Source organism: Nicotiana tabacum, chromosome 1 (assembly GCF_000715075.1).
Source record: "Nicotiana tabacum cultivar K326 chromosome 1, ASM71507v2, whole genome shotgun sequence".
NCBI lineage: Eukaryota > Viridiplantae > Streptophyta > Magnoliopsida > Solanales > Solanaceae > Nicotiana > Nicotiana tabacum.
In genome coordinates, this window is record NC_134080.1 from 47,313,831 (window position 1) to 47,458,009 (window position 144,179).

A 144,179-nucleotide genomic window follows, 5' to 3' on the forward strand; every position below is an offset into this window, starting at 1 on the left:
CATCTAGCGCGTGTCTCACCTTAATATAGCACTACGATGTGTAATTCGGGGTTTCAAACCCTCAGAGCATCATTTACAATCATTACTCACCTCAAACCGGCTAATTCTCTAGCTCGCAATGCCTTTGCCCCTCGAATCGGCCTCCACATGCGTCGAGTCTATCCAAAATCAGAACGAATACATCACAATAGGCTAAGGGAACAAAGCCCAAGCGAAAACATTCAAAAAATATCAAAAATCCCGAAATTAGCAAAACCTGATCCCTAGGGCCCACGTCTCGGAATGGGGTAACATTTACATTTTCATAATCCTCATAGCCTCACGAGTCTAACCATACCAAAATTATCCAATTCCGATACCATTTGGTCCTTAAAATCATCATTTTATATTTTTGAAAGGTTTCACAATTTTCTTCCCAAATTTCATCCCAAATCATGAATTAAATGATGAATTCAACGATAGATTCATGTAATCTAGCCAAATCTGAGTTAGAATCACTTACCCCGATGAATTTCTTGAAAAACCTTTTAAAAATTGCCAAATCCGAGCTCTCTACGTCAAAATATCAAACAAAACCCAAAACCTCATATTTATAGAGTACCCCACAGATTTTCACCTACGCGGACCGCACAAAATCGACCGCGGTCCGCAAAAAACCAGTGCGTCCGCACAAAAACGACTGCGGTCGCACAGCTTTCCACTGTAGTGATAGGCTTTAGTATTTTGGCCATAACATTCGCTACATATGTCCAAATTGCGATATCTTTACCTTTCTGGAAGCTAGACATGAAGGGCTACAACTTTCATTTTTGAATCATCTCGAAATTCCTTGTAGATCAAAAGATATAAGCTTCCGACATAGGACCAGCAAATCGTTCCCCACCACGGCCGCACTCTTTTTTCTGCGCTCTGCAAAGCACATACCGCGGTCTCACTTCTTTTTGTGCGGATCGTGCGGATGGTTTCCGAGGCCTACAACCCTCCTGGACCTGCTACAGCTATGATTTTCGACCTAAAACATCTCGGAACCTACCCGGGACCCCCGAAACTTCAAACTAATCGTACCAACACATCCCATGACATCGTTCAAACTTGTTCAACACTTCGAAATGCTTACAACAACATCAAATCACCAATTTAACATAGGATTCAAGCCTACGAACTCCAAGAACTCTTAAATTATGCTTTCGATCAAACAGTCTATCAAATCTCGTCCGAATGACCTAAAATTTTGCACACACATCCCAAATGACACAACGAAGCTACTGACTCTCTCGGAATTCCATTCCGACCCCTATGTCAAAATCTCGCCTATCAACCGGAAATCGCCAAAATATCAACTTCGCCAATTTAGGCCTAAATCTTCTCTACAACCCCAAAACTCATTCCGATCGCGCTCCTAAGTCACAAATCACCTCCTGAAGTAACCGAACCATCGGAACTCACATCCGAGCCCTCTAACTCATAAGTCAACATCCGATTGACTTTTCCAACTTAAGCTTTCTTAAAAGAGACTAAGTGTCTCATTTCTTACCAAAACCACACAAAACGCAAACCAATCAACTCGACCACATAAAACACGGATAACGAAACATATAAAAGCAGAAATGGGGGAAACGGAGCGGTAACTCATGAGACGACTGGTCGGGTCATCACAAATTGCCCCGTATGGAGTAACACCTGTAACATTGTAAGGACCTGTCCACCTGGATTTTAATTTTTCTGGAAATAACCTGAGTCGGCTATTGTAAAGAAGTACCTAATATCCAATTTTGAAACTCTTTGGTCGGATCAACTTGTCATGCCATATTTTTATTTTTTCTTTAAAAAATTTAGCATTTTCATAGGCTCCTAATCTCAGTTCTTCCAATTTATTAACCTGAATAAATCGCTTATTACCAGCGGAGGTTAAATCAAAGTTCAGTGCTTTCAATGCCCAAAAAGCTTTATGTTCTAATTCTACAGGCAAATGACAAGTTTTTCCAAATACTAATCTATATGGAGATGTTCCAATTGGCGTTTTCAAAGCCGTACGGTACACCCACAGTGCATCATCTAATTTAAAAGCCTAGTCTTTTCTTGAGATTCCAACCGTTTTTTCAAGAATTCTTTTTAACTCGCGGTTGGAAACCTCAACTTGCCCTTATGTTTGAGCATGATATGGTGTTCCTGTTTTGTGTGTCATATTATATTTTGACAGTAAAGAAGAAAATTGCCCATTGATGAAATGAGTTCCTTGGTCACTAATGATGACTCGCGGTGTGCCAAATCTGTAAAAATATTTTTTTTAAGAAAATTGCACACTGTACGAGCATCGTTCTTTCTTGTGGGGATGGCTTCAACCTATCTTGACACATAATTCACAGCCACAAGGATATATTCAAAAGAGTGAGAAGAAGGAAAAGGACCCATGAAATCTATTCCCCAAACATTAAATATTTCACTTACCTGTATTGATTGCATTGGAATCTCATCTCTCTTGGTGATATTACCTGTTCTCTGACACCTGTCACATTGTGCTACATATGCTCGGGTATCTTTAAAGAGTGTGGGCCAGAAGAATTCGGCTTCTAAGACTTTAAAAGTCGTTCGATTTGTTGCATAATGTTCTCCAATTGCTCCATCATGACAGTGATATAGAATTTTATTCATCTCTTCTTCAGGTACACACCTTCTAATGATATTATCAACATAATTTTTAAATAAGTAAGGTTCATCCCAGAGACAATACTTTGCATCAGATATAAGTTTTTTTCTTTGTTGGTAAGAGAAATCTTGTGGTGTCCATTTTCCAACCAAGTAGTTCGCGATATCTGCAAACCAGGGTGGTCGAGTCACAATTGTGTTAACTGAAAAAATATGTTCATCTGGAAATTCTTCTTTTATCTCATTAAACTCAAGGGGAGGGTTTTCTAATCTAGACAAATAGTCAGCTACTTGGTTCTCTGTCCCTTTTTTGTCCTTTATCTCAAGGTCAAATTTTTGCAGAAGTAAAATCCATCTTAATAATCTAGGTCGAGCATCTTTCTTAGCTAAGAGGTATTTTAAAGCTGCATGATCAGTAAAAATAGTGACTTTGGTTCCTATCAAATAGGAGCGAAACTTATCAAAAGCAAACACTACTGCTAGTAACTCTTTTTCTATCGTGGCATAATTCACTTGAGTCTCACTCAATGTCCTACTAGCATAGTAAATGGGACGAAAAATCTTATCCCTTCTTTAGCCTAAAATAGCTCCAACTGTTGTATCACTAGCATCACACATGACCTCAAAAGGTTGGTTCCAATCAGGGGACACAACTACAGGTGCAGTTGATAACTTTTCTTTAAGGGTTTCAAATGCTTTCACACAGTCACCTAAAAAATCAAACTTAGTGTCTTTCATCAAGAGGCTAGTCAGCAGTTTTGAAATCTTTGAGAAGTCTTTTATGAATCGTCTGTAAAAACCTGCATGACCTAAAAAGTTTCTAATTCCTTTCACAGTTGTGGGAGGGGGTAATCTTGCTATAAGATTAATTTTTGCCTTATCAATTTCTATCCCTTTAATAGTGATTTTATGTCCTAAAACAATTCCTTCTGTAACCATAAAATGACATTTTTCCCAATTAAGAACTAAGTTTGTTTCTTCACATCTTTTAAGAACTAAGGTCAAATGGTTAAGACAATCCTTATATGTTTTGCCAAATAGTGTAAAATCATCCATAAGAATTTCAAGAAATTTGTCAGTCATGTCAGCATGCAATGCTGAAATGTAGCAGGAGCTTTGCACAGACCAAATGACATTCTCCTATAGGCATATATTCCATGAGGGCATGTGAAGGTTGTCTTATCTTGATCTTCTAGTGCAATTGGTATCTGATTATATCCTGAATATCCATCAAGAAAACAGTAAAAACCATATCTGGCAGTTCTTTCCAACATTTGATCAATAAATGGCAAAGAAAAATGATCTTTTCTAGTGACATCATTGTGACTTCTGTAATCAATACAGACTCTCCATCCTGTAACAATCATGATAGGTATGAGCTCATTATTTCATTTTTTATAACTGTCATTCCTCCTTTCTTTGGTACTACCTGAATGGGACTTACCCACGGGCTGTCAGAAATGGGGTATATAATACTTGTTGCCAACAACTTTTCGATCTCTTTTTTCACTACTTCCTGTATTGTTGGATTCAATCTTCTTTGCGGCTGGACTATTGGCTTGTAGCTATCCTCCATGAGGATTTTGTGTGTACAAATAGCCGGACTAATCCCTTTAATATCTTCTACAGCCCACCCTAAGGCTCTTTTGTGTGCTTTCAATACTCTAATCAAACTATTTTCTTGTTCTGCAGTAAGAGAAGATGAAATAATTACTAGAAATAATTCTTGCTCAAGATAAACATATTTCAAATGAGAAGGGAGAGTTTTGAGTTCAATTTTTTATTGAACTTGTTCGGATTTCATCTCTTCTTCTTCTGAATCTTTGTCCAATATTTCAGCTTCTCTTCTGATGGTGGGATCATCGTCCTGTGTGGTGCCTGATTTGATCAAGCATCTTTCCATTGAATCTGAAAATAATTGATCATCTTTGAATTCATATGTAAGATAACTAATCATGTCAATTGAAAAACATGAAGATGATGTTTCATCTCCTGAATATCTTAGTATCTTTTGCATATCAAATATGACTCTTTCTTCATCAATTCTTAAAATTAATTGTCCATGATGAACACCTATAATTGCTCTTCCTGTAGCAAGGAATGGTCTACCTAAAATTATTAGTTCATTAGGACATTCTTTCATTTTAAGTACTATAAAATCTTCAGGGAAAACAAACTTATCTACTCTTACGAGTACATTTTCAATTATTACCTTAGGTTTCTTAGTACTTTGATCTGCAAACTGAAGAGAAACACTTGTGTCTTTTATTTCACCAAGATCTAACTTTTTAAATATAGAAAATGACATTAAATTTATTGAAGCTCCAGAATCACAAAGTGCTTTTTCAAAATATACTCCTCCAAAAGTGCATGGAATTGTAAAACTGTCTGGATCACCAAGTTTTTGTGGTAGCTTATTTTGAAGTATAGCACTGCATTTTTCCGTAAGCATTACCATAGAAACTTCTTCTAATTTTCTTTTACTTGACAAAATTTCCTTTAAAAATTTGGCATATGAAGGCATTTGTAACAAAGCATCAGTAAAAGGAATATTGATGTGAACTTATTTAAAATCTCCAAAAATTTTGCAAATTGGTTGTCAAGCTTTTCTCTTTTCATTTTTTGTGGAAAGGGAATAGTCACAGGGAGAGGAGTCAATTTTTCAATATTTTTTTCTTGACTTCATTCTTTTCAGATGGTTCAGAGGGTATTTCAACATTCTTACCGTTGTTTATCTGTTGGTCTGACTGGTCTGCCTAGGGTTCATCAAGTTCATTACCTGACCGTAAGGTGATGGCCTTAAGGTGCTCTTTTGGGTTTTTCTCTGTATTGCTTGGTAAGGGACCTTAAATCTTTTCTGAAACAAGAGCTACCAATTGGCTCAACTGTATTTCCATATATTTGAGGGATGAATTTTGGCTCTCCATCTTTTCATCAGTGACCTTAATATACTTATACAGAAGATCATCAAGACTTGAATAAGCTTGTTGAGGCCTTTGCTGATAGGGCCCTGCTTGTTGATAAGGTCTAAAGTTTGATTAACCATGTTTGGATTCTGGTATTCGGGTAGACCCTGTATTTGTTGCTTCTGGAAGCTTTGAGAGTTCTCTGCACCATTTGGATTGCTCCATTGAAATCCTAGATATTTCTGTACCATTGGACTTCCAAAAGGATACTGCTTGTAATCGATGACATTGACATGTTCATAATTGTGATTGGTTGCTTGACATTCATGGTTCTGATGATTTCCTCCACACATGTCACAAGCCTCACATTGGCTTGGTTGTTGTGTATTCACCTGAAAAGTTTCAAACTTTTGTGCCAAAGAAATAATATACTGTGTTAGTATATTTAAAGCATCAACCTGATTTACTGTAGCGGCCTTCTTGATAATTATATGCTCAGATGGCCATTGGATGGCATTCTCAGAAATTTCATTCAACAATTTCAACGCTTCCTCTATTGTTTTTCCCATTACTGAACCTCCTTCAGCTGCATCTATCACATTTCTAGAAGAGGGTTTTAGCTCGAGATAAAAAATATACAATTGCGTATGTTCAGGAATATCGTGGTGTGGACATTTTATTAACATTGCTTTTAACCTTTCCCAAGCTTGATTAACTGACTCTATGTCAGTCTGCCAAAATTTGATATGTATTGTCTTAACTTTGTGGTTTTAGCTGGGGAAAATATTTGTTTTAAAATTTCTTAGTCATTTGATCCTATGTGGTAATGGAACTTTGTGGCAAACTTCGCAACCAAGTCTTGGCATCTCCTTTTAAAGAGAAATGAAATAGCCTTAACTTGATAGCTTCAGGAGGTACTCCAATATACTTAGCTGTTTCGACAAGTTCCAAAAAATCAATTAGATGACTATGTGGATCTTCACTTGAATCTCCAGTAAAGATACAAGATTATTGGATCGTTTGAATCAGGCTAGTCCTAATTTCAAAGTTGTTGGTTGCCACTAGGGGCTTCCTGACACTAGATTCACAGTTGAAGTGGTCTAGTATAGCATAATCCCTTAGGATTCTGTTTGTTGTCCTTGGCGTCACTTCATCAAATTGATCCTCTATTTGGACTGGTGGTGGTACTTCGCGTGGGTTGATATTTTCTACTTCCTGATTCTCTATTTCTTCACAAGCTATTGTTTGAGAAGACGTTTGTCCTTTCCTAGGCAATCAAAGAGATCTTTCAATTTTAGGATCGTAATTGGCCAACTCTTTTATAGAAGAGCAGGTCATAAACTACTCAAAATTCTAAAAAGAAAACAAACTGAACTTAACTCCTAAAGTGGTAGTAGTAGGAGGAGGAGGAGGAAGAGGAGTAGGAGTAGGAGTAGTAGGAGTAGGAGTAGTAGCAGTAGGAGCAGTAGCAGTAGTGCAGCAGCAGTAGCAGGAGCAGCAGCAGGAGCAGCAGTAGTAGCAGTAGGAGCAGGAGCAGTAGTAGTAGCAGTAGTAGTAGCAGCAGTAGGAGCAGCAGCAACAGTAGTAGTAGCAGTAGTAGTAGTAGTAGTAGCAACAGTAGTAGCAGCAGCAACACCAGCACCGGCACCAGCACCAGCAGTAGCAGTAGTAGTAGCAGCAGCACCAGCACCGGCACCAGCACCACCACCACCACCACCACCAGCAGCAACAGCTAGTAGTAGTAGTGGTAGTAGTAGTAGTGGTAGTAGTAGTAGTGGTAGCAGTAGTAGTAGTAGCAGTAGCAGTAGTAGCAGTAGTAGTAGTGGTAGTAGTAGCAGTAGTAGCAGTAGTAGTAGTGGTGGTAGTAGTGGTAGTAGTAGTGGTAGTAGTAGTAGTAGTAGTAGTGGTAGTAGTAGTAGTAGTAGTAGTGGTAAACAAACTGAACTTAACTCCTAAAGTGGTGGTGGTGGTAGTAGTAGTAGTAGTAGTAGTATTAGTTATATTACTATGATAATAGTAATTATATTAGTACTAATTAGCAATAGAAGTTATGAAAAAAAATGGTAAACGAAATTAGTAAGTAGTAACAGTAACTCACTATGGAAAATAATAATATAATACTAATATAGAATATAGTTACAAGTAGTACTAGTATTAATAATAGTGACTGCTATATTATAATGATGATAAGAAGGATAAATGATAATAACACTTCTATAAGATGTTAGTACTTGTAATAGTAAAAGTAATAGTAGTAATAATTAGTAAATACTGATAACAAAGATAATAATACTAAAAGTAAGTTCCCAAATTAGTAACAAAATAGTTAGTCTGAAGTAGACTTGTGCCAATCCCCGGCAACGACGCCAAAAATTTGACGAGGCCAATGCGTATAAGATTTTGCTACTCGTGCTCTGTCAAATTCTAGTTAGTTTATGATATCGTCCCACAGAGATTGGAGAATCTAGCTACAAACTTATAATATTCTTACTACTATTTGAAAGAATCAAATTGATGAAGTTTTGTTTGTTGAAAATTTAAATTGCTTAAGTTGAAACAAAATAACTTTCGGAAGATTTATATTTAAAAAGAGTTGAAAATCATTGAATTCACTCGATAGCGTGATAATAATAAACTCTTAGCTTCTACATATATTTTTCTTAGGAATAATTATTTATTGCTAATACAATTATATTTTGCTCACTAAGAAATAATCAATTAACAATACTCCGTGAGGTTATGTAAATTAATTCATATATGACTCGTGACGATTAAGCCGAAATAGTTTTCTTGCCTGAATTGTGCTAAAAATAGCAAAAATCTCTTGCAATTACTTTTTACTAAAAATCAATAATCTTGCCAACTACAACTCCTCCGTGAGAATTAGAATGGAAGTAAGCAAGATTACAGACTTGGAATGATAGCTTAAAAAAATTACTCTCACTCTATTATTTTACCCAATAGTTATCGTATATTAATTTTGCTTCGTGAGAATTACAAAATTGACATACATCTAACTTTGGAGAATAAATAGATAGAAGTGATAATAATTAATTAAAACTAATATTCCATCACAATATAGAAATAAAATTAGAAATTTCAGGTCAAACGTGTAGTAAAATTGAGATTAATATTATAACTACATTTAGCTTCATCAACTATCCCAACAAAAGAGATAACTCCATTATGGAGTATTTAAATCTCACAAAGAAAGAAATTCTTAAAATATTATCAACACTCTTAGAAAATTCAAAAACTACAAGATAAAGTGAAAGAGATAATGAGAGAAGTAAAGACCAAAGCTAGAGAAAAGTTGCTAATTAGGCATATATGATCTTCCCCCATTCAACACAAACATCATATTTATAGAAATCAAATCTCATAAGGTTCCACGATGCCTCGTGGTTCTTTTGCCATGATGCAACGTGCTTCTATTTCCATGATGCGTCGTGCTTCTATTGCCATGATGCCTCGTGCTTCTCTTTTTATTCCTTTATTTGCTTTATCATGATATTTTTATTTCCTGCAAAATACTATTAGAAAATAAAGATAATTGACATATTATATATATATTATTTAAAATAATTTATTTTTAAGTATATAATATATGAATATTTTATAGTCATCACGACTCTTTAAAATTGCAAAACCCCTTTCCCAAAAGGAAAGAGTTGTTCCATACCCAAAATGTCATAAACCCAATTTCCATGGAGGGTAAAAGGGGGCGCGACAAGGTTCATTCTTCTGATATGTCTTCAGAATACCAAGAGGTTCGAGCACCTATCGCTTCTGGTTTTCATGGATCTTTGCCCGTGCCGGCCAAAACTCGTGCCTCTTCAACAATTCTTTGCCAATTGTCATTCCTTTACCAGCCCACGTGACATGACACGTCACCTCATAATTAATTCTATACATGAATTTAATTTTCCCAATACAGATAGTCCCCCACTTGCCATTTATTCATCAATAGAATATTTGGGAAGTGGATCTCATTAAAGCGGGAATATTTGCTGCCATTATTCCTTCTCTGGAACTGCACTTCATATGTCACTTCCATTTAATGCTCCTGGTGTGTGGCATCTTCTGATTGGTTCTGCAACTTTTCAGCGTCTTTTCGGGATTTTTCACGGCTTTATCAATTACGAAGCGACAGCTTCCATCATGACGTTTCCATCATTACACCTTTTCCTTTGATGGTTGCTTCTGAGTATAAATATAGTTTTTGCCTTTTGTCTTTCTCATAAAAAATTTAGAATATTCACTTCTTGTTTTCTTCTTCCTCATACTGCTATGTCTTCTTCAAACCCTAACCCTCGAAGAGTCCCCATTGTTGATGACCTTCCTCTTGCTCCTGTTAGAAGTAAAAGAGGAGGAAGACTTCGTAGGTTAGGGTATTCATCGATACGGGCTCTTCTATACCTCCTGTGAACTCCACCTTCTAGAACTAGGGATTCTTTTTTCCATAGATCTTCATCTATAAGTAAAGATTCTAATGAACCTCTTCGTTAACCTTTGGTAGATGAAATTGTTCCTACTGAACTATCTTTTTACACTGATTGAGAGTCGATCAGAAACCAAGTTTCTTCTATGTCTTCTTTAGATTGTGCTGGTATTTACCCATCTCAAATCACCGAAGGTCTAATCTTTGTTGTTTGTAGGGATTGCCACTAGAGACATGATTTCCCCATTATAATTCCCAATGCGAACCAAAGGATTACATCTTACTTGACCGGGTTTTCTTTTGTGTATACATACCCTTTTACGCTGAATTTTAAACCCCCCATTGATCCTATTATCATCGAATTCTGTCATTTTTTCTACATTTGTTTAGGACAGATTGGCCCCATTGTGTGGAGGGTTGTTGCATGCTTAAGGCATTTAACAAATATGGCTAATTTGCCTTTTACTTTCTTTCATTTGATCCATCTCTACTCCCCTAAACTTTTCCGTCATGGGATTTTTACTTTAGTAGCGAGAAGTAAGAGAGTGTTAGTTAGCCTAGAGGATGATAAGGACCGTGGATGGTATGCCAGGTTTGTTGCTGCCCCCACTGTTGGTTTAGTGGGTGAAGAAAATGTTCCATTTCCTGAGAAGTGGAATTTTGCACGTAAGTTTTCCTTTTACAACTTTTTCTATCTTTTCCCTTTATTTTTCCCGCTACTATTTAACTTTTTCCTCTTTTCTAACAACCATGGGAACTGTAGATGAGATTCCCAATTTCTGTGGTTGGGTAGGAATGTTATTGAATGTTGCTCCAATTGAAGGTAGATATTGGAAAAACCTGTCACATAGGTTTGGTTGGAAGGTGAAAACTCATGGTAAAGGCTTTTCTCACCAGGCAACACCTCTAGCCAATTGCCTTTGGATTCCTTCAACCTTTTCTTCAAATTGTTGATAATGACTTTATTCGTTGATTCAGCTTGTCCATTACCCATCAGATGGTAAGGCGTTGAAGTAATCCTTTTAATTTGCTAACATTGAAAAAAAATTGTGATTTGTGCGCCTATAAATTGCGAGCCGTTATCACATACGATTTCCTTTGGTATGCCGAATCGGCATATGATGTTTCGCCAAATGAAATCTCTGACCTCTTTTTCTCGTATCTGTTTAAAAGCACATGCTTCTACCCACTTAGTAAAATAATCAGTGAGTACTAGCAAAAATCTTACCTTGCCTTTGGCTAGCAGTAGTGGTCCCACGATGTCCAATCCCCACTTCATAAAAGGCCACGGTGCAATGACCGAATGTAACAATTCTGCAGGTCTATGCATATTGTTACCGTATCTTTGGCACTTGTCCCATTTAGCCACAAAATTTTACGCATCTTCCATTTTGGGCCAATAATAGCCGGCTCTAATCATGGTTTTCACTAAGGATCTTCCTCCCGCGTGATTTCCACGATGCCCCTCGTGTATTTCTCTCATCACATACTCTGTTTGAGAAGGTTCGAGGCATCTTGCTAGGGGACCACCGAACATTTTATAATAAAGATTGTCTTGCTTTAAACAGTACCGAGTAGCTTTTTTGCGAAGTGCTTGAGCCTTTTTCTTATCTTCAGGAACAATTCCATACTACAAAAAAGTGACAATCTCGTTCCTCGGACCTGATGTATCAGACAGGTGTTGTTTTTTAAAAAGTGACAAAAAATGCACATTTCTCGGGATTTAGCTTCATGTTAAATTTACGGAGAATCTGAAATATATCAGACAGGTGTTGAATATGACCCCCTGATTGTTGTGACTTGAACAGCATATCATCTATGTAGACTTTCATGATTTTCCCTAAATGGTCTTGAAACATTTTGGCCACCAACCTTTGATATGTGGCTTCAGCGTTTTTGAGGACAAATGGCATTACTTTGTTACAGTAAGTCCCCCTGTCTGTTATAAATGAAGTTTTTTCCTCATCTAGGAGATCCATTTTGATTTGGTTATACCTGAATATGCATCTAAAAAACTTAACAATTCATGTCCTGCAGTAGCATCAATTAGTTGATCTATATGCGGTAATGGAAATGAACCTCTAGGACAAGCTTTGTTTAGGTCAGTATAATCAACACAAACTCGCCACTTACCATTCTTTTTGGTACTACTACAGTATTAGATAACCAGTTTGGATATTTTACCTCGCGGATAGACCCAATTTTTAAAAGTTTTTGCACTTCATCTTGAATCACCTGATTTTTGAAAGATATTTGCTTTCTTTTCTTTTGTTTGACAGGTGAATATGATGGATCTTCATTTAACTTGCGAGTCATTACTTCTGGAGGTATTCCTGTCATATCAGAATGGGACCAAGCAAAACAATCCACATTAGTTTTCAAGAATTCAGTCAACTTACCTTTCATTTCGTGGCTTAGGATGGCCCCAATGTAGACTTTCCTTTTAGGCAAAGGTGTGAATAGTTCTACAGCTTCCAACTCTTCAATCGTCGTTTTGATGTTTCATTTTCTTCCGGTTCTTGGATGGAATCGGGCCTCGAGTCTACATCTGTCCGCCCGTGTTCAGTTGAGGCTTGTGTTGCAACATCCTCAACTAGATTCTATAATTGCTATTTTTCTTCATTTTTTGCGCTTGAATCTTCTACGGAGTTGATGCTCCTAGATGTCTGTTGATCACCGCGGATTTGACGTATTCCCCATCGTGAAGGGAATTTAATAACTTGATGTAGGGTAGATGGCACAACATCCATTTCGTGAATCCATGATCTACCGAGAATCATATTATAAGCCATATCCATCTCTACCACCTGAAATTTTGTATCTTTGACAACTCCTTCTACAAATGCTGTGAGTATTACCTTCCCTTTTGTTACAACGCTTGAATTGTCAAAATCAGATAAAGTATGCGCCTTGGGTATCAGCTTATCTTCAGCTTGTATTTCATTTAACACTCTTAGCAAAATGATGTTCACGAAGCTACCTGGATCAATCAAAACTCGTTTCACATTAGTGTCATGTACAAGTAAAGATATTACCAGTGCATCATTGTGTAGAGTTAGTACGACATCTATATCTTCATCATCAAATGTAATTCTTTCTTCTTCCAAAACACGTCGAACCCGCTGTGACTGTAACCTTTGAAACTTTCTTGGCTGTCGTATATGTCACGCCATTAATTTTTTCTCCTCCGCTTATAACGTTAACGATCCTTTTTGGTGAAGGAGGTTTAGGGGGCTCCTACCTGTTCTTCATATATGCTTTTTTACCTTTTTCACTAAACAATTCTATTAGATATCCCTGTTTTAACAAATGGTCAACTTCACCTTGCAGTAATCTACAATCTGCCGTTTTGTGACCATGATCGTTATGAAACTCGCACCAAAAATCAGGATTTTGCCTATTCGGGTTTGATCTCATTTCCTTTGGCCACCGCACCTTATCACCCATGCTTCTCAATACTGCTACTAACTCTGATGTGCTTACATTGAAATTGTAATCGCCAAATTTTGCCTTCGAGCCTTTATCATCATCTCGCGTCTCTTGTGCATTTTGCTCTTTTCCAAACCTTGATGATGAGCCTGACTCTCTATCTCTCGATCTATGATCGTACCTTGAGTTATCCTGCTTTGAACGTGAGTTTCTTCCTGTTGGTCCCATGTAGGGCTCGTATCTGTTTTTATCGGACCTTTTTTCAGTTTCAGCACGTCTCGAACTTACCCTCTCCTCTTTTTGAGACCGAGAAATGGTATCTTCTTCTATCCTCAAATTCATGATGTATTTATTGTAAATATCATTCCAAGTGGTTACTGGAAATTCACGTAGACTTTCCTTAAGTCGTCTCGTGGCTTCTGAACTTTTCTCATTTAAATTACTGGCAAAAGCCATAGCTGCCCAGTTATCAGGTACACGTGGCAACATCATCCTTTCATGCTGGAATCTGTCTACAAATTCTCTGAGTAGCTTCGAATGTCCTTGCTTTATTTTGAAAATATCCTCCATTCTCTTTTAGACTTTTTGAGCTCCCGAGTGTGCTTTGATAATTGAATCTGCAAGCTCAGCAAAAGAATTTATAGAATTTTCGGGTAAAAGAGAATACCATGTAAATGCTCCCCTAGTGAGTGTTTCACCGAAATACTTTTACCAATATTGATTCAATTTCTTGTTTGGTCAAGTCGTTGCCCTTTGCACCAGTTGTGAATGCAGTCACGTGGTCTCGTGGATCAGTTGTTCCATTGTATTTTGGAATATCGGGCATCTTGAATTTCTTCGGAATTGGTAGAGGAGCAGCACTGGGCTTCCAAGGTTGTTGTGAATATTTGTCCATATTTATTCCCTTGATTACAGGCGGTACTCTAGGTATTTTCTCTATGCAGTCTCTTTGCTCCTTGAGCTGTTTCTGCAAAGTTAATACTAAATTTTGTAAATCGAAATTGACTATGTTACCTGGTTCTCCATCACGAGACTCGCCGGGAGTTCCACCACTGCCTGAATTAACGAGTCCAGGACGTGGGTTTTCCAAAGTGTTGTTATTTGGAGTTGGTGTTGGTGGTGCAACCGGCAACTGACTAGTAAAAGCCTGGAGGGCGTTATTGACCTGTTGAGCAATTAATTTCTTAAGAGCTTCATCGAGGGCTTGATCATTTGCAACTATGTCATTTTGATTTGATTCAGATCCGTTTGGAGTCCCCTTTCGTGACTATCGCTAAGAATGTTGTAGCGAAGGAGGTGGGCTCCTCCCATCTGGTCGTTCATATGATGTTGTGGATCTAGAGGTGGTAAATTGTATTGGTTATTGTTGTTGACATTCGACATAATCATTTTTGATAAAAGAATCGATTTGGAAAGCAGATGAATATCAGATTCCCAGTAACGGAACCAATTTGTTTAACCAAAAATAGGAATTTCGGTCAAAGCTTATTTTTAGAAGAACTCGGGTTACTGATAATCAAGTAGAAATAGGAATAATTGACGTAAGTAATAACTGAATAGAAACAAAGTAAATTAGTATATTCCAATAGTATTTTGTGTCCTAACAAATGTTCAGTCCTCACCTTTTATAGCTATTTCTAAGTAATACGTTTTTCTCCTTTCATAATGGAGTCATTATGGACAATTAATGGCATTTAATGTAACATTATAATTAGTAATCGTAACCGATTCAATACAAATTCTATAACGTTTTTCGTAATTAATGCCTATTAATTACCAATAATATGTATCTATACCCCTTTTTGCTATCCCTTCTGGTTTTCTTGGATCTTTGCCCGTGCCTGCTAAAGCTCGTATGTCACAACCCAATTCCCCAAACTCGGTCGTGATGGCGCCTCTCGAGAAGACAAGGCCAGCCAGACCAAAATAGACCACCTCTTTTAAATAGTTAAATACCAATAGTAGTTCTAAAACATGATATAATAACTATAATTTGCGGAATTAACGATAATAACAATAGAAACCATCCCGACACAACCCAAACCGGGGTGTCATAAGTCATGGTTCCGGATACCAGTCTACTAGATATGAAATCCGTTACAGAAGTTTAAGAACATGAAAATAGTAAGATAAGGGAGGCACGGGGGCTGCGGACGCCAGCAGCTACCTCGTAGTCTCCGAAAACACTGCCTGGACTAGGAGGATCAGCACTCAGGAGCGGACTCTGTGACGCCTGAATCTGTACACACGGTGCAGGGAGTAATGTGAGTACTCCGACTCAGTGAGTAATAATCATAAATAATGGCTGAAAGCAAGAAAACACGTAAAGGCACAAAGCAATTCTATATCAAACAGTAAATCACTTAAGGCAGTAAATCCATGAAGAAATCAAATGAAGTTCCTTTAAACCAAGTAAAACAGGTAGTTAGCAGGTGAATAACAAGTAGAAATCCGCCCCTTGGGCACAGTAACAATCACTCAGAACAGTATCAGCCCCTCGGGCTCACTCTCAGTACAGTATCAGCCCCTCGGGTTCAGTATCAATCACTCAGGGTACCCGCACTCACTGTGGGGATACAGACTCTGGAGGGGCCCCTTACGACCCAAGTGCAATATCAACCCATCTCGTGGCAATAAAAAGTATCTCGGGCCCTCGGCCTCATATCACTCAGCATATCCTCACATATGTCCCTCGGCCTTACTCAGTCCAAAAATCATCACAAGCCCCTCAGGCATTAGTAAAACAGTAGTTCTCAGCCCAAAACATTATTTAGAAATATCATTTAAGTTCAAATACGAATAAAAGTGGCTGAGTTTGTAAAACAGTAAATATCAACAGGACTGAGTTCAATTAATAAGTCAAACAGTGAGGAATTTGTGATAAAAATCCCTTGATGGTTCAAATAGTTGGCACGAAGCCCAAATATGGCAATCAGCTCAAATCATGAGATAACAAATAAGTTTCAGCCAAATACGCGGTAAAATCATCAATCGGGATGGACCAAGTCACAATCCCCAATAGTAAAAGACCCCACGCTCATCACCCAATGCGTGTCTCACCTCAATACAGCATTACGATGTGTAATCCGGGGTTTCAAACCCTCAGGATATCATTTACAACAATTACTCACCTCGAACCGGCTAATTCTCTAGCTCGCGACGCCTTTGCCCCTCGAATAGGCCTCCACGCGCGTCGAATCTATCCAAAATCAGAACGAATACGTCACAATATGCTAAGGGAACAGAGCCCAAGCGAAAACGATCGAATTATCACAAAATTCTAGAAATTGGTCAAACCCGACCCCGACCCACATCTTGAAATTTGACAAAATTCACAAACTAGAATCATTATACTCTCACGAGTCTATCCATACGAAAATTATCCAATTCTGATACCATTTGGTCCTTCAAATCATCATTTATATTTTTGAAAGATTTCACAATTTTCTTCCCAAATTCCATCCCAAATCACGAATTAAATGATGAATTCAATGATAGATTCATGTACTCTAGCATAATTTGAGTAAGAATCACTTACCCCGATGAATTTCTTGAAAACCTTTGAAAAATCGCCAAAATCTGAGGTTTCTAGGTCAAAATATCAAATAAAACCCAAAACCTCGTATTTATAGAGTACCCCACAGATTTCCACCTCCGCGTGCCGCACAAAATTGACCGCGGTCCACACAAAACCAGTGCGGTCCGCACAAAAATGACCGCAGCCGCACAAGCTTTCCTCTGCAGTGGCAGGCTTTAGTATATTGGCCATAACTTTCTCTACATATGTCCAAATTACAATATCTTTACCTTTCGGGAAACTAGACACTAAGAGTTACAACTTTCATTTTTGAATCATCTCAAAATTCCTTGTAGATCAAACGATATGAGCTTCCGAAGTAGGACCAGCGAAATGTTCTTCACTGCGGCCGCACACCATTTTATGCGGTCCGCACAACACCTACCGCGGCCGCACTTCATTTTGTGTGGTCCGCACAACACATACCGCATCCGCACTTCTTTTTGTGCGGACTGCGCGGGTGAGTTTCGAGGCCTGCAACCCTTCTGGACCTGCTACAACTATGATTTTTGACCTAAAATATCCCGGAACCTACCCGGAACTCCCGGAACTTCAAACCAATTGTACCAACACTTCCCATGACATCGTTCAATCTTGTTCAAAACTTCGGAATGATCACAACAACATCAAATCACCAATTTAACATAGGATTCAAGCCTAAGAACTCCAAGAACTCTTAAATTATGCTTTCGATCAAAAAGTCTATCAAATCTCGTTCGAATGACCTGAAATTTTGCACACACATCCCAAATGACACAACAAAACTACTGCAACTCTCGGAATTCTATTCCGACCCCTATATCAAAATCTCACTTATCAAACAAAAAGTGTTGAAATCTCAATTTCGCCAATCCAAGCCTAAACCTTCCACGGACTTCCAAAATGCATTCCGATCACGCTCCTAAGTCCCAAATCACCTAACAGAACTAACCAAATAATAAAAATTCTAATCCGAGATCATATACAAACAAGTCAAATATTGGTCAAACCTTTCAAATTTTAAGCTTTCAACTGAGACTATTCTTCCAAATTAAATTCTGATTAACCTAAAACCCAACACCAACGATTTACATAAGTCATATTGCATCACGCAGGGCAAGTCAAGCCCGAGAACTGGCGAGCGAAATGCAAAAGCTCAAAACGACCGGTCGGGTCATTACATCCTCCCCCACTTAAACATACGTTCGTCCGCGAACGTGCCCAGAGCTGTTCTAAAAGCCAACCAATCGCTGAATAACCTTACCATGCATATGCCCGGGGGTGATCCCATGTCACCCTATCTCACATAGGTTCGATAACACAATATAACTGAATTTTCACAATTCATCCTAGTCCATAAACCATGGAACCACATTTCCTCTTCTGAAATCATTCACAAGATCATAATCTCACATCTATTTTCCGAATAAGCCCGAACAAGCTGTAATCACCCATATATGCTATATCTGGTGCAATCACATGATATACCACATAACTCAATACTTGTAGTGATAACTTCTAATCACAGCAGCTACACACAACATCCACATACCGATAGAAAAACTCATATCAACTAAAGTCTTATCCCAACACTTTCATATACTGCCAATGATCACTAAGACATGTAAGCCATAACCATTTCCTAGATCAACCATTCATGAAACCACTTCTTCCTTGGAAAATACCACAGCAAATTTTTGAACCGAAGCTCGATACTATCCTTCCAACATGATGAAATCGAGTTTGTTCATATTCATTAATGATCCCAACAATCTCCTCTAATCCAAAACACCACTCTGGTGACATGACACATCAACATAGGCCTAAGCCACAACTTACCTAATACGCGCACCAATAAGCAACGGTCCAAACATACTCAAATCATGAAATGACTCAAATGAAAGAGCTATACCTCAAGCTCACCACTACCACCACAACACAAGGCTGAGAACCCGTCTCACATCATAGGAACAGAACACACGAATCTAACCCGCAAGGTCATACCTCCTCATAATGCGATGTGCGATCCTATCCAACATTGCTCCACATGAGCCGCCTTAAGTCACTATGCTCGAAATCGACAACCACGCACAATTCGATGTCTGGAACCAAAGCAAATCATCATACCCACGGTGAAGCAAATAACATACACCACAATAACCCGAAAGGACGTAACCGATACGCCATTCACCGAGCAATACCCAATCACTCTTCCCGCTCAACTTCCACCATGAAACCCCAATAGAACCGCACCATATGTGCCCATAACCAACAAATCATAACATCTCGCAACACAGAAAGGCAACTCATGGATCTCTCCAAATTACTAATAAGCTCAATAACAATTGAATCAACATACCCCTCAATAGTACAATTCAGAGCCAACCAAGCTGGCTCAAATTAGAACACACATCCACATTGGTCTGCCAACGAACTCCTTATCACAAAAATCCTAGAGCTGCTCTTCAACTCATTTAACTCTGTCGGTGCCATACGATATGACGCCCGACATCAAATCAATATTGAAATCAACAACCTTTCCCGATGACATGTCCGGCCACAAGAAACATATCCGAAAATTCCCTCACCACCGGAACTAAATCAATGGTAGGAGCCTCTGCACTGACATATATCACGAAAACCCAACTAAGAAAAACAATCCTTCCCAGCCGTCCGCTGGGTCTTCAAAATATAAAACCACTTCAATAGGACATAATCCGTCGAACCTCGCCGCTCAATCCGTGACATTTCTGGCATAGCCAATAGCGCCGCCTTAGTGCAATAGTCCAAAATGACACAACACGGAGACAACTAGTATGAACCCAATATCACATCCAAAATCTAACATACCAAGCAACGAAAGATCCGCTCGGGTCACCAAACCCCCAATAATCATTAAACAGTGTCGATATTGTAGACATGTGATTTTTGACCCCCCCCCCAAGATTTCTTATATATTAGCGTAAAATATTTAATTTAGGAATAATATAGATATTTTGAGTAATTTTGACTCTTTTACTTTATTTTATTATAAGAAAACAAAAAATACAAAAATAGGTTCATTAATGTTTTGTAGTCATTTTTAATCTTAAAAAAAAAACTTTAAAAAAAATATATGCAAAAATAGTATCGTATTTTTATTTTAATATGATATTTGAAAATACCAAAAATAGATTTATTTTAATGGTTAGTTTTATTTTAATAATTATTTGAATAGTAGGAATAATTAACAAATGGGCCCGTATTTTTAATCTCGTTCGCAGCGAAAGAATAGAGCTTGGGCTCGAGCAACCCATCTTTAGGCCTAATTTTGGACCTAGCCCACAATTGCCAAGCCCATAATTCCTAGGCCCATACCCCTTAACCTAAAACCCTACCTAAACCTAGACTATATAAATAAAAAGAAAAAACAAAAAATAACGGAGGAGCTGAAACGAGAAAGTAGCAAAGCTGCGCATGATAATAACGAAGAAGGCTAGAAAAATGCAGCTAAAAGGCTGCGAACCAGAACAACCCCCACCCCTTTCACGTCGTCTTCTTCGACGACCCTCCCTTCCCTGTCCTTCTTCTTCGACCAACAGCCCCCAAAATCGGCAATGACCCATGCACGCCGGAGAAAACACCAATGACCTCGTCTCTGCCTGAAACTCGCCGGAAAAATGAGCTCCACCTGCTCGTCGGATCAACGAGTTTCAGACGCGACAAACAGAACCAAGCGACCTCACCCAGCTCACCATCGTTGCTAGACCTCCGTTCATCGCGAAGCTGCTATTTCCGGCGAAGCTTCACGTCACAAACGACTTGCCATAGGATCCGGCAAACCGCTACCCAAATCTGTCGAGTGCAAAAGTCAGCTCGAAGACGCTACACAATCAGTGCAAAAGTCAGGTCGAAGACGCTACCCAAATCCATGTCGAGTGAATCTGTTCAGTTCCGTCGAGGTATTCGTTGATACGTTGTCCGATATTTCGACTGTTTTGAATTTTTGGCGAGAACTTCGGTCCGTCGAGGTTGCTGGTCTGAGATCCTGTTACAGCCCGCAATTTCGTACGTTAAAGTTTCGCCGTAAGTTAATCGACGTAAGTGCGGGAATGAGATTATTTTGAGATTTTAAGTACTATGTTCTTTCAAACCAATTCGTGAAGGTGAGAGGGTAAGCAAATCGAATAAATGAGTTTCATCGAAGTATGTTGTTTTGAGATAAATTACGGCCCGAGCTATAATATCCGGTATTTATGGACTAGTACTATACAAGATCCTATATGATCACGATAGTAAGATGTACATAATGTGTTAAAAATATATAGTATTTTAAGTAATTTGAGATAATTCTTAATTATGTGAGTAATTGGTTAATTATCGGATAGCAGAATATTACCTAATTAAATTAATTAAGATGGATGGATAAGCCTTAAAGGCTCCAACATGGCAGCAAGTTTGGCCAAGATTGGTGACTCTTAAAGTCACAAAGAAAGGTGGCAACATTTGAAGCCTACTTTATCTCAATTAGTGTTATCAAGAAGCCAAGGTTATATTTAATAATGATTTGGCTAGGTAGAAAGCAACATATTAATTATAAACCACATCTTTCTTCATATTATTTCCCTAAAAGCTCCTAACTTCCGAACCCCACTCTACTTTCTATTTGAGAGCATGATGAAAATAATTTATATGTGTTATTCCATAAAAGTAATGGAATTAAGATTGATATTTACAAATTTCTAAGAGAGCTTGGTCCTTGGATCATATAAAATGAAATAAGGCAATTAAGAGAGAGCTTCTGCCATGGATCATATAAGATTAAATAAGGTGATTAAAGTAATAGATGGGGAGAAACCTTTAAGAGGGCAATCATCTTGCTATGAACAACTTATGGAGCAGGGTCATGGAAGACATAGCAAATTGCAACTATAAATCGGAGAGAAAAATAACAAAATGAAGAGTATGGAGAAATTCAATGGATATGTGCATCAAAAGCTCACTGTTTCCAATTTGCAATACTTTTTGTAGACTTCTCAGTCAGAAAACTATAGAAGTTTGTCACAGGGGAAGTATTAAGCAATTTTACATCAGGTATGTTAAGGCTATCCCTTCTTTCTTTTGGCATGATCCGTACGATACAAACAAAATGTGCAAATGCACAAATTTCATGAACGACTCTATTCATAGAAGTATTAGAGATATATATGTTCTTTAATTCTCATGTGTCATAATATTTTATCATCTGTTCACGGGTCTCAGAAAAATACGAAAGTTGAAAAGATGTTACTTTATGATATTGCTCAAGAGGCAAAGTGGTCTTATGACCTTCCGAATGATTTTATTGACGTATTTTTCATGCATTGCATTCATGTGCATTGACCCATGACCAGATGGAATTATATATGCGTATATATGTAAATATATGTATATGGAATGGGAAAAGGTTACGGTGTTATATACGCACCACCACCTGATCAGCTGGTATATGATGATGATGTTGCCCACAGTGGCCGAAATATGATTCAAACGGCGTTATATACGCATATATATGTAAGTATGATTCAAACAGTGTTATATATGTGTATATATGTATGTATATATGTATATGGGATATGGAAAAGGTTATGGCGTTATATATGCACCACCACTTGATCAGCTGGTATACGATGATGATTTTGCCCATAGTGGCCGATATGATATGATGGGATGCCCTCAGAGGCTGATGATATTATGAAATATGTACCTATGCACGACATGACATTCATACGCATATGCATGACGTTAAAAGTAATTTATGATTTACAAAGTTATTCAGACTTACACGTTGAGTCATGTACTCTATATGTCTTCCATATCTCTCATGTATTTATTTATCTGCCTTACATACTTAGTACATTATTCGTACTGACGTCCCTTTTGCCTGGGGATGCTGCATTTCATGCCCGCAGGTCCCGATAGACAGGTCAAGAGCCCTCCAAGTAGGCTATCAGCTCAGCGAAAGATGTTGGTGCGCTCCATTTGCTTCGGAGTTGCTCGTTTGGTTAGTATGCTTTAGACGTGTATTGTTTGGTATGGCGGGACTCTTTCCCGACCCTTATGATATTTATGTATTCTTATAGGCTTGTAGACATATGTCGTGTACTTAAATATTGTACGGCCTTGTCGGCCTATATTTTGAGTTTATAAAGGATCATGTTGGCCTATTAGGCCCGTATGTATGTGTATATGATGATGTATTAAGAAAGATACGTTACGTTGGTACTCAGTTGAGTAAGGTACCGGGTACCCGTTCCGGCCCATCGGTTTGGGTTGTGACAAAAGTGGTATCAAAGCAGTTCTGTTCTAGGGAGTCTACAAGCCGTGTCTAGTAGAGTCTTGTTTATAGGTGTGTTGTGCACCACATTTATAAGCAGGAGTCTACAGGGCATTTAGGACTGTCACTCTTTCTTCTTACTCTAGATCGTGTGGTAGAGCTCGCTTATAAAACTTCACATTCTGAACTTCTATTTTATTCGTAATAAGACGATGCCTACGTTCATAAAGATGATCGATAAGAGATATAGATGTGGAAGTGTTGAACTGGAGGACTTGATTTTGCATCTTGCTTATGATGAGTAAATGCGAGATCTTTAGCAGATCATGCGTGTACTAAAAGGTGCACGGTTCTTGATAAGGAGCATTTAGGAAAGAATACTTATCCTCTCTTACAATAAAAAGGAAACACAGAATCGGAAGTTAGACAGAAGTTGTATCAAGTAACAGAAACAAGGTGAAGAAAGGTACCAAGTACCCAATTAATAAAGATTATCATTATTTACCATTCAGGAAAAGAGATATAAGCATTTTGAATTACCTTCAACAGTAATAGATATACGTACAATCGGCCACACATATCTCAGTCACGCCTTATGGGAGCTAAGGGATATGGTTTAAGAGAAAGGCAGGATAGTAGGATCCGGCTAGGGTTAGAGTAACCCAAAATGATGAATGGATGGTTTGCGTTAGTTGACATTTCCAAAGGATATTACAAAGGTGCTAATAGATCTTGTTGTGAGACACCTAAATGGTGCACTCTAAAATAGTACAGCTAGATATGAGTACTACAAAGATAGGCACTGGAAGCCTTGAAGGGATAAATATTACATAAGTGTGGCTCCCGTCCCTAGTAAAGAGATAATGTTAGGCAACCCGAAGGGCCAATGGATGGAGCAAAGGGGACCTAAAAGCAAAAAAAATGTCTTGTTGAAGTTTTCAGAATAAAGTGATAGACAGAAGTATTAGCAGAAAATAAGAAGAGAGCTAATGAAGCTAAGAGTAAGATGTGATACATGGATGACAACGGTAGGTCAAAAAGATGAAAATATTACCGAGTCTATAGTCAAGTGAAGGAAAAGACGAGAGGTGACCAGCCTTGAGACAACAAAAGAGTATAGGCCATAAAGTCATATCCTCACTTCGAGAAAAAAGTTCATAACTCCAACACAACTACCGAAAGGAAAATTTAGACCCCAGAATAATAGAAATCAGTATGGGCTAGTGAACAAGATAAACTAAATGTCAATTAGGGACTAAGTGATTGGATAATAGTCGGCATCATGAGAGTTTCAAATTTCATTCCGGCCATAATAGAATGGACAACAAAAGAAGATTCATTAGAAATTCATAGAATGGTCATTCAGGAAGATGCTTCCCTAAAGCAAGGAATGTGAGCAAAGTTAAGCTTAAGGGACTTTGTGTGCCAGTTACACTAAGTATCACCCTCGCGAGTAAGGAATTTTATTATCCTTGGTACAAAAGGATTTCCTCAAGGTGAGTAAGGGTCATCGATGATATGAAAGGACGCCAAAAATGAAGAGGTAAAACATCTATCACTAGGTCTTCGTAGCTCCAACTCTCAGTACTCCCCTAAAGGGGGGACTATGGAGTGATGTGGCATTAAGTCAGAATTAAGTGGTTTTAGTGACTATGGAATAGTAAAGGGAGAATGCGATAAAAATGAAAAAGGAATGAGATTGCATTTATCCAAATCCTACAGATATGCTATAATTCCAGAATATTATGCAAGCATGACATCAAGGAAAGGAAGTAAGGGTTCCTTCCCGAGATGTTATTGACAGCTATGAAGCAAGTGCGGGATCTAAGTTAAGACAAAGGAAATGACCCGAGAAAGATTACGCAAAATATTGATATGAGAACGGGTCAACGAGTAGCTAGTAGTTGATTCAGGAAGAGCCTAGTTATGGCTAGACAAGAGGATATAGATAAATCGATAGATCATGCAAGATAAACATAGTAAAACCCAGTATAGTAAATTCGGCCTCGCAGTTATGACTCGTGACCCTTGAAAAATATTCAGATAGGAGTTTGGGTATTCAAAGGTACCGTATGAGTGTTACGAAGGTACAAGAGAGTCCCACTGGGAAGACAGTCAAAATACCAGTTCAGAAGAAACCCTACAAGCACAAGGGCGTGGAAATAAGTAACTACGGATAATTGTAGACAAGCAAGGACATCAAAAATTCCTCCAAGTATACGATGTAATAAGCTCACATCTTTGCAAGAGTAAGAAAGTCCTCCCTAAATACTACAATGAAAAACTAGATGAGGAATAAGGAAGGAGACTTCAACCCAAGCACAGTGACCTAAAGAGGAAATGGTCGTGTAACAACAGTCTCACAACAACATTGTAAGCTTTCCAAAAAAAAGTGGCACCTACCATGGCTAATGAATGGGAAGTAAAATCAAAAGAAATATTCAAGATGATATGAGTTGCCCGAAAAGTCCAGCCTGCGTGGGAAATAAGATAAGCTAAATATGCAAGCAACAAGGGGCAGAAAGACCAGGAAAGGTACTAGCTTACGTTTAAAGAAAGCTATGAAGGAACGAAAGGAATTATTCGATCAATGATCCAGAGTTAGTTACATTATGAAAGCACTTAAGAGTTTGGAGTATTATCCATGCAACATATATGTTGATAGTCATACAGTCGTAGAAGATACTAGTATAAGTTAAAAGAAAAAATTGAGCCCAGGTCACATACAAAGGATCGAGATTGAATCATGGATATTCCATAGCATCCTTAAAGGGATAAAGTAATAACTGACACCATGAGCCGTAGATCGGAAGATAGCTTAATCTTACATAAAGGTTGATCAGAGGAAAGAGGAAACTAAAGAGTTACATCAACTAAGTAAATCAAGAGTTTGATTTTTGGACCCAGGAAATTATGGATATCGTGATTGAGAACATCGTAGAGTCACTCTTAATATTAGAGGTGCAAGAGAGATAGTATAATAACCATATTTTACGATAGCTCTACGATAAAACGAGGGTACCATCCTTATAAGAAGTCAACATGAAGCTCTTACCTGGATTGTGTATGCACTAACGGTGCAGGTATTATAATAGAGCTTCAAGTTATGGACGTGAATTGTACCTATGTGGAAGGGAGGTCGTGAAAGAGATAGAAGATGCGATGCGAGATTTTAAAGTAAGTAAGGTAAAGTTGATCAACGTATAAGATACTCAAATGCAGAAGGATGTAAATAGTCCATACTTCGGATAGAAAGCTAAACGCATAGGGATTCAGTATCCAGGAACAATAGCAGCATCGTCAATAGTATATTTTCCAGCCTATGGGTTCTAGGTACCGAGAGATCTAGCCAAGAGAGTAAAGAAGAGTTGGAAATGATGAAATGTCTCGCTTTATGTTCCAGAATAATATAAGGAAATCTATGGTGAAGTAAGATTGCGAGTAGTATAAATGGATATTGACAAGGTTTTAGGAAGAAAAGAGTAAGAACAATAAAGGATGAGTGAGAAGGTGACGAGAATGGATAAGTCATCGGGATTAAGCCCATCAAACACAAGAGAGCTGATGGTTTCTTTAAATTATACAAAGTTCAGTATAGCCTGTATGAACTCAAGTGAGTCTAAGACTAATGGCATTTAGAATAGATGGACTATTGTCGTGACAGTACAATGAGGGTTTAATTGTAATAGATAAAGGATGATGTTTGGGCCTTCGATGGAGTAATGATTTGAAGAGGATTTCATGAATTATACATGATTGAAACACCTATGTAAGGTAAATCACATTGGGATGCTATGAAATACGATTATAGAAATTACTTCAGATATTCCTCGATGCAACGTGAGCTTTAGTGATTACATAAGAGGTTTCAAGTAATTAGTAGTAGATTGTAGATCAATATTGAGGTGAATCAACAATAGATGGATAAAGTTCCAACGTATGAAAGGAGATAAGGATTCCATATTTTAGATGAACAGTAATAAGGAAGCACTGAAGGACTTGGATTTATACATCTATGATAAAAAGCAACAAAAGTAACTTCGAGTTTAGTAGCAGACCTCAGTAACGATAAAACGAAGTAAGCGTTATGGCAGTAAAGTCATACAAATGGATAAACGGATCTATAAAATAATATATAGCAATATTTGCAAGTTCAATGAAGTATCGGGCAAAGAACTTCAGTATAATGCCCAAAGAGACATCTTTTCAAGCTCTATATATGCTTACAAAGTGATGCCTAGAGATTGGCTAAACACTGGTGGAAAAAAGAGAGAAAAGTCGCATAGGCGCACATACAAGGAAAAGTTGCACATGTTACATGACAGAAGGTAGCAAGAGTTACGAAATTGGAAAGATTCCGACCACAAGTTGTGGCTGAGAAAGAGGCCTACAAGGGAAAATGCCCTGGCCTTTGGAATTATTTACAAAACAGTTGCCTAGATGGCAAGGAGGGTACTAAAGTATTCCCAAGAAATATAGGTTACGATAATGATAAATGCATCAGCCAACATTCGAGGACGAATGTTCCAAAGGGGGGGATGATGTTACAGTCCGCAATTTCGTACGTTAAAGTTTCGTCGTAAGTTAATCGACGTAAGTGCGGGAATGAGATTATTTTGAGATTTTAAGTACTATGTTCTTTCAAACCAATTCGTGAAGGTGAGAGGGTAAGCTAATCGAATAAATGAGTTTCATCGAAGTATGTCGTTTTGAGATAAATTACGGCCCGAGCTATAATATCCGGTATTTATGGACTAGTACTATACAAGATCTTATATGATCACGATAGTAAGATGTACATAATGTGTTAAAAATGTATAGTATTTTAAGTAATTTGAGATAATTCTTAATTATGCGAGTAATTGGTTAATTATCGGATAGCGGAATATTACCTAATTAAATTAATTAAGATGGATGGATAAGCCTTAAAGGCTCCAACGTGGCAGTAAGTTTGGCCAAGATTGGTGACTCTTAAAGTCACAAAGAAAGGTAGCAACATTTGAAGCCTGCTTTATCTCAATTAGTGTTATCAAGAAGCCAAGGTTACATTTAATAATGATTTGGCTAGGTGGAAAGCAACATATTAATTATAAACCACATCTTTCTTAATATTATTTCCCTAAAAGCTCCTAACTTCCGAACCCCACTCTACTTTCTATTTGAGAGCATGATGAAAATAATTTATATGTGTTATTCCATAAAAGTAATGGAATTAAGATTGATATTTACAAATTTCTAAGAGAGCTTGGTCCTTGGATCATATAAAATGAAATAAGGCAATTAAGAGAGAGCTTCTGCCATGGATCATATAAGATTAAATAAGGTGATTAAAGTAATAGATGTGGAGAAACCTTTAAGAGGACAATCAGCTTGCTATGAACAACTTATGGAGCAGGGTCATGGAAGACATAGCAAAAAGCAACTATAAATCGGAGAGAAAAATAACAAAATGAAGAGTATGGAGAAATTCAATGGATATGTGCATCAAAAGCTCAATGTTTCCAATTTGCAATACTTTTTGTAGACTTCTCAGTCAGAAAACTATAGAAGTTTGTCATAGGGGAAGTATTAAGCAATTTTACATCAGGTATGTTAAGGCTATCCCTTCTTTCTTTTGGCATGATCCGTACGATACAAACAAAATGTGCAAATGCACAAATTTCATGAACGACTCTATTCATAGAAGTATTAGAGATATATATGTTCTTTAATTCTCATGTGTCATAATATTTTATCATCTGTTCATGGGTCTCAGAAAAATACGAAAGTTGAAAAGATGTTACTTTATGATATTGCTCAAGAGGCAAATGGTCTTATGACCTTCCGAATGATTTTATTGACGTACTTTTCATGCATTGCATTCATGTGCATTGACCCATGACCAGATGGCATTATATACGCATATATATGTAAATATATGTATATGGAATGGGAAAAGGTTACGGTGTTATATACGCACCACCATCTAATCAGCTGGTATATGATGATGATGTTGCCCACAGTGGCCGAAATATGATTCAAATGGTGTTATATACGCATATATATGTAAGTATGATTCAAATGGCGTTATATACGCATATATATGTATGTATATATATATATATATATGGGATATGGGAAAGGTTATGGCGTTATATACGCACCACCACCTGATCAGCTGGTATACGATGATGATTTTGCCTACAGTGGCCGATATGATATGATAGAATGCCCTCAGAGGCTGATGATATTATGAAATATGTATCTATGCACGACATGACATTCATACGCATATGCATGACGTTAAAAGTAATTTATGATTTACAAAGTTATTCAGACTTACACTTTGAGTCATGTACTCTATATGTCTTCCATATCCCTCATGTATTTATTTATCTGCCTTACATACTTAGTACATTATTCGTACTGACGTCCCTTTTGCTTGGGGATGCTGCGTTTTATGCCCGCAGGTCCCGATAGACAGGTCGAGAGCCCTCCAAGTAGGCTATCAGCTCAGCAAAAGATATTGGTGCGCTCCATTTGCTTCGGAGTTGCTCGTTTGGTTAGTATAATTTAGACGTGTATTGTTTGGTATGGCGGGACTCTGTCCCGACCCTTATGATATTTATGTATTCTTATAGGCTTGTAGACATATGTCGTGTACTTAAATATTGTACGGCCTTGTCGGCCTATGTTTTGAGTTTATAAAGGATCATGTTGGCCTATTAGGCCCGTATGTATGTGTATATGATGATGTATTAAGAAAGATACGTTACGTTGGTACTCAGTTGAGTAAGGTACCGGGTACCTATTCCGGCCCATCGGTTTGGGTCGTGACAGGTCCATTCGTGGGTGACCATATTTTCAATGTGAATGATTCACGGCTATATGCTCTGTTTAACCAGGTTGGTCGCTACTTATTTGAATTCTTAGAGCGTCGAGTTTGCATTTCCTTACAGTTTATGTTATGTTGCTTTTAATTCATTTGAATTTGCACTTCTTATAAATGTTATTATGTCGGTTCTGTGCATGACCATTTTTATATACATATATAAAATTTTGAGAAGTACAATCGCCTACTTTTCTTTCCTTGAGTTTTCCTTATTTAAATTATTTTGTCAAGTTGTTACTTGTATTTGAAGTTGAATAGTACAGTAGACGTATGTTTGGTTTTGGTTTGTGCTCAAAGGAAAACGACTGATTTCAAATAGCCCTTTTGTGGACTTATCTTTGGAAATCGATTAGTTTCATCAAAATTAGACCCATGGGTACGAAGTTTGAGAGGTCTTACTGTATTTTGTTGATCTTTTGAGGGATAAGTTTTATTCCATTGCTAAATCGTACATGGTAGTTGTCACACCTCCTTTTTCACCCGCGCCACCGCAAAGGGACGCGGAAGGGAGTTTTTTCCAATTAAAGGACAATCGAAACGGGACTATTATTTAAGGATCAGAGTCGCCACTTGGGAGATTTATGGTGTCCCAAGTCACCGGTTTTAATCCCGAATCGAGGAAAAGAATGACTCTGTATTACAGTCTGCGCACCAAAAATCCGGATAAGGAATTCTGTTAATCCGGGAGGAGGTGTTAGGCATTCCCGAGTTCCGTGGTTCTAGCACGGTCGCTCAACTGTCATATTCGGCTTGATTATCTGATTTTATACCATTATGAACTTATGTGCAAACTTTAAACTCTTTCCCGCTTTTATTATTATTATTATTTTAACAGAGAATTACAACATTGTGAAAAACGTATCTCGAACCACGTCACATCAATGTACCTGTGGTTATCGACACATTTCGACTCTGTTGAGATTTGGATTTGGGTCACATAAATGTGCACCCGAGTTTAAGAAAGTAAATTGTTAAAGGCGCGCCTAAAGCGACTAGCGTATCATTATTTTTGGTAAGGCCGTGAAATTTGCTAAACGACCGATCACGAAGTCTATACAATTATTAACTAATTATTGAGGGCCCCGCAACTTGTGCGTTTTATTGGGCGAGGCTCATCTCATTTATTTTAAGGATATCCTAAAGTGACTACATTTCTATTTAAATTAGTCTCTAAAATAAAAATAAAAATAAATCCTAATTATTACGAGCTTAAAAATAAGAAAGCGTAACATACTAATTGCTAGATTAAGACAAATATTAATGGAAAGGAATTTTACTAAAAAAAGGAAAAAATTCGAAATTGTAAATAAAATACGAAATTCGCCAAGTAATATTCAAAAGAAATCAATTATAGCTAGATTAAAGCTCTCATTGTTATAAAAAAAACTATTGGAATTAATTATTCACAACCATTTGAAACTAGATTTAACCATAATTACTAAAGCTTATTAGAAAGTTTATTAAACTTAAACGTTGACTCATCTTGCTCAAACTCGCACCTAATGGATTAATGTTCTTAGCCTTGCTACGTTGAATCACACATTAAAAGCATCAAGCCTGCTGATTCTATGAAATTATTGGCCTATTATATTTGCCTAGTATTTGCGGATCTTCGTTACTAACAAGATTCAAAGATAAAAAAAACCTCAAATTGCTTCTATTCCAATATTTGCAAATTCAAATCTAGATTTTACTAACCTCCCCCCCCTCCCCCCCCCCCAAATTAAATCGATTTCCCATATTGACTATTTACCAATTTGATTTGAATGCGATTTCAAACTAAAAAATTTAGCAAAGCCGAAACTAATACTTATGGTGTTCATATCGACACTCATCCAATAGCTCCGCAATATAACGCTTCACATCATACATACTTCTACCATTCATATAACATGAAACACATAATGAATATCTAACTAAAAATACGAATATTCTATAATTAGAAGCATAAATCTTCTGGCCATTACATTTCAGCTTCAATGCATATGTCAAAATGATTCAGAGTAGTGTACCTGGTATTTGAATACAAAGAAAGGAAGAATAGGATCAGCAGCAGTAAGAACAACGCAGCAACAACAAACAACCAGTAGCAGTAATGCAATAGCCCAGAAACAGAGTTTGAAAACCGGTGGAGCGGCGACCCAAAAACCAACCAGACTTAGGAAAAACCAAGCGAAGACCCAGAAATCCCAATAACTCTCATAGACAGGACAAAATGAACCCCAAAAAAAAACAGAAGAGGCAATGGGATAATTCTGATTTTTTTTTCTTTAAGACTCGAAGTAGAACACTCTCAAACTATTGACTCTCTATGACTTCTGAAAATCAGTTCTTTTCTCTCAATCCTCAACTCTCAAGATTAAAAGTCTGTTTTTATCTCCTCTTTAGTTCTCAAATTTCTCTCTCCAAATTCAGTCCCTCTCAAGTGTCAAATGAGTCCTCTTTTATACCCAAAGCAAGACTCCTCCTTTTCTTTTTACCTATTTCCTTTTTACTTTTTAAACTATTATTACTACCCCTTTTTGCCTCTTTTACTTTTCAGCCCAATATTCTTCTACTATGTATACCTTTTAACTTTTATTATTACCTATACTATTTCTAATTTTTAATTAAGTAAAAGCAGTCAACACGGACCCCACGGTTCCCCCCTTTTTCAGTGGTCAAAGAAGACCTCGTTATTAACCCCCCCTCCTTTTTACTTTACATCATTATGTCTTATTCCCCACTACCACTTAAATAAATATATTAGATTCCCACTACCATATGTTTTGTTCCCCACTATAATATTTTACTATTATTAGAGTTTAGTGGACGGAGCACTTAAATTAAATAAATCTACAATTGGTCAATTCCCGTATTACCCCTAAAACTATTGTTACTGCCCTGATTCAAAAAATCTGTTCAAACTTCAAAATTATCTAAGAACTAAAATCAGATTACCATCTATAACCAATTCACCTAATCAATTAACCAAAATATAGCAGCTATAACTAATTCTTAATCAAATTCAATCAACAAATTCAAACTAAATGATGAACAACAAAGAAACAACTGGAATTATTTTGATTGTACAATATTTTTAAACAACAAACCTACTTTCTGATTCAACAACAATAACAAACAAGTATATTCAAATCACTGAGTTCAAATTCAAATTAAACTTAAACGGAATAAATAAACAGATTTAAATCACTAAACTCAATAATCAATTGAACCTTAAACTAAATCTAACAATATTACAACCAAGATGAAGGATTCAAGTTATCAAACTAACACACTTCTATATTAAAACAAAATTCTTTTAAATGAATAAAAACAAACTGAAGAAATAATCAAGAAACGATAAACCACGAACAAGAAAGAAACAAACATACACTGATTTCGGATCCGAGAATATCAAGCAAAATACGGACAGAAATGAAACTTAAACCAACTAACCGGAAACGAACAACGACGAACTCGAACGGCAATGGAAAAACTCAAACCAAGACTGCCAAACCTAACGGATCTCGACTCAACAGGAACGTTAAACTTGAAAGTCAGTCGACAAACTCAAACGAACTCTCCTCGAGCTTTAAACGAACTCCATTGATGAAACAAACTTTCGTCGCCATTTTCCGGTGGTGATGGAATTCAGTCGACGAAGAAAAAGAAAGGGACAGTAGCAACGCTACTTGTCAATGTACTGGTGGAGCTGGCCGGAGCTCGACGAAGACGAAGGAAGGTGAAGCAACCATGAAAGCTCGACGAGGGCAGCAGCAATGGTTGACGCAGCAGCGATGGTTGCTCGTCAATAGCGTACGGGGAGGGTCGTTGGTGGTTGAAGCTGGGGTGGTGACGACGAGAGGGCAGCCATGGTCAAAGTTGGACGAAGCAGCAGCAGCAACAACCATGGCGACTGTGTGTGTGTGTGTGTGTGTTCGTCGCTGCTGTTATAGCAGCTGGTGGAGACGGGCAGCGACACTAGTTTTTCCGGCGTGGCTGGGGGTCGTTTGGACGTGAGGTTGAGGAAGAAGAAACAGCAGCAGCGATGGGAAGATGAAGACAGCAATGGTGGTCATTTGGGACGTGAGGGTGAGGAAGAAGAAAGGGGCAGCCATGGTCGAAGCTGGACGAAGCAGGAGCAGCCATGGGAGGGGAGCTTGGGGTGCTAGGGCTTGGAGAGGATGAAGAAGAGGGGGGACGGGTGGTTTTTTAGGTTTAGGGTTTTGTTTTGTGAAATGAAAGATAGGGAGATAGGGGTGTTGGGTCTTTGGGGTTATGGACTGGGTCGACCCGGGTCGAAATGGACCGGGTCGTAGGGGAAGGTTGGGTATCTTTGGGCCTGTGGTTTAAAATTGAAGAAAAGGCCCAATCCGGTCTTCTTCTATTTTTGTTCTTTCTATTTATTCAATTTCCTAATTAATAAAGCTAAAAATGCTAAGGTTAAATTATAAAACTCAAAATTATCTAAAAAAAAATTAATTAACTCCTAACAACAATTATCGCACATTTAAATAGCAATTAATGATAAAATCACACAAATTGGACGTTAAATGCTAAAAATGCAACGTACGTTGTTTTTTATGATTTTTTATTTTGTAAAACAAACTTAATTAAATATTAAATGCAAACGCGACATATTTTTATATTTTTATTAATTTAAACAAATAAACATGCACAGACAAAAATACAAATAATTATCCAAAAATGCCACGAAAAATTCAAAAATTGCACACAAAGGAAAATTGTTTTATTTGAATTTTTTGGGAGTAATTCTCATATAGGGCAAAAATCACGTGTTCACAGTAGTGCTGAGTGGTTGGTGATGATCCTAAAAATATGTTAAAGAGATAGCACATTAGTATTTGTGGAATTCGATTGTGTTCGATTGTTATAGTTGAAAACAAATCTTTGTTTTAAAGAAATTATCTGCTCGTGTTTACTTGGATTGGTTATAGCTGAACATGATTTTGTCATAGTATAGAAACTGGATTGCTGAACTATGTCAATTTAAATGGGCTCGGGTGTGCATTTCATGTGACCCTGGCATAATTTTGTATAATAATAATGAAATAAGCATGTTAAAATTCGGGGGTGCATTTCATGTGACCCGGTTCTAATTTCCAACAAGGTTAAATAGAGCGTGTCGTGAACCACGGGTGCATTTCATGTGGTGTGGCTTGCGATATGTTTTAAATGACCTTGAATTAATTCTTTAAATAAGTAAAAGCGGTTTTCCAAAAGTTAAAATTAACACATAGGTTCAAAATTTTCTAAAATCAGATAATTAAGCCGATGATAACAGTTGAGCTACCGTGTTAGAACCACGGAACTTGGGAATGCCTAATACCTTCTCCCGGGTTAACAGAATTCCTTACCCGGATTTTTGGTTCGCGGACTGTTAAACAGAGTCATATTTTCCTCGACTCGGGATTCAACCGGCGACTTGGGACACCCTAAATCTCCCAAGTGGCGACTCTGAATCTTTTAAATAAATCTCATTTTGATTGTCCTTTAATTGGAAAAACTCCTTTATACTCCCTTACGTGGTGTAGATAAAAAAAGGAGGTGTGACAGATACACACGACTCACAATTACAATATAGCCTACATGTGAGAACTTCCCTGACTCTAAGTCCATATGGCACATGACTCAACACACCTGATCCCAATTCCGCCATCCGAATGCATACCGCACCTCGAATACCTAATCATTCCACGAAAGATACTCTAAAATTCCCCTGTGTCACCATGCAAACTCGAATATCAGCAATCGATCTAACAAGAATGCGTCGCAATTCCACCGAAGTAACATCAACTTAATTACATTGTCTTTTCTGAAACATATACCCTCGTCAAATCACTCCCATTTAGCAATACCATATCCTTAATCACCTGGAGATCATCCCCCTAATCATCTGAAGTTCATTTCTCTAATCATCTGAAACTGCTCGTGCTGCCTAAGAATTTTATGACTTTCGGTTCAAAACTGAATTGTAACCTTACAGACGCAAATCTCAATACTCCACAACATACCGCATATACCATACCATCCTAGGATAACATGAGAACTTCATCTCCCTTCTGAGCCACAAACATCTACGTACTCAACTAGTCAAGAACATTCCATTGATCCCATCTAGAAGAAAATCACTATGCATCCCATGCTCCTCATGCCCATAGAAAATATACATCTCCAATCGAAGTAGAAACCATCAAGAACTCTCTGAGTCCCCCTTGCACAAGCCAGACCTGCCAGGACTGAATCATTCTAACTCGACCAAGCTACGCAAGCCATCAAAACCTAAGAGCATTGCATTCAGGAGCTGCTCAAGGATCACTGCATTCAGGAGCTGCTTTTTTGAGTCAATTGTTTTTGTTTTATTTTTCTAATCATGTATAGTAGTATTTAGTCTTTTATGTGATGTTAGAGTTTGTATTGTCTAGTTAAGTTTGTATAGTCTTTTGTTACTGTATTTCTTATTTTGCATTTGGAAATGTGTTACAAGTAAAAATCCAAAAAAAGAGATGTTGCATTTTATATTTTGTTATAAATTTTCTTTAGAATACTAATTCTAGAAATGGAAATTTTTTTTCTTTTAGTACTTCTTTAAAAGCTTTCTTTAAGGTGTTAATTCCAAAATCCAAAAAGATTTTCTTTTGAGGTGTTTCTTCGGGAAAGTAGTGAAAAATGAAAAAAAAAACTTTTATTTTCATTAGAACTTTAGGATATTGTACATAAAAAATAATACTTTATTTTTTGTTGTCATTGGAATTTTTCCTTTAGGCAATCAAAATTGAAATCCAAAAACATTCTGTTTTATTTTTTCATTGCTTGCTTCGAAATCTTGCGTCAAGATATCAAATGAGGATTCAAAATGTCTTTCTGTGGTTTATTCCTTAGATTTCCTTCAAAAAATGGAAACGTTAGTTTGTTTACTTTATTCCCAATCTTCCAGAACTACGCAAAGATCTGATTCATGCGGCGTCATGATACGTAGGCAACCTACATAGGGTTCGATCGAATCATTTTTTTTACTATTAAAAGAAAATAAAAAAAAAGGAAAAGGAAAGAAAAAAAAAGAAAAAAAAAAGGGAAAACGAAAAAAAAGGTGAAATTGTGGGATGTGAGATATGAGAGAAAGAAAAGAGTGACGAAAAAAAAAGAGAAAAAGAAATGAAGGAAAATGGGCAAGCCAGCAAGTACCAGAAAAACAAAGAGAAGAGAGGTTGAAATGAACAAATTGGGATGATGCCAAGTGACCTTGTGACCCTCGAAGTCATTCTTGGACCGTAAATTATTGCTAGGTGCATGGCACGAAATGTGATATTTTTAGCTGTTAAATGCTCTAACGCTAAAATGATGACTTCATTTTGTTCCTTTTGTTCTCCTCATTGTAGCAGAAGGGTGGTTGGTTTGTGGTTCTTAAGACAACTCATCCATTCAACACAAGGCCAAAGGGCAAGGTAGCCATGACTAGCAAAAACTTGGGCACGAGAGTTGTTGACCCGTCAAGGGAGTTTGTGGAGTCAGAGTCTGAATTGAAAGTGGAGTTCCAAAGGGTGAAACAACAGATGGCAGAAATGTATCAGTCTTGGATCAGGGGGCATTCTCCGCCTTCATTCCCCACTAACTACACCGAAAACCCTGCAACTATCCCACCACTATCCCAAATCCAGATTCCCACTGCTGCTGATATCACCCCACAACCTTTTCACACTCTACCCGCCAAAACCACCTCGTATCCCGCTCCTTTGGCCACTCATGCTCTTGTAGCTCCTCCCTCAGCTACTTTTCCTCGATCCTCTAACGAGGTTGTGTTCAAAGTCCCTGATGCCCAACACTATGCACCAGAACCAACTTTCACAGTCTCAGATTCATACTCTCCTGCTCCTCATTTTGAGCCTCCCGGCGAAACTGAAAAGCTTGCTAAGATAGTGGAGCAAGATGAGATGTCTAGGAAGGTGAAAATCTTAGAGCAGTCTTTAAGAAACATGCAAGGGATAGGGAGCTAGATGAGCGTGTCTTAGAAAGACTTGTGTTTGTTTCCTGATGTCCAACTGCCTGCTGGGTTTAAGATGCCAAAATTTGATTTGTATGACGGGCACAGAGATCTCGTGGTCCACTTGAGAGGTTACTGCAGTAAGATGAGAGGCGTCGGTGGGAAAGACAAATTATTGATGGCATATTTTAGTCAGAGTCTGAGTGGAGCAACTCTGGAGTGGTACACCCGCCAAGATGCTAGCAGGTGGTACACGTGGGATGATATGGCTCAAGCCTTTGACAGGCACTTTCAGTACAATATAGAAATTGTCCCAGATCGCATGTCCCTCGCAAAGATAGAAAAAAGGCCTAATGAAAGCTTTAGGAAATACGGGCTCAGATGGAGAGAGCAAGCTGCCAGAGTCCATCCTCCCATGTAAGAAAAAGAGATGGTCGAGTACTTTCTTCAAGCTCAAGAACCAACTTACTTTGGGCATTTGATCACGACTGTGGGTAGACCTTTTAATGATGTGGTAAAAATGGGAGAAATGGTAGAAAATGGGCTGAAGTCGAGCAAGATCGTGAGCTATTCTACTTTAAAAGCCACAACACAAGCAATTCAGAATGACACAGGAAGTTTGTTGGGTCAGAAGGAACACGGTGATGTTGCCATGGTTGTTTCAGAGTCACAACATGGACCAAAGGGCCCGCCTCCCCAATATACCCAGCCTCAACTCCAACCCCAAACCTGTCCCCGAGCTCCACATAATCCACCTTAGTATTATCCTCCGAACAATGTCCGGTCATATGTCCAACCACCAGGTCACTCCCTATGGCGAGCGCCAGCACCGCATAATGCATTCTTGCCTTCACAACATTTTAGAGCACCCAACAACCCTAGAAAACAGGGGCAGGGAAGGGAACAAAGGCAAAGAAATAGTTTCATGCCAATTGGGGAGTCCTACACAAGCTTGTTTGAAAAGTTAAAGCATTCTGGCCTGATTGAGCCGCTTCTCGGCTATACTCCAGACCCATATGCAAAAGGCTTTGATCCTACTGTAAGATGCATGTACCACTCTAATGTCCAAGGGCATAGCATTGAAGATTGTCGTTCTTTGAAAAGGGAAATAGAAAGAATGATTCAAGAAGGGGTAATTGTGATCAATGACAGTGACAGGGAGCTGTGAATCCTCTTGGGAACTTGCGGACTGAAGTTAATGATATTGAAGTTGTTAATGGTTTTGGCAATATTGATGTGGAACCCAGTGGCTAAGATGTCGTGCTTGATAATTGGAAAGACGCTTCATCTCTTGGCTAGCTGGAGAGGAGTCTTGGTGGTTTATTTTGTTGTCATTTCTGCTGTCCGGGTTATTTTCAGGGTTGTAATCCAGATATTGTCTTGTGATTCAAACCCTTCTATCCTTTTATTTTGCCTAGTTTATTTTTCGTAGTAACTCGTTTAGTGTTGTCTAGGTTTGTTCCAGGGTTGTAACCCAGTTTATTTTGATTGTTTTGTTGTTTAAACCCTTTCACCATCTGTCTAATGCAATTTCCTGTTTTCTGTTATTCTTAGTCATTTTTGTTTAGTTCTCTTTTCCTTTTATAGTCTTTTTCCTATTGACTCTAGTGACATGACATGCACTCGTAATTCTCAGCTTGGTTTTAAAAGTCAGTTTAGTCATGAAGCAATGAAACAACGTTAAAGATGTAGGGACATTGGAGGGAAATAAGTGAAGACATTTTGAGATCACTTCAAGCCCGAATTGTGTGAAACTGGGCAGGTGGAACATAAAAATACACTATTGAAATGCATCATGTTGCATCGGGTGATGATAATGGCAAGTTTGCCCCAAATTTGTAGGGGGGTCGTTCGTGGTAATGAGAGTGAGGGTGTTGTCCAATGGGGCTTAGTAATTAACAGATGTAAAAGGCGAATGTGTGGATATGGTTATCAAGTCTAGTACAATCAAAAGATCTTACAAATGTTCTCCTTGGTCTGTTTAATTGTGTAGTTTGCACTTGGCATGTTTTGGAGATTGGAATGACAAAGGCATTTTGTTCTGCTATCTAAACATTTTATCCTTCGTTACCCCTTTGAGCCTCATTTATTTTCTTTCATACCCCTTTTTCCGGAATCAGTAGCAAAGATCAGAAGCACAAGCGTGAAAGATAAGTAAAGGAAAAGGAAAAGAAAAGAACGAAAAGGGAGAGAAGAAAAATGAAGTTGAAAAAAACAGAGAAAAGAAAAAAAAAGAGGAAAAAGAAGAAAGAAAAAAAACAATAAAAAGAGAAAAAGAGTAAAGAAAAGGAAAGAAAAGAAAAAGAGGAAAAAGAGGAAAAGAAGAAAAAAGGAGAGAGAAAAGTACAAAAACGAAGCAATTCCTATGTCATGAACTATGTTCGACCTGATTCCTTTTAAGGATACGTAGGTAGCCTCACGGTTCGGTCTCATCAAAATAAAAATCCAAAAGTCCCCAAGCAAGAAACTAGGGCAGAAGTTGTGGTTGTTGCAAGAAATCTGATTCCAAAAGTTGTAATTCTGAATCCACTTGAATTGTTTTGAGCCTTTGATAACCTTTCTTGCTAACCCTATCCAAAAACATACATTACGGTCCAAAGAACGACCTTCCGATCGGTCTTCGAGAAATGCCAGGTCAAGCAATGAGAGGTAATGCATATTAGGGGCAACACTTTGGTCCAAGTAGGAAAATGTTAAAAATGAGAGAGTCTTATTGGTGAAAACCTTCACAGGCACCGTAAGGCGACGGTAAGTTGAGAGAAAGAACAAATGAGAGAGGCTTGATGGTGAAAACTCTCTGGGCACTACAAGTCGAATAAGGATTGTGAGTCAGATTGGATAATTGGAGCATTGAAGCCCAGTTTCACGGTTTAGGGGGTATAACAGGAGTTGGACATCAGACTTGCTCAACATAATAGGCCACAGGTGCATGTCATGGTCATTATAGTTGGTATCCACATCTGATAGGTTTCTACTTTGTAGTTTTCTTGTTAGGAATCACTTATTTCCTTTGTTCTTTACTTTGTTTCTTTTGTCTTGTTTATTTCCTTTTCCTGAGTCTGTTTGGTCAAAATAAGTGAGAAATGGCTTCAAAATTTGCCACCATCTTTCCAATTGTACAAACCGAGATCTGGCTAGCACGTCATAGTGTCATAAGTCAGGAAAGAACAACAAGCGCACTGAGTTGGTAACGATTAACATACTTTGGGGTCCATGAGAAATACAAAGGTTTGGTATATTTCAATTCGTGAATAGTGCAACAGATAGAGGATGTTGTGTGAACGGGTCAAAGGTATTATCTATGATGAGATCAACAAAGAAAGTGGTTAACCAGTGACAAGCGAGGTCTTCTAAGCAGAAATCAAAGTTATCGTGACAAGTGAGGGAACAATAGACTTCAAGACCAAGGCCAGTGATTTAAGTCAGGAAAAAAATAGCATGTGCACTAAGTGGATGGCAATTAACGTGGTTTGGGATTCATGTGAAACACAAAGGTTTGGTAGACGTCAGTTCATGAGCAATGCAATAGATAGGGGGTATTGGGTCTGAACGGAGAAGAGGTATTTTCTATGATAAGGGTGACAGAGAAATTGGTTAGTCAATAAGCGAGCAATGTCTTTCAAGGTGAAATCAAAGTTATCATAGCAAGTGAAGGAGCAGCCGCCGCAAAGCCAAGGCCACAAACCAACCACCATGTTTAAACTCACAAGTTTTCTTTGTCTGAAATAGGGACGGAAGCTATGTTCATATCAAAGCTTGGAAGGTTGAAATTTTCAGGTGTAATGCCCCAATTCTGCTTACGCAAAGGCTATTGAAAAGATCACACATCACCCCTAGGAGATGCACTTCCTAGTCTGGGTCTTTCAGGTTATATTTTTGCTTTAGGAGACGCACTTCCTATTTGGTTTATTTAAGTTCATTCCTAGGAGACGCACTTCCTAGTTTGAGTCATTGAGATTTCACCCCTAGGAGACGCACATCCTAGTCTGGGCAGTTCAGGTTGTATTGTTGTTTTAGGAGACGCACTTCCTAAATTGAGATGTTCTCCTAGGAGACGCACTTCCTAGTCTGGTTCATTTAAGTTCAGTCGTAGGAGACACACTTCCTAGTTTGAGTCATTGAATGTTTCACCCCTAGGAGACGCACTTCCTAGTCTGGGTTTTTCAGGTTATATTTTTGTTTTAGGAGACACACTTCCTACATTGAGCTTTCCCCTAGGAGACGCAATTCCTGGTTCCGCGCACTAAAGTTATACCCTTAGGAGACGCACTTTCTAGTCCGAGTTTTTTTAGGATACACTTTCAGGAGACGCACTTCCTAGTTTGGATTGTATGAGTTTTAGTCACTGAAGTTCTCACCCCTAAGAGACGCACTTCCTAGTCTCGGTCATTTAAATTCATTCCTAGGAGACGCACTTCCTAGTTTAAGTCATTAATGTTCCACCCCTAGGAGACGCACTTCCTAGTCTTGGTATTTCAAGTTATATTTTGGTTTACAATATTGCTAACAACTTACAAATCGCCCAGTTACCAAACTGGGGCAGAAAATTTTCGTTGTTTTGTCTATGTTAAAGTTAGGAGCCCACCTGGAGAGCAGGGAATGCATTTCAAATTGAAGTCAGGAGCCCGCCTGGAGAGCAGGGAATACTTTCAAGCACAGTAGCCAAGAGCCTGCCTGGAGAGCAGGGAATACTTTCAAGCGCAGCAGTCAAGAGCCCGCTTGGAGAACAAGGGAGTACAATTTACGTTTTAGCTTTCAAACTCTTTGTTTTGTCTATGTTGAAGTCAGGAGCCCGCCTGGAGAGCAGGGAATACATTTCAAGTTGAAGTCAGGAGCCCGCCTGGAGAGCAGGGAATACTTTCAAGCATAGCAGTCAAGAGCCCGCCTGGAGGGAAGTACAATTTAAATTTTAGCTTTCAAATTCTTTGTGTTGTCTATCTTGAAGTCAGGAGCCTGCCTGGAGAACAGGGAGCACTTTCAAGTTGTAGTCAGGAGCCCGCCTGGAAAGCAGGGAATACTTTCAAGTCAGCAATCAGGAACCCGCCTGGAGAACAAGGGAGTACAATTCAAGTTTCAGATTTCAAGTTCTTATTGATATTTGGTAATGTGATCCATTTTACACTTACATCTGTGCCCAGCCACCAAACCGGGGCAGAAAATTTTCTTTGTTTTGTCTATTTTGTTGAAGTCAGGAGCCCGCCTGGAGAGCAGGGAATACATTTCAAGTTCAGCGGTCAGGAGCCCGCCTGGAGAGCAGGGAATACATTTCACGTCAGCAGTCAAGGAGCCCCGCCTGGATAATAGGGTCAGTTTTTTCTTTAGTCAAGCTTAGTTTATAGTTTTCCTAGTCTATTCTTTAGTTTAATTTCATCATTGCAACAATAGTACAAGTGGTTTACAATTTTGCTAACAACTCACAAATCTTCCTAGTGCAAACTAGGGCAGAAAAAATTTCTTTGTTTTGTCTATTTTGTTGTAATCAGGCGCCCACCTAGAGAACAAGGGGAAACAACTCAAGTTTTTAGGGAAAGCAGTTTTGAAGGAAGACAGTTCAAGTTTCAGGGGAAAATGGTTCAAGGTGCAAAGGAAAACAGTGTCAAGTAACAAGAGAAGACGGTTCGAGTCCAACAGCCAGGCGTCCACCTAAAGAAAAGGAAAAACATCTCAGATTGCAAGTCAAGACAGCAACCAAAGAATCTCGCTGCAAGAATGCGAGTCAACAGTCCGAGGTGATCAACAGAAGTTAGTCACAATAAAGAAAAAAGAAAGGCAAAAAGTGAATCCAAATGCAGAAGTTGATGAAAGATGTGGGTTGCTCAAAACATGGCCGAGGTAACAAGCATTGTATACCTGGTCTTGATCCGAAAAGTTGAAGAAGGATGAACTAGCACCTGCAACTAGCAAGCATCAAGGTTCAAATCTAAAGTCTGCATGAAGAACCATTCAAGACTCAAGATCAAGCTTCAGAAGACTTATAGATAGGAATCTTGTAACTCGTAATTGATAGGCTTAGCTAGTCTTTTTCATGTTTTGATTTTGATGTAATAGCAGGACTGCGGACCGGAACCTCGGCGGAACGGCACCTCGACCGGCTCTCCACCGCGGCATACTCCATCACCTCACTCGTCTTTGAACTACACGTGGTCTGATTCCTTTATAGCCAAGGATATGTAGGCAGCCCAGATACTAGGGCTCGGTCACACTCCCTTCTCTCTTAGCTTTAGTCTCTCCAAATATGGGTCGGGTCAAAAACCTGTCTAGTCAGTCTTTGTCTGAAAACTCTGTACGTTTCCAGTCAAAGAGGGGCAGTTGTAGACATGTGATTTTTGACCCTCCCCAAGATTTTTTATATATTAGCGTAAAATATTTAATTTAGGCATAATATAGATATTTTGAGTAATTTTGACTCTTTTACTTTATTTTATTACAAGAAAACAAAAAATACAAAAATAGGTTCATTAATGTTTTGTAGTCATTTTTAATCTAAAAACAAATTCTTTAAAAAAAATATATACAACAATAGTATCGTATTTTTATTTTAATATGATATTTGAAAATACCAAAAATAGATTTGTTTTAATGGTTAGTTTTATTTTAATAATTATTTGAATAGTAGGAATAATTAACAAATGGGCCCGTATTTTTAATCTCGTTCACAGCGAAAGAATAGAGCTTGGGCTCGAGCAACCAATCTTTAGGCCTAATTTTGGACCTAGCCCATAATTGTCAAGCCCATAATTCCTAGGCCCATACCCCTTAACCTAAAACCCTACCTAAACCTAGACTATATAAATAAAAAGAAAAAACAAAAAATAACGGAGGAGCTGAAACGAGAAAGCAGCAAAGTTGCGCATGATAATAACGAAGAAGGCTGGAAAAACGCAGCTAAAAGGCTGCGAACCAGAACGACCCCCACCCCCTTCACGTCGTCTTCTTCGACGACCCTCCCTTCCCCGTCCTTCTTCTTCGACCAATAGCCCCCAAAACTGGGAACGACCCATGCACGCCGGAGAAAACACCAATGACCTCGTCTCTGCCTGAAACGCGCCGGTAAAACGAGATCCACCTGCTCGTCGGATCAACGAGTTCCAGACGCGACAAACAGAACAAAGCGACCTCACCCAGCTCACCATCGTCGTTGGACCTCCGTTCACCGCGAAGCTGCCATTTTCGGCGAAGCTTCACGTCACAAACGACTTGCCATAGGATCCGGCGAACCGGGTTTGAACCTAGCGGTAAACCTAGCTCCAAAACTCCCTGAAACTAACTCAAATCAGTGCGAAAGTCAGCTCGAAGACGCTACCCAAATCCATGTCGAGTGAATCTGTTCAGTTCCGTCGAGGTGTTCGTTGATACGCTGTCTGAGATTTTGATTGTTTTGAATTTCCGACGAGATCTTCGGTCCGTCGAGGTTGCTGGTCTGAGGTCCATTCGTGGGTGACCATGTTTTCAATGTGAACGATTCACGGCTATATGCTCTGTTTAACCAGGTTGGTCGCTACTTATTTGAATTCTTAGAGCGTCGAGTTTGCATTTCCTTACAGTTTCTGTTATGTTGCCTTTAATTCATTTGAATTTGCACTTCTTATAAATGCTATTTTGTCGGTTCTGTGCATGACCATTTTTATATACATATATAAAACTTTGAGAAGTACAATCGCCTACTTTTCTTTCCTTGAGTTTTCCTTATTTAAATTATGTTGTCAAGTTGTTACTTGTATTTGAAGTTGAATAGTATAGTAGACGTATGTTTGGTTTTGGTTTGTGCTCAAAGGAAAACGACTGATTTCAAATAGCCCTTTTGTGGCCTTATCTTTGGAAATCGATTAGTTTCATCAAAATTAGACCCACGGGTACGAAATTTGAGAGGTCTTACTGTATTTTGTTGATCTTTTGAGAGATAAGTTTTAATCCTTTGCTAAATCGTACATGGTAGTGCTGAGTGGTTGGTGATGATCCTAAAGATATGTTAAAGAGATAGCACATTAGTATTTGTGAAATTCGATTGTGTTCGATTGTTATAGTTGAATACAAATCTCTGTTTTAGAGAAATTGAGGCTCGTGTTTACTCGAATTGGTTATAGCTGAACATGATTTTGTCACAGTATGAAAATTGGGTTACTATTCATCAACTGAACTACGTCAAATTAGATTAAAGGGACTCGGGTGTGCATTGCATGTGACCCCGCCATGACTTTGAATAATAATAGAATGAAGCGTGTTGTTGAAATCCGGGGGTGCATTTCATATGACCCGGTTCTAATTTCCAACAAGGTTAAATAGAGCGTGTCGTGAACTACGGGTGCATTTCATGTGGTGTGGCTTGCGATATGTTTTAAGTGACCTTGAATTAATTCTTTAAATAAGTAAAAGCGGTTTTCCAAAAGTTAAAATTAACACATAGGTTCAAAATGTTCTAAAATCAGATAATTAAGCCGATGATAACAGTTGAGCGACCGTGCTAGAACCACGGAACTCGGGAATGCCTAATACCTTCTCCAGGTTAACAGAATTCCTGGTTCGCGGACTGTTAAACAGAGTCATATTTTCCTCGACTCGGGAATCAACCGGTGACTTGGGACACCCTAAATCTCCAAAGCGGTGACTCTGAATCTTTTAAATAAATCCCATTTTGATTGTCCTTTAATTGGAAAAACTCCTTTATACTCCCTTACGTGGTGTAGATAAAAAAAGGAGGTGTGACAGATACACACGACTCACAATTACAATATAGCCTACATGTGAGAACTTCCCTGACTCTAAGTCCATATGGCACATGACTCAACACACCTGATCCCAATTCCGCCGTCCGAATGCATACAGCACCTCGAATACCTAATCATTCCACGAAAGATACTCTAAAATTCCCCTGTGTCACCATGCAAACTCGAATATCAGCAGTCAATCTAACAAGAAAGCGTCGCAATTCCACCGAAGTAACATCAACTTAATTACATTTCCTTTTCTGAAATATATACCATCGTCAAATTACTCCCATTTAGCAATACCATTTCCTTAATCACCCGGAGATCATCCCCCTAATCATCTGAAGTTCATTTCTCTAATCATCTGAAACTCCCCGTGTTGCCTAAGAATTTTATGACTTTCCGTTCAAAACTGAACCGTAACCTTACACACGCAAATCTCAATCCTCCACTACATACCGCATATACCATACCATCCTAGGATAACATGAGAACTCCATCTCCCTTCCGAGCCACAAACATCTACGTACTCAACTAGTCAAGAACATTCTATTGATCCCATCTAGAAGAAAATCACTATGCATCCCATGCTCTTCATGCCCATAAAAAATATACATCTCCAATTCGAAGTAGAAACCATCAAGAACTCTCTGAGTCCCCCTTGCACACCTGCCAGGACTGAATCCTTCTAACTCGACCAAGCTACGCAAGCCATCAAAACCTAAGAGCATTGCCGCAAAATACCTGTAGAAACTCATTACCCCGTACACACCCAAGGAACTAATCATATCCTTACCATACCGATCCGGCCTACTACCCAGCTATCCCATCTATCTGAGTTTCCTTCTGATTTATCTTCAACTTGATATCCCCTCTTGCTGTAGCACCACAATTCCTCAACCCAGACTTACCACACGAGACCCAAGCATAAAACTACATTGTCTAAGGTTCATAAGCCGCTGAGTACTCTCTTAAATATTTCCAAAAGCACCATGTTCAAAATACCTACCCCAAAGGGACCTCCTGCGAATCTGGAACCATTACCTTCCTAATAATGATATATAGAATCCCATAGTTAATGTAGAAAGTACCACAAGTCTTGACATTTTCCAAATGAAAACTCAGTTCCTAACCACATATACAACTTTAAAATACCCAATTGCTACATGTAGAATCTTGAACACATTAGAACCATTCTCGAGAGTCATTCACTCTATTCAAACTGCAATTAGTCTGATCAAATGAACTGAACAGCCTGTGCTTCACTAGCACTCCGACACTGCAGAATGTGACCTCATTCCAATATAACCAAGCAACTTCCTGCCCTATGCACCGAGCATTCCTTACCAACCACAACTCAAGTCATTCCCCGATTCTCGTACACCCATAAAGCATAACATAGGCTTTATTGAAATTTCCTTTACTCGAGTCATAACTAATTCACAAATACGCCTCGAGTTGGAACCATTAAAGCACATAACCGTACAATCAACTATTCAATAGCGGACTCCCCCATTTGGCTCGAAGCCATAGATCAAAACACGCACCATAACTCATAACGCATACACTTTATTGCTACCATAACACCATAGTGAGATTAACTCAATCCTTCATAAGCTCATGGCACACAGACCATCCGGTACTTCATATCTTTTACAAATCTCGCATTTACTCTCGTAACAATTAAACCCACTCTCTTAAGAGACCCAAATTAAATTCACACATATGTTTCACTTGTAAATGGGATCTTCTAACAGACAACATAAAGATCGCACAACTCCAGAACACTTCGCAGGAGATAACCCACCTGCTTCGCTTTAAACTAACTTTTATGTATACCTTTCACCGTCATAACCATTATGCAGTCACTTAGTCTTCCTGAGTCTGAACTCATACCGCAACATGAAATCTATTCCACTCCCAACTAGGAGACATGAAAAGATTCTTCACACGCCCATAAATCGGGCTATAACTCGAATCAAGACGGAAATCAAACACCTAATAGTTCTTCTATCCTCCAGCAGACCTTTCTCGTCACATCCAAAGCATACAAATACATCTCGCCGCACTAACATTCTCATTACATAGCCATCTAGTCGTCACTTCCACTAATAGGGAAAGATACCGGACATATAAATTCAAAAGCACTTGCTCACATGATCAGCACCTCGGTGCTCAAGCTATAGGCAAAAATCCGGCCTCAAGTCATCCAGACTGGCCCAACATCAACACACAGAGATCGTATCTCGCCCCTCGATCAGGGAATCACAAACCATCGAGGCACATCTGATAATGAGTGCTCATGCGCACATACGAATGCGCGGGAGGAATTCAAAGAGTTACATTTCAAGCTGAATCAAGGACGCACGATAAGAATTCAAGAATGTGAAGTTTTCCTAAAGGTTCTGCAGCCTCTCGAGGATAAATACAGACGTCTCTGTATCGATCCGCGAGACTCTACTAAACCTGCTCATGACTCGTGAGACCTATGTAACCTAGGCTCTGATACCAACTTGTCACGACCCAATTCCCCGAACCCGATCGTGATGGCGCCTCTCGTGAAGACTAGGCCAGCCAGACCAAAACAGACCACCTCTTTTAAATAGTTAAATACCAATAGTAGTTCTAAAACATGATATAATAATCATAATTTGCGAAATTAACGATAACAACAGTAGAAACCATCCCGACACAGCCCAAACCGGGGTGTCACAAGTCATGAGCAACTAATAGTTCTGGATACCAGTCTACTAGCTACAAAATCCGTTACAGAAGTTCAAGAACATGAAAATAGTAAGATAAGGGAGGCACGGGGGCTGCGGACGTCAACAACTACCTCGTAGTCTTCGAAAACACTGCCTGGACTGGGAGGATTAGCACTCAGGAGCGGACTCTGCGACGCCTGAATCTGCACACACGGTGCAGGGAGTAATGTGAGTACTCTGACTCAATGAGTAATAATCATAAATAATGGTTGAAAGCAAGAAAACGCGTAAAGGTACAAAGCAATTCTATATCAAACAGTAAAATCACTTAAGGCAGTAAATCCAGGAAGAAATCAAATGAAGTTCCTTTAAGCCAAGTAAAACAGGTAGTTTAGCAGGTGAATAACAAGTAGAAATCAGCCCCTCGGGCACAGTAACAATCACTCAGAACAGTATCAGCTCCTCGGGCTCACTCTCGGTACAATATCAGCCCCTCGGGCTCACTCTCAGTATAGTATCAGCCCCTCGAGTCACTCTCAAATCATGATGGATACCCGCGCTCACTGTGGGGATGCAGACTCCGGAGGGGCCCCTTACGGCCCAAGCGCAATATCAAGTCATCTTGTGGCAATAAAAAGTATCTCAAGCCCTCGGCCTCATATCACTCAGCATATCCTCACATATGGACTTCGGCCTCACTCAGTCCGAAAATCATCACAAGCCCCTCGGGCATTAGTAAAACCGTATTTCTCAGCCCAAAACATCATTTAGAAATATCATTTAAGTTCAAATATGAATAAAAGTGGCTGAGTTTGTAAAACAGTAAATATCAACAGGACTGAGTTCAAGTAATAAGTCAAACAATGAGGAATTTGTGATAAAAATCCCCGGAGGGTTCAAATAGTTGGCACGAAGCCCAAATATAGCAATCAGCCCAAATCATGATGATAACAAATAAGTTTCAGTCAAATACATGGTAAAATCATCAATCGGGACGGACCAAGTCATAATCCCCAGTAGTAAAAGACCCCACTCTCATCACCAGCGCGTGTCTCACCTCAATACAGCACTACGATGTGCAATCCGGAGTTTCAAACCCTAGGACATCATTTACAACTATTACTCACCTCGAACCGGCTAATTCTCTAGCTTGCGACGCCTTTGCCCCTCGAATTGGCCTCCACGCGCGTCGAATCTATCCAAAATCAGAACGAACACGTCACAACATGCTAAGGGAACAAAGCCCAAGCGAAAACGATCGAATTATCACAAAATTCCAAAAATTGGTCAAACCCGACCCCCGGACCCACATCTCGGAATTTGACAAAATTCACAAACTAGAATCCTTATACTCTCACGAGTCTATTCATACAAAAATTATCCAATTCCGATACCATTGGTCCTTCAAATCATCATTTTTATATTTTTGAAAGATTTCACAATTTTCTTCCCAAATCACGAATTAAATGATGAATTCAATGATAGATTCATGTACTCTAGCCAAATCTGAGTTAGAATCCCTTACCCCGATGAATTTCTTGAAAAACCTTCGAAAAATCGCCAAAATCCAAGATCTCTAAGTCAAAATATAAAATAAAACCCAAAACCTCATATTTATAGAGTACCCCACAGATTTCCACCTCCGCGGGCCGCACAAAATCGACTACAGTCCGCACAAAACCAGTGCGGTCCGCACAAAAACAACCGCGGTCGCACAAGCTTTCCTCTTCAGTGACAGGCTTTAGTATTTTGGCCATAATTTTTGCTACAGATGTCCAAATTGCGATATCTTTCCTTTTATCGAAACTAGGCACGAATGGCTACTTCGAAACTAGGCACAAAGGGCACAACTTCCGTTTTTGAATCATCTCAAAATTCCTTGTAGATCAAAAGATATGAGCTTCCGAAGTAAGATGAGCGGAATGTTCTTCACCGTGGCCGCACACCATTTTGTGCGGTCCGCACAACACCTTCCGCGGCCGCACTTCTTTTTGTGCGGCCCGCACGGGTGAGTTCCGAGGCCAACAACCCTTCTGGACCTGCTACAGCTATGATTTTTGGCCTAAAACATACCGGAACCTACCCGAAACTCCCGGAACTTCAAACCAATTGTACCAACACATCCCATGACATCGTTCAAACTTGTTCAAAATTTCGGAACGCTCACAACAACATCAAATCACAAATTTAACATAGGATTCAAGCCTAAGAACTCCAAGAACTCTTAAATTATGCTTTCGATCAAAAAGTCTATCAAATCTCGTTCGAATGATCTGAAATTTTGCAGACACATCCCAAATGACACAACGAAACTATTGCATCTCTCGGAATTCCATTCCACCCCTATATCAAAATCTCACCTATCAACCGAAAAGTGCCGAAATCTCAATTTCGCCAATCCAAGCCTAAATCTTCCACGGACTTCCAACATGCATTCCGACCACGCTCCTAAGTCCCAAATCACCTAACGGAGCTAACCAAATCATAAAAATTCCAATCCGAGATCATATACAAACAAGTCAAATATTGGTCAAACCTTTCAAATTTTAAGCTTTCAACTGAGACTGTTCTTCCAAATTAAATTTTGATTAACCTAAAATCCAACACCAACGATTTACATAAGTCATATTGCATCACACGGGCAAGTCAAGCCCGAGAACTGGCGAGCGAAATGCAAAAGCTCAAAACGACCGGTCGGGTCGTTACATCGTGCCTCTTCAACTATTCTTCGCAAACTATCATTCATTTACCAGCCCACGTGTCATGACACATCACCTAATAATTAATTCTATACATGAACTTAATTTTTCCCGATACAATACCACATTTGAGGATGAATGTTCCCAAGCATGAGAGAATATAAGGCCCCATAAGTTTCTAGGCGTAAAATTTGAGAATTACGAATTTAATAATATAATTAAAATACCTGGGGAGTATAAGGACCCACACACTTCTTCATATTATAGGGTAAATTTCACAAATGGTCATATAACTATGATATTTTTTCACTAAAGTCATATAACTTTGTTTTCTCACACAAAAGTCATAAAACTTTCACTACTTTACTCAAAAAGTCATGCTTAACCGGCAAAGATAATTCTCCGGTAATTTTTTCGTATTTTACCAAGTTTTTTTAGTTTTAAAATTTTATCTAATAAATTATGACTCAATTAAAATAAGAAATTTTACCTCCTATAGCAAAGGCATACACTATATTCAGAGGCGGATCCGGGATTTGATTCTTATGAGTTCCTACCGTAATTTCAAATTTATATGCAATAATAATTGGGTTCACAGTTAGATATTTAATTATAAACTAGTTTTAGTGTACGTGCATTGCACATGTATTTTGTGTCTATTAATAAAAATTATATAAAATTTAGAATAAGAATAAATTATTTGTAATAGCAATTAACATCGAGATAAATGCAGCATATAGTTGCACATGTATCTTATAGATGATGTTTTTGGTGTAAAAAATATTACTCAAAATATAAATATTATATATACCTTATAGTATGTATAAAGGGTAAAAAAAAAAAGGTAAACGCTATTTAGCGTGCTTTACGCGCGTACCTCGTCCGAATAAGTAAATTTTCTTTATAAATCTTATATTTATTACATTAAATGAGACTCATAAATAGAAGTACGTAAAAGTAAAAAGTCTAAATTTCTAAAATTTATCATTGTTAATTTTATTTATTTAACTCAATGAAGGAAGAAACTTCCATATAAAAATCTTTAATTTATTTCCGTCAACATATTAAACTTAAATTTGTAAGGATATAAATAAATAATCTTTTAGAAACTTGTTATATGAGAAATACTAAATGAATTTAAGGTACATCTTATATTACTTCGGAGAAAAACATAAGCTGAAAATTATAAAAGTAGCATTGTAGGTTCTAGGTGGTGTAAGGAGAAAAAAAAACTCTCTTTGGTAATTCGAGAGTGAATAACAAGGATCATTTTATTGTAATTTACACAATTCCAATAAGAAAAGGACTTACGTAATTAAGATTTTTCTCAATTAAATTGTATTTGGAATTTTTACTTAGTTTAAAAAATAAAAGATTTATAGACAAAATGTTAAGTGACTTCAAAAGCCTAATGCTATGAAACTGATTAAATTTATAATTTTTTCTAATATAAAATTTATATTTAAAAGATAAAAAGAAGATCAATATTTCACATAAGGGCTCGAATGTGATATGTACAAAGTATACCTGCCATTTACTTTAATTATAGTTTTAATGAATGTCTACTTTCATGGTGACTCTTATTTTATTTCTAAGTATTTTGTGGATTCAATAGATGTCTATGTGATTTTTTAATTTAAATAACTCCTAAAAAGGTTTGTTGGATTGTAACAAAAAAGAAACAAAACAAACAAACACCTGAGAATCCTTATTGCAAATAAATATCTATTATTTTTAAACCTAATAATAAATATTATTTGTTCGAAAAATATGATAGAAACACTTTTATTGAATCAAATTTTCGAGCTAAAAATATAAGTTATCAGTGAAGTTCTTACTGAAGTATTTACGAATTAAATTTTATGAATAACGAAATATACTTCTAAACCTAGTAGTAAATATATTTCTAAATTTTATGATTTTTATTTATTAGATTGAATTTAAAAAATAAAAAAAAAGGTAGAATACCAAAAAAATACCGGAGAATTGTCTTTGCCGGTTAACTATGACTTTTTGAGTAAAGTAGTGAAAGTTTTATGACTTTTATGTGAGAAAACAAAGTTATATGACTTTAGTAAAAAAATGTCATAATTATATGACCATTTATGAAATTTACCCCTGAAAAATATACCCGCAAGTGCAACATATGGATCTACTGGAAATAATTATTTGAACATAGAAAAGAGAACAAAGAATGAGGAGGAAAAAAAACAAGACAAAGTAAAAGAGAAACTATGTAAATAATGAGATAATGGACCAAGCCCACGTCTGTAAGCGAGGGAATTAACGGAAAGGGGTTTGGAACCTTTGACACAAAAGAACGCAGCAATAACATCGAAAAGGAGAATTAGGAATTCCCAAACATTGTTCCAAGCTTCATTAGTGCAGAAGAAGAAATTCAAGGTAATAGAGAATTATGTACATCTTTATTGTTGTGGGACTTCACCTTCTTTAGCCGAGGGTCATTCGGAAACAGTCTCCCTAACCTGGAGGTAAGGCTACGTACATCCTACCCTTCCAAGACACCACTCGGTAAGATTATACTGGATAGTTATTGTTGTTGTTTATTGTTGGGGGAATCATCATATATAATTTAAAGAATGAATTTTTGGAACAAAGCATGCTTTACCCAATTCATTGACATTCTGACAAATTCAAGTCATCTTCTGCGGTTGGATACGGATGGGGGAATGAGCATCCTTTGGGTTTAAAAGAAGTATTCTTTATTAAAAAATTATATCTTTTCAAATAAGTAATTACATTTGGATTAATTTAGCATGTCCCCACTTAAATTAAAGATATATCATCAATAATTCGAAAATATCAAAATAGTTGATGTCGAATAATTAGTAACATTATTTATGCTAGTTTATCAGTTTCTTCTCTGTTCTGAGTACTTGAAACTTTGGATATAAGCCTAGTGGTGAAAGATGATGATAAATTAATGGGTGCCGATTATTATAACTGGGGGTGTACGTGAAGATTATTTAAATCTATTAAGTGATATAACTTGGAACAAGTGAACCTAATTTGTGCATATTGAGATAGAATTCACAAGTTGGACATGTTAAGCCTAAATATTCATGAACTAAGTGAATTAAGTTATACTTTTAGTTCTTGTATCGATGTAAATTGAACTCCTTTATCATGTAGATAGACTTGTGAATGGGATTTCTTGAGAGAAGCATGAATTGTAGCGAGCACATACGTTGAGGTGAGTTGAGGCTTATTTTCCTAATAGGGAATTCCACATAAACCCTCGTGCTTCATGTGTTCGATAAATTTAAGCCACGTTTTCTTATACTCAAACACTCACTCTATCCTTGTTCAGTACTACTTATATGTGACAGAATTACATGCCTACGTGTATTACTACGTGTATTACTACTTCTTATGTGCCTTTATTTGTGATATTTACATTTAGTTTAATATGCAATTTCAACATTCATTCATGCATTAATGTGATCACATTCAAAAGGGAGAGCTAGCCGACCTCCCCTTGTGTGAGTGTCATCAGTGCCAAGGTTAGCTATCTCATGCTCCTAGGGGCTATTGTTTGTTGAGGAGATAGGCCGATACTCCCCGTACGTGTTGCAAGATCCTACGCACGCAGGGCCACTATGTTTAACTTAAGTTCTTTTTTTTTTTTTTTTGTTATTTGTTATTTATTTAGATGTTCATCTTACAATTTAAGTTTTAAGTCTTATCAGATTTCATACATTAAATTTCTTACATGTTTTACGTGGATATCTTTTCTTTTTGTTATGTTTATCCCAGAAGGTCCCCTCCTCCTTCTTAGGAGGTAGCCTATGAGACTTGATGGGTACCCTGTCATAATACTTAGCCCGTGAGGGCCTGTTTTCGCTTTTTATGGATGCAGATAATACTGATCACGTTCCGGCACTACAGGATAGGATTAGATTTCAGCTCAGTCTTTTCCTGCTTTTCTTCTCGGTGCGGACTCAAATTTTAGTATTTATTTATATTATTTTAGCATTTGGGGTATGTCCGAAGGACATAAATATTCAGTATTCTCGAAGTCTCATGACTTAATTTAGTGGGTATTGTATAATTTTTATTCTCAGTTGGGTATTTTATTGAGATCTATGACTTAACTCTCAGTTTGAATTTTATTTTTTATTTTTTTTTAATAAATATGTCATGACATCATTTTGGGTTACTTCAGTTTTCATGATTAGTACAACTTAATTAAGGGGTTACTCGACAGGTTGCTTGGATCGGGTGCCAATCATGCCCCCACCTTAGCTTTTGGGGCTTGACACATAAATATTTTTCTAAGAGTTTAATGGTCTTTATAGTTACCATTAATCCAATACTCAATCTTTGATAAAATAGTTATTCTCAAGCATTCCAAGTTCCATGTAGGTTGGGTTTAATTAAATTACATCCTTAAGCTTAAAATTAACCCGAATTAATTATGAAAATTCACGGGGTTGTACGAGGATGATTAAAATCACCTAAAAGAAATCGGTTCTACCACAACGATTGGTTAATAATTTGTAAATTTGTAAATTTTGTAAATAATTAGATTAGATATTGCTCAGTTTCATACTTTTATTAATATACTCTTGTGTCATGCGCTAAAATGTCTCACTAATGTCTAATGATATTACCCTTACTTTCTTGGAAAAAAAATAATCTTACACAAGAGAACTTTCAGGGAAGAACCTGGTTCATCGAACTTATAAGATATGTATTTTACACTTCGCATAATTTGAAATAACTGCATATGGAACATAATCTGAAAAGAGTCGCACTTTATCCCAATCTCCTTTTTAAACCAATCAGTTATAAGCAAACCAATTTAACCAAGAGACTCACGCTCTATAATTGCCGAGATTTTTGGGAAAGAGTCCGGCATCTCTTCAAACTTACACTCCCAAGATGAAAAGACTTCTAACCTCCAAAGTTGTCGTTATACACTCCATCTCTTCCCTCTTTAAATTGATTTGCCTTTACCCTTTTCTTCACACCAAATCCACCAAAACACCAAAAACCCCAACTCTCTCAAATTCTCTCAATCATCCAAACTGATCAAATGGCAAACATATATGAAAACCCAAGAATTCTGAGAATCTTTCTTCACCACCTAAAGAACCTTCACCCACACCTTTAATCACCCAAACCCCCAAGAAAAAACATGTCAAGATGTTTGCATGCAATACAGTGGCAAGTAGAGAACATGCCAAGAAGCTAAATGAGAAATTGAAGGCTAGCCAAGCATAAGAAATTCAAAAATCTTATGAGTCCTTTAAGTATGCGATTGAGGGGGAAGAATCAGTTTTATCTGAAACTGAACAGGTAACTTCTGGTTGAAAACTTCTGAAGATGCTTCTGAAATTGCTGAAAATCTTGAAAATAGGTTTGTGTTGGTTGGTTCGATTATTGATGTAGAAACTGTTGGGTATGAAAAAATTAGTGGTAAAAATAAAATTTAAAAAAAAGAGTGAGGGTGTTGAAGTAGATACGAGGGGAAAGGGACAAAAGAAGTGGTTGGATCTTCTTCACCCACTCTTGTTGGTTTGACAGAAGAAATAGGGACAAAGGTGTTGTGGAGTGAGGAGAGTGATGAAGAGGAAGAGAGGATTGGAAGAGAAGGAAGTAGTAGTTCTGAGGAAACTGTTGCAGCAGAAGGGCTGGTTAGGTTAGGGAAAAGATTCCAAGAACATGTTCCATCTAGAAAGGAACTCCTCCATGATCTGTTGCAGATTGTGTCAGACAGTTACAATCCCAAGAAGAAGAAGAGTGTTAGAGTAAAAGTGTAAAACTCTCTGGAAAGGCTATGGGTGGCAAGAAGAAAAAGGTTGCCTCTTATATCCCTGTAGAGACTCATCTCACAAGAGAAAGAATTACAAGGAGCCAGAAGAAGCAGAGCGAGGGCAATTGAGATTGAAAAGATGGACCTGGTCCTTCATGATGGAGATGAAACAGAGGAACTGGTTGTCACTCCCAGTGCTAAGAAAAGAAAGACATCTAAGAAAAGCCTCCAGAAAAGTCTGTTGAGGCAAAAAACTATGTGTTGTCCAAATGAACTAGGTTGGCAAGAAAATCAATGAAAGTTCAAGTAGTGGAGGAAGAAAGTGAAGAAGAGGAGACTGATGAAGAAAAGGATAAGTTGGTGAAGTTCTAGAAAAGAACCATTTTGAAGGGAAGGCTCCTTAATGGAGGAAGAATGGATGGTATCTAATAAGTTTTACCTACTATTGGATTTGATCCAATGACTCCCACCGTATGAAAGTAGTACTTTAACCACTGAGCTAAGTAGGTCATTTATCATCCCAAAGAGAATCAAATGAAACCCATCATGTCGATGGATTATAAATATCATATTACTTAATAAGCAATAGTAATCTAAGAAATACCACTCAAAGAGGTCAAAGATTGTTGATGTTGGATTACTGCTGCAGGAAAAATTAGAGTTACAAGATTGGAAGGACATGGTCCTTCAGTTGAAAATAAGGTTGGCCAGGGCTGATATTGTAGAATATTTGCCACCTGTAAGATTGATAATGGAAAAGTCAATAGTGAGGAGACAAGAGTGACAATGAGCTTTGATGACAAAGACTACTTTGGGGCCGATACTTTGACTGATTATGACTACCAAGTCCAAACTACGCGCAAAGAACCTGGTTCATCCAAGAGAGTACCTAAGAACATCAAGGTTAGAGCATTGGAGATATAGAGAGGGGCTAAGGATGCTGAAATAAAAAGGCTAAAGACACAGTTGGCTAAAGTGGAAGCTGAGAGAGACTCTCTCAAGTCTGAGCTGGCAAAGGAGAAAGAGAAGCATGAGGGCATTCTTCAATATATGCTGAAACTGCTTCAAGCTAAGAACCAAGAACCTGGTCCTTCCCAGTCCTAAACTCTTCCTAGACCAGTTTGTAACCAGTAACCCAAATGGAATTTCTCTATTTTTTTCTCATGGTTCTATGTCTTTATTTCTTCTTATACTTTATGGTATAGGATCTTATCAATCAATGAAATTCGCTACTTTTGCTCTAATTGTTTGTTGATATTTCTTAGATGGCTAATATCCCTAGATTGAAAAAGAAAAAAATAAATCCATAATCGCATTTAAAGTAGCCCAGTTGCCATGAGTGATATCTGTTAAAATTTAGTTACTTGGTAAATTATACAACTTTTCGATGATGCCAAAAAGGGAAAGACAAGGTGTGCTTTTGCTTTGAACTGTGATATTTATAACCCAATGAACTTGGTCCTTGATGATTTGTGACTTTTAAAATGGAAAGTCTTGTGACATTGTGTTTGATGTTGAGCTAAGTTGAAGCAGGTTCCATGCTTCTAGAAAGCACAAAGTTTGTCATCATCAAAATGAGGGAATTTATTGACTTAAGCGACTTTGATTTTGATGATTGACAAAGGAACACATGCATGAATCAGGTTCATGGATACTATACACAGGTTATAGTCAGATTTAAGCAAAAGGCATGCACGTACAAGGGATAGGCATAAGTGGTTATTTCTGATAATCCCTCAACGAAAAGATTGCATATTTGATAATGAGAATGAATCCTTACTTAAAGTGAACTCTATCCAAGATAAGGAAAGAGTTATAAGTTGAAGATAACCACAACTCTTCCACTAAGGAAGATTAAAGTATCAGGTTTCTAGTTAATATAATCCTACTAACTCTATAAATATTATTCTTGTTCTCTTTTATAGGTCACGGGCACATACTGAAGTTAAGCAAGAATTGAGAGCAAAATTCCAAGGCATCTTGTGAGCAATTCCTGTGAGTTTCAAGAGTGCGAACCTGAAGCTACATGAACTAGATTGAAGAACAAGTTACATATGTCTGTCTTTTATTCTAGTTCAATTGTAGTAGGAGCTTTTGAGTTGTACCTTTTAACTTTTCTTAGAAGCATTTGTACTAGGTACTTGAGTTGTATTGTTCAAGTTAGAGTTAAATTGAACCAATCACAACAGCCTGTGGCTGGTTGCTACAAAGGTTAGAGTTAATCCTTAGATTTGTAAGAGTTTGTAAACTTTGTTGTTTGGTTCAGAATTGTAGTGAAGTGTTGGGGAAGATCCTACTGGAAAGTAGGTCGTGATTTTTTTACCTTTTGAACCAGGTATTTTCCATATAAAAATACGTATGTTCTTTACTTTTTATATTACTTATTCCGCAACAGTAGATTAAGGAACGCATAGAAGAATTAGGTCCTTCTATAATCCAGTGCACGTGAAAATTGGACACCACACAAATCACTCATCTCCCCTCTCTTGTGTGGTATTGAAGTATAAAACATCAATCATTTTGAACTATCTCCATCCCATGGAATTAAAAGTCCTACAAGCCAGAATTACAACTAATTTGATTCTAATTTTTGATTAAGTTGTCTTAAATTTACATATCAAGCTTGCAAGAGGACATTTATTTCCATGTTGTTTGAGTCCCACTTTTTTATGGGGGGTAGGGGTATAAACAGCCAATCTTAGAGATGTTATTTAGAGATTAGCCAGTACTTATTTTGTCCTGAAATTTTAAACTAAGAATCTCAACTTCGGGACAATTTAGGACATTTTATCCCAAAAAATTTGAACTAGAAAATTGAATTCAGGACGCACTGAGCAACCCTTTAAAGTGGCTACACGGTGTCATTTCTATCTTTTTTATTAGGTCTTTAAATAATAAACATGATTTTTACCAATCTATTAACAAAATAAGCAAATCTACGCCAAGAGAAATTAGTACAAAATGTAGTAGATGCAATTCTTGATAAGGTAATACATGGACAATCAATGAGGGACAGTCATACAATTTCTACAAATCATATTCTAATATAGTTGAAGGCAAATGGGTGAATATTTAGTTAAACTTTACTTGACATGTGAGTTGATATTAAGGGCTATTTGCAGCATTTTTGTGTTTATTAGGTCTTTATGTTTTAATCTTTTGTTTGATGATTACAAAAGGGGTATTGGCGATATCTTTATTGACTTTCATATTATCTTGATGTGGATTGCTTCATGAAATAGCAATATAATTTTTTCTATAAATTTGTAATCTGATTTAGATAGAAATTTGGTAAGAGAGCGAAAAGATTTCAGGCAACGACAATTCTCAATTCCACTTTCAAGATTACTTGACCCCTAATTGTAATTTAGTAATAATATTAAAAAATCAATATTTAGAATTATTTGTCCACTCAAAATGTTGCAAGCAAATGAATTTTGAAAAGAGAAATAAGAAGATACAAAGGTTCTCTCCTTTATAAATTTTCTTTTCCATATCCTATTTTTCTAGACGAATATGATTATATTCAGAGGAACATCGAATCAACGTGACACCTCTCTAAGTGGTAAGAAAAAAAGAACAATAGGTAATAATGAAATCATGTCTGAACAAACAGAATAAATAAGAAAAAGTGTCATGTCATAAGTGAAAAATACCCCAAGTCTCATGTAAGACAACTAAATGCACTTGATGCTTGTCGAAGTCTAGTCTTTAAACTAGGAGGTTGTGAAAACAATTTCCACTTTGACTCCTCGAATTAGAATTTACACTCACAAGAGAACCCTATATCTTACCCTCCCAATATTTTTCTAATTGAATTTCAAAAATCTCACTCACCATCAAAGCACATTTTGTAAAGTGTTCTCTAGTCATAAATAATGGTCGATCATCGAAGAAAGAAACAGGAGAATAAATTTATCTTTTTGGAGAATGTTTTGAACAGGGAAGAAAAGGATTTATAGTCCTTTGCCTTACCCACAAGAATAGATGGCCCTGTAACTCCTCTGCCCGTAAAACACTCTAACCACACAAGATTTTCCGACATTATTGTCACACCTCTTTTTTACCTACACCTCCCGGAAGGGAGTATAAGGGAGTTTTTTTCAACTTAAAGTGAAAATCGAAACGAGATTATTTTATTTAAAATTCAGAGTCGCCACTTGGGATAATTTTTTGGTGTCTCAAGTCACCGATGTAATTGATGACACACCCCAATTTTAAGAGTTAAAACAATTATACGAGTGCCATGAGTTATTTACTGAAATGACACACCTCAAGTTTCCTATAAAGGCTAACTAGTTTTGTGAGGGTCATGAGCTTAGGGGTTTTATTTGGCATGACACGCCTCAATTCATTTTAAAAGATCTTATTATTCGAAGTTGTAATAATCGGGTCACATGAGATGCACCCTCAAATTTGGAAAATTAAGCATCATAACTATGTCACGGAAATCGTACCCATAATTAGATGGTTTATTAATCGTGCCAAAAATAAGCTACGATATTCATGAGTTATTCCCTAAACTTTGAGATTATTGCAAGGCCAACAAATACAAACGAAAAATTTTCTATACCAAACATCCTACATCCCAACAAATGAAGCCAAGAATTATCATAGGATATGAATCTTCCAAATTTAAATCGAGATCCAAACGCTATATTTCCAGGTCACTCACATCCCAACTCTAAACCCGTCCACATGCATCCCACCATGGTTCTTCATCATTTTTTATTATCTAATAATTTTAAAATTGACGCATAAAATTAGTATTCTTTACTACTGTATCTACTCACAGATGTAGACAAAACTAAGGATAAAGTAGAATTAATAAAAAAAAATATGACAAAGTATATAGCATTTAAGAGCGGATCTACGGTGAAGTTCAGCAGACAATTTGTAATGGACAGAAACAAAATGATATCCAAAGCCAACATAGCGAGAAGGCAAAAAATGGGACCTTCGTATTAAATGAATTCGGAGTTGAAAAACTTACATCTGTCCGAGCCAAACAAACCCGCCTATCGGAACGAAGCTCGAACAAGAAACTAGCAACACCGGAACCTCGAACGGACCTCAACGGCGGCCGAAACTGCGAACCAACTTCAAACGACCTCCTTACCTTTTCCCAACAGCTTCGCAGGCGGCCACCAAACGAGACACTCTCAGCCGCTATTTTCATCTAATGGAGAATTAAAGCAGTTCAAAGAGAGTAAAGAATAATGAGAGGAGAAGGAGATGGATTTGGGATTGTAGTTGAATTGTTTTTCAAATCCCTAAAAAAAGAAAAAAAGAATTGGCGTTGATTCAGCCTTTTCCTCTAGGTTCGATCTTTCTGATTTTGTCGGTGTTTCGGCGTTGGTTTTGTGGTCTCCTTTTCGTTGAAAATCTGCCCCAGCTTTTGGTCCCTTCTCTTTTATATTCTTTGGCTTTTCTTCGGTCTTTTTCTGTATTTTTAGCTCCTAACAGCCTTAGGTCTTCAAGGTTTTTGGTTAACTTTTTTCAGAAGATGAGATCGTGAGCTGTCTATTTTGAGCAAAACGGCGGATTTTTTTCTTCTTTTCTTTGTGTTTAGGGTGTAGGTACTAGTATTATATAGTAGCAGGAATTAGGTTAGGGATATGAGCTTAAGAATTATGGGATTAAAAATTATGGATTAGGTCTAAAAATGAATTGTTCAAGCCCAAATTTTTATTCTTTTCGCGAACGAGCCTAAAATACGATCTCATTTATTAATTAATCCTACTTAAGTGAAATAACCATTAAAATAAGGCTGGCCGTTAAAACAAAACTATTTTTGGTATTTTTCAAGATTTAACATGACTACAAAACATTAATGAACCTATCTTTTTATATTTTTCACTTTCTTGTAATAAAATAAAGTAAAAGAGTAAAAATGAGTTGAAATAGCTGTATTAGGCCTAAATTAAATATTTAGGTGCTAAATATGAAAAAATCTTGGGGAGGGTCAAAAATCACATATCTACAATTATAACATCACAAATAACCATTTCTTGCACAAATTGTGACGACAAACAAGCATAACTTCCTTTAAAGACCCTTGAAAAACAATGTTACTAAGATCCTCCAAATAGAAACTGTACTCACTTCCACACAATTTTAGCAGATGAAACTTTTATGTTACAAATATTGTTTAATGTAATACACAACACTTCCGGTATTGCAGAATCGGGTGTTAAACTTCATCAACCAAAAAAAAAAACTATTGCAGTGAAAGCAACACTAGCTACTTAAATAACTGGTATTTGTGAACTTGAAGATAAAGATCATCTAGTGTTCCCACTTACTGCTCTTTGATCGAGAAGATGAACTTCCTGGGGAAGAAGATCATATTTTATGTTAAGCTCGTCAAACATTTTCTTCATTTCGAGGATCAACTCAGTTCTCCGTCTATTCTTTTCACCAAAGTTTTGAAAGTTCATAGTATGATTGAAATAGAGTGCCATTTTTATTTTGTTCATGTTTTCAATCTCCTTCACCACCACACTGTGATTAGGATGCCAATACTGGGGAGTTCTCTCTAAGTACCTGATAATTCAACAACAAGAAAGGTGAAAAATCAAAAACTTGAGTGAAAAATGATTGATATTACAAGGTATAGGGCAGACCTTATACATAAGATATCCTTATCTGCCATCAAGTGGTTAGAGAGTTTGTGTTGTCTTTGAACAGGTTAATCAGTTTTTCCATGAGAAGAATACTGGTTGACAACTCGTGCTTTAAAACTGACATGCTCTTGGAGAATAAAGCCTAAGCTCAAATTCTAAATTCATGGTATTTGTTGGAGAATAAAGCCTAAGCCAAACTTTAAATTCAAGGTGTTTCAGTAATCAGAAAGAATCCTACTAAGCATGTGCAAGGCATTAACATCTACCCTTATCTCTCTCGACCAAGTTGCACAAGCGACATTAAAGACTATCTATTAAAGATATAACAAGATATAGATTATGCTCCAGATATCACATGTTGTGCATCAACCTTTATGCCAAAAAACCCTTCCCTCAGCCCAAACCACCACCATCGGGGAGGAAAAAAGCCCTCATCTTTCTCAGTTTCCCTATGTGCTTTAGTTTCATTCAGATCCTTTGCGGTTGGGAATCTCGGAAAATATACAAGAGCCATATCATGGATTTGTTTCTTCAGACAAATATGCTTGCCTCAAAGAAAAGAAATGTGTCCAACGTTAAACACTCCTAAAAATTGCCACAAAGAAAAGAAACATGTGCAAGTTATTTTTTCATTGTCTCTTCCAACTACAACCTATTAATTGTATCAACATTCCATTAGACCCTATACCACAAGTGCATGTCACCAATTAGGGATCGGCAATTGCCTGGCTCGTTCGTTGTTCAAGTACGACTGAGCTAAATCACGGGCATGGAGAATATGGTCTTGGCTTAAGTTGAAGGTCCTTACCTGGCGTGCTATGGTGTATATGTTATGCATGACGTCATTTTTCCGAAATTTCATACAGTTTATGCATTATAATTTCTGCGCAAACTAGTGAATAATAACAATATATGTAAAAAATCATTTCAAACATTAAGTTAGACAATAGGAATTAAGATTCAATTATCAACTGAAGCTTTTTAGTACTTCATAAATTTTGCTACGGAATAGACCCATAGGGAGGAATTGGACATATGTAGGATCCAAGTATCCAACTGCACTAAGTTAGGCTCAGGGCTTGGACAGGCCCCTAGTTGTCATAATAAACCCCAGCTTTCAACATTTCGAGAAAGCTAAGGTTTTAGATGAATGTTCAACAGTTAATTTTCAGATTCTAGCTAGACTAACTTTAACTTTTGGATTCACTAAAGCCGTATCAAGAAGTATCTTACAAATTGCTGCAGAAGTCATATCTTTAATTATGAATGCTGTGCTTTGGTCCTAGTAATAACTTTCAAGGGATAATTTACTACAAATACAGGAAAAAGATGAAAGAATTTTCTACTTACTTCTTTGTTTTCTCTTTTAGAGCTCCTATCTTTTCCACAGGTGTCTTGTAATCAACGGAAAACTCAAAGCCATCACCCATATCAGGACTTCTGTAGAAATTGCTGATTGGTTTGACGGCCAAAACTGAATTTGGGTAGTATATCTTTTCGTTATCAAACCACAAGAATACTGTGGTCAGGATATTCATTTCTTCAACAATCATCTGCAATTTGCAAGATAAAAGTGTGAATCAATAAAGAAAAATGCAAAACAGCTAGAAGAAGCAATTAGCGGACATTACCATTACCTGAACACCATCAATGACACATCGATCACCAACATCAAAAGGATGCATCACAAATACGAATATAATAGCTTCAAATATAGTCTTGCAAGTATTCCCAAAAATAAAAGCAGCTACCACGAGTTGTGACGACAGAAAGACAATCACTTTCGTAGTCGCTATCCCCACCAAAAGGAGCCAAATGACGATTATTATGACAACCAGAATGCACGTCACGACCTTGTTCAATTGCTTCACAGCAGTTTTTGTATCATTCAAAGCATGCGATAGAGCTCTTCGTCCTTGATAAACCTTAACCTGATACGCCAAAAAGGACAAACGATTGATATACCGAAGATACTCATTTCACTGTCTCAGAAGGAAAGCTCTAATTGTGCTCCCTTAATCACCAGAAAAATGTCTAGAATTATTTTTATTTTCTAGATCCCAATATTCTGCATCATGTTGGCAATTAAATATCAGATGAAATGGATCTAGTTTAAATCATGCCTAAAGTTATTCCAACCTCTAACAATGTGAGCATGGAGCATCTGGTAACCAAATTTGATTTAGATTCTTTTACATCAGTTTGCCAGGCATAATCCAGGAAAATGAGTAAATTGTGAGCATACCACCCATTCCGTCAATGATTTCCTATCAATCTGTCCAGTTTCTGCCACATCTATCATGGGGAACACAATATCGACCTCTTCTTTAATCAAGAATCTCCTAAGGTCATACTCATCAATGTACCTAGACATCCAAAAAAAGGAATGTGAATCAAGAGAGATAACACTACAACAAAGAATGCTACAGGATATCTAGTCGAAATGTGACAAAATTAAACATCAAAAGTAATGTTTAAAATGCCAGTGTTTTCTTACCTGGAACCGGGCGATGCAACATTCCTGAAAATGTGATAGGCAGCAGCAATTGCTTCCTCCTCATTGTTGATCTCCTTATCTGCTTGCTCACCACCTGCATCATAGTCATTCTCACCGAGCGAGCCAGAGATAGTGGAAAGTCCTGAGTTAGATATTACATCAATTAACGTTTTCATGGTCCATGCAGAGACCTTTTCTCGCTTCATCTGATGAAGTTTATTGATATCAATCACTGCCTTTTCTTTCTTTTCCTTCCCATCTTTTCCCTTCTTTGTTCTGCGGAAACTAAATTGACTGGCAGCACTGTTTGATCTCCCCAACATCTGAGCAGACTCCATAACTGGGAGTCCGGATAGGGTGAGTAGAATATACTGATGAAAAATTGACTCTTGAATCCGGTCAAAGAATGTGTTTACGTGGAAAGAGGCAGCCAAAATCTTTAGCAGCAAAGTCTTCAAGAGCCACAAGAATGCACCAATAAGCAAAGCTGTAATAGTCCAGGTAATAAAATTAGTAACCTTCTCAGCGGTACGCGACCGTTCCTCGTTTGAGAAGAGCAGAACCCATGTGAGAAGAACCAAGCTAAACCAAATGCAAACTTGAACACTTTTCTTTAAACCAAAGACAAAATACAACACCTTCTTCCTCAACAAAAAGTTCAATTCTATCAACAAGGCAACAAAATGTATAAACCACTTAGTAACCAGCATGCCACTAAAGGTCACCATAACAAGGACAATCCATTTCCAGATCCTCAAATCCCAAAGCTTCCAATTTTGGAACTTCTTTACCAATAAGCTAGCAAGTAAACATCCTAAAAGGAAAAGAAACAGCAGCCATTCAATCAGAACTTTTGCTTTAACTCTGTTATACTTCAACCTATTCCTTGAGCTCACTTTCTTATATATCTCCTCATCTTCATCCACTCCTCCAAAACCACCTGGTGATGCCATTAATGGTGTTCTTGGGGTTACTGATATAGATACTGCTCTCGTAATCTCTTCAAATGTATTACTGGAACCCATTTTAGCAGTAGGAGAAGCATGGTTGGATACATTCCTATTGGGGGAACTTGCACTTGGCTCAGCAGCTTGTTCATTAAACATGTTAGCATCAATAGGTACAGATTGTTCGCCGAATCTTGATTTGGGTTTTGAATACGTACATCTTGCAAGGGATTTTCGTCGAGTGAGAGTTTCAGTGGTGGGGATTTTGGGTGGTTTGTTGGGGCTTGGGCTTGGACTATACCTGGCAATTTCAGGTGAGGAATCACTGACTAGGACTGTTGGTTTTGGTGCAACAGGACTTTTAGAATCCTTATGATCTCCAGAGATCATGACAACCACTTCATCACTGGGGTTTTTCTTGTTCTCTGACATGCTTATTTCTCCACTAAACTTTGCAGCCTTACCATTTGCATCCATTCCACCCCAAGTTAAACATCAAACACCTGAACAAAACAGAGAGGAACAGACAAGGGAGACACATGTGTCTTGATCATTCATAGTTCAATTTGACAATAAATGTGCACCTTTCACTTAGGTGTAGCATTTATGATTATTGAAAGAATCACACATTGCAATAATGAAGAGAAGTGAATATTTGCAGGTACTAACTTTAAGTACAAAAGTATTACCATGACACTACAGATTCAAAGCTTTCACCAAACCAAACCAACTTTTGATAAAAACAGGCACACAGAGGTACTCTTGTTCATCAATATCTAAATCGCCCAAGATTCAGCACACACAAAAAAAAAAAAAATATGATCCAGTTGATGATATTAGAACAACAAGGCAACAAATATTTTTAGCAAAGATGCAATCTTTTTGGGATTATCCAATAGAATCATGAGTTTACGACAGTAAAATTAAAATCTGGTTTGTACCCATAAAAACAGAAAATGATAAAAGAACCTCCAGACCTCAGTTGCTACAAAACAAGAAAAGGGAAGTGGGGGAACAGCTATAAAAGAGCAAAGACTACTGACTAGTGTCTGAAACAGAAACCATCGAACATAGTTGAAGTGAATATAGTAATAGAAGGGTATCCTAATTAGACAAAGATTTTGCATAAACTAAAGAAGAAAGAAAAAGTTAGAACTTACAAGAATAGTAAGGCTGAGAGAGGCCAGGGTTTCAGGAAAAGGGGGCTGTGGGTACTGAGAGGAGGTGAAGATAGTGGGAGAAGAGGCACATATTTTAATGGAAAACAACTAAAGCTTTGGGGGAAGGGGAGGCATATACAGCAGAAATATTTGAACTAAGCCACGTGACTTTTGGTTTTGGTTGAGTGGAATGACAATATAATACTCCATAATGTGAAAAAGGCAATTGCTCAGAGCCCCACCCAAAAAAAGTAGTACAGTACTATTTGGACAATTAACAGTCGGACAGCTAGAAAAGTTCTTTGAAGAAAAACTTACTTATGAAAGGGATATACCATTTAAATAAATAGTTATTACATGAAAATAAAAATAAAAATAAAAATATACAGCTTTTTTTTTTTAGAAAATATACCATTTTAACTTCGTTACTTTAGCAAAATCTTCTTTTTATTTAAATAAAATAAATAGAGTTCAACTAACTTTTGTAGATTTGGACCAATAAAAAAAGATAAGAATACATAGTTGAAATATATATTCATTATGTTTATACAAAAATATAATTGCGAAAAAATATGCAATATATATTAAAAAAAGATAAAGAGAATTACAATTGAAATAAATAAATCATTATATTTGATTAGTGATAATTAATATTTAAAAAATACCATATTTGGAAGCTAATTTTCGATTTTTCTTCTCTCCCACATTTCTAAAAGAGAGTGTATTCACACTCTTTACCACATCAGTATCTAGGAGGGTCAAAACTATTAAATTTCAAGTTCACGAGGTATTAAACACCACATAAAATTTAAGGAAACTAAACAAAGGTTGCCAAGTCTAAGGTGGTTCCGAAAATTTCTACCTAGTATATCACTAACAATTTTTTTTTTTCTTTTTGAATTATTTATTGGTCAAAGTTTAATTTGAACAGCCAAATATAGCAAGAGTACGTTACTATTTGCAAGAAAAAGGAAAAAAATAACATAAGAAATATACTAGATTTTTTTTAATAAAAAGTCAAGAAAAAATATTTTATGGAGCACTATGTGATGACCCGCCATGTCACCATGCCACATAGGCGTCATTTGGCATGTATTAATGTCATGTGGAAGCTTACATAAGAAAAAGGCTAGCATTTGTGAGAAGATTCCAGAGAGGTATGGACATTTCCTCAGGAAGAACCTAGATCCTTATGGATTTGCTAAGAAAGTCCTTGGAATCTTCTAGGCTTGTAGAGAATTCTAGAAAAAGCTCTTATCTTGTAAATATCAAGGACTTGTATAATAATTAATATTTACACACTAGCCCCTAGGAGACTAGTATATAAAAGGGGCCACTCATTTGTAATTCAACAAGCAAACAATTCAAGTTCTCTCTAATACAAAGCCTCCTTGAACAATTCTCTTGTGTTCTTTCTTCCATTCTCTTAGCGATCTTGAAGGTAGTAAGGCTGACTTGGCATAGCAAGAACGTGAGCAAGTTGTGCAAGATCGTGAGCGAGTTGTCAAATGCCGCACGTGTACTTAGTTAACAACTAAGGACATGACAACGTGGTATCAGAGCCAGGTTTCAACTAAAGGAATGACGAACGACGGAGAAATTAACGCTGCCAACACCCAAGCCAACATCATCCAGGATGTTGCTGGCAAGAGTGGTCGTAGCAAAAAGAGAAGTGCCACCAACAGGAGCCAGGAGGTGCCACCTGAGGTTGTGTCAAACGAAGGGCGTACATCCCAAGAACCATCTGCCACTGAGGCGAGAGAGGATGAAGTGAAGGTCCTTCTAGAGGACGTCTCGCTCGGTAAAGAGTGGGTGATGAAGATGAATGCGGGGATGTACGCCGTGGAATTCTTTGGCCAACGCTTGGGTAAGGTGGAAGGCACCCTTAACGTTCTTGAGGGGCACACTCTTGAAGAGATCGAGAGTATCCGAAATGACTTGGAGGGACGTGCACATACCGAGATGGAACTAAGGTAAACCATCACTGCCTTAGAGTGCAGACTCATGGAGGCTTTGAGTACTATCAATGCTATGAAGGCAAAGATATAGTCACTCGATGAGTATGCCAATGCTGGCGTGACCGAGGCAACCAGAAATGTTGTGGTGATGAGGGAGGCCAAGATTGAGGCTCCCAAACCCCCGGTGTTCAAAGGTGTTCGTGATGCACAAAAAGTGAAAAACTTCCTTTGGCACTTGGAGAACTACTTCAGGCATGGAAAAGTGAGGGACGACGAGTCCAAGATCAACACTGCGGTATTGTACCTCTCAGAGACTGCCATGCTATGATGGAGAAAGAAGATGGCCGACGTGGATAAAGGTCTATGTACTATTAGCACATGGGAGCTCAAAGTGGAGTTCAAGCAACATTTATTTCCAAACAATGTCTTGTATGAGGCAAGGCGCTAGCTTAGGGAATTGAAGCAAACAGGAAGCATATGTAACTATGTCAAGGAGTTCACTACCCTTACGTTTCAAATCCCCAACCTGAACAATGATGACTTGTTGTTCCACTTAATGGATGGGTTGCAAAATTGGGCTAAGCAAGAGTTGCAACGCCGACAAGTCACTGATATAGACCAAGACATAATGGAGGCCGAATCATTGATGGATTTCAGGCATGACAAGCACGACAAAGGCAATGGAAAGGAGTCAAAGTTTAACAATGTCAAAGGTGTGGGAGATCGTGGCAAAGGTAAGGAGATACAACAACAATACTCCAAGACTCAAGATCCCAAAAATTCGAGTAGTCATTAGGGTTATGCCGAGAAGAAGGCACAGACCGAGAAGAAGGGATGCTACATATGTGGAGGGCCATACGGCTTCAGGAATTGTCCCGACCTCAAGAGCCTCAATGTCATGGTCCGTGAACAGAAGGAGCAACCGCAAGGAGAGAGTTCGGGAACCACACAGTTGGGTATGATCGGATTATGTGGTGTTGTCACAAAGCAAGCTATCCAACCTACCGATAATGGCAATCAGTATGTGGATCTCACCATCAATAACAATCACGCTCGTGCAATGGTGGATACTGGAGCAACTCATAATTTCGTAACTGAGGCTGCCGCAAAGAGACTAGAATTGAAGCTTGCTCCAACCAACTCTCGCATCAAGACCGTGAATGTCGAAGTACAAAATGCTTGTGGGGTAGCTAATGGAGTTGGTGTCAAATTGGGAACTTGGAAAGGTATGACAAACTTTATCGTAACCGCTATGGATATCTTTGGCATCATACTGGGGCAAGAGTTCTTTAGACATTGTCATACTTTAATCGACCCCTACCTCCAACGTCTCTTGGTTATGGAGCGAGAAGGAGCTTGCATGGTACCTACAGTGACTATGCCACACGGACAGACCCAAGCACAACTCTCAGCTATGCATGTTGTCAAGGGGATCAAGAAAGGGGAGCCGACGTTTGTGGCAACCATTGCAAGTCTAGAGGAAGACAAGAATTTTCAAGAGACAATGTCGCCTTGCATAGAGAAGTTGCTTGAGGAGAACAAAAATGTCATGCCCAAGGAGTTACCTAAGCACTTGCCGCCTAGGCGAGAGGTGGATCACAAGATTGAGTTAGAGCCAGGGGCTAAGCCACCCGTATTTGCCCCATATCATATGGCACCGCCCGAGGTGGAGGAGCTCAAGAAACAATTGAAAGAGTTGTTGGATGCTGGTCACAATCACCCATCAAAGTCACCTTTCGGCGCACCAGTATTGTTCCAGAAGAAGAAGGATGGATCGTTGCGCTTGTGCATAGACTACCGAGCACTTAATAAGGTTACAGTGAAGAATAAGTACCCAATCTCGCTCATTGCTGATTTGTTCGATAGACTTAGGCAAGCCAAGTACTTTACTAAGGTGGATCTTCGAAAAGGCTACTACCAGGTTCGCATTGCGGAAGGGGATGAGCCAAAGACAGCATGTGTGACGAGATATGGAGCCTTTGAGTGGTTGGTGATGCCCTTCGGTTTAACCAATGCATCGGCCACATTTTGCACCCTTATGAACAAGATTTTTCATCCCTACCTTGATCAGTTCGTGGTAGTCTACCTAGATAAGATAGTCATCTACAACAACACCTTGGAGGAACACATGGAGCACTTAAGGAAGGTTTTTCAAGTCTTGCGGGAGAACGAACTATACATAAAGAGAGAGAAGTGCGAGTTTGCACAATCAAAGGTGCACTTCTTGGGCCATGTCATTAGCAATGGCGAGCTACACATGGACGAGGCAAAGGTACATGCTATCCAGGAGTGGGAGGCACCCATAAAGGTAACTGAGTTAAGATCTTTCCTTGGCCTTGTTAGCTACTATCGTCGGTTCATTAGTGGATACTCAGCAAAGGTCGCACCATTGTCTGAGTTGCTAAAGAAGAACAAGCCATGGGTTTGGACGAAGCATTGTCAAAAGGCGTTTGAATGCCTTAGGCAGCTGTAACAGAGGAGCCAATCTTGGCATTACCTGACTTTGCCAAGACATTTGAGGTGCACACAGATACCTCAGACTTTGCCATTGGGGGTGTCGTGATGAAGGATAAGCATCCCATAGCATTTGAGAGCGGCAAGTTATATGAGACGGAGCGGCGTTACACGCTACAAGAGAAGGAAATGACTGCCATTGTGCATTGCCTTCGTACATGGAGACATTATCTGCTCGGGTCGAGGTTCATGGTCAAGACTGATAATGTGTCTACTAGCTACTTTCATACACAGAAGAAGCTCACACCAAAGCAGGCTAGGTGGCAGGATTTCTTGGCCAAGTTTGATTATGCACTGGAGTATAAGCCGGGCAAAGGTAACGTTATAGCCGATGCCTTGAGACGGAAAGCCGAGCTTGCTGCAAATTACTTCAATGAGATGGGATATTTTTGAGGCTATAAAAGAAGGCATGCAACATGATCCAGGAGCCAAACAACTTATCGAGTTGGCCAACCAGGGCAAGACGAGACGTTTTTGGGTAGAAGATGGCATATTGCTTACCACGGGTTGGCGGGTCTACGTGCCTAAGTTTGGAGACATTAGACGGCGGATCATAAGGGAGAGTCATGATACAATATGGGCTGGTCATCCAGCCCAACATCGCACGAGGTCCTTGGTTGAGTCAGTCTACTATTGGCCATGCATGCGAGATGATATAGAATGTTATGTGCAGACTTGTCTTGTATGTCAGCAGGACAAGGTTGAGCAACAATAGCCCAGAGGACTTTTGGAGCCACTACCAGTTGCAGAGCGTCCATGGGAGAGCATGATTATGGACTTTATCACTTGCCTACCAAGGTCCGACGGTTATGGTACTATTATGGTGGTCGTGGAGAGATTTTCCAAATATGCCACCTTTATGCTCGCCTCACTAGGTTATACAACCAAGGAAGCCGCCAAGCTATTCTTTAAGAACGTGGTAAGGTATTGGGGCTTACCAAGGCATATAATCAGTGATCGAGATCCCCACTTTACTGAAAACGTTTGGAGAGAGTTGTTTGATATACTTGGTACAGAGCTGTACTTTTCTACTAGTTTCCACCCACAGACGGATGGACAAATAGAACGAGTCAATGCCTTACTAGAATGCTACTTGAGGCATTATGTAAGCGCGCATCAGAAAGATTGGGCAAGGCTCCTAAACATCGCCCAATTCTCTTATAACTTGCAGCGGAGTGAGTCCACAGGACGGACACCATTTGAGCTAGCCACAAGCTAACAACCACAAACTCCACATTCCTTACCAGCCGCGTTTGGGGGAAAGAGTTTGGGGGCTTATCATATGGCCAAAAGATGGGAGGAGCAGCTTGACACTGCTAAGTCCTACTTGAATAAGGCAGTTAAGAAGATGAAGAAATTTATGGACCGTAAATGGCATCCCACGGACTATAGAGTTGGGGACATGGTCATGGTGAAGTTTAACCCAAGACAGTTCAAGGCACTATGGGGCATGCATCAGAATCTGATTCGCAAGTACGAGGGGCCATTTAAAATCGTCGCCAAGGCAGGCAAGATCTCATACAAGCTTGACATGCCATCGTATCTTAAGATCTATCATGTCTTCCATGCCAGCATGCTTAAGCCATATCATGAAGATAAGGATGATCCGAGTAGAGGCCAATCAAGTCGAGCGCCAATGACCATCACCGCCTCGCATGATCGGGAGATTGAGGCATAGATTACCAGGTCAAGCGAAAACAAGGGCAAAAAGCCACCGCTATGTTCCTCGTCCATTGGAAAGGGCAATCACCGAGGAGGCCACGTGGGTACGATATGAAGACTTGTGGCAATTCAAAGATAAGATCCGAGAGTTTATGCAGCAGCATTGCACCGCGATCGTCGCAATATTGGGTGGGGGAGAGTGTGATGACCCGCCATGTTATCATGCCACATAGGCGCTATTTAGCATATATTAATGTCATGTGGAAGCTTACATAAAAAGAAGGCTAGCATTTGTGAGAAGATTCTAGGGAGGTATGGACATTTCCTTAGGAATAACCTAGATCCTTATAGATTTGCTAAGAAAGTCCTTGGAATCTTCTAGGCTTGTAGAGAATTCTAGAGAAAGCCCTTATCTTGTAAATATCAAGGACTTGTATAATAATTAATATTTACACACTAGCCCCTATGAGACTAATATATAAAGGGGGCCACTGATTTGTAATTCACCAAGCAAACAATTCAAGTTCTCTCTAATACAAAGCTTCCTTGAACAATTCTCTTGTGTTCTTTCTTCCATTCTCTTAGCGATCTTGAAGGTAGTAAGGATGACTTGGCATAGCAAGAACATGAGCAAGTTGTGCAAGATCGTGAGCAAATTGTCAAGTGTCGCACGTGTAGTTAGTTAACAACTAAGGACGTGACAACTATCTTGGTGACTTCAATAATATAAGAAGACTATTGTTAATGCTAGTTCTTTTTTCTCCCTCTCTCTCTTTTGTGCAAACATGACTTTTTAGTCATTTTCTTTGAAATTTATTATTTATTCCCCCAAAACCCAAAGCTATAATAACAGTGGTAGTTGACACCCTCTCGTAAGTTAGCGTCATCTGACTTTCTAACTTGTCCTTACATGTCACAAATATTCCATTTTTGTACTTTGCTCTATATCTTTTAGGTTTTCATAATTTCTTCTAAAATGGACGAAAGCCTCTTATTTTGACCAAAAGAAGAATATACGAACATTGGTTAGATGGGAAAATCACTCTGTAAAATGATTTTCCTAACCCTAATTCTAATAATTGCACATTTGCACCTCTGGCGTCAGCCTTCGGTTCAGTAAAATTTACTCACACAAAGTGTATGTTTGGTAGGGAAGAAAATATTTTTTATTTCTTTTATATTTAATTGGTTTAAATATTTTGGAAATATATTCCTCAAAAACTCATTTTCCTCTAATTAAAGGAACGAAAAATATTTTCCAAAATATTTTTCAACATTCTCCACCATATTCTCCAGCCCCACCAACCTACCCCTACCCCAACCCTAACCCCCTCCCCACCCAACCCTACCCACCCCAACCTCGCCACCACCCACCCTAAATAGAACTATTATTAAGAGTACTTTCTTTTCATGATGTAGGAAAAGTAGTTTCTTTCGTTTCAACAATGAACCCATGCTCCCCGCCCTAAATCGTGTATAGTAATGTTATATTGTTTCAAAAATATTTAAATATATGTGTGTGCACCCATGTTAAAAGTATTATATGATGTGATGGTTATTGAGTGTACTTCTCTAGGTGAGGTTGTAAGTTCAACTCTTATGTCAATCTTGTTGTTTTGACTTTTTTTTTAGAAGTAGACGCCCACGTGAGATGGGCGTGTCTGGTGTTATTTTTTGCGTATTAATTAAGTACTTTTTCTTTTTCTTTTTTTATTTGATTTATTCTTTCAAAATTTTCACATATTGAAATTCCTATTCTTCTTTTGTCACTGTAAAATCTTATATGATTAAACAAAATATGTATATTAAAACTAGTAGCGATGTATGATGTAGCATATAGTCAATGGGTTCAACTGATCTCAATATTTTTAACATAAAAAATAGATATAGATGTAAGAAAATTACTATTTAAAAAAAATTAAACTCATAATTCCAAAAGCACATTGGGTACGCAATCGCAAGAACTAAAGGTTGAACACGTAAAATTATATTCTAGATTCTCTTATTCTTAATAGTGCACCCATCCTGCCTAAATCTTGGATCCGCTTCTGCTTTTCATGTTGTAGATAGATTAATTTTTATTTCAACAAAATGAGTATATTCTTTTTATGATATAGTATGTAAAAGTATTTTCTTTCATTTAAAAAAAACGAGTACTTTTTTTCCATGATGTAGAAAAAATTATTTTCTTTCAAATCAACAGAACGAGTACTTTCTTTTCATGATGTAGAAAAAATATTTTCTTTCATTTCAACAAACTAAGTATCTTCCTTTCCTCATGTAGAAAAAATATTTTCTTTTATTTTAACAAAATGAGTACTTTCTTTTCATGATGCAGAAAAAGTATTTTCTATTATTTCAAGAAATTGAGTATTTTTTCATGATTTAGAAAAATATTTTCTTTTATTCAACAAAATGAGTAATTTATTTTCATGTTACAGAAATGATACTTTCTTTTTAAAAAAATAAAGTACTTTTTTTCATATTGAAAAAATAAAGTAGCACATTAGATCCTTTGGATTTGTATGAATTTTGAAAAGAATAATTAAATTCTTGAAGAAAATAGAGTCCACATGGGGAGGGGGGAGGAGTATAGGAAACATGGAATTTTAAGGAAGGTGGATTGAGGAGAGTGCATTAGTAAAAATTAGACTCGCCTTGTGGGTCTATTAAATGGCGACACATGTCAGTAAAGTTTGAAGAAAAGTGAAGAATGACATGTAAAGATGATATGTGAAACACCCCCGGGACCGAACATACTCATACCGTGCATGTTAGCCCCAAAACTTATCATCATGAAATAGCCCAGATCAGGCGCGGGAGAATATCTCATAATTACAAATGAGTAAGGAATAATTAATCCCGGATTATATGGGATTTACCATCAGTTACAAATCAATTACTCCCTCTGTTCCAGTTTATGTGAACCTATTTCCTTTTTGGTCCGTTCCAAAAAGAATGAACCTTTTCTAAATTTGGTAACAATTTAGCTTAAAGTTACAACTTTACCCTTAATGAGAAGCTTTTATAACCACACAAATACTCTGGGCCCCATTTGGACTTGTTTCGGACTACAAATTCCAAAAGTCTTTATTTTTTTCTTAAACTCCGTGCTCAGTCAAACATGTTTACATAAATTGGAACGGAGGGAGTATTAATAAATGCAATAAATGATTGTAACGGTCAGAACAAGACAATCAATTACAAGATTGACTCAACAAGCATGAGATTGACTCAATAGGCACGGGATTGACTCAACAGGCACGTGATTGACTCAACAGGCGCGTGATTGACTCATTAATTATGGAATTAACTCATCAATTATGGAATTAACTCATCAATTACGGAATTCCAGCATTTACACAGCTGTTACAAGTCTTCCAAAAGTAATGGATAGATTGAGTAAATGCTCATAATGGACCCATAATTCAAGGAGACTAGTTACATAGATTTAGCCCTATAAATAGACATACTTTTACTACCATCAGGGGAATCTAATTTTCTTCTCTACAATTCTATACATTGTAATTCATAGCATCTTGCTCCCAAGTTAGCCATAATTCGGCCCTTCAAACTCTGTTCGGCTCATTATCCTATCAAGGATCATTCAATAAGAATTCTTTCTTCTCTGCTTTATTTTTATTATATTATCTGTCATTGAATTTATTTCCCACTTCTCTATCACGTTGTATTAACAAAATTTTATATCTTTCGGATTGAATCGGTTGCTTGTGGCCCATCATATATTAAATTATTGTTTTGACCTTGAAAACTATTTTTTGGGTTAAACAGTTTGGTTCGGTTACCGGGAACTCAAGCAAATTTGCTATTCATCCAAAGATAGTAATAATTTTTGTTAATATTCGCTTGTTTTCAGTTTAAACCTTCATCATGGCCGAAATTTACCAATCAACACAGTTGAGGGCAACTAAGTTGGAGATGGCGTACATGCAAAATAAAAAGGGAAGAATAGCCATGATAATGATATGTAAGTAACAAGCAGAGAAAAATAGAGAATGTACATCGATATATTGGTACTGCAACTATCTGTACCAGAGCGAATTATAATGGATCTGTACAAAATAGTTCCGAAACAGGAGGTTCAGATATACCAGATAATTTTAATTTGCAAAATTTAGTTCTAACCTTACAGAAACAGATCAAGGAATAGAACGAGCGGATAGAACACCTCTGGGAATTTCTATCTATCCTGCGAGAATGATATGCATAACCGTTGCAGCACCGAAATTTAAATAGAAGAAGACACTGTAAGTCGAATCGACAGTAATAAGTGCCCAAAAATAGGTTCGAAAACCAAACCGAGATGATTCCGGATATGATTGAAGGAGTCAGAAGAATAATGTCGGACCTTCCCGGAACTGAGGAGTAAAATTTACATTCGATATAATACAAAGCTTCGAATAGAGGAAGACACGTTCATTCAATTGAAAGTTAAAATAGGTCCGGAGATCAAGTGGATGTGATTCTTGGGTGATTCGAATCTAAATGCAAAAATCTAAAAAACAGGTCCGAGCAAAGAGATATGAGATTTTATTCACGGGCTGGAAAAGATCTGGCTCTACCCGAACAGGCAAGGAATTACCTTGCTAAATTGTAAAATTTCACAGGAGAAGAATGAAGATTAGGAAGAACATCGGTAAAACACCCACGAGATTGCTTACAAAGTCACCACACCTAACAACTGAAAAAGAAGAGATAGCTGCGGGATGGAATAGACACGAGGAAAGAAGGTTCATTAATAACCTTGGACAATTATACAAATATTTTCGGAAGCAATCATTGAACCGAAGGCATCAAAAGCCACGAGGTCAAATGCTGAAGAACTAGAAATTATCATTGACTTCCCAAATAGGAAGGTTTACATTGGTCGAGACTCGACGCCAAATTTAAAGGTAAGGTGTCACACCTCCCTTTTCCGCACCCGAGAGGGCGCAAGGGAGTTTTTTCCAATTAAAGGACAATCGAAACGGGATTTGTTTAATTATTTCAGAGTCGCCACTTGGGAGATTTAGGGTGTCCCAAGTCACCAATTTTAATCCCGAATCGAGGAAAATAATGACTCTATATTAAAGTCTGCATACCAGAAATCCGGATAAGGAATTCTGTTAACCCGGGAGAAGGTGTTAGGCATTCCCGAGTTCCGTGGTTCTAGCACGGTCGCTCAACTGTTATATTCGGCTTGATTATCTGATTTTGTACAAGTGTGAATTTATGTGCAAAATTTAACTTTTAACCACTTTTATCATTTACTGTGTTTATCAAGAATTGCAACGTTGTGAAAATGTATCTCGAACCGCGTTACAATCAATGTACCCGTGGTCGTCGACATACTTTGACTCCGTTGAGATTTGGATTTGGGTCACATCAATGTGCACCCGAGTTTAAGGAAATTAAATTATTAAAGGCGCGCCTAAAGCGACTAGCGTATTTATTTTGGGTAGGACCGTGGAATTTTACTAAAACAGTCCATCCTGAAATCTAAACAATTTTTAAAAACAAATATTTACTGAGGGCCCCGTAATTTGTATTTTATTTGGTGAGGCTCATCTCATTCTTATTTTAAAAATGAATTTGCAACGTCATGGACACGCACCTCGAACCACGCCACAATCAATGTACCCGTGGTTAGAAACACATTTCGACTCCGTTGAGAATTGGATTTGGGTCACATAAATGTGCACCCGGGTTTAAGAAGGTAAGATTTATTAAGGCGCGTCCTAAAGAGTCTAACGTATTGTTATTTTAGGAGGGTTGTGAGATTTGCTAAACAACCCGCCGTTGAAACTAAATGCTTCGATAATATACATTTAACAAGGGCCCCGCATCTGCGCGTTTTGTTTATTTTCGTCGAGGCTCATCTCGTTCTTATTTTAAAAGGGTATCCTATAGCAACTACGTTTCTTGTCGTGTTTGTCTCTATCTATTGAAAACAGTAGATAGTCCTAATCAATTACATGCTTGCAAGTTATTTGTAACGGAATTCGGAAATGCTTAAAAAAAATCAGGAACGAAGCTGCGTGCACAGTCAGTCGAATAAATAATCACGGGCCCAAATCCAACCCATGCGTGATGGGCCAAACCTGGGCCACTGCTTGCTCGAAGCAGGCCTGCTTGGCCTGTTTTGACCTGAACTCGACCTTCATGGGGTTGATATTACAAGTTTTATGTTCTTTGTCTTAACAGGTGGTTTACTAGTTATATGAGACCATTAATCAGAAAAGGAAGAACTTAACCCATGATGTACAGTTTTCATGCTTGGCATACGTTACAGCATATACTGCAAAGTAAACTAAATCTGAGATGCAACCTAATTCATTGAGAATACTTTTATCTAACAGCATACATATACAACTATCATTCGATCCCCTACATTGACATCAACTAGGCTTGTAAGCTACCTTCAGTATCCAAAAATGTGAGCTATTAGACACTACATGACATTCAACACAACAGTACATGTATATAAACAACATCTGCAGATCTTCTCTTTTATACTCATTGCTCAAACTTTCGAGTTACATTGGTAGTGTAATTGTGTACCTGGTATAGAGGACAAAGAAGAAAGGAATGATCAGCTGGGCAGTATGCAGTAAACACAGCAACAACAGATACACAGCAACAGCACAGCAACAAACCAACAATCAAATGTTTTCCACAGCCCACAGACAACCAGCAATATTTCCCAGAACAAAAGAACTAGCAGATAGTCGAGTACCAAACCAGCAATCCCAGGAAAGAGTAAGGAAACAACAGCAGTAACAGAGTATTCGATGCAGCAACACCAACAGTTCAACAAACACAAACAGCTCAGTCAATGCAAACAAACAGAACTTGGCCAAGGCAGCTTGACCAATATGAACTCTTATACCACTTTCAGACAGTGTTTGGTTACAATGTTTACTGGAAACTACCTTATGTTTTCAGTTTTCTTTAAACTCAGTAGACCTCTCTTCAGACTAAAAGTTTTCAGCCTCAAGACTAAAAATTCCCCCAATTTTTAAGTTCTCAAATGGCCTATTTATAAGCCAAATGACCCAGTGCAGTTAAGCTGCCTCCCCTGCCAATTTGCAGACTGCCCATACTCCTTTAAGCCTATGCCTAAGCATCTTTTGGTGCCAGCCCTTTGTTCTCCACGCCTGGTTTTGTTTAATCAAGAGTTATGGGCTCATTTTATTATTCATTTTAAACCCCATACCCTTGTGTCTTGTTCCCCATTGAGCATTAGTTTAATCCTAAATTAGTACCCTACTTGTCAGTTCATTTAAACTAATCTTTTCTGTCCTTTTCAAACCCCAGAATACCCTTGTTAGCCCTTGATTATTACTGCCCTGCCCATTGCAGTATCAGGGCATTTTTGAACTTCTGAAAGTTCCATTTCAGAACTGCCCTAGCCTGATCCTTTTAATTGATTTTTTACAATGTAGTTACAAACTAGCACTCATAGATAATGTCCAACACTCAAATCATAATGCAGGTCCATTCAGTCAAGTGAGGTTGTACATATTAGAATATTTGAACATTCAGTCGTAGGAAATTAATCGACGACATTTATCAGGTCGACTATACTAATTATAATAGGTAATAATCAGTCGCTCATATAAACAATACGTTCAGGTACCTAAAGGGCATCAGACAACTTTTGTTCAATTACTGGGGGCCTATATGAATTAACTCATTTGACGACTAATCTAATTGACGATCATGTTTATCATGGGGTACATTCAGAACACAAACAGAAAACAATTGACCCAATAAAAGGCCTTTGACAGAGATGGAAGAAATTAAGAAAACATCACACAATAACAAACATGCACAACAAAGCATGCTAACAACTCAATCAAAACTAAAACAAAGAGGAAGAAAACTTACTGAAAAAGTTTAAACCAAACTGTCCCAAATCCGACTTAGTTTTGACCATTTGAGGCCGAACAAATTTTAACCAGGGTGTTCTCACATGAGAATACCTTGGTTAAGATCCATTAAACCTCAAACCCTTGTTAAGACCGGCCGGATTCCAAGGCTATTAGTGTTCTAGGTTTTGGATCTTCAGATCTGATTTTTTATGAGTTGTGTGTAGATTCGGACCAAACCAAATTTGGTTTGGTCACGAGGAGGGTCAGGGGAGTGTCTGGTATGAAGATGGGGTAGTTTGGTATAGGTCCGGGTTCGACTCAAATCTTCAAATGAAGATTCGAGACGAAGGAAGGTGATTCGAGGCAAATGGATAGCAGATCCATGTTTAGGACAGTGAGGTGGTCCTAGGGTGTTCAGGAGGTGGCCACCGGCGTCCATGCCGCCGGCTTTAATGGCGAGGGAGACGGGGGCGGCTAGGGTTTCTAATGGGAGGTCCGGGTTTGAGCTTGGGGACGAAGGGATGGGGTGTTGGTATAGGGGGCGTGGGATGTAAGGGAAGGTTTATATATGGTCTATGGGTTTGGATCTGAGCCGTCGGATCAGATGATCTCAACGGCTTGGATCTGATGGTGAGAAATAAGACGGGGTCGTTTGATAGTCAAACGGGGTCGTTTGGTTTAAGTGAGGGGTTGGGTTAGATCGGTTATTGGGTCGGGTCACGGGTGAGCATGTGGACCGTTGGATCAAGAGGCTTAGACGGCTTAGATCGACCTGCCTGAAACGGCATCGTTTGAATTGGTGCTTGGGCAGGCCGGATTTGGACTGGATTTGAGTGCCTGTTTGGGCCTACTTTGTTTCATTTCTTTTGGGCCCAAACCGATTTTCAACTCTTTTCTTTTTGTTTTATTATTTTTTATTTATTTTATTATTTTTTTTTAAAAACAAATAGGTAATAAAACAAATGGAATTAAAACAAACAACAATGTAGCATTTTAACATAATTATCACACCAAATTAACTTGTTTAAGTAATTTAAATCACAACCCAGAACGAAACGATGCACATATATATATCTTTGAAATTTCTTTTAATGACACATATTTTTTGTATTTTGTTTGATTAATGATTAAATGCGAAATGGACAGACCCACACACGACTAACAACACATGTCACGGAAAACTCGAACAATTGTATAGTGAAGTCATTTGTCACTATTTTTCTTTTCTTTTGGAGCGATTGTCTGTGAAGCAAAAATCACGTGCTTACAGCTGCCCCTCTTTGCCCGAAGACACGAAGGGTTTTCGCGCAAAGATAAAGCGGGTGATTTTTGCTCATCTAAGTACTCCGTGTGAAGCATTTTTTGAAAAAGATTTGACCGAACCTTTGCTTCAGAGGTTTCCTACATATCCTGGGCTGAACAGGAATCAGGTCAATGTAGTTCGGGAAATTTTGGTAGCTGGGACTACCGTGTGACTGTAGTGCTTGCTGCTGTTGTGCGCTGTTGCATGCTGCTGTAGGATGCTACTGCTCACTGATCTCCTTGTTACATTGTTCTTGAAAGGAAAAACAAGAAGTTAAGCTAGAGTGTGAGATCTCTTCTATCTTCAACTTGTTCTTGTTGCCTTGCTTTCTTGTCGGCTAATGCTTTCCTCTGATGCCTTTATTTTGTGAACTTTGGAGATGATGCTGGTCCTTCGCCTTTTCTGAATGCCAGTTTTCATCACTTCGCTTGACTCGTTGGGAACATACCCTCTTCTTCAAGCCTTTCAATTGTTTCTTCGGCGGTATGGCTTTTCATCAAAATTGTTACGTTGAGCATGCTATAATGTTTCCGAACTGCTTCTTCTGAGACGCGTTCCTTCTTCCTTTTGAATGTGCGCTTGCTTTGGCAGCCTTCTGCCTCTTGGCGCTGGGGATTTTATTGTTTCCTGCTTGGGTTGTAACCTTCCGTCTTCAGGCGGGGCCACTGATTCCAAAATCTAGAGCTAAATGTATTCCCGCATTATACTGGTGGGCGACTAGAACTTAAAAGTATTCCCGCATTATACTGGTGGGTGTCACACCTCCTTTTTGCGCGCCCGCCCCGAAGGGTTAAAATGCGCGGGTGGAGTTTTTCCAATTTAAGTGACAATGTTCGAAATGGATTATTTATTTAATTCAGAGTCGCCACTTGGGAAAGGTTTGGCTTTTGGTGTCCCAAGTCACCGGTTTATCTTGAATCCCAAATCGAGGATATTTTCGACTTTTCCAAATGAAGTCTGCGAACCAAAAATTCTAAGTAAGGAATTCTGTTGACCCGAGGGAAGGTGTTAGGCACCCTCGAATCCCGTGGTTCTAGCACGGTCGCTTAAATTGTTATAATGGCTAAATATCTGATTTAAATACATGTTGTGACTTATGTGCTTTTATTAAGTTTTAACCGCTTTTATTATTATCATTTATTTTACAGAATTGCAACGTCGTGAAAATGCATCTCGAACCACGTCACAATCAATGCACCCGTGATTGTCGACACATTTGGACTTCGTTGAGATTTGGATTTGGGTCACATCAATGTGCACCCGAATTTAAGAATGTGATTTAATTAAGCCGCGCCAACAGAGTCTAACGCGTTATTATCTTTGTAGAAGGCCATGAAATTTATTAAATGGCCTATCTTGAATTCTAAATAATTATCATTAGTTGTTGAGGGCCCCGCAATTGGTTTTTTTTATTTGGCGAGGCTCGTCTTATTATTTTTTAGAAGGGTATCCTACAATGACTACATTTCTATTATTTTTATTTCCAGAGATAGAAGAAAGGAAAGTGTGTGTGCTAATTGAAGTATATACTTCAGCTTAAACCAAACTCCTGTCGATTTTGATTGATTACTTTTAAAGTAAAAAAGACGTCATGCCTTTTACGAAAATGATTTGGTCGAATAGAAGATTACATATGAGATAGATGAAATGCAATACTTAATCCGAAAATTTCTTGATTTGAACTTAACTGAACTTATTTGAACTAGGTTAAAGGATAACTGGCGAAGTAAAATGCTTTAATTTGACAAGGAATCATATACGAGCTAGCGAAATACAACGTTTAGTCTGAGCATTTCTTGTATTGAACTTAACCAAACTTATATGGACTAGTCTTACTAAAAAAAACTAAATGAAACAGAAAACAGTATTGTGTAAAGTCGAAATATGCATACTTATACTAACAGACAATTGTCGAGCTCAAATACAAAGGGGTGAAACTCAGTCGGCTATCAGTATACTCTTTTGAACTATTGAGACATAAGCTAAATCAATTTCCACAAGGCCTGTTAATATACTATGAATATTACAGCAAATGCTTGAACTTCTTCAACCTTTTTCATTTCATGCTTTCAAACTGTTTCAATTACATCAATATGAGACTTGAAATGTGTACCTGAAAATGCTGAAAGTGCAAAGGAGAAGAAGAAGAAGATGGGAATCAGCAGCAGCAAAGGGCAGAATTAACAGTAGCAGCAGGACAAAAATGCAGCAACAATAGTGAGCAAGAGAGCAGCAGCAATCAGCACAACAGAAAGGATTCTATTGCGAGATGGAACTAGAGTTGAAGGAGAAACAACCCGATGAAACAGCACACAGTGTGATACTCCAGACAGTCCAATTCCAGAATATACCAAATGCAGCAGAACACTAACAATAATCTCGATTGAAATTTAGAAGAAAGAAACTGCCTAACGTATTGACAATAAATGAACTTCAGACAAACAAGACCAAGTTTCTGATTTCTTAATCTGTTTTCTCTCTTTCTTGCTCTCTTTCTATTCCTGTCAACTCTCTCTTTTCTTTCTATCTTCACAGTGTGTGTGTGTTTCTTTTCTATCAGCTCTTAAGGTCTAGAGTGTGTATTTTCTTTCCCTTCTCTTCTCTTCTCTCCCCCAGTCTGTCAGATGTTTCCCTCTTTTTTTTTGTCTCCTAATTCTGTCCCTCTTTTATAAGCCTAAACCTCAGCCCTTTATCAGCCTGTTGGATTAATCAAATACCCCTCCCATGTGCTGCCCCTTTTCAGTTCCACTTAGCTAATTAAGTATTAACCCCATCAATATTCCCTGGCAGGCTTTCCTTTCCTATTTATTAACTAAAGCAAGCATGGGCAGTAGAATGTATCTGACAGCATATGCTGTCAAACCATTTTTAAAATTAAACAAAGGACCTTTATGCAGGCCACAGGCTGTGCACAAAGCACATGAGATGCACCAATGCACATGCTGTGCACGAGTGCACATGCCTTCCAATTCAGAATCTAAGCACAAACAATCCAACAACTATAAGTGAACTAAACTGGCTCTTAATTGATTCAGGCAAATGTTCAATAGAAGCAAATCGATTTAACTTTGTTCAGACCGTTGAAACTAATTGACGACACATGTCGACTCGACTATATTAGCATTAACATACACAAACGTAGCCAAATCAGACATTTAAAAGCATGGGACACATGACTCGACTTATACTGATTAAGTCGGGTTATACTTTGAGGAATCAGTAAGTCAGTACAAATTTGGGATACAACCAATACACATGTCTTATCAGAATAGGAGGAGTTCAAACAAAACACAGTGGTTCAGGCAAAGTGGTCAATCAGAAGGTGGTAAAATTTAAAGACACAAATTGAAACAAAACATGACCAGATATTTAAAACAAAACACACGGACTAAAACAAATAAAGGAAAGCAAACAAACTCACCTTAAAGCTTGCAAAGTTAAAAATTTGAACTCGGATTTGGACAGACCTCTCTTAAGGCTGAACGGACTTTAATCAAAGTGTTTCTCAGATGAGAAACACTTCGATTAAGGTCCATTAGACCTTAATCTCTTTGGCTCAGACTGGCATGGGCCAGTGATGAAGGACACAAAACTTTCAAACTTAGATCTGGGATTCAGGCTTCCCTGATCAGATTCGGACCAAACCAAGTATGGTTTGGTCACGAGGGGGGTCTGGGGAGTGTCTGGTATGAAGCTGAGGTTGGTTGGTGTAGATCGAGTTTTGACTCGAATCTTCAAATGAAGATTCGAGGACCTGGGGGGTGATTCGAAGTGTGTGGTTGGTAGATTTAGGTTCAGGATGGCATGGGGGTTCTATGGTGTTTAGGGGAAGGTCACCGGCATCCATGCCGCCGGCTTTAATGGCGAAAGTATACAGGGGCGGCTAGGGTTTGGAGGACTGAGGTCTGTGGAGGGGACGACTAAGGCCTGGGGGTTAGGATAGGGGGGCAGGGTAAAGGCTTAGGCTTATATAGTTAGTGAGGGGTCGATTCTTGGCCGTTGGATGAGCTGCGATGAAGGGCCAGGATTTTTATGCTGATGGGTAACGGTGTCGTTTCAACCTGAAGGGGTTTGGGTCGGTCCGGGTGGAAACGGGTCGGGTTCTGTTCGTGGGTATAGGAAATGTGATCTTGGCCGTTGATCAATCTGAGATCAACGGCCCAGATCAAACTGTATCCATACGACGTCGTTTGGACTCTCTCTGGGCATCATCTGGACTGGACCGGGCAGGCCTAGGTTTTGGGCTGAATTTGTTGGGCCAATTTAACAAATTGGCCCAAGTCCGGAAGGGGTCTTTTCCTTTCTTTTTTTTTTCTTTTATTATAAAAAATACAAAACTAGTAAAATCAAAATAAAAATAAACACCTAACACAATTATTTGCACACACATTAAAATGACTCAAAACAGGTAAAAATTAAACAGAACAAAATCAAAGGCAAAGATGCCCGTTCATGCTTTCTATTTAACAATCATGTTACAGTTCAGATCATGCATGACACGTACATTTTTTGTATTTTGTTTTAATAAAGTAAAAAAAATGGGCTAAAGTCATAAACAATTAACGAAGTGCCATGTAAAAATCTCAAAATTGTACAACGGGATCAATTGTTGTTATTTTTTTTATTTCTTTTGGAGCGATTGTCTCGCGAAACAAAAATCACGTGCTCACAGCTGCCCCTCTTTGTTCGGAAACACGAAGAGTTTTCGTGCAAAGACAAAGTGAGCGTGCGTGAGCGATTTTTGCCTATGGACTACTCCGTACGAAGCATGTTTTTAAAAGATCTGACCGAATCTTGCTTCAAAGATTTCCTACATATCCTGGGCTAAACAGGAATCAGGTCAATGTAGTTCGGGAAGTTTTGGTAGCTGGGACTACCATGGGATTGCAATGCTTGCTGCTACTGCTGCTGCTGTTGTCACTGCTACGTCACTGACCGCCTTATTACAACCAAACGAAAATTAGAAACTGAACTAACTACTTATACGTATGTCAACTGCTAGTTACAAGATTCCTATCTATGATTCTTTTACGACTTGATCTTGGGTCTTAGCTGATTCTGCTTGTAGACTCTGATCTGAATCTTGATGCTTGCGAGTTGCGGCGACTGGTTTAATCTCCGGGATACCGAATAAAATGTGACTGGCAGAGTTCAGGACCTTAGTCAAATGTAGGAGTCGATCTGCTTTCCCTTTACTCTAATATCTCGGGATATCTTCTTTTGTCTTTTTCTTCTTTGATTCCGAACTGGGATTTATCTCGTGGGTCATTTCGATCCATGTGGCTCGAGGTCAGACCTGCGGGAGAAAACAAACAAACGAACGAAATTTTCTGCCCCAGTTTCACTAGGAAAATTTCGTTAATTATTCACCAGGAAGTTCATAAAATTGATGAAAGAGGATATGCATGCTCAGTTCAGGGTTGGAGCCCTAACACCGGCTAGCTGGGGAGAGGTTCGGTTTGGGGTTTAAAACCCTAATGCCGAACAAAGGAAGAATTCAGTTTAGGGTTCAAAACCCTAATGCTGGCTGGAAGAAAAAGTTCAGCTTAGGGTTTAAAAACCCTAATGCTGACTAAAAGGAAAATTCAGTTTAAGGTTTTAAAACCCTAATGCTGATTGCATGGAAAAAAGCTCAGTTTAGAGTTTAAAACTCTAATGCTGGCTGAAAGGAAAATTCAGTTTAGGGTTTAAAACCCTAACGCTGATTGCATGAAAAAGCTCAGTTTAGAGTTTAAAACTCTAATGCTGGCTGAAAGGAAAATTCAGTTTAGGGTTTAAAACCCTAATGCTGATTGCATGAAAAAGCTCAGTTTAGAGTTTAAAACTCTAATGCTGGCTGAAAGGAAAATTCAGTTTAGGGTTTAAAACCCTAATGCTGATTGCATGAAAAAGCTCAGTTTAGAGTTTAAAACTCTAATGCTGGCTGAAAGGAAAATTCAGTTTAGGGTTTAAAACCCTAATGCTGATTGCATGAAAAAGCTCAGTTTAGAGTTTAAAACTCTAATGCTGGCTGAAAGGAAAATTCAGTTTAGGGTTTAAAACCCTAATGCTGATTGCATGAAAAAGCTCAGTTTAGAGTTTAAAACTCTAATGCTGGCTGAAAGGAAAATTCAGTTTAGGGTTTAAAACCCTAATGCTGATTGCATGAAAAAGCTCAGTTTAGAGTTTAAAACTCTAATGCTGGCTGAAAGGAAAATTCAGTTTAGGGTTTAAAACCCTAATGCTGATTGCATGAAAAAGCTCAGTTTAGAGTTTAAAACTCTAATGCTGGCTGAAAGGAAAATTCAGTTTAGGGTTTAAAACCCTAATGCTGATTGCATGAAAAAGCTCAGTTTAGAGTTTAAAACTCTAATGCTGGCTGAAAGGAAAATTCAGTTTAGGGTTTAAAACCCTAATGCTGATTGCATGGAAAAGCTCAGTTTAGAGTTTAAAACTCTAATGCTGGCTGAAAGGAAAATTCAGTTTAGGGTTTAAAACCCTAATGCTGATTGCATGGAAAAGCTCAGTTTAGAGTTTAAAACTCTAATGCTGGCTGAAAGGAAAATTCAGTTTAGGGTTTAAAACCCTAATGCTGATTAAAAGGAAAATTCAGTTTAGGGTTTAAAACCCTAATGCTGATTAAAAGGAAAATTCAGTTTAGGGTTTAAAACCCTAATGCTGGCTGAAAGGAAAATTCAGTTTAGGGTTTAAAACCCTAATGCTGATTGCATGGAAAAGCTCAGTTTAGAGTTTAAAACTCTAATGCTGGCTGAAAGGAAAATTCAGTTTAGGGTTTAAAACCCTAATGCTGATTGCATGGAAAAGCTCAGTTTAGAGTTTAAAACTCTAATGCTGGCTGAAAGGAAAATTCAGTTTAGGGTTTAAAACCCTAATGCTGATTGCATGGAAAAGCTCAGTTTAGAGTTTAAAACTCTAATGCTGGCTGAAAGGAAAATTCAGTTTAGGGTTTAAAACCCTAATGCTGATTGCATGGAAAAGCTCAGTTTAGAGTTTAAAACTCTAATGCTGGCTGAAAGGAAAATTCAGTTTAGGGTTTAAAACCCTAATGCTGATTGCATGAAAAAGCTCAGTTTAGAGTTTAAAACTCTAATGCTGGCTGAAAGGAAAATTCAGTTTAGGGTTTAAAAACCCTAATGCTGACTAAAAGGAAAATTCAGTTTAGGGTTTAAAACCCTAATGCTGATTAAAAGGAAAATTCAGTTTAGGGTTTAAAACCCTAACGCTGACTAAAAGGAAAATTCAGTTTAGGGTTTAAAACCCTAATGCTGACTGAAAGGAAAATTCAGTTTAAGGTTTTAAAACCCTAATGCTGATTGCATGGAAAAAAGCTTAGTTTAGAGTTTAAAACTCTAATGCTGGCTGAAAGGAAAATTCAGTTTAGGGTTTAAAACCCTAATGCTGATTGCATGGAAAAGCTCAGTTTAGAGTTTAAAACTCTAATGCTGATTGGCTGGGGATAAAGCTCGAGAATACTACACGATCTATTTTTGAGTTTTCTTGTTTTAATAGAAGATAAAAGGGAGTTTTGCGGGAACTTACCTTTTGAGTGAATTCCTTATTGCCAAAATGTTTCTTGTACCGGTGTACCTTCTTCTTTGGGCGACACCTGCTTCTTGCACGGTTGTCTTGGATTAACACCTGTTTCAACTTCTCAGACAAAGAACAATTGTTAGTTCGAAAATGACGGTCGGTTTGGTGACCTTGATCGTTCCCAATTGCTTCGTTGTGTCTTTACTTCTGTTGCGAAGTCCCGCCATTGATTCGAATTGAATGGCGAAACCTTTAGACTGCTCAGGCTTGTATTTCCAGATTCTGTGATGATTTGCGTCGTAAGGCCTCTTTTTTTTCTTTTTGTCCCGTTTTGATTGAAGGTTCTCAACGGGGATTTTATTGGAGGTGTTCTGTGGGAACTTGTACAAGAGGAAGCTATGTGGGGGGACTATTTACAAAGTGGATTCTTTGTGCGGATTCTGTACAATGGGGTATGCTGGGTTTTTGTTTCAAAGCGGGTTTCCCAGGGTTTGTTGGGGTAAGCTTGTTGGGGTATGCTGGTTTTTTTTTTTTTTTTACTGGGGATACTTGGTGGGAGATTGTACCAAAAGAGAGACTCTGTGGGGTTTTGTACAGGGGGAGACTCTGTGGGGATTTGTCCGAAGGTGGACTTGCTGGGGAAGATTTCAAGATTTCGCTCTTTTCCTTTACTCCGGAACACCATCAAACGTCATGATTCATCGTGCTTGGGTAATCATATCAACGAGATGAGGCGCTTTCCTTCATGAGACGGGATTCCGTGCAAACAAACCTGCCACCTGTCCTTTCCGGTGTGTCCTGAACTCGGGGTTAAAATGCAAAAAGGGATTCGAAAAGAAACAAAGAAAGGGGAAAACAAATCAGAAAAGGAATACCCTTTTCGGGATGAGAAAAACTTATCTGAGGAAGATAACGCTGGCTTTAAATGACATGACATGCTTTTTGGACTGGACGTCTGACCTTCTAAAAGCTTGCGTTTTCCTGAACCAGAACGGATCTGTGATTCCAAACTGGCGGCACTCTGCCGAAACTTTCTTGGGATGGCGCCATTCTTTTTCGGTCAACAGCGCCCTTTGCGAGTTTTCGCTGGCTGACCTCTCTCATTTCTCTTCCTGTCATCGCTTGATAGCACTCTTTGCGAGTTTTTACTAAACAAGCTCTCTCATTTTGGTTTCTCTTCTCCCGTCACCTCGTGGTGCCCGAAGGTTTTCACCGCCGAGGCTCTCTCATTTTTCCTCTCTCAATTCAGAGTGTGATGGTCTTCGTTTGTAACGCTTATTGATTCCCCACCATATTTGGTAATTGATTTGAAGGCTTGTGCTTGGTAAAGAGAGGTAGTGATACTAACTTCTCAACTGCTCGACGTGCCCCGGTCAGGGTGAATGGGATTTTATTGTTGGTGTGACTGAACCTCAGGGAGAGGCTGCCTACGTATCCTTTCGGAATCAAGTCAAACGTAGTTCAGGCCTCAATCGAATGTTTTTTTTTTTTTTTTTGTGGAGAGGGTTGGGTAGTGTTTGGGGAGTAGTGGGGAATAAAACCTTCGCCATTTTCAAACGTGTCAGGGCCACTGGAGTATGACTTAGACGTAGTACCTCTTGATTGCATCTGCATTTACTGCTGTGTCGGGGTCATTTCCTTCGATATCACCTAAATACAATGCTCCTCTTGGCAATATTTTCCTTACGATGTATGAGCCTTTCCAATTTGGGGCAAACTTTCCTTTTGCTTCTTCATGATGCGGCAGAATACGCCTCAGTACCAGCTGACCTACTTCGAAATTCCGGGGTCGGACTTTCTTGTTGTAAGCACGAGCCATCCTTCGTTGGTATAACTGTCCGTGACAAACTGCAGCCATCCGCTTTTCATCAATCAACGTCAATTGCTCTAACCGAGTCTTAACCCACTCGCTGTCCTCGATTTCTGCTTCGACAATGATTCGAAGCGAAGGGATTTCTACCTCTGCCGGTATTACAGCCTCGGTCCCATAAACCAAAAGATAAGGAGTCGCTCCCACCGATGTGCGTACCGTAGTGCGGTACCCCAATAATGCAAAAGGTAACTGCTCGTGCCACTGTCGGGAACTTTGTATTGTTTTCCTCAAAATCTTCTTGATGTTTTTATTTGCAGCTTCCACAGCACCATTGGCCTTCGGCCGATAAGGAGTGGAATTTCTGTGCGTTATCTTGAATTGCTCGCATACATCTCCCATCAAGTGACTGTTCAAGTTCACTGCGTTATCTGTAATGATAGTCGCAGGAATACCGAAGCGACAGATAAGATTTGAGTGTACAAAATCCACCACAGCTTTCTTGGTGACCGACTTGAGAGTGATAGCTTCTACCCATTTTGTGAAATAATCGATGGCAACCAGTATAAACCTGTGTCCATTCGAAGCCTTTGGTTCAATTGGTCCAATGACGTCCATGCCCCAAGCGACAAATGGCCAAGGCGCAGACATGGGATGCAGTTCCGTGGGAGGTGCATGAATCAAATTACCGTGCACCTGACACTGATGACACTTCCGGACAAAGCTAAAGCAATCCTTTTCCATGGTCATCCAGTAATAACCCGCTCTAAGGATCTTTTTCGCTAAGACATACCCGTTCATGTGAGGTCCGCACACACCTGCGTGTACTTCGTGCATGATCTTTCTCGCTTCCTCGATATCGACACATCTTAAGAGATTGAGGTCCGGAGTTCTCTTATATAACAATTCACCGCTCAGAAAGAAACCACTTGCATGTCGCCTAATGGTCCTCTTTTGATCTCCAATAGCGTGCTCGGGGTATTCTTGCGTCTTTAAGAACCTCTTGATGTCATGGTACCAAGGCTGCGTATTTGATCCCGCCTCGATTACACTGCAGTAACCGTGTCTTTCCTTGATTTGGATTTCCAAAGGACCGACGTGGGCGTTGCCCGGGTAGGGGAGCATAGAAGCCAGAGTAGCAAGTGCGTCTGCCAGTTCATTGTGACACCTCGGAATATACCTGAACTCTATTGAGGTAAAGCGCTTGCTGAGATCCTCCACATGTTGTCGGTATGGGATAAGTTTGACATCCCGAGTTTCCCATTCACCTTGGACTTGTCGGATGATCAGGTCAGAATCTCCCATAATCAGTAAGTCTTCGACATCCTGATCGATTGCAATATGCATGCCCATAATGCAGGCTTCATACTCAGCTGTATTGTTTGTGCAAAAGAAACGCAATCTAGCTGTGGCGGGATAATGCTGACCGGAAGGCGAGATTAAAATTGCCCCAATCCCTACACCCTTGGCGTTTACGGCTCCGTCGAAGAACATCTTCCATACATGAGCTTCCTCCGAGGTCAACTCTACGGTGTTTACCTCTTCATCTGGAAAGTATGTATCCAACGGCTGGTATTTCTCATCGACCGGGTTTTCGGCCAAATGATCTGCTAACGCCTGGGCTTTCATTGCCGTGCGGGTGACATAAACTATGTCGAATTCCGTAAGCAAGATTTGCCATTTAGCCAGTCTCCCAGTAGGCATTGGTTTCTGAAATATATACTTCAAGGGATCCAACCTGCTTTTGAGGAACGTAGTGTGGGCTTGGAGATAATGCCTCAGCTTTTGAGCAACCCATGTGAGAGCGCAACATGTCCTTTCCAACAGTGTGTATTTGGCCTCGTAGCCGGTGAATTTCTTGCTCAGGTAGTAGATTGCTTGCTCCTTTTTCCGGTTACGTCGTGTTGCCCGAGGACACAGCCGAAAGAGTTCTCTAAGACTGTCAGATACAAGAAAAGTGGCCTTCCCGGTTCTGGAGGGACCAAGACTGGGGGATTCGAAAGGTATTCTTTTACTTTATCGAAGGCTTCTTGACACTCAGGTGTCCATTTGATCGCCGCATCTTTCCTTATCAGCTTGAATATGGGCTCACACGTGCTTGTCAGCTGGGCGATGAACCGACTGATGTAGTTCAACCTGCCCAACAGACTCATCACGTCTTTCTTTGTTCTTGGAGGAGGCAAATCTCTGATGGATTTTATCTTAGTTGGATCTAGCTCGATACCTCTCCTGCTTACGATGAAACCCAAAAGTTTGCCCGACGGAACTCCGAAAGCGCATTTGGCTGGATTTAGCTTCAAGTCATACTTCCTTAGCCTCTCGAAGAATTTCCTCAAGTCTTGGATGTGATTATCCTGCGTCCTGGATTTGACTATCACATCATCCACGTACACCTCTATTTCCTGGTGCATCATGTCATGGAAAATGGCAGTCATGGCCCTCATGTAAGTAGCCCCAGCATTCTTCAGACCAAATGGCATGACCCGGTAACAGTAGGTGCCCCAAGGCGTGGTGAAGGCAGTTTTTTCTGCGTCCTCCTCATCCATCAGTACCTGATGATACCCGGCATAACAATCTACAAAAGACTGTATCTCGTGCTTGGCGCAATTATCAACGAGGATGTGGATGTTGGGCAGCGGGAAATTATCCTTAGGACTTGCTCTGTTCAAATCTCGGTAATCTACACATACTCGAGTTTTCCCGTCCTTTTTTGGTACTGGAACCACATTCGCCAGCCATGTTGTATATTGGACTACCCGGATCACTCCCGTTTTCAGCTGCTTGGTGATCTCCTCTTTAATCTTGTCACTGACCTCAGTTTTGAACTTTCGTTGCTTTTGTTGAACTGGAGGACAATCAGGATGAATCGGCAATTTGTGAACCACTAGATCAACACCTAGTCCCGGCATGTCATCATATGACCAAGCAAACACGTCTTTGAATTCAAGAAGAAGTTAAATTATCGCCTCTCTCGTTTTCTTGTCCGTGTGAATGCTTATCTTGGTCTCCCGGATTTCTTTCGGGGTTCCTAAATTTACCGGTTCAGTGTCATTCAGATTTGGCTTAGGTTTATTCTCAAAATATTCCAACTCTCGGTTTATCTCCCTAAAAGCCTCTTCCGCATCGTATTCTGGTTCTGGGTTCATTAATTCGCATTTAAATAGCTCATTGTGATCTGGGCGTGAAGTCCGCAAGCATGTCATATTTAAAGCCGCATTATTAGGACTGAAAAGGAAGATGAGAGGAAAAGTAATAAAAATCAGAACAAAAGAAAGAATAGGAAAGCAATGATGATTTTTTTTTTTGTATTTTTGTATATTTTCTTTGGAAAGTTGGAGGACAACAACGTTTACAACTAGGAATTCAAAACAACAATTGAAAAGAAGAAAACGTTCAAGTTATGTCCCGGAGATAACTTGTGATACAGGAAAGGTGGCAGGGCAGGTCTACCCGGACTTCCGTCTAGTCGGGAATGGCGTGGCCTCCCAGTTTTGAAGTTGGGCGTTCGGTCCCATGTACAACATCTCAGCAGTGCTTGTGCCTTCACCTGGTTGAACCATGTGGACCTCGTAAAGCATTTCTCTCATTGCCCCACATATTTCCTCGATTTCCTCAGCTGTGAAGACCTCATCATCTTCTTCTTCAGCGTACTTTGGCCTGACGAAAGTTGCATATAAATCCGACAGTGGTTGAGGCAACTTCCAGCCCTCATTTCTCCTTTTCTTTGCCCATTTTTCGTCTGCTGGAGTAGGTTTGAAACCTAGTCCAAAAGGTTTCTTGATAACTGGAAAAGTAACGGGTTCTGTTATTCCCTGAAGGGTTCGTCCAAGTCCCTTCCCTGGCCTAAATCCGTGCCGGATCATCTCTTTGGCCACCATGACCGAAGCGTTAGATAAGAAAGGCTGGGGGCAAGGTACTCCCTCTTCGTGCTGCTCTGCTAGTACCACCTCGAAAGCTTGATAGACCGTATGTTCGCTCCCTTCTCTCGGTTCAAGATACGGGATGGATGGGTCCCGGTAAATGGCATGTTCGTCTTCCCCATGGACCACGATTTCTTGGTCTTCGTACTCGAATTTCACCATCTGGTGAAGAGTGGAAGGCACGACTCCTGCCGCATGGATCCAAGGTCTGCCAAGGAGGAAATTGTAGGATGTGTCCATGTCGATCACCTGGAAGGTTACTCGAAATTCGACTGGTCCTATGACCAACAACAGGTCTATTTCTCCCATGGTATCTCTCTTGATGCCGTCGAAAGCTCTCACGCAGACGTTGTTGGGTCGGATTCTTCCTGCCCCAATCTCCATTCTTTGTAGCGTGGAGAGCGGGCAAATGTCAACACCTGATCCCCCATCCAGCATTACCCGCTTGACATAGTAGTCCTCGCATTTCACTGTTAAGTGCAAGGCCTTATTGTGTGCTGCTCCTTCCAGGGGTAAATCGTTTTTGTTGAAAGAGATTTGGTTGACGGCGAAGAATCTTTCTGTCATCCGCTCTAGTTGCTCCACCGAGGTTTCGACCGGTACATATGCTTCATTCAGGGTTTTCAGCAGGATCTTTTGATGCTCGGTTGACCTCATTAATAATGACAGCATGGATACTTGCTCAGGGTGCTTGCGCAGCTGATCTATCACTTCGTAATCCGGCATCTTCATCTGTTGAAAGAACACTTCCGCTTCTTCAACACTCACGGGCTCCTTTGGAGGGAAGCGCCTTTGTGTGGCGTTGTTCAGTTCTTGGGTATTTGAGTACCCTCCAACGAAAGTATTGTCTGGAAGTTCTTCCATGACCTCCTTACCTTTGTACGTTACCAAAGTCTTTTGATAATTCCACGGCACTGTGGACGGGTTGGTCATTGGCTTTTGTAGCACGCGTCCGATAACCACTGGCTCATTCAGCCGAGGTGGTTGAATCGTCCCCCGGACCACATAGGCCCCTTTTTGCACGTACATAGGTTTTGTCTTTTTGATCCCGAAGTTCTGCGTCTTCTTGGCTTGACCCCGCGGTATGTAAAGAACTCCACCCTTTGCTGGTACCACTTTCTTCTCCACCTTCTTTTCAGGCTTGCTTTCTGCAGCCTTGGCCTCCTCTCCCCTTTCTGATTTCTGGTCTATTTCAGGCCTCCTCCCTGTGTCGACAATGACAATTATGGCTTTCAAAGCAGGGTCGAACTCTTTGTCTTCACAAATCATGCCGATCAACGGCCCATTATTATGAGCGGGCAATGGATTGTTAGTCACATTTGGGATCTCTTCGTCCCTTAGCACTATTTTCCCCTGCTCTATCAAATTTTCGACCACTCTTTTCAATGACCAGCAGTCGTTTGTATCATGTCCTTCGGCCCCTGAATGATAGGCGCATCTGACTCCGGCTTTATAAGAAGGAGATGTCGGGTTTTGCCTCGTTTGGGGAATTGGTTGCAAGAAACCCAACTGGACTAGCTTAGGGAACAATGTAGAGTATTGTTCACCGATGGGCGTGAAAGTCCGCCGTCGAGGTGGCTCCTGGGGGCGGTAGTTATTCTGCGGGGGTTGTGGGTTATAGTGGTTGCGGTAAGGAGGCTGATTTCTGGGAGGTGGAGCTGGGCCTCGGTTGGCTTGTTGTGGTGGATGGTTATAAGGTTGGGCATTCATGACCATATAAGGTTGATGAGCATATGCCACATTTGAGTGGGGGTAGTAGTGTTGTGGGGCCCTTTCCGGAAAATGGGGCCTGGGATGACGATACTCCCTTGCTTCAGAGGCTGCCATAGCCGTTTCTTCCTTCTTCTTCCCCCTTGTCGTTCCTCCAGACCCGCTTTGGACGGCCTGGGAGGTTGCCCTTATGGCTGCTTGACTCAGAATCCGACCCGTTTTCAGCCCATTCTCTACCATCTCTCCTATCTTGATCGCTTCCGCGAATGGCTTACCCATGGCCGACATCATGTTTTGGAAATAGTCAGACTCTTGCGCCTGGAGAAAGGTAGTGACCATTTCCACTTCATCCATGGGAGGCTTCACTCTCGACGCCTGTTCACGCCACTTAATAGCATACTCTCTAAAGCTTTCCGAAGGCTTCTTCTTCAAATTCGACAGAGAGTTTCGGTCTGGCGCAATGTCGATGTTATACTGGAATTGCTTTACAAAATCTCTGGCGAGATCATCCCATATATGCCATCGGGACATTTCCTGAACCATATACCATTCCGAAGCTATCCCTACTAAGCTTTCCCCAAAATATGCCATTAGCAGTTCTTCTTTTCCGCCGGCTCCCCGCAATTGGTTGCAGTATTTCTTAAGATGTGCAATGGGGTCACCGTGCCCATCGTATTTCTCGAATTTGGGGGTCTTGAAACCCGTTGGCAGGTGCACATGAGGGAACATGCACAGGTCGGCGTAAGAGACGCTCTTTTGTCCGCTCAACCCTTGCATATTCTTCAAACTTTGTTCAAGGCTTCTCATTCTCTTAGCAATCTCATTTTGTTCCGCAATCCTGGGGTTCTGATCCTGTCCCGGTGCGAGTTCGCACTGAGGCGGTAGAGGATTATTGTTGGTAGCGAACCTGGTTGGTTCCATTGAGAACGATGGTGCTTGGAATGTAAAAGAGGATGAGTCAAAGCTTGGCTTGTATGTGGCAGGCTGTGCCGTAGCTGGGCAAGGCGATGCAGTAAAGATGTTCATGCTTGCATCAGTAGCCGACATTCGGGGATGAGGCTCAGAAGGTGATCCTGCGGAGAAGGCGGAGGTGGCTGGGTACCCAAATGGGGCAGCAGGGTAATTTATGGGGACATTAGAAGTCCCACTTGACCTGGAGAATAATTCAGGGAATCCGGGGACGACACTTGGCGGCTCTTTCCCATTGTTCCAGTCATCCAACATTTCCAACATGCGGAGCCGTAGGATTCTATTTTCCTCCGCAGTTGCGGATTCAGGCGTGAGGACGGCTGAGATTGAGCTCTCCTCAGAGACGGGGACTGTTTGCAATGGAATTTCCGAAGACATTTCCACACTTCCTTTTGACCTGGTGAAGTAAGTGTGAGTACTGCTTCTGGTCCTAACAACAGGTAGTTGAACACCTCTCTTTGACCTCGTGAAGTATGAGTGCGAGGCCAGACTTTCACCAAACCAACCGTCTTTTCAAAAACCCTGAAAAAATGCTCAATGACAAGCGCACGGTTAATTTGCAGCAAATAACAGATAGTTAATCTCACATTGGGCATGATGCACCTATACAGTTAAGTGGATTACTATATGTCTGCTACGAGAGCATGCGTCATTCCGGTATTTTTTCCCTTTTTTTTCTTTTCTTTTTCTCTTTTGTTTTCCTTTTATTTTATTATTATTTTTTTTTATTTTTGTAGTAAAAGAAAATGCGACCGGATCCGATGAGGATTGCCTACGTATCACGATGCTTACGTGAATCAGATCATTACGTAGTTCGAAAAACACAAATGGACGTAAAAGAAACAACCCCTTTATTGTTGAAGCGTTCTATTACAAGCTACATTTTGCAAAAGAAAGAGCAAACTTGGAAAATGAACCTAGACTCAAAATAGACTGGAAATCACCTTGATGAAAAAAAACAGGCAGAAGATGCTAAAATACAGATTTGACCTATGAATGCATTATGGTTTTAAAAATTGGTTTCCGCGGGGCATCGTTCGGCCTCGCCGCGGTCCTAGGCGTGAGATCCCTCTCAAGTTGCTCCAGCTCGTGCATAGTCTGCTTGACATAACCTATTACTGCCGAGAGGACGGTAATGCTGGGCATGTTCTCACATCGTAGACATCGTCTGGTGATGGCATGGGCAATGGTCTTGATCCTATCTCTGGTTTGCTTCTTCTCTATGAGTAGGTGCCTTATCTGATCACTGCTCGTCTTGAATACCTGTGAGTCCTGTATGTGCTGATCCCTCAGCTGCCGCACTTCTTCCTTCATTTGGGCCAACAAGTCGTAACAGTATCTACTCTCCATTTGGAAATCCCTGGCCTGCTTAACTGCTTTAAACTCAAGTGTAGCCATCTCCCTCTTTATTTTAGAGACAGCCTTCTCGTGGTCACGTTTCAATTGGTTCAAACATCGGCGGTGCTTATCTACTCTTGTTTCCCACCGTGCCTTGAACTCTGTCATGACCTTTTCGGATTCTTCTAACCTGTCTCGCCATTCCGTGGTCTCTCTTTTCAAACCCTTTATCAACCGCTGGTCTGATTGACTTCTGGGTTGCTCATCAAGAGACAATCTCAATTTTTGGACTTGGGCCTTAAGTTCTTCAATCTCTTGGATCAACCTATTCTTTTCGCTTCGATCCGCCGCGATTTGTACGCTGTTATCGAATATCAAACTATCTATTTGTAGCTTCAAATCGCCAATCTCTGCTCGATAACCCCTCTCTTTTGCTAACCAGTTCCATTGCCCTTGGGATGATTCTACGAAATCTTTGAGATGCGGCCTCTTAGCTGGTCTTTCGTAAGACAGGCTACCTCTAAACCAAGCGTGATATCCTGGGGCGACTTCCCCTTTTGCCGTATCGATCACACAAGTGTTTGCTGTCAGATGTTGGCATTCACTCCAGATTTGGCGAACTTCTTCTTCAGGGAACTGGCCGTCCGGACTGATTTCAATCACCTGGGTACTCAAATCTTCATCTTTCGGTACCACTTGGTACCTCCCAAGTTGCCTCAAAACTCGATACGGTGCATAGGGTTGGATACTTTTCAGTTCCATCAACAGAAAGTGAGGCCGGGTTGCCGGCATGTATATGATTTCCTCGATAGGTGACCATCCGAGCGTCCATTGGATTTGGCTGGCGGTGATAGTTCGGAGAAATGAGGTCCATGATGTGACTCCCTCAGGTAAATTGAGCCCTTTGATTCTCGTGTAGAATTCTCCAATACAAGTTTTCTCTGGCGAATCATAACCCAAAAATGAGGAGCGATGACATAAATGATCGGTCATCCACACTTGCAACAGTAGGTTACATCCTTCGAAAAAGTCACCCCTGGCTCGACAAACAGTGAGAGCCCGGAAAATGTCAGCCATAATCATAGGTGCTAGAGTACTTTTATCTTGGGTAAGCAAAGTACTGACAACCCCAGTTATTCTTAGATCGATGTGGCCGTCCTTCCTTGGGAATACTATAAGACCTAAGAAGGCCGTCATGAAAGCCGACTGCCTGTGTTCGTCCCATTTTTGTCGGTTGCCTTTACTACATAGTTTGAAATCCGGCTTATTGAACCCGCCCTCATGACTGTATCTAGCATACATGAGATGGAGACTGCAGAAACCTTTGGCAAGATCTGGATGGTGAAATGTTCGGGGTATTTTCAGAAAATCCAAAAATCGGTGTACCGTGACGGCCCTAGGTGCAATCAAGTACTTGAACCTTAACGGAGCTTCATCACTCCCAATGTATCCCGCTATTTCCTCCAACGTCGGGGTGAGTTCGAAGTCTGAAAAATGGAATACATTGTGTGCCGAATCCCAGTAAGTGACCAATGATCTGATAATATCACCCCGCGGTTGAATGTCTAGTAAATCCGGGAGATTTTTCAGATATTTCCTCACTTTGCCTTGCCCTTCTTTGCCTAAATCGTTCCACCATAATCGCAACTCAAAAGGGATCTTGGTCATTATTGAAAACGATTCATTTTGTATCGTGCTCATCCTGCACATTTATTTAAGGCGATAAACTTTATTAAACTCAAAAATTAAAATTATCTAGATATTGTTTTTGTAAAAACGGGAGGTTGGACCCGCCGAGGGTTGCCTACGTATCTCACCCCGTGCGAGAATCAAACCGGCGTAGTTCGGTCATATAGAGAAAATTAAATAAACCTAACAATCAAGAATAAGTATTATTTTTTGGAGAAAGATAAAATATTTTAAAATATTTATATTTTTTTTGTTTTTTGCAATATTTGGACTATTAGTCCGAAATTTATAAAAGGGTACTACAAAAGAGACAACACATTTTTTGAACTATGAGTTTTCCATTTTTAAAAAAAAAAAAAGAAAAGAACAAATTTTTATATGTTTTTTTTTTGTTTTTTTTTGTTTAAAATCAAACTAAAAGACGACTTTTGGTTTTATATTTTTTTTTTAGTTTTTTTTTAGAAAAATTCCGACGAGGTTTCGACAACTACTTGGACATTGGTTTTATTTTTCCAAAATAAGTAATTATCTCCCTACGCTGCTATTTTTCTTTTTTTTTTAGAAACCAGTCAGCATGCGGAACCGAAGCAAATAAATGCACCAAACAAATAGTATGCAGCAGGGTGGTCTTTTCATTTCAGGTTGCTTGTCCTAGACGGACCCAACCCCTGTGTTGAGCCCCCTAAGTCAAATGCAACATGATGCAAATAAGCGTTCCTACTAGGGATCCGGCATGAAGTCGAGTTATACTAGGTTTAAACCTTGGTATTTGTTCTGGACTGTGTACCCGAGCGGACAACTCGAGTCGAGGAGGGGCAACTTACCGGGAACCAAAAGGCCGTCCGGCTTCGTAACTTATCCGTCCTCTTTCTTATTTCGGGCATTGACACTAACAGAATAGGGAGTCTCGACCAGCGAGCTTCTCCCCGGAGGTAAGAAGAGAAGGGTTTCGGCACAGTTTATATACAGTTCAGATAATATCAAAGCGGTAAAAGACAACATTTAGCACATTATGCAAAAACATGTAATAAAGATCAGATAATAAAGCCAAATATAACAATTATTCTAAGCTCGAATTCTTAAACCCTGAACCAGTGGTTCTGGGTAAAAATCCCCAGCAGAGTCGCCAGAGCTGTCACACCTCCTTTTTGCGCGCCCGCCCCGAAGGGTTAAAATGCGCGGGTGGAGTTTTTCCAATTTAAGTGACAATGTTCGAAATGAGATTATTTATTTAATTCAGAGTCGCCACTTGGGAAAGGTTTGGCTTTTGGTGTCCCAAGTCACCGGTTTATCTTGAATCCCAAATCGAGGAAATTTTCGACTTTTCCAAATGAAGTCTGCGAACCAGAAATTCTAAGTAAGGAATTCTGTTGACCCGAGGGAAGGTGTTAGGCACCCTCGAATCCCGTGGTTCTAGCACGGTCGCTTAAATTGTTATAATGGCTAAATATCTGATTTAAATACATGTTGTGACTTATGTGCTTTTATTAAGTTTTAACCGCTTTTATTATTATCATTTATTTTACAGAATTGCAACGTCGTGAAAATGCATCTCGAACCACGTCACAATCAATGCACCCGTGATTGTCGACACATTTGGACTTCGTTGAGATTTGGATTTGGGTCACATCAATGTGCACCCGAATTTAAGAATGTGATTTAATTAAGCCGCGCCAACAGAGTCTAACGCGTTATTATCTTTGTAGAAGGCCATGAAATTTATTAAATGGCCTATCTTGAATTCTAAATAATTATCATTAGTTGTTGAGGGCCCCGCAATTGTTTTTTTTTATTTTTTATTTTATTTGGTGAGGCTCGTCTTATTATTTTTTAGAAGGGTATCCTACAATGACTACATTTCTATTATTTTTATTTCCAGAGATAGAAGAAAGGAAAGTGTGTGTGCTAATTGAAGTATATACTTCAGCTTAAACCTAACTCCTGTCGATTTTGATTGATTACTTTTAAAGTAAAAAAGACGTCATGCCTTTTACGAAAATGATTTGGTCGAATAGAAGATTACATATGAGATAGATGAAATGCAATACTTAATCCGAAAATTTCTTGATTTGAACTTAACTGAACTTATTTGAACTAGGTTAAAGGATAACTGGCGAAGTAAAATGCTTTAATTTGACAAGGAATCATATACGAGCTAGCGAAATACAACGTTTAGTCTGAGCATTTCTTGTATTGAACTTAACCAAACTTATATGGACTAGTCTTACTAAAAAAAAAACTAAATGAAACAGAAAACAGTATTGTGTAAAGTCGAAATATGCATACTTATACTAACAGACAATTGTCGAGCTCAAATACAAAGGGGTGAAACTCAGTCGGCTATCAGTATACTCTTTTGAACTATTGAGACATAAGCTAAATCAATTTCCACAAGGCATGTTAATATACTATGAATATTACAGCAAATGCTTGAACTTCTTCAACCTTTTTCATTTCATGCTTTCAAACTGTTTCAATTACATCAATATGAGACTTGAAATGTGTACCTGAAAATGCTGAAAGTGCAAAGGAGAAGAAGAAGAAGATGGGAATCAGCAGCAGCAAAAGGCAGAATTAACAGTAGCAGCAGGACAAAAATGCAGCAACAATAGTGAGCAAGAGAGCAGCAGCAATCAGCACAACAGAAAGGATTCTGTTGCGAGATGGAACTAGAGTTGAAGGAGAAACAACCCGATGAAACAGCACACAGTGTGATACTCCAGACAGTCCAATTCCGGAATATACCAAATGCAGCAGAACACTAACAATAATCTCGATTGAAATTTAGAAGAAAGAAACTGCCTAACGTATTGACAATAAATGAACTTCAGACAAACAAGACCAAGTTTCTGATTTCTTAATCTGTTTTCTCTCTTTTTTGCTCTCTTTCTATTCCTGTCAACTCTCTCTTTTCTTTCTATCTTCACAGTGTGTGTGTGTTTCTTTTCTATCAGCTCTTAAGGTCTAGAGTGTGTATTTTCTTTCCCTTCTCTTCTCTTCTCTCCCCCAGTCTGTCAGATGTTTCCCTCTTTTTTTTTGTCTCCTAATTCTGTCCCTCTTTTATAAGCCTAAACCTCAGCCCTTTATCAGCCTGTTGGATTAATCAAATACCCCTCCCATGTGCTGCCCCTTTTCAGTTCCACTTAGCTAATTAAGTATTAACCCCATCAATATTCCCTGGCAGGCTTTCCTTTCCTATTTATTAACTAAAGCAAGCATGGGCAGTAGAATGTATCTGACAGCATATGCTGTCAAACCATTTTTAAAATTAAACAAAGGACCTTTATGCAGGCCACAGGCTGTGCACAAAGCACATGAGATGCACCAATGCACATGCTGTGCACGAGTGCACATGCCTTCCAATTCAGAATCTAAGCACAAACAATCCAACAGCTATAAGTGAACTAAACTGGCTCTTAATTGATTCAGGCAAATGTTCAATAGAAGCAAATCGACTTAACTTTGTTCAGACCATTGAAACTAATTGACGACACATGTCGACTCGACTATATTAGCATTAACATACACAAACGTAGCCAAATCAGACATTCAAAAGCATGGGACACATGACTCGACTTATACTGATTAAGCAGGATTATACTTTGAGGAATCAGTAAGTCAGTACAAATTTGGGATACAACCAATACACATGTCTTATCAGAATAGGAGGGGTTCAAACAAAACACAGTGGTTCAGGCAAAGTGGTCAATCAGAAGGTGGTAAAATTTAAAGACACAAATTGAAACAAAACATGACCAGATATTTAAAACAAAACACACGGACTAAAACAAATAAAGGAAAGCAAACAAACTCACCTTAAAGCTTGCAAAGTTAAAAATTTGAACTCGGATTTGGACAGACCTCTCTTAAGGCTGAACGGACTTTAATCGAAGTGTTTCTCAGATGAGAAACACTTCGATTAAGGTCCATTAGACCTTAATCTCTTTGGCTCGGACTGGCATGGGCCAGTGATGAAGGACACAAAACTTTCAAACTTAGATCTGGGATTCAGGCTTCCCTGATCAGATTCGGACCAAACCAAGTATGGTTTGGTCACGAGGGGGGTCTGGTATGAAGCTGAGGTTGGTTGGTGTAGATCGAGTTTTGACTCGAATCTTCAAATGAAGATTCGAGGACCTGGGGGGTGATTCGAAGTGTGTGGTTGGTAGATTTAGGTTCAGGATGGCATGAGGGTTCTATGGTGTTTAGGGGAAGGTCACCGGCATCCATGCCGCCGGCTTTAATGGCGAAAGTATACAGGGGCGGCTAGGGTTTGGAGGACTGAGGTCTGTGGAGGGGACGACTAAGGCCTGGGGGTTAGGATAGGGGGGTAGGGTAAAGGCTTAGGCTTATATAGTTAGTGAGGGGTCGATTCTTGGCCGTTGGATGAGCTGCGATGAAGGGCCAGGATTTTTATGCTGATGGGTAACGGTGTCGTTTCAACTGAAGGGGTTTGGGTTGGTCCGGGTGGAAACGGGTCGGGTTCTGTTCGTGGGTATAGGAAATGTGATCTTGGCCGTTGATCAATCTGAGATCAACGGCCCAGATCAAACTGTATCCATACGACGTCGTTTGGACTCTCTCTGGGCATCATCTGGACTGGACCGGGCAGGCCTAGGTTTTGGGCTGAGTTTGTTGGGCCAATTTAACAAATTGGCCCAAGTCCGGAAGGGGTCTTTTCCTTTCTTTTTTTTTCTTTTATTATAAAAAATACAAAACTAGTAAAATCAAAATAAAAATAAACACCTAACATAATTATTTGCACACACATTAAAATGACTCAAAACAGGTAAAAATTAAACAGAACAAAATCAAAGGCAAAGATGCCCGTTCATGCTTTCTATTTAACAATCATGTTACAGTTCAGATCATGCATGACACGTACATTTTTTGTATTTTGTTTTAATAAAGTAAAAAAAATGGGCTAAAGTCATAAACAATTAACGAAGTGCCATGTAAAAATCTCAAAATTATACAACGGGATCAATTGTTGTTATTTTTTTTTATTTCTTTTGGAGCGATTGTCTCGCGAAACAAAAATCACGTGCTCACAGTGGGCGACCTAGAACTTAAATGTATTCCCGCATTATACTGGTGGGCGACCTAGAACTTAAATGTATTCCCGCATTATACTGGTGGGCGACCTAAAACTTAAATGTATTCCCGCATTATACTGGTGGGCGACCTAGAACTTAAATGTATTCCCGCATTATACTGGTGGGCGACCTAGAACTTAAATGTATTCCCGCATTATACTGGTGGGCGACCTAGAACTTAAATGTATTCCCGCATTATACTGGTGGGCGACCTAGAACTTAAAAGTATTCCCGCATTATACTGGTGGGCGACCTAGAACTTAAATGTATTCCCGCATTATACTGGTGGGCGACCTAGAACTTAAATGTATTTCCGCATTATACTGGTGGACGACCTAGAACTTAAATGTATTCCCGCATTATACTGGTGGGCGACCTAGAACTTAAATGTATTCCCGCATTATACTGGTGGGCGACCTAGAACTTAAATGTATTCCCGCATTATACTGGTGGGCGACCTAGAACTTAAATGTATTCCCGCATTATACTGGTGGGCAACCTAGAACTTAAAAGTATTCCCGCATTATACTGGTGGGCGACCTAGAACTTAAAAGTATTCCCGCATTATACTGGTGGGCGACCTAGAACTTAAAAGTATTCCCGCATTATACTGGTGGGCGACCTAGAACTTAAAAGTATTCCCGCATTATACTGGTGGGCGACCTAGAACTTAAATGTATTCCCGCATTATACTGGTGGGCGACCTAGAACTTAAATGTATTCCCGCATTATACTGGTGGGCGACCTAGAACTTAGATGTATTCCCGCATTATACTGGTGGGCGACCTAGAACTTAAAAGTATTCCCGCATTATACTGGTGGGCGACCTAGACTTAAATGTATTCCCGCATTATACTGGTGGGCGACCTAGAACTTAAAAGTATTCCCGCATTATACTGGTGGGCGACCTAGAACTTAAAAGTATTCCCGCATTATACTGGTGGGCGACCTAGAACTTAAATGTATTCCCGCATTATACTGGTAGGCGACCTAGAACTTAAATGTATTCCCGCATTATACTGGTGGGCGACCTAGAACTTAAAAGTATTCCCGCATTATACTGGTGGGCAACCTAGAACTTAAAAGTATTCCCGCATTATACTGGTGGGCGACCTAGAACTTAAATGTATTCCCCCATTATACTGGTGGGCGACCTAGAACTTAAAAGTATTCCCGCATTATACTGGTGGGCGACCTAGAACTTAAAAGTATTCCCGCATTATACTGGTGGGCGACCTAGAACTTAAATGTATTCCCGCATTATACTGGTAGGCGACCTAGAACTTAAATGTATTCCCGCATTATACTAGTGGGCGACCTAGAACTTAAAAGTATTCCCGCATTATACTGGTGGGCGACCTAGAACTTAAATGTATTCCCGCATTATACTGGTGGGCGACCTAGAACATAAAAGTATTCCCGCATTATACTGGTGGGCGACCTAGAACTTAAATGTATTCCCGCATTATACTGGTGGGCGACCTAGAACTTAAATGTATTCCCGCATTATACTGGTGGGCGACCTAGAACTTAGATGTATTCCCGCATTATACTGGTGGGCACCTAGAACTTAAAAGTATTCCCGCATTATACTGGTGGGCGACCTAGACTTAAATGTATTCCCGCATTATACTGGTGGGCGACCTAGAACTTAAAAGTATTCCCGCATTATACTGGTGGGCGACCTAGAACTTAAAAGTATTCCCGCATTATACTGGTGGGCGACCTAGAACTTAAATGTATTCCCGCATTATACTGGTAGGCGACCTAGAACTTAAATGTATTCCCGCATTATACTGGTGGGCGACCTAGAACTTAAATGTATTCCCGCATTATACTGGTGGGCGACCTAGAACTTAAATGTATTCCCGCATTATACTGGTGGGCGACCAAGAACTTAAATGTATTCCCGCATTATACTGGTGGGCGACCTAGAACTTAAATGTATTCCCGCATTATACTGGTGGGCGACCTAGAACTTAAAAGTATTCCCGCATTATACTGGTGGGCGACCTAGAATTTAAATGTATTCCCGCATTATACTGGTGGGCGACCTAGAACTTAAATGTATTTCCGCATTATACTGGTGGACGACCTAGAACTTAAATGTATTCCCGCATTATACTGGTGGGCGACCTAGAACTTAAATGTATTCCCGCATTATACTGGTGGGCGACCTAGAACTTAAATGTATTCCCGCATTATACTGGTGGGCGACCTAGAACTTAAATGTATTCCCGCATTATACTGGTGGGCAACCTAGAACTTAAAAGTATTCCTGCATTATACTGGTGGGCGACCTAGAACTTAAAAGTATTCCCGCATTATACTGGTGGGCGACCTAGAACTTAAAAGTATTCCCGCATTATACTGTTGGGCGACCTAGAACTTAAATGTATTCCCGCATTATACTGGTGGGCGACCTAGAACTTAAATGTATTCCCGCATTATACTGGTGGGCGACCTAGAACTTAGATGTATTCCCGCATTATACTGGTGGGCACCTAGAACTTAAAAGTATTCCCGCATTATACTGGTGGGCGACCTAGACTTAAATGTATTCCCGCATTATACTGGTGGGCGACCTAGAACTTAAAAGTATTCCCGCATTATACTGGTGGGTGACCTAGAACTTAAAAGTATTCCCGCATTATACTGGTGGGTGACCTAGAACTTAAATGTATTCCCGCATTATACTGGTAGGCGACCTAGAACTTAAATGTATTCCCGCATTATACTGGTGGGCGACCTAGAACTTAAAAGTATTCCCGCATTATACTGGTGGGCAACCTAGAACTTAAAAGTATTCCCGCATTATACTGGTGGGCGACCTAGACTTAAATGTATTCCCGCATTATACTGGTGGGCGACCTAGAACTTAAAAGTATTCCCGCATTATACTGGTGGGCGACCTAGAACTTAAAAGTATTCCCGCATTATACTGGTGGGCGACCTAGAACTTAAATGTATTCCCGCATTATACTGGTAGGCGACCTAGAACTTAAATGTATTCCCGCATTATATACTGGTGGGCGACCTAGAACTTAAAAGTATTCCCGCATTATACTGGTGGGCGACCTAGAACTTAAATGTATTCCCGCATTATACTGGTGGGCGACCTAGAACTTAAAAGTATTCCCGCATTATACTGGTGGGCGACCTAGAACTTAAATGTATTCCCGCATTATACTGGTGGGCGACCTAGAACTTAAAAGTATTTCCGCATTATACTGGTGGGAGACCTAGAACTTAAATGTATTCCCGCATTATACTGGTGGGCGACCTAGAACTTAAATGTATTCCCGCATTATACTGGTGGGCGACCTAGAACTTAGATGTATTCCCGCATTATACTGGTGGGCACCTAGAACTTAAAAGTATTCCCGCATTATACTGGTGGGCGACCTAGACTTAAATGTATTCCCGCATTATACTGGTGGGCGACCTAGAACTTAAAAGTATTCCCGCATTATACTGGTGGGCGACCTAGAACTTAAAAGTATTCCCGCATTATACTGGTGGGCGACCTAGAACTTAAATGTATTCCCGCATTATACTGGTAGGCGACCTAGAACTTAAATGTATTCCCGCATTATACTGGTGGGCGACCTAGAACTTAAAAGTATTCCCGCATTATACTGGTGGGCGACCTAGAACTTAAAAGTATTCCCGCATTATACTGGTGGGCGACCTAGACTTAAATGTATTCCCGCATTATACTGGTGGGCGACCTAGAACTTAAAAGTATTCCCGCATTATACTGGTGGGCGACCTAGAACTTAAAAGTATTCCCGCATTATACTGGTGGGCAACCTAGAACTTAAATGTATTCCCGCATTATACTGGTAGGCGACCTAGAACTTAAATGTATTCCCGCATTATACTGGTGGGCGACCTAGAACTTAAAAGTATTCCCGCATTATACTGGTGGGCGACCTAGAACTTAAATGTATTCCCGCATTATACTGGTAGGCGACCTAGAACTTAAATGTATTCCCGCATTATACTTGGTGGGCGACCTAGAACTTAAATGTATTCCCGCATTATACTGGTGGGCAACCTAGAACTTAAAAGTATTCCCGCATTATACTGGTGGGCGACCTAGAACTTAAAAGTATTCCCGCATTATACTGGTGGGCGACCTAGAACTTAAAAGTATTCCCGCATTATACTGGTGGGCGACCTAGAACTTAAAAGTATTCCCGCATTATACTGGTGGGCGACCTAGAACTTAAATGTATTCCCGCATTATACTGGTGGGCGACCTAGAACTTAAATGTATTCCCGCATTATACTGGTGGGCGACCTAGAACTTAGATGTATTCCCGCATTATACTGGTGGGCACCTAGAACTTAAAAGTATTCCCGCATTATACTGGTGGGCGACCTAGACTTAAATGTATTCCCGCATTATACTGGTGGGCGACCTAGAACTTAAAAGTATTCCCGCATTATACTGGTGGGCGACCTAGAACTTAAAAGTATTCCCGCATTATACTGGTGGGCGACCTAGAACTTAAATGTATTCCCGCATTATACTGGTAGGCGACCTAGAACTTAAATGTATTCCCGCATTATACTGGTGGGCGACCTAGAACTTAAAAGTATTTCCGCATTATACTGGTGGGGGACCTAGAACTTAAATGTATTCCCGCATTATACTGGTGGGCGACCTAGAACTTAAATGTATTCCCGCATTATACTGGTGGGCGACCTAGAACTTAAATGTATTCCCGCATTATACTGGTGGGCGACCTAGAACTTAAAAGTATTCCCGCATTATACTGGTGGGCGACCTAGAACTTAAAAGTATTCCCGCATTATACTGGTGGGCGACCTAGAACTTAAAAGTATTCCCGCATTATACTGGTGGGCGACCTAGAACTTAAATGTATTCCCGCATTATACTGGTGGGCGACCTAGAACTTAAATGTATTCCCGCATTATACTGGTGGGCGACCTAGAACTTAAATGTATTCCCGCATTATACTGGTGGGCGACCTAGAACTTAAATGTATTCCCGCATTATACTGGTGGGCGACCTAGAACTTAAAAGTATTCCCGCATTATACTGGTGGGCGACCTAGAACTTAAATGTATTTGAAATTGTTTCCCCGTTCTTCCGAGAAATTTTTTTGACAATCGGCAGAAAATTTTCTGCCCCGGTTTCGGTGACTTCCCTGGCGTTGCATCTTGCTGCCATCATCAATCCTTTGTTTTCCTGCAGCAGACAAAAGGATTTAATTAGTTTTCGTCGTGGTGGTAGAGGGTGCCTTTCTGGCGGATGATTTTCCTTTCTTCTCTTTTCTTGCTCTATGTCCCAATTGATTAGTGGGCAAAGTTGCCTGTTGGGGGCCTCTAGCCTGCTGGGGATTGACTTTCAATTAATCCCCTTTTCCGCTTTCTCTTCAAGCATATTCTGCGGGAGTCTGCTTTTACCTCCCGAAACCACTCCCTTTAGGAGCTCACTTTCTCCAAAATTGCCGGGCACGATCCCTGCATTGCCTGGGATCGGCTTCTAAGACTGTTTGTATTATCCTGCATTGGGTGAATTCCCCTCCGGTTTTTGGTAGTAAGCTTTGAAAAATTCTTTTCAAGACAAATTTTAGGAAGAGAAAATAAAAGCTAGAGGGAGAAAATCTTTCTGAACCCATATTTGGTGGGGAGAAGAAACTCAGAAGAACTTATCTGGAGGACATGACTGGTTCCCGTGATCATGACGTGCACCATAGATTCCTGACCCAGTCTATTTGTATCAATCGATTTGCCCGATGGTCTGACTTGCTGGGGATGATAAAGGAGTGTCCATTTCGTTTCGAATGTGGTAGCTTTTCTGATCTGTCTTGTCGCCTCATAGTGCCCTTCGAGGGGTTTTCACTAATGAGACTCTCTCTTTTCTCTCATCTCCCGGCGCCTTATGGTGCCTGTGAAGGTTTTCACCAATAAGACTCTCTCATTTCACATCCCTCATCTTACATCGCCTCTCGGTGCCTGTGAAGGTTTTCACCGATAAGACTCTCTCATTTTATTTCTTTCGAGGAATCGGGGCGTTGTAGATACGACCCTCTCTTCTGGAGATTCCTTTGACCATCAATTCATTCCCAGTCTTACGATCCTCTTCTTTGCTAGGGATCGGTGTATTATTCTCGGCCTCATTTGCCTGACTCGACATCTTTTGAACATTGATCGGGAGGTCTTTTGGACGTTGATGTTGGTTTTGGTGTGGAGTTAAAGAAAGGCTATGAAATTGAAAATAATTTGATGGGTGGTGTGCTACAACTTTTGGAATAAAATCTTTGTTGGAACTTAAAACATAACCTCTTCCCCAGTTTTCTTGCTTGGGGAATTTATTTTTTTACACTTATGTTGCGTTATGTGCGTTACGCACAATGTGCATATTATTCACACTATGTACCTTATGCATCCTATTATTTACTATGATGCATACTATAACCGAGCTGTGAGGCGCCTACGTATCCTCTTTGAGGAATCAGGTCAAACGTAGTTCCCACGGTTTTGTATTTCTTATGATTTTATCTTCTTTTTTTTTCATTTTCTTTCTCTTTTCTTTTTTTTCATGTCTTTTCCATTAGTTATTCCAAAAGAGGGGTATGAAAGAATTACTTAAGGCTCAAAAGGGGGAAGCAAGGGTTAAAAGTGTTTGGATAGAAGAAAGAATTGCCTCCGTCATCTCCTTGTCCAATAAATGCCAAATACAAACAAATAAACCAAAAATTGCCATAATTAAAGAAATTATGCATAATATCTCTTGACTGCATCAGAATTGATAGCCATGTCGACACATCTCCCCTCGACATCTGTCAAACACAAAGCACCGTTGGTCAATACTCTGGTCACGATATAAGGCCCTTGCCAATTTGGGGCGAATTTGCCATTTGCCTCGACCTAATGTGGGAGGATCTTCTTCAATACCTGCTGCCCTACTTCAAACTTCCTGGGGCGCACCTTCTTATTATATGTTCTTGCCATTCTCTTCTGGTACAGCTGACCATGACACACTGCTGCCAATCTTTTCTCATCTATCAGGCTCAACTGTTCTAATCGAGCTTTTACCCATTCATCATCATCAATCCCGGCTTCAGCGACAATTCGGAGGGACGGAATTTCGACCTCCACTGGTATCACGGCCTCAGTTCCATACACCAACAAATAAGGAGTTGTGCCTATGGAAGTTCGGACGGTAGTGCGGTAACCCAACAAAGCAAAGGGTAATCTCTCGTGCCATTGTCTGGACCCTTCCACCATTTTTCGCAGTATCTTCTTGATATTCTTATTGGCTGCTTCGACTGCTCCATTCGCCTTGGGACGATATGGGGTGGAATTGCGGTGTGTAATCTTGAATTGTTGGCATACCTCTCTCATCAAGCTGCTATTAAGATTCGCACCGTTATCCGTGATGATCACTTTTGGGATCCCAAATCTGCAGATGATATGGGAGTGAACAAAGTCCACCACTGCCTTCTTGGTTACTGATTTGAAGGTTTTAGCCTCAACCCATTTGGTGAAGTAATCAATGGTCACTAGGATGAACCTATGACCGTTGGATGCTGCCGGCTCGATGGGCCCAATGACATCCATGCCCCATGCCACAAACGGCCAGGGTGCTGACATCGTATGTAACTCTGTTGGCGGAGAATGAATCAAATCTCCATGTATCTGGCACTGATGGAATTTCCTCACAAAAGTGATGCAATCGTGTTCCATGGTGAGCCAATAACACCCTGTTCGAAGGATCTTTCTTGCCAATACATATTCGCTCATGTGTGGCCCACAAACTCCAGCATGTACCTCTGCCATAACCGTCGTTGCTTGACTGGCATCTATGCATCTCAACAATCCCAAATCCGGGGTTCTTTTGTACAATACTCCTCCACTGAGGAAGAAACCATTCGACAAACGCCGAAGGGCTCTTTTTGGTCTCTAGAGGCATGTTCTGGATATATCCCCATTCTGAGGTATTCCTTGATATCATGAAACCAAGGTTCGCCATCCGCTTCTTTTTCTATGGCATTGCAGTAGGCGTGCTGATCACGGACCTGGATGTGTAGAGGATCAACATACATTTTGTCAGGGTGGTGCAGCATTGATGCTAAGGTGGCCAAGGTATCTGCAACCTCATTGTGAACTCTCGGGATATGTTTGAACTTCACCGATCGAAACTGCTTGCTCAGATCAAGCAAGCATTGTCGGTATGGTATGAGCTTTAGATCTCGTGTTTCCCATTCACCCTGAATTTGATGTACCAAGAGGTCCGAGTCTCCCAAGACCAAGACGTCTTGGACATCCATGTCAGCAGCCAAGCGCAGACCCAGAATGCAAGCCTCATACTCGGCCATATTGTTGGTGCAATAGAAGCGTAGTTGAGCCGTAACAGGATAATGCCATCCTGTTTCAGAAATGAGCACTGCTCCTATTCCAACCCCTTTTGCGTTTGCAGCTCCATCGAAGAAAAGCCTCCAACCCGGTTCCTCAGGTAATTCCAACTCATTCGTATGCATCACCTCTTCGTCAGGAAAATACGTTCTTAAGGGCTCGTATTTTTCATCAACGGGATTCTCTGCCAAATGATCGGCCAGCGCCTGGGCTTTCATGGCTGTCCTCGTCACATAGACGATATCAAACTCTGTGAGCAGAATTTGCCATTTTGCCAACCTTCCCGTGGGCATAGGTTTTTAAAATATATATTTCAAAGGGTCCAAACGGGATATGAGATACGTAGTATACGAAGACAGGTAGTGCTTCAACTTCTGAGCTACCCAAGTTAGGGCGCAACATGTTTTCTCGAGTTGAGTGTACTTGACCTCATGCACTGTGAATTTCTTGCTAAGGTAGTAGATGGCCTGCTCCTTCCTTCCTGTGTCATCATGTTGCCCCAGTACATAACCAAATGAATTTTCCAAGACCGTCAGGTAAAGGATTAGGGGCTTCCCGGGCTTAGGCGGGACCAATACGGGTGGATTAGACAGATACCCTTTGATTTGGTCGAAAGCCTCCTGACACTCTGTCGTCCAACCTACTGCAGCATCCTTTCTCAGCAACCGAAATATGGGCTCACAAGTTGCTGTGAGTTGAGCGATGAACCTACTGATGTAATTGAGTCGACCCAGCAAACTCATTACCTCTGTTTTGTTCCTTGGCGGCGGCAAATCTCGGATGGATTCAATTTTGGATGGGTCTAACTCAATCCCCCGTCGACTGACGATGAATCCTAGCAACTTTCCTGATGGAACCCCGAATGCGCATTTGGCCGGGTTAAGCTTGATATCATACCTCCGGAGTCTTTGGAAAAATCTCCTTAGGTCTGCCATATGGTCCTCCTGACGCCAAGATTTGATGATCACATCATCGACGTACACCTCTATTTCTTTGTGTATCATGTCATGAAACACAGCAGTCATTGCTCGCATGTACGTTGCCCCGGCGTTCTTTAACCCGAACGGCATTACCCGATAGCAGTAGGTTCCCCATGGCGTAATAAACGCTGTCTTCTCAGTATCCTCCTCGTCCATCAGGATCTGATGATAACCCGCATAGCAATCCACAAAGGATCCGATCTCGCGCCCAGCGCAATTATCGATCAGGATATGAATGTTGGGTAACGGAAAATTGTCCTTGGGACTTGCTTTGTTGAGGTTGCGGTAGTCGACGCACACCCTGATTTTTCCATCCTTCTTTGGGACTGGTACCACATTGGCCAACCACTCGGGATATCGAGTGACCCGAATGACCCTCGCTTGCAACTGCTTAATTACTTCTTCTTTGATCTTTACACTCATTTCTGTTTTAAATTTCCTTAGTTTTTGCTTGACCGGAGGGTATGCCGGGTCAGTGGGCAATTTGTGAACCACTAAATTTGTGCTTAATCCAGGCATATCATCATAGGACCATGCAAAAACATCTTTGAATTCCATGAGGGTTCTGACCAATTCTTCCCTGACATTCGGCTCAATGTGGATGCTGATTTTGGTTTCTTGGACGTTATCAGCGTCTCCTAGGTTTACAGCCTCGGTGTCATTTAGGTTAGGCTTGGGTTTTTCTTCAAATTGGCATAATTCTCGGTTTATCTCTTCGAAGGCTTCACCTTCATCACATTCAGATTCATCATCACAAACGACCTCTTGCATCATTGAGTCAGATTCGAATTGATTTATTAGACTAGGTCGAAGGTCCGCTGTGCATGCCATGTCATTAGAACCAGTAAAAAGAGAACTGTTCAGAAAGAAAAAGAACAAAACAAAATTAAAATGGGACAAAAGAAAAGAACTTTATTAAACTTGCGGGATAAAAGGGTTCACACTTTTACAAAATCGAGAGTAAAATTTGGATTACACCCTTGAATAATCCGGACAAAACAAAACACACAAAACATAAATCAAAGCCTACTACCAAGACTCCCTTCGGACAGGAAGAGGAGTAACTGTCCAATTGTTGGTCTTGGCCTCAGGCCCCACAAACTGTATCTCTGCTCTGCTGGAAACCTTCCCCAGCTTCCACCATACTGACATCCGCGAATAGCCTCTCAAAACTCTGATTCAGGTCTTCATCTATACCGATCAAAGGTCCTCGAATCTTTGGGACCGGCGACCCCTTGGCACTTGCTTTGACAAAAGACCTTGAGAGACGTGGCACTGGTTTAGGCAGAAACCAAACCCTTTTCTTCATTTTTCGCGCTTGCTTCCTATCTGCTGCGGTTGGTTTGAACCCCAATCCGAAAGTTTCCAGATTTTTAGGAAGGGAGACAAGTTGGACAATCCCTTGAAGCTCGACTCCCAGGCCTTTTCCTGGCACAAACCCATTACCCAGTATTTCCGAGACCATCATGACTGTCGCGGCAGCTATCCTAGGGTGCGGGACGATTTCTCCTTCAGAAATTTTGTTGGCTGACCCTGTATCGAAAATCTGGTAGACCCAAGGAACTCTGTCATCAGCAGTCTCTATGAAAGGTACAATCGCTATGCCCCTGGTGCACGCTGTATCCTCGCCGTGTAACACGACCTCCTGTCTTTCCCACTCGAACTTCACCATCTGATGTAGGGTGGAGGGCACTGCTTTTGCTGCATGAATCCATGGTCGTCCTAACAGCATGTTGTAAGATACTATGGCGTCTAACACCTAGAATTCCATGGTAAACAGGACTGGACCAATGGTCAGTTCAAGTACAACATCTCCTACAGTGGCTGTTCCGTTTCCGTCAAACCCTCGGACACAGATACTGTTCTTGTAGATTCTTCCGCGGTCGATCTTTAACTGGTCCAGAGTGGATAATGGACAAATATTGGCGCTTGAGCCGTTATCCACCAATACTCGAGTTACCACCGAGTCTTCACATTTGACAGCTAGGTATAGAGCTTTATTATGCTCCGTACCTTCCGCCGGCAGGTCATCATCTGAGAATGTTACCCTGTTCACCTCGAAAATCTTGCTGGCAATGGTTTCCAGGTGGTTTACAGACAATCTCACTGGGTACATGAGCTTCGTTCAATATCTTCAGCAGGGCCCGACGATGCTCCTCAGAGTGGATCAGTAACGACAACAGTGAGATCTGGGCCGGTGTTTTCCGCAGGTGTTCGACCACAGAATAGTCTTGTACTTTCATCTTCCTCAGGAACTCTTCAGCCTCCTCTTCGGACACAGGTTTCTTGGTTGCAACTGGGTTGGTTCTTCTTAGCTCCACCGGAGCAAAACATCGACCTGATCGAGTCAGCCCTTGTGCTTCACAACTGACTTCTTCCACCTATTTTCCTTTGTACATCACCACCGCCTTTTCATATTTCCAAGGCACAGCCCTGCTGTCAATCATCGGCAGCTGGACCACAGGCTTTATGGTCACCCGTTCTCTACATACCCCTTTCAACACGACCGCCGGTGTGGGCGGGATCCCTGGTATTACCAACTTGCTTGGCTCGGGTTTGCTTGTTATGGCGGACGGGCTCTTTCCCAATATCACTACCGGCTTGACGCCTTCTCCCTGCGACTGTACACTCGTTCCTCCACTGGTTGAGACTTCTTTCGGGGCGGCTTGGATCATCATCACTGTTTGTGAGGGTTTTCTCACTTCTGCTCCCTCACATACCAACTCAATCATGTGAGTTTCGTGGTGCGCTGGAAGTGGGTTTTGGTTGATGTTGGGAGCTTCTGGTGTCTGGACCTCGATCTTATTGGTGTCGATAAGATCCTGTATGGCATGCCTTAATTTCCAGCACTTCTCGGTATCATGCCCGAGCATCCCTGAACAGTATTCACAACTGATTGATCGATCCAAGTTCTGAGGTGGGGGATTTGGTTCTCGAGTCTGGACAGGACTAACCAAACCAATTGCCTCAGCTTGTGGAACAAAGCGGTGTAGGTTTCTCCCAACTCCGTGAAAGTTCTCCGCTTCCGCAACCTGTCATTCCTAGCATCTGGATTTCCCCGGAAGCCTGCCCCTGAAGGGTTTCTATACGCCCTTGGTGGAGGATAGGTGTTTTGTGGTGGTGCATATATGTTCGAGGGAGCCGGCGCGCGCCATTGTGGGCGAATCGGAGGCTGAGTGTATGCTTGGGCTTGGTGTACGGAACAATGTGGTTCTCGAGGCGGATAGAAATTTTGTGGTGGGTTGTATGGGTAGTTTGACCTGTGAGGTCTGGGTTGGTTGTAGTGCGGCCTGCCAGCCCTGGACCAACTGCCTGCCTCGATCGTGGCAACCTCTTCTTTCTTTCTTCTCAGCGCACCTCCCGTGCCGCTTTGAATAGCCTGGGTTGTGGCCTTGAGTGCTGAATAGTTTAAGATTTTGTCAGACCTCAGACCTTCTTCTATCATGACCCCTATCTTGACCACCTCGTTGAAAGATTTTCCAACTGTTGTCACCAAGTGACCAAAGTAGGTTGGATCCAGTGTCTGCAAGAAATAGTCCACCATCTCTCCCTCTCTCATGGGAGGATCGACTCTAGCTGCTTGTTCTCTCCAGCGGAACCCGAACTCGCGAAAACTTTCCCCGGGTTTCTTCCCAGTTCTTAATAATGTGAGACGGTCAGGGACTATCTCGAGATTGTACTGGAAATGACCTGCAAAAGCCTGCGCCAGATCATCCCACGTATACCACCTGCTGGAATCCTGCCTGGTATACCATTCTAGTGCAGATCCGCTCAGACTTTGGCCGAAATAAGCTATCAACAGCTCATCCTTGCCGCCTGCCCCTCTCATTTTGCTACAGAATCCCCGCAAATGTGCCATGGGATCACCGTGCCCTTCATATAAATCAAACTTAGGCATCTTAAAACCAGCCGGGAGTTGGACGTCTGGGAAAGGACACAGATCTTTGTATGCTACGCTGATTTGATTGCCCAATCCGTGCAAGTTCCTGAAGGACTGCTCCAGGCTTTTGAACTTTCTCAGCACTTCATCCTGTTCAGGGGCTTTAGCCGGCTTTTCAATCTCTGCCGGCACTTCCAAATGTGGATTGTAAGCTTGAGGCTCGGGTGCATGGAATGTAGGCTCAGGGGGATAGTATTGTGTATCGTGAGCCTGAAACAATGGCTCACTGGTCGTTCTTTGCAAAGGGGCTGATGTGGGTCCCACAAAGATGGGAATATTGGGTGTTGGGAGAGGTTGATGGGGTGGTGGAGCTTGGGAATCATGAGGGCTTCTTTCTTGATGATAAAGGGGATTTGGGCGGCTTGTGGAAGGGCCAGAGTGAGGGTATTCCGGCATGTGTCCCAGCGTTTCAGGGCTCTTTTGTGTTTTGGCTAGGGCTAGCTGCATTGCATTCATCTCTAGTCCCATCCTTTCAATCTTTTCCATCGCTTCTTTTAGCAACTGGCTCATTGGCCTTTCTTCCTCATTACTATTCTCTGAAGTAGTCATGCTTGTTGCTACCGGTCCTTTGGATCTGGTTTGGTAGGAGTGTGTTGCCAGAATTCTTTAACAACTAACTTGTCTGGTATAGACAACAACAAACTTTGTTAGCGTTAGATTTTAACAGATTTGATCATAACACATAGAGGATGCAATGCACCTAGGCAGTTAATCGTTTCTACATGCTTTGCCTCAAACAACATGCGTCATCCCGGTTTGCTCATTCGTCCCTTTTTAAAGTACTTTGGGAAACCCTGTGTTTTATTTTATTTTGTATTTTTTCCTTTTTTGAAAAAGCGGTCGAATCTTATGGAGATTGCCTACGTATCACGTCCCCGCGTGAATCAGACCAGGCGTAGTTCTGCCATGAGGCTAACATTTATATAAAAGATGAACAAACATTACATTTGAAAAACTTTGTGAAAACAATGTCTTGAAATACACACATTCAAATTGAAATAAACAGATACAATTCTTAATATCTCATAACGTGCCCCACTTTCCACTTGTGTTGTAAATTATTAGATCATTTGCTCAAGGCGGGGCTTGACCCGGATGACCTCCCAATGTTCGATACATCCTTTCCAACTCCACTGCTAGATGACGGGCAAAGGTGGGTGCATGCTCTGTAAACCTTTCATAATCCATTCCTTGGCAGTTTACATAACTTTGAGAGGTGTAGACCGCCAGGTCGTGGATCTGTGCCCTGAAATCTTGGAGATGTTGGCCTTGATTCTGCAACTGCTGCTGGCGAGTGGTGGCTATATCTCGGATACGGCCTTCACGATCTAGGGCTGACTCTAATAGAGCTCGGAGTCTGGCCTGCTCTAATCTCATCTGCGCTCTTTCTCTATCAGTGTCCGCTTGATGATGCTCTCTGTACCTTCTTGCCTCTTCTAGTTGTGCACGAAGTTGGTCTTCTGATCGTATCCAATGGTCTTTTTCCTTCTTGAATTGTGCCCTGTCTTTCTCGGATTGCCTATCTTGGCGTTCCTTATCAGATCTGGCTTCTTCGTTTAATTGTTGGATCCTTTCTTTTGCTTTGCTCAACGCCCTTTCTTTTGCAGCAAGAACGGAATCATAATCTTGCATTCTTTCAAAAAGATTGGCGATGGTTTTTTGATCCTTCCAATTCCTCATTGGCGTTTCAGAAGCCTTTTTCATTTTCAGAAATCGAGCATGAAGACTTTCATTCTCACAGGCTAGACTCTTCTTCTCGCCTTCAGCTTCTTGTGCTTGCAAATCCTTCTCCAGACTGAGGTTCCTTAGATTTTCCTTTAGGGCATGGATAGTTGCTTTGTACCCCTTCTCTTTTTCTCCCCAGATCAACCGCTCTTGGATTTTATCATTAAAGTTTTGAATATGGGGTCTTTTAGTTGGCCTTCTCAGCTCAGGTTCTGGTACATCATCCACGCGAGACCGTTTCTCGAACCACCTTGCATATCCAGGATTTATCTCACCCTTTGTAGTGTCTGGGACTTGAGTATCGCTTTTTAAGTATCGACATCCATTCCACATCTGCTGAAGTAACGCCTCAGGAATAGTGGCCTCTGGGTGTAATTCGATTTCTTGCGTACTCAAATCTTCATCATCAGGAACTACTTGATATCTTCCTAGTTGTCTTAGGACTCTCAATGGCGCGTATGGCTGGATGCTTCTCAATCCCAATAGTAGCAGATAACTATTTGAGTTTGACATATGTATCACTTCCCTCATCGGTAGCCATCCCAGAGTCCATTCAATTTGATTTGCCGTTAGAGCCCTTAGCCGAGATACCCATGCTTCTATCCCTTCTGGAACCTGATAATTTTTCACTCTTTCCTCATAACCCTCGATGTAATTATCGTTGCTTGGCCCATACTGTATGATCTTGGGCTGTTGTTGGAGATGTTCAATCAACCACATTTGCAACAAAATTTTGCATCCTTCGAAGACTTTCGCTCCTGCTTTACATAAAGTCAAAGCCCGATAAATGTCTGAGAGAATGATGGGGACAAGGGTGTGATTTTCCTTGGTGGTGAGGATTTGCACAACTTTTGCGGTGCGAATATCGATTGTTCGCTCTTTGTTCGGGAAGACCATGATTCCTAGAAAAGCCACCATGAAGGCGAAGCGACGGTGAACCTGCCATGCGTCTTTGTCTTGTTTGTTAGTAAGGCCTTTCTCATGAATTTCGAACCCATCTGACTTTCCGAACCTTGAATACAAAAAGTTGAAAGAACAACATCCGTTGACGACATTGCTTTTCCTGATTTGACTGCTGATGTTCAGAAGACCGAAGAATCGATGTACCGAGGGAGCCTTTGTGAATATCAAGCTTTGATTCCTTAAACTTTCGTCAAAACCAGCATATCCAGCTACCTCCTCTAATGTAGGAGTGAGCTCGAAGTCAGAGAAACGAAAGACATTGTGAACAGGGTCCCAAAAAGTTACTAATGCTGCAATCAGATCATCACGGGGTTTAACTTTCATAATGTCCGGGAGATTTCCCAAATGCTTGATGACCCACTTTTGACCATCTTCGCCTAATTCACACCACCACATTTGAAGCTGGAACAGAAACTCTTCTGTATTTGCGGAGGAGGGGTTTTGTGTGGTGCTCATTTTGTATCTGAAATTTAATTTAATAAAGTCATGACTCATTTTGAAAACATACTCTAATCATTTTCAGTCAAAACTATTTTCAAGATTTAAAACTATTTTTGGGAATTTTTCAAACTATTTTCAAGATTAAATACCTTTCAAGATTAAATACCTTTATTTCAAGATTTGAAAACTATATTTTATTTTTTATTATATATATACCTTTATTTCAAGATTTGAAAACTATATTTTACTTTTAAAAAAAAAACCCATTTTATTCCTCAGCTCTTACCATGATTTCATTTAAGCCGGTCAGCAAGCATGTTCGAGGCAAATGAATGCACATATAGCAAGTAGGATGCATCAGGATGGTCTTTTTATTTCGGGTTCACCTGTCTTAGACAGACCCAACCCCTGTGTTGAGTCCCCTAAGTCAAATGCACGTGATGCAAATAAACGTTCCTACTAGGGATCCGGTACATGGCTGAGTTATTCTAAGTGTAAAACCTGAGGTTGATTGTTCTAAACCTGGCTTACCCAAACAGACAGTTTGAGCCGAAGTGGGGGCAACGTACCGGGAGCACGAAAGTCTGCCCGGCCTAGTTACTTGTCCCAACTCCGTCTTATTTGGTATGACTTTAACAGAAAGGTGGGTCACGCGCACGTGTACACCATAAATTCAGAAGACTCAGAAAGAAGGGGTTTCGTAACAGTTGTATACATTCACAATTCAAATAATATTAAAGCGGTAAAAGCATCATTTAGCACATTAGGCATACATCATGTAAAAATCAGATAATAAATAAAGCCAAATAATAACAATTATTCTAAGCTCGAATTCTTAACCCTGAACCAGTGGTTCTGGGTTTAGAGATCCCCAGCAGAGTCGCCAGAGCTGTCACACCTCCTTTTTCCATACCCGGCAGGGCGCAAGGGAGTTTTTTCCAATTAAAGGACAATCGAAACGGGATTTGTTTATTTATTTCAGAGTCGCCACTTGGGAGATTTAGGGTGTCCCAAGTCACCAATTTTAATCCCGAATCGAGGAAAATAATGACTCTATATTACAGTCTGCGTACCAGAAATCCGGATAAGGAATTCTGTTAACCCGGGAGAAGGTGTTAGGCATTCCCGAGTTCCGTGGTTCTAGCACGGTCGCTCAACTGTTATATTCGGCTTGATTATCTGATTTTGTACAAGTGTGAACTTATGTGCAAAATTTAACTTTTAACCGCTTTTATCATTTACTGTGTTTATCAAGAATTGCAACGTTGTGAAAATGTATCTCGAACCGCGTTACAATCAATGTACCCGTGGTCGTCGACATACTTTGACTCCGTTGAGATTTGGATTTGGGTCACATCAATGTGCACCCGAGTTTAAGGAAATTAAATTATTAAAGGCGCGCCTAAAGCGACTAGCGTATTTATTTTGGGTAGGACCGTGGAATTTTACTAAACAGTCCATCCTGAAATCTAAACAATTTTTAAAAACAAATATTTACTGAGGGCCCCGTAATTTGTATTTTATTTGGTGAGGCTCATCTCATTCTTATTTTAAAAATGAATTTGCAACGTCATGGACACGCACCTCGAACCACGCCACAATCAATGTACCCGTGGTTAGAAACACATTTCGACTCCGTTGAGAATTGGATTTGGGTCACATAAATGTGCACCCGGGTTTAAGAAGGTAAGATTTATTAAGGCGCGTCCTAAAGAGTCTAACGTATTGTTATTTTAGGAGGGTTGTGAGATTTGCTAAACAACCCGCCCTGGAAACTAAATGCTTCGATAATATACATTTAACAAGGGCCCCGCATCTGCGCGTTTTGTTTATTTTCGTCGAGGCTCATCTCGTTCTTATTTTAAAAGGGTATCCTATAGCAACTACGTTTCTTGTCGTGTTTGTCTCTATCTATTGAAAACAGTAGATAGTCCTAATCAATTACATGCTTGCAAGTTATTTGTAACGGAATTCGGAAATGCTTAAAAAAAATCAGGAACGAAGCTGCGTGCACAGTCAGTCGAATAAATAATCACGGGCCCAAATCCAACCCATGCGTGATGGGCCAAACCTGGGCCACTGCTTGCTCGAAGCAGGCCTGCTTGGCCTGTTTTGACCTGAACTCGACCTTCATGGGGTTGATATTACAAGTTTTATGTTCTTTGTCTTAACAGGTGGTTTACTAGTGATATGAGACCATTAATCAGAAAAGGAAGAACTTAACCCATGATGTACAGTTTTCATGCTTGGCATACGTTACAGCATATACTGCAAAGTAAACTAAATCTGAGATGCAACCTAATTCATTGAGAATACTTTTATCTAACAGCATACATATACAACTATCATTCGATCCCCTACATTGACATCAACTAGGCTTGTAAGCTACCTTCAGTATCCAAAAATGTGAGCTATTAGACACTACATGACATTCAACACAACAGTACATGTATATAAACAACATCTGCAGATCTTCTCTTTTATACTTATTGCTCAAACTTTCGAGTTACATTGGTAGTGTAATTGTGTACCTGGTATAGAGGAAAAAGAAGAAAGGAATGATCAGCTGGGCAGTATGCAGTAAACACAGCAACAGCAGATACACAGCAACAGCACAGCAACAAACCAACAATCAAATGTTTTCCATAGCCCACAGACAACCAGCAATATTTCCCAGAACAAAAGAACTAGCAGATAGTCGAGTACCAAACCAGCAATCCCAGGAAAGAGTAAGGAAACAACAGCAGTAACAGAGTATTCGATGCAGCAACACCAACAGTTCAACAAACACAAATAGCTCAGTCAATGCAAACAAACAGAACTTGGCCAAGGCAGCTTGACCAATATGAACTCTTATACCACTTTCAGACAGTGTTTGGTTACAATGTTTACTGGAAACTACCTTATGTTTTCAGTTTTCTTTAAACTCAGTAGACCTCTCTTCAGACTAAAAGTTTTCAGCCTCAAGACTAAAAATTCCCCCAATTTTTAAGTTCTCAAATGGCCTATTTATAAGCCAAATGACCCAGTGCAGTTAAGCTGCCTCCCCTGCCAATTTGCAGACTGCCCATACTCCTTTAAGCCTATGCCTAAGCATCTTTTGGTGCCAGCCCTTTGTTCCCCACGCCTGGTTTTGTTTAATCAAGAGTTATGGGCACATTTTATTATTCATTTTAAACCCCATACCCTTGTGTCTTGTTCCCCATTGAGCATTAGTTTAATCCTAAATTAGTACCCTACTTGTCAGTTCATTTAAACTAATCTTTTCTGTCCTTTTCAAACCCCAGAATACCCTTGTTAGCCCTTGATTATTACTGCCCTGCCCATTGCAGTATCAAGGCATTTTTGAACTTCTGAAAGTTCCATTTCAGAACTGCCCTAGCCTGATCCTTTTAATTGTTTTTTTTACAATGTAGTTACAAACTAGCACTCATAGATAATGTCCAACACTCAAATCATAATGCAGGTCCATTCAGTCAAGTGAGGTTGTACATATTAGAATATTTGAACATTCAGTCGTAGGAAATTAATCGACGACATTTATCAGGTCGACTATACTAATTATAACAGGTAATAATCAGTCGCTCATATAAACAATACGTTCAGGGACCTAAAGGGCATCAGACAACTTTTGTTCAATTACTGGGGGCCTATATGAATTAACTCATTTGACGACTAATCTAATTGACGATCATGTTTATCATGGGGTACATTCAGAACACAAACAGAAAACAATTGACCCAATAAAAGGCCTTTGACAGAGATGGAAGAAATTAAGAAAACATCACACAATAACAAACATGCACAACAAAGCATGCTAACAACTCAATCAAAACTAAAACAAAGAGGAAGAAAACTTACTGAAAAAGTTTAAACCAAACTGTCCCAAATCCGACTTAGTTTTGACCATTTGAGGCCGAACAAATTTTAACCAGGGCGTTCTCACATGAGAATACCTTGGTTAAGATCCATTAAACCTCAAACCCTTGTTAAGACCGGCCGGATTCCAAGGCTATTAGTGTTCTAGGTTTTGGATCTTCAGATCTGATTTTTTATGAGTTGTGTGTAGATTCGGACCAAACCAAATTTGGTTTGGTCACGAGGAGGGTCAGGGGAGTGTCTGGTATGAAGATGGGGTAGTTTGGTATAGGTCCGGGTTCGACTCAAATCTTCAAATGAAGATTCGAGACGAAGGAAGGTGATTCGAGGCAAATGGATAGCAGATCCATGTTTAGGACAGTGAGGTGGTCCTAGGGTGTTCAGGAGGTGGCCACCGGCGTCCATGCCGCCGGCTTTAATGGCGAGGGAGACGGGGGCGGCTAGGGTTTCTAATGGGAGGTCCGGGTTTGAGCTTGGGGACGAAGGGATGGGGTGTTGGTATAGGGGGCGTGGGATGTAAGGGAAGGTTTATATATGGTCTATGGGTTTGGATCTGAGCCGTCGGATCAGATGATCTCAACGGCTTGGATCTGATGGTGAGAAATAAGACGGGGTCGTTTGATAGTCAAACGGGGTCGTTTGGTTTAAGTGAGGGGTTGGGTTAGATCGGTTATTGGGTCGGGTCACGGGTGAGCATGTGGACCGTTGGATCAAGAGGCTTAGACGGCTCAGATCGACCTGCCTGAAACGGCGTCGTTTGAATTGGTGCTTGGGCAGGCCGGATTTGGACTGGATTTGAGTGCCTGTTTGGGCCTACTTTGTTTCATTTCTTTTGGGCCCAAACCGATTTTCAACTCTTTTCTTTTTGTTTTATTATTTTTTATTTATTTTATTATTTTTTTTAAAACAAATAGGTAATAAAACAAATGGAATTAAAACAAACAACAATGTAGCATTTTAACATAATTATCACACCAAATTAACTTGTTTAAGTAATTTAAATCACAACCCAGAACGAAACGATGCACATATATATATCTTTGAAATTTCTTTTAATGACACATATTTTTTGTATTTTGTTTGATTAATGATTAAATGCGAAATGGACAGACCCACACACGACTAACAACACATGTCACGGAAAACTCGAACAATTGTATAGTGAAGTCATTTGTCACTATTTTTCTTTTCTTTTGGAGCGATTGTCTGTGAAGCAAAAATCACGTGCTTACATAAGGTGATTAAACTTTTACATGCTAACAAAAATTGCTTTGCTTGCCTCCATGCCAACATAGCAGATGTACCACCGGAGGAATAGTTTTATATGCTCAATATTGACCCGCGGTATAATCCGGCCAAGCAAAAAAAGAAACGAGAGTCAAATCATAAAAGATAAAGTTACAGATCTTCGAAAGATCGGTTTTGTCCGAAAAGTCGAATCATTCGAACTTGCTATCTAACAACAATGCATCATTACTTTCAAAATTCCGAGGAGAAAGATGATTGCCGGTACACCAAATTGTCTCGAATGTCTCGGTAAATGCAATTTTAATTCAAGAAGATAAAGGTACACATTCTCCTATCTATTATAAAATGCTCTTATATACGGAAACTACATATCTACATTTTGATAAGTTGGCATTAATTGTAGTTTTCCTAAATCTAAGGCCCTATTTTTAATGTCATTCAATTCCCGTAGTCACTATATTTTCATTACGCAATATTTTGCATAAACATGAACTGTCAGGAAGGCTAGTTAAATGACTAGTCGAACTAAGTGAATATGATATTGTTTATCAGCCACGTACGACTATAAAATCACAAATTTAGCAGATTTCATGATTAATCTTAGCTCGAACATATTACCCAAAGATGTTATTTTTGGGATAATTCTCGAGATATAGACCTTCTACACAATTAGGTCCACAAGTACTAAACTTCCCGAGTTAGGGGCAATGCTTAATGTCTATCAGGGAAAGTAGTTAGATAATTCATAAAAGTTATTTTATTACTAACAACAAAGTCGAGTATGAAGCATATGCTACAGGGCTTAAATTAGCTTGGGGACTCAGAGCAAAATATTGATTTAACGATTGATCAAATCCAAGAAAACTATGCAGCCCAAGAAAATCGAGCTAAATATCTAAGCCTTTCTTAATGGCTAATTGTATTATGACTCGGATCGATTATTCCGTAAATTACAAATATTATTTCGGACATGTGTCCCTCTCTACTTGGAAGTATGTTCATATACTCCAATTTAGATTCAAAATCCAATCAGATTAAATGTCTCTTCAGGACAAATCTACTAAGATATATATTTATTTGGGATCAATACTCCCATAAAATTTTAATAGGGCTAATACTCTTGTAAATCCTACTGAGATTAATATTCCCTCAGACTAAAAGTCTACTCGGATCAATCGATCCTATTTTACGCCTGAATGAAAAGGAGACGTCCTCTTCATAGCGTTTAAAGTATATAAAAGAGCTCTCTTTCATATAAAAGTTACACACCCAAAGGTGCAACATTAATACATCGCACATGTAACGATGCATCCAAAAATATATTTTAAGTCTAAAAGACTAAGTATGAGCACTCAAATAATTTTTTAAAGTGACAAGAAAACTTAGTACTTGGATAAATTCTCTAAAATACCAAATGATGATATTAGACCCAGAAGACACGAGGAACACTGTATTAATCCCGGCCTAGGTTACAACCCTTTTGGTAAAAAGAAAAAGGGGGGGAGGGAGGGGGTTAAGCAGTCATCAACTAAATATATACCTCCGAGTCCCGTATGTTTTCCTATTCAGGAAATGGACCACGTGGAAGGAATAATCAAATGCTCGAGATTTCATACTTCAAAGCTCTAATACTTGGGGACTATATATATGGAAGGCAAAGAAGACTAGAAAAATCAAAATTCAAGTCAAGCCTAAGGTCTACCCAACAAATCGAAAGTTAAGAGCAAAGTCACGAGCCAAAAATACAAGCATGACTCGAAAACCTTTAAAAACATATTCGTAAATATAAACGAATGTTTCAAAAAGGTTAAAGGTAGAATATTAGTTACGGGTAAAAATGCACATCTTTGTACTTACTCAAAAACTGCTGTAACTGAAAACAGTTACGGATGAAAAAGCATTACCCTTGTATTCATTTGAAAACTGTTATCAATAAAAATAGTTATGGGTAAAAATTCGTACCCTTATATTTAAAATTATTGTAAAAAAAAAATATTTATCTCCTTGTACTAATTCAAAAAAAAATTGTTGCAAAAGAAAAACACTTACGAGTGCAAGCTTATATCGAATCTGTTAAAAGAAAAAATAGTTGCAAAATGAGTTATAAACGATACACAAACACATGTGAAATGTTATGAAAGTTAAATGTAAAAACTTTCTTCAAAACATTGTTAAAGAAAAACATGTGAAAATTCCTATCTCTCTTTTGTATATTTGCACCATTATGAAGTTGAGACGTCTTCTTCATTAAGTGTCGTTCATAAAATGACCCTCTTTTATAATTCGTGCTTATTCAAAAAAGTCACGGAGCATTGAAGCATTTTTAATGCAAAGTTAAAGGGTGAAACAAAAACCCAAACATTAAAATAGGCAGAAAATAAAGTCGAAATATATATATCAAACTTTGCAAACATAAGGCAAAGATTTGTCTTCAAACCCCGAAACAAGACAGGGGTAAACCAACCGATTATTGACGAAAGGAACATAAGCGGTGGAGTTATCATCTGAATATCTAAATTCTGGACTTTTTTTTTCCTTCGTCCGGTTTTTGTCCCTATTGAGTTTTTCTGGAAAAGTTTTTAATGAGGCAGAGGCAAGGATGAAAAGGATAAAATCTTCCACTTCCCGGTCACATCATAGTGAGTAACCGGAAAGTGGGGGGACTATCTGTATTAGTAAAAATTAGACTCGCCATGTGGGTCTATTAAATGGTGACACGTATTAGTAAAGTTTGAAGAAAAGTGAAGAATGACATGTAAAGATGGTATGTGAAACACCCCCGGGACCGAACATACTCATACCGTGCCCGTTAGCCCCGAAACTGCTCATCATGAAATAGACCAGATCAGGCGCGGGAGAATATATCATAATTACAAATGAGTAAGGAATAAATTAATCCTGGATTATATGGGATTTACAATCGTTACACCATCAGTTACAAATCAATTATTAATAAATGCAATAAATGATTGTAACGGTCAGAACAAGGCAATCAATTACAAGATTGACTCAACAGACATGAGATTGACTCAACAGGTACGAGATTGACTCAATAGGCATGGGATTGACTCAACAGACACGTGATTGACTCAACAGGCGCGCGATTGACTCATTAATTACGGAATTAACTCATCAGTTATGGAATTAACTCATCAATTATGGAATTAACTCATCAGTTACGAAATTTCAGTATTTACACAGTTGTTACAAGTCTTCCAAAAGTAATGGATGGATTGAGTAAATGCTCATAATGGACCTATAATTCAAGGAGACTAGTTACTTAGATTTAGCCCTATAAATAGAGACATACTTTTACTACCATCAGGGGAATCTAATTTTCTTTTCTACAATTCTATACATTGTAATTCATAGCATCTTGCTCCCAAGTTAGCCATAATTCGGCCCTTCAAGCTCTGTTCGGCTCATTATCCTATCAAGGATCATTCAATAAGAATTCTTTCTTCTCTGCTTTATTTTTATTATATTATCTGTCATTGAATTTATTTCCCACTTCTCTATCACGTTGTATTAACGAAATTTTATATCTTTCGGATTGAATCGGTTGCTTGTGGCCCATCATATAAAATTATTGCTTTGACCTTGAAAACTATTTATTGGGCTAAACAGAGAGTATAAAAAATTATTTAAAAAGATACTTTGGGAGATGCCTTTTTTTTTGCGAGGAGAATGTGTTCTACTCGTATTACTACGCTTCAATCCTAATTTGTTTGAATTCTATTTGATATATGCGTAGAAATTATATAATAATTTTTGAAGGATTTAAAGTATTCTAAAGCAGGTTCCCGAAAGTTTTTTTAAATAAAGCTTCATCAATTCTTATATGGCATATATGCTTTGTGTTTTGTGTTTTAGTACAATGAGTGCACTTATGTTTTTTACAGAACCATGAGTATAACATATGCTAGCAATATTCAAATTTACTCTGATATGGAGATACTGAAATGCGATTAACATTATATTTTTTAAAAACAAAGAATCATTGATAAAGATTTATTTATCCTAATAAATATTGTCAAAGTTTTGCTAGTTATGCAAATGCATGGCATTACTTGAAGTTCGTTATTCAAACAATCTATTTACATGTAAGAGTACCGCAATTTTATGATATTCTACAAGGCAGTCAAATTACGCCAAGATACTAGAAAAGTATAAAGCAATGACTTATTATATGTGTAGTTTTTCAAGATACCAATAATATTGAAGACAGTGTTGGTTGCATAGCTTAATTGAAAGAAGGATATATCGAAGGAGACAGAATAAAGCATATTTCACTAAAGTTCTTTTTTAGGTGTGTGGTCTTTAATAGAATAGTTGTCATGAACCAAATTTCATCATAGGCCGTGATGGCGCCCAATACCGTTGTTAGGCAAGTCAACACTGATCAACTAGTGAATTTTCATTTTTTATTAAGCAACCCCAACACCTAACTTTACTTTAATTTAAGGCATTTGATAAATAACATATTTTTAAGGCATGCAAAACGAAAACAACTAGAAGAAATCTTAACTATAGAAATACAACCCAAAAATCAAGTTTACTAATATATGCCAAGATCTAGTGTCACAAGTGAGTGAGCAACTAGCAGAATATACAAAAGATGACTATCCTACTGTCTGAAATAGAATAGACAGATACAGGCAAAAGAGAAACTCCGGCATGCTGTTGAACGCCTCGAAAGGGGGCAACTCATCGCAAAGTCTCAGTCTAAGATCAAGTATGCGTGCCGGGCGAGTAACTAGATGCACCTGCCTCAAATCCTGTACAATTAAGTACAGAAATATAGTATGAGTATATAAATAATATGTACCCAGTAAGTATCCAGTCCAACCTCGAAGAAGTAGTGATGAGGGGTCGGCTTCAAACTTACTAGAGCGGACAATAATATAATAAAGTGTGATGCTAGCATGAATATCATGAATAATACTGACAGCTTAATAACAAGAAGTGATAAGTCCTTATTTTATAAATATAAACATCATTTAACAACTTACATTTCAAGGTATTTAAGTAGTATAAATCATAGAGAGTTCTGAATAATTAACATGTGAAAATATGCTGAGGTCGTACGCCGGGTCCAACATAATATTAAACTGCGCTCTGCCGGAGGGTCGAACGGAGCGAACCATAGATGCATCTATTTACTACCTAGGCACTCGGTGATGACATCAAAATCCATTACTAAAAAGTAAATGGACATGGTCGCATGAAATATAATTTACCCAATTATGAGTCGGGGTCGAATCTCACAGAGAACAATATGTAGAAGATTAGGAATGTAACAGAATTATCACTTGTTATGCAATGCCAAACACTTAGAATTGATTTTTTGAAAATGTTTATACCTAAATGAAGAAATGTAAACTAATCTAGAAAGCAAGTGAAATGATCAATGGCTACAAGTATGGATGCATCCGAAATTACACTCAAGTAACGATCCAATGTATTTCACGATTTTACAAATATGAGTGAGTTTATGTTAATTAGCCTCGGGCAATAATTCTATATTAGCTTCTTCCAAAGATTAACAAGACTTCCTAATTGAATTATACATAAAACAATTAAGAGATTAAGCACACCCGGTTATGGCTACACGTAGTTCAATCCTATCCATAGGTAGAATCTATAAAATGAGGGTTAAAACCTCAAGTTCTTGTTAATTAATCTTTCCCAACCCCAAATAATCTTTCCCAAAATTAATTCGGAGTTAATGGGTGAGTCTTAGGGTTAGCTAATCCCTTTGAAAATATTAAAGAATAAGAATAATTAAAGAAATAATAACTCACTTCATAAAAGATAAAAAAAATCATTCAATACATAAGCACAACAAGGTATTTAATCCACACTTTAAACACGAATATTTCCATAAACAAGATTCAAGTATTGGATAAAATATTACACACTTAGATAGACAATACAAAGCAAGGAAATGAAGAAATAAACATAAATGGGTAAAAAATTCTCAATCAAAAGCTTCAAATCTTCAAGACCAAAGTGTGTGTGAAAACCCTAGCTTCCAACCTTGTTCTCTCTAGTCCTAAGACTGAAAATAAGCCAAAGATATTTTCCAAATGAGCTGGTTTGGGTATTAAAGAGTTTGGGGCCAAAAAATGTGCAATGACATAATTGCCCAAAACTGAAGCACGATTTTCGCATTTGCGAACAAAAGTTCGCAATTGCAAACTATGACTATACTGTTGACCTTCATATTTTCGAAGGTTGACTGCCTGGTTGACTTCGCATTTGCGAGCACAACTTGAATAGTCTATCTTCGCAATTGCGATAGATTACTCGTGTAACGACCCGACCGGTCGTTTTGAACTTTTGCACTTTGATCACCAGTCTTCGGGCATGACTTGCCCCGTGTATACATTATGCCTTATGTAAATCATTGGTTTTGGTTTTCAGGGTAATCAGAATGAATTTGGAAGAACAGTTCTCAGTTTAAAACCTTAAATTTGAAAGGTTTGACCAAAATTTGACTTATGTGTATTTGATCTCGGATGGAAATTTTTATGATTTGGTTAGCTCTGTTAGATGATTTGGGACTTAGGAGCGTGATCAGAATGCATTTTGGAAGTCCGTGGAAGGTTTAGGCTTGGATTGGCGAAATTGAGATTTCGGCGATTTCCGGTTGATAAGTGAGATTTTGATATAAAGGTCGGAATGAAATTCTGAGAGTTGTAGTAGCTTCGTTATGTCATTTATGACTTGTGTGCAAAATTTGGGGTCAATCGAACCTGATTTGATATGTTTCGGCATTGTTTGTGGAATTTGAAATTTCTAAGTTCTTAAGCTTGAATCCGAAGTTGATTTGGTGTTTTGATGTTGTTTTGAGTGATTCTAAAGCTCGACTAGGTGTTAATGATGTTATGGGAGGTGTTGGTATGTTTGGGTTGAGGTCTGATGGCACCGGGTGTGTTTCGGGTGAGTTTTGAGCGAGTACGGACATTTCAGAACTTAGAAAATGGATGGGGGCAGAATTGTTAGCGCTGGCCGTGGTAGAATTAGCGCTGGGCGCGCTGGTTTAGTGCTGGGCGCGGAAAATGGTCCGCGGTCATGAAGATCTGCAGATCGTTGGTCCAACTTCGGAAGCTCATATCTTTTGATCCACAAGGAAATTTGAGATGATTCAAAAACGAAAGTTGTAGCCCTTTGTGTCTAGTTTCCAGAAAGATAATGATGTCGCAATTTGGACATCTATAGAAAAAGTGATAGCCAAAATACTAAAGTCTATCACTGCAGAGGGAGGCCTGTGCTGCCGCGGTCATTTTTGCGCGGACCGCACTGGCTTGTGCGGACCGCGGTAGCTGAAATCTGAGGGGGTACCTATAAATACGAGGTTTTGGATTTTATTTAATATTTTGGCCTAGAGAGCTCGGATTTTGGCGATGTTTCGAAGGTTTTTCAAGAAATTCATCGGGGTAAGTGATTTTAACACAAATTTGGCTAGAATACATGAATCTATCACTGAATTCATCATTTAATTCATGATTTGGGAAGTAAATTGTGAAACCTTTCAAAAATGTAAAGTGATGATTTGAAGGACCAAATGGTATCAGAATTGGATAATTTTGGTATGGTTAGACTCATGAGAGTATGAGGATTCTGAAAATGTAAATTTTACCCGATTCCGAGACGTGGTCCCGGGGCTTGGGTTTTGCTAATTTCGGGATTTTTGATATTTTCGAATGTTTTCGCTTGGGCTTTGTTCCCTTAGCATATTGTGACGTATTCGTTCTGATTTTGGATAGATTCGACGCGCGTGGAGGCCAATTCGAGGGGCAAAGGCGTCGCGAGCTAGAGAATTAGCCAGTTTGAGGTGAGTAATGATTTTAAATGATGTCCTGAGGGTTTGAAACCCCGAATTTGCACAACGTAGTGCTATACTAAGTTGAGATACATGCTGTGTGATGAGCGTGAGGTTCAATGCTATGGGGATTGTGACTTGGTCCATCCCGAATGATATTTTACTACATTTTTGATTGAGACATATACTTTATTATTGTGAATTGGGCTTGTTGCCATGCTTGGGGCCTTGTGCCGACCTGTAGAACCCTTTGGGGATTTTTGACTGGTTTTCCTCACTTATTTTGTTAAAGAATTTATATCCCCAGTCATGTTTCCAATTGTCTAAAAGAAAGATATGAACCAGATTTTTGAAATGTTAATCATAAATAGAAAGAGATATGAGGGCTGAGATCCCGACCGTACATTATGCCCGAGAGGCTGTGATTTTTAAATGACTGAGAGGGGTCGAGGACCCAATAGTGAGGATATTTTATATGATATGGATCGGGCTGCGCGCCGCAGCAGATATATATATTATACATATTATGTATCGGGCTGCACGCCACAACAATTATATAGCGCTTGGGCTGAAGGAGTCTGCACACCCCCAGTGAGCGCAGTCGACTATTATTATTATGGATCGGGCTGTACGCCACAGCGATATACGGATCGGGCTGCACGCCAAAGCGGTATATATATTTATTGATTCAGTTATCGTGAGAAGTATATGAATTGAGAACTGAGGATAAGAATAAATAAATGAACTGAAATGCTTGAGGAGCTGATTTATACTGATTATATGTGTTTTACCTGGTTTAAAGAATTTCACATGATTTCCTCATTCACTGCTGCTTAAATGATTTTACTATTTTGATATAGAACTGCTTAGTGCCTTTACGTGATTTCATATTGTCAGCCATTATTTATTGTTATTACTCACTGGGTCGGAGTACTCACATTACTCCCTGCACCATGTGTGCAGGTACAGGTATTCCTGAGGCATAGAGCGAGCTTTCCCGCCATTCTGTTTTTCATTGGAGTTATCGAGGTAGCTGCATGGCGTTCGCAGACCCGATTTCTCCTTCTATCTCCACTTATTATTCCGCATTTTAGACATATTTCTGTATTAGATTGTTGAAACCTTGTATTAGAGGCTCAGACTTGTGACACCGGATCAGTGGGCTATTTTACAGAGATTTTTCGTGATTATGGTTTCCGCACATTTCATCTGTTAAAATTCATACTTCTATTTATATCAAATTGGTATTAAATCCCGAAAATTGGTATTGAATTATAAAGAAAGAGATTGTGAGATGTTAATTGGTCGGGCTTGCCTAGCATTGTGTTGGGCGCCATCACGGCCGGGGTTTGGGGTCGTGACAAGTTGGTATCAGAGCGTAGGTTACTTGGTCTCGCGAGTCATGAGCCGGTTTAGTAGAGTCTCAAGGATCGGTATGGAGACGTTTGTATTTATCCTCGAGAGGCTGCAGAACCTTTAGGAAAACTTCATATTCTTGAATTCTTATCATGCGTCCTTGATTCAGCTTGAAAAGTAACTCTTGAAATTCCTTCCACGCGTTCGTATATGCGCATGAGCGCTCAGTATCAGATATGCCTTGATGGTTTGTGATTTCCTGATCGAGGGGCGAAATATGATCTCTGTGAGTTTGATATTGGGCCAGTCTAGAGGACTTGAGGCTGGATCTTTGCCTATGGCTTGAGCACCGAGGTGTTGATTGTGTGAGCAAGTGTTTTGAACTTATATGTGCGGTATTGTCCCCATTAGTAGAAGTGATGGCTGACAACTATGTGATGAGTATGTTGGTACTACGAGAGGTATCTACATGACTTGGAAGTGACGAGGAAGGTCTGATGGATGATAGATGACTATTATAGGTGCGTGAAGAATCTTTTCATGTCTCCTAGTTGGAGTGAAGTAAATTTCATGTTGTGATATGAGTTCAGACTCAGGAAAAAAATTAAAAAACAATTAAGTGACTTTGTGATGTGTATGACGGTGGAAGGTATACAGAAATTTTATATTGAGGCGAAGCAGGAAGGTTGTCTCTTGCGGTGTTATGAGATTGTGTGATCCTTATGCTGTCTGTTAGAAGATCTCATTCACAAGTGAAACATATGTGTTGAAATTTAAATTTGGGTCACTTGGTAGAGTGGGCTTAACTGTTACGAGAGTGAATGCGAGATTTGCATAGAGTTAAAGTACCTGATGGTCGGTGTTTCAAGAGCTTATGAAGGACTGAGTCTAATCTCACTATGGTATTATGGAAGCAACAAAGTATACGCGTTATAAGTTATGGTGCGTTTTTTGATCTATGGATTTGAGCCAAGTGGGAGAGTCCGCTATTGAATAGTTGATTGCACGGTTATGTGCTCTAATGGTTCCAGTTTGAGGTGTATTTGTGAATCAGTTATGGCTCCAGTAAAGGAAATTTCAATAAATGTTATGTTATGCATTATAGGTGTACGAGAATCGGGGAATGACTTGAGTTGTGGTTGGTAAGGAATGCTCGGTGCATAGGGCATGAAGTTGCTTGATTATATTGAAATAAGGTCACATTCTACGGTGTCGGAGCGCAAATAAAGCACAGGTTGTTCGGTTCGTTTAATCAATCTAACTGCGGTCTGAGTAGAGTGGATGCCTCTAGAGAATGGTCCTATTGTGTTCAAATTTTACATGCAATAATTGGAGGCTTTCAAGTTGTACTTATGGATAGAAACTGAGTTTTCCTGGGAAGACGTCAAGACTTGTGGGGTTTTCTATATTAATTGTGGGATTCTATGTATTAATATTAGGAGGTAACAGATTTAGATCCGCAGGAAGTTCTTCAGAGCGAAGTATTTCGAATGTAGTGCTTTTTGGAATATTTGAGAGAGTAGTCAGCGGCTTATGGTTCTTAGACAGCGTGGTTTTATGCTTGAATCTTGTGTAGCAAGCCTGGGTTAAAGAATTATGGTGCTATATCAAGAGGGAATTACAAGTTGAAGATGAATCAGAAGGAAGTTTAGATAGATGGAGCAGCTTGATAGTAGATCGGATCAGTATGGTAAAGATATGATTAACTCCTTATGTGTGTTCGAGGTAATGAGTTCTTACAGGTATTTTGCAGCAATGCTCTTAGGTTTTGATGGCTTGCTTAGCTTGGTCTTGTAGAAGGATCAGTTGAATTTGTGCAAATGGAATTCGGAGAGTCCTTGAGGATTTCTACTGCAGTTTGGAGATGTATATTTACTATAGGCATGTAGAGCATGTGAGGTATAGTGATTTTTCTTCGTGATGGGATCAATGTAAAATTCTTGACTAGTTGAGTACGTAGATGTCTGTGGCTCGGAATGGAGATGAAGTTCTCATATTATACTAGGATGGTATGGTATGTGCGATATGTAGTGGAGGATCGAGATTAGTGTGTGTAAGGTTCAGTTCAGTTCTGGAAGGGAGTTCATAAAACTCTTAGGCAGCGGGTAGTTTCAAATAATTAGAGAAATGAACTGTCAAATGGTTTGAGAAGGGATCTTCAGATGATTAAGGAAATGATTTGACGAGATTATATGTTCAAAAAATAAATAAAAGCAATGTGATTAAGTTGATGGAACTTCAGTAGTAGTGCGACACTTTCGGGCTAGATCGATTGCTGATATTCGAGTTTGCTTGGTGGCATAGAAGAATTTTAAAGTATCTCTGGTGATGTGACTGGGTATTAGAGGTGTGGCATGTATTCAGACGGCGAAGTTGGGATCGGATGTGGTGGTTCATGTGCCGTCTAGATTTGGAGATGGAAGTTCTTATATTCTGGCTATGTGTGGTTGTAGATCGTGTATATCGGCACTGTTTAGTGACTATAGGGGTTTGGAGACCCAAACGGATCTTTTGTTACTTGGTAGATTAGATCTTAGACGTGATATGGGGTTTAGACTGATTGTCTCCGTGTTGTGTTATTCTGGGCTATTGCGCTAAGGCGACACTGTTGGCTATGCCGAAAAATGCCACGAATTGAGTGGCGATGTTCGATGGATCATGTCCTATTAGAGAGATATTTACATTTCGAAGGCCCAGCGGACGACTGGGAAGGATTTGCCTTTCTTAATTTGGCTCTTGTAATGGGGGCCAGTGCTGAGGCTCCTCATATTGATTCAGTTCCGGTAGTGAGGGACTTTTCGGATGTGTTTCTTGTGGCCGGGCATATCGCCAGGCAAAGTTGTTGATTTTGGTATTGATTCGATGCCGAGTACCGTATCGTATGGCACCAACAGAGTTAAGGGAGTTTTAGAGCAGCTCCAGGATTTTCGTGATAAGGAGTTTGTTGGCAGGCCAACACGGATGCGTGTTCTAATTTGAGTCGGCTTGGTTGACTCTAAATTGTATTGCTGAGGGATGTGTTGATTCGATTGTTATTGAGCTTATTAGTAATCTGGGGAGATCTATGAGCTACCTTTCTGTGTTGCAAGGTGTTGTGATTCGTTGGCTATATGCACTTATGGTACGGTTCGATTGGGGTTTCATAGTGGAAGTCGAGTGGGAAGAGAAATTTGGTGTTGCTCGGTGAATGGTATATTGGTTATGTCCTATCGGGTTTGTGTGATGTAGGTTATTTGCTCTACCGTGGGTATGATGATTTTCTTTGGTTCTAGACATCAAATTGTATGTGGTTATCGATTTCGAGCATAATGACTTGAGGTGGTCCATATAGAGTAGTGTTGGATAGGATCACACATCGTAGAGAAGTTATGTAGAGGTATGATCTTGTGGGTTAGATTCGTGTGTTACGTTCCTACGATGCGAGTCGGGTTCTCAGCCTTGTGTTATGGCGATACTAGTGAGCTTGAAGTACAACTCTTTCATTTGAGTCATTTTCATGATTGGAGGTATGTTCGGATTGTTGCTTATTGGTGCGCGTATTATGCAAGTTGTGGCTTAGGCCTATATTAAGGTGACATGTTACCAGAGTGGTGTGTTGGATTAGAGGAGATCGTTGGGATCATTAATGAATATGAACGGGTTCGATTTCAGCATATTGGAAGGATAATATCGAGCTTCAGCTCAGAAATTTGTTGTGGTATTTGCCAAAGGAAGAGTGTCCTCTTGAATGGTTAATTTGGGAAATGGTTATGGCTTACTGCGTGTTTTAGATCATTGGCAGTATATGAAGGTGTTGGGGTGAGACTCTAGTTGATAAGAGTTAAACTATCGGTGTTCCGGTGTTGTGTGCAGCTACTATAATTAGAAGTTATCACTACGAGTATTTAAGTTATGTGTCATATCAAGTGATTGCACCTGAGATTGCAAGTATAGGTGATTACAGCTTGTTCGGGCTAATTATGAAAATAAATGTGAGATTCTGATCGTATCGATAACTTTAGAAGTGGAAATGTGGTTCTATGGTTTATGGGATTTGGACTATAAATTTTTTATTTACAATGTGTTATCAAACCTATATGAGACAGGGTGACGTGGGATCACCCCCAAGCATATGCATGGTAAAGTTATTCAGCTATTGGTTGGCTTCTAGAATAACTCTGGGCACATTCGAGAACGAACGTATGTTTAAGTGGGGGAGGATGTAACGACCCGACCGGTCGTATTGAACTTTTGCACTTTGATCACCAGTCTTCGGGCATGACTTGCCCCCTGTATACGTTATGCCTTATGTAAATCATTGGTTTTGGTTTTCAGGGTAATCAGAATGAATTTGGAAGAACAGTTCTCAGTTTGAAGCCTTAAATTTGAAAGGTTTGACCAAAATTTGACTTATGTGTATTTGATCTCGGATGGGAATTTTTATGATTTGGTTAGCTCTGTTAGGTGATTTGAGACTTAAGAGCGTGATCAGAATGCATTTTGGAAGTCCGTGGAAGGTTTAGGCTTGGATTGGCGAAATTGAGATTTCGGCGATTTCCGGTTGATAGGTGAGATTTTGATATAAAGGTCGGAATGAAATTCTGAGAGTTGTAGTAGCTTCGTTATGTCATTTATGACTTGTGTGCAAAATTTGGGGTCAATTGGACCTGATTTGATATGTTTCAGCGTTGTTTGTGGAATTTGAAATTTCTAAGTTCTTAAGCTTGAATCCGAAGTTGATTTGGTGTTTTGATGTTGTTTTGAGTGATTCGAAAGCTCGACTAGGTGTTAATGATATTATGAGAGGTGTTGGTATGTTTGGGTTGA

At 39.5% G+C, this 144,179-nt stretch overlaps 2 protein-coding genes and 1 long non-coding RNA gene across 4 annotated transcripts; 1 reads left to right on the forward strand and 2 right to left on the reverse strand.

Annotated features, from left to right (window-relative positions):
* Positions 1 to 31,947: 31,947 nt before the first annotated feature.
* On the reverse strand, positions 31,948 to 63,624 carry LOC142179603 (uncharacterized). Its single transcript, XR_012708153.1, has 3 exons — positions 63,010 to 63,624; positions 49,670 to 49,741; positions 31,948 to 32,156 (listed from the first exon to the last, which is right to left on the reverse strand). It is a non-coding gene; the product is annotated as an uncharacterized LOC142179603 (long non-coding RNA).
* Positions 63,625 to 64,094: 470 nt separating this feature from the next.
* LOC107786503 (mechanosensitive ion channel protein 10) lies at positions 64,095 to 69,419 on the reverse strand. Of its 2 annotated transcripts, none has more exons than XM_075250559.1 (6): positions 69,247 to 69,419; positions 67,140 to 68,589; positions 66,888 to 67,008; positions 66,280 to 66,573; positions 65,993 to 66,195; positions 64,095 to 64,562 (listed from the first exon to the last, which is right to left on the reverse strand). In XM_075250559.1, exons 2-6 carry the CDS (start codon positions 68,561 to 68,563, stop codon positions 64,301 to 64,303), a joined length of 2,304 nt encoding a protein of 767 aa, XP_075106660.1. In that variant the 5' UTR covers positions 68,564 to 68,589; positions 69,247 to 69,419; the 3' UTR covers positions 64,095 to 64,300. The 2 variants fall into 2 exon arrangements, with proteins under 2 accessions (XP_075106660.1, XP_075106658.1); XM_075250557.1 differs by having other exon boundaries at positions 66,274 to 66,573.
* Positions 69,420 to 75,000: 5,581 nt separating this feature from the next.
* LOC142162660 (uncharacterized) lies at positions 75,001 to 75,396 on the forward strand. The gene has a single exon (XM_075219135.1). It carries the CDS (start codon positions 75,001 to 75,003, stop codon positions 75,394 to 75,396), a length of 396 nt encoding a protein of 131 aa, XP_075075236.1.
* Positions 75,397 to 144,179: the final 68,783 nt, after the last annotated feature.

Bases quoted from the DNA above. Each gene is read 5' to 3' on its own strand.
- LOC107786503 (XM_075250557.1), bottom strand. From the start codon at position 68,563: ATGGATGCAAATGGTAAGGCTGCAAAGTTTAGTGGAGAAATAAGCATG. The intron at 66,196-66,273 runs GTAATGTCCGCT...TGCAAATTGCAG, and splicing joins TTGATGGTGTTCAGGTAATG to ATGATTGTTGAAGAAATGAA. The intron at 64,563-65,992 runs GTAAGTAGAAAA...TTGAATTATCAG, and splicing joins CTAAAAGAGAAAACAAAGAA to GTACTTAGAGAGAACTCCCC.
- LOC142162660 (XM_075219135.1), top strand. From the start codon at position 75,001: ATGGCCAAAAGATGGGAGGAGCAGCTTGACACTGCTAAGTCCTACTTG.